Genomic DNA, 121896 nt, shown 5'->3' with positions numbered 1-121896 from the left:
ACCAATGAGCTTTTGAACCAGTTGCTAAGCAACCAGGCAACCACACTGCTGGACATTTGCACAGCGACTCAGTTTTGTTTCTCTTCCATTTGCTGAAACACACATATGTACCCATGCATGCAGCCACCTACACACACACACACACACACACAGGGGATGTGAGGCTGTGGGCTGCTAGGGCTGAGGGGGAGATTAAGGCTGGGGTGGGAGTGCCGAGACTGAAAAGGGAATTGACACTGTGGGGGGGGAGAGGGGCACTGTCAACCCATCCTGCTCAGAGAAAGGAAAGAGCTGCTGAGAGGAAAGGATGAGACCGAGGAGGGGGCAAACGTAAGGTGGGTGGAAACCGAGGCTAATTGAGGCTGAGGGAGAGGGAGCTTACTGGGGAACACTAAAAGGAATGGTTAAGGCTTGGGGTGGGGGAGGGGCCGGGGGTCATTGAGGAAAGTGTGGATTGAGAAGGTGAGAGGAAAAAGGGACTGAGGATTGAAGGAGAAAAGAAAGGACTGGGGATTGAATAGACACACACCACACATACAGACAGACAGACACACACAAATATTGTGAAGAACACCTTTGGAAATTTTGTGTACTGCATGGAACACACCTTTCCAGTGCAGAGAGGGAATGGACTGCAAGTGTACAACACTGAAATTATCGAACCTTCCAAACCTGTCATTTATGAAGGGCATTCTTCAAGTGAATGCTATAATTACTGCTCTGTGTGGCCCTTAGCTACTCCTCTCCTCCTTGTCTGGGATACTCTCTCTCTGTTTTGGCATTAGGAAGTGCTCGGAAACGAGGAAGTGCTCAGCATTGCTGTATCAGGAAGACAGCGATTGACTCAGCAGTTCACAGACTGATTCTGAGCATCGCTTTAGTCTCGCCCTCTCTGTTGTTATTATTCTTGGTTCACTGCTGCTCATCTGGCTTTTGAGCTGTGGACTGCGTTAAGGCACAAACGGGAGCGTGAGAAATGTTCACCTCTAAATCCAACTCGGTCTCTCCATCTCCTTCCATGGAGCAGGCGGACACAGACGCCTTGGATATCAGCACCAAAGTGCAGCTGTACGGCGTGCTGTGGAAGAGACCCTTCGGCAGGCAGTCTGCGAAATGGTCCCGAAGGTAAGGTGCAGGATCTGGGGCGGTCAAGAGGCAGCATCAGGTTTAATAAGGAGAAAAATGGGACAGATGGGTGTGGAAAAAAGTGACATGTTAGACACTGTGGGCTGAATATTGAGTCATTAAACTCCTCCCTGTTGATAGAATCATTCAAAAAGTGTTGATGCTTTAAAATGGCTAATTCTGCTTGTTTTCTGACTTGTTTTCTTCTTAAATTTGTTATTTTTTCCCTTCCCAGACTGTTTTCTTGTTTATTTTCTTTTCAATATCTTTTTGTTGGCCCCCCTCACAGTTGTGAATATTTGAGTACTCTTAGAGCTGAATTCCTTCACTGACACTGAATCAGAAGAGACCCCAGGTCTAAGGGCAAAGCTATTCTAATCCTAAAGTAAAGTCCTTCCATAGACAATCTGCAAGGAAGGATTCCCAACCAAATCCCTGCAAATTATAGGAAATGTCCCAGCAGCCCTGCTTATAACTCACCATTTGAACCATATTGTGTATTATCTTTGCTTCACTTATTACTACGAAACATTCCTGTGTGGAGCCCGAATCTATGTCTCTGGCTATCTGCTCCAGAGAAATGCATTGCTGAGAGCAGCTTTTACTGTAGTGCAATTGTAAACCCAAATTAGCTCGTGAATGAATACTGTTCTGAAAGTTGGCTCCTATTTTGTCAGCCTGCATATGATATGCTTATCTTACACTTGTGGATTTTTAGTTTGGGCAAACAGATGAAGAGGAGAGTTGTGAGGAGATAACCGAGATTGTCTTTAATGCACACAGACTGTAGCAGATGGCTGTACAGAAAGTATTTTGCTGACATGATTGGACCATTTTCAGTAAGAGCTCTTGATACCATTACTTGGCTGCAGCGGAAGCCCTTAGAGCTTCGATTGTCGGCTTGGGCTAAACTGTATGTTTTTTTTTTGGTTTTTTTTTTTTCCAAAGTCTATACTTGAAGAGCAATTTTGCTAAGGGGCCTGTTGTAGCTATTTCACATCTATTCTTTGTAAATCTTAAAAGAACTCTTGCCAAATCAGACCCAGAGTTTCCAGAAATAATAACATTCGAAAAAATGAGTTAATTACATGAAGGTGCTGATCAAAAACATATTTATTACAGTAGCAATGTTGGCAATAAAGGAGACTGCCTTTATATTTTTTATGTTATGCAAGCGTTTGAAGCCTTGCCTTCCTGCCAGGTGGCTCATTTAAGACAATAGGAATATGTCATTGGCTGCTGAAAGATTTTCTGGATTTGTAAATGGTTTCAAAATGTGATTGCCTCCATGAATCCAACCAATATACTGAGAGCTTTTCTATTTATAGTCATAATGTTTTGTGGCGTTTTAGAATTTGGTTGAGGGGAGATATTAAACACGATTTCCTCTCCAGACCAAATACTGCATGAATCAATACATTTCCATCATTTCTGATTTAAACCTGCTTTCCATTACCAGGAAACACTTAACCTGTTAGGTCCCAGTATCCTACTTAGAGGACATAATGGGTTAAAGGTGTCCCAGGGACAACCCGGGCTTGTTCGTTAAGAGGGGGCAGTGATAGTCACTCCAAGACACTCATGAATTATCTGTAGTCTTACCATAACAGCGCTGAACAAATTTGTTGCAGTCCAAAGATTCCTGTGGTGCAGGGTTTAGGAACAGAACAAAACGGATTAGAGCAAGAGTTCAGGGAATCATTTTCAAACAGATTTGCAGGCACAAACTCTGGTTTTAAGCAGGATGTAAATGGCTTTTTGAAAGTTGCCTGAGGAGGGTAGTGCACATAAAAGTGGGCACAAAAGCTATTTCATGTGTTTTTTTTTGGGCGCAGTACAAAAGAGGCGGTCGGGGAGTGGGGCTTTCAATTTTTCGAAAGTGGGTGCAGAAATACAGATGCACAAAGTGGCACTTTCTCCCAGGCAGGTGTAACTTTGTGCTTATACAGTATGCCGGTGCCAGTTACGCACACTCCCTCAAATTTTCCCAGCGGATTTAAGTGCATAAATCCATTTTGAAACTTTTGGCTAAAGTTTGCCGGTGGAAAGACCCTGCAGACTTTGACCTATGCAGGCTGTTTCAACATTTCTCTGTAAAAGCCTTAGGGTTAAAGAAAATCATTCAACCCCCTGATCCTTGTGTAACCCATGCACCTTTTCGGGTTACCAGTAAGCCCTGGGAAAGAGTTAGAGCTAATTAGGGGAGGATCCATTCGTGTTCAGCCCCTCCTCTTGATGGTGCTGGAATGGACGTCCTACTCAGACGTTATATAGCAGAGCTCCGCCAAGGGCTCTGGGGGCAGTTTAAGCTTGCAGTTCAGAAGGAAGTTTGGAGATTTTGGACTTAGTTATATTTCTAGCCTACCTGGGGGCCTGGGTTTCTACTGTTGCACTCTTCTCCAAAGGTGCAGAGTGGTTGTCCTGGGAATATTTTGGATTTTTGGAATTTTACCTGGTAGGAACTTTCCTTGGATAGCTGGGCCTGTCCTGGATCGAGAGCACGGGGAAATCCTCAGTCTGGGATGCCCAGGGATAGGGAAGATCTGCTCCTGAAGTGGTGGTGACCCGTTTCTAGGGACAACTCCGGTGTTATTTCCTTTTGGGGAACCAGAAGAAGCTAATTTTGAAGATCTGGGAGGAAGGGTTTGTTTTCTGCCCCTCTTCCTACCCATCAGCGGCCCTGTGAAGCAGGAGTCCATCCAGGATCCCTCCCAAAAGGGATCCCCATCCAGGAAACAGAAAAGAAGAACTACTGAATGCGAGTAAAAACTATTTACAGTTTGGAGGACATCCAATCAGAGTCTTCAAAAGCCCCTGGGGAGAGAGAGATTTTGCTCTCTGTGCAGAGACAGGTTTTGGCCAGCTTGGAAGGGGTTTCCCAATGATCTAAGCATTGTCCTGCCCACTGGGACTACCATCCTCTAAATCCAGATGGATGGGAAGTTTCCTTGCCTACTAGAAAAGACTCCTGCACAGATAGAGGCTTAAGGAATTGTAACCAGAGAAAAGACCGTGGCTCTATATCATATTTATTGTGCCATTATCCAATTGGTGTTGACAGTAAAGATTTTAAGTTGGACACTTATCCAGTGGCTCCAGCGTGGTTATTTGGCACTCAGTGCACAGTGAATAGAAAGTACCCCTCTCCTAGGGATACCTAAGGGGAAGGTAGCCAACCATGCACTGGGACCGGAGAGGAGCCCTTTCATCCCCAAACCAAAGGATCCATACCCTGGGGAAAAGGGGCCAAGAAAAATCTGGTCAGGGTCCCTGCCCCAAAAAGATTAAATAACTTTATGACTCTAACTGTGCAGGACACGCACGCTGGGTTGGGGTTACACTGAAGGGCACCGTTTCCATTTGCTTAAGAAAAATACTCTACCTTTGCATGACTCTGCTAGCTGAAGACCCATTTCCAATCTATCTTCTTTTAGAAAGATATTGGAAAAGATGGCCTTGATACAGCTCAATGATTTTCTGGAAGGGAATCAGGCTCTTAACCCCATCAATGTGGATACCATAAAGGAGGGGCTGTAAGGAAGGGCTGCCAGCTTGCCACATCAGAGCATTACAGTTCCTGCAAAATGCAGCTGCCCGACTCATAATCCCCTGTGCTTTTAGAGACCGTGTGTCTCCTTTTTTGTACCAATTACTTTGGCTTCCTGTAATAGGCTAACCTTTGAGGTCTTAGTGGTAGTGTTCATGTTTCGTTCAGAGATTGGTCCACAGTACTTGAAAGATGTTTGCAAGAATATGTCCCTAGAAGATCATTGTGCTCTGAAGGTAAACATCTTTTGGCAGTACCCTCATTAGGGAAGCTCGCCTACAAGGGACACGGAAGCGCACTTTTTCTGTTATGGCTCTGACTTTGTGGAATGCATTGTCATTCGAGCTCTGGGAGATTCCTGACTATAAGCTCTCTTGCAAGAAGTTGAAACTCATCTGTTTCAGCAGGCTTTGACCTAGGTTTGCAGTGAGTTTTATCTTTAATGAGATATGCTTTGTTTTGTGACTTACTTGTGAGTTTTACTAAAATGTTTCTGTAATCATTGTAACCCGTTTAGATTGGCTCATTGCTTTGATCTGTGGGAAAACCCTCAATAAATCCAGCCCCATATAGTGTGAAAGAACCACACTGAGGTCCCTGAAATGCCACAGGTCGTGAGTGTTATGCTCCTGCCCACAAGAAGCGTGTGCAGGTTCTTACCTCTCACAGCCACAGCCAGCCGGGCTGCTGACGCTGCTTCTTTCTCCCTGAATCAGCTGGGGCCGTTTCCACAGCTCTTGCCATGTGGTCTGCTCCTCGGCTGCTGTCTCTGCCTTTCCCCGACGTGCTGCTGCGATCCCGGGACCTTTAGCGAGCAGGCCGTCTCTCCCAGTGCCTGCTTTAGCCCGGGTCCTTGCCCAGCAGGGAAGCCGTCCCTGCCGGTGCCTGCAGTCTCTCACAGTTCCCTGCAGCCAGCACTTCTCTCTGCCGGTGCCTACAGCTCTCTACTCTCCCTGCAGTCTTACCTCTCCTCCTGGGCAGGGCCGGCGGAAGCACTAGGCGAACTAGGCGATCGCCTAGGGCGCTGAGCATTAGGGGGCGCCGAGCCGCTGATGGCCAATGGCCGCCGGTGGACGTCATCCCAATAGCGGCTGAGCGGTGAACTACTGCTATGCTGTGTGCCGAATACACACAGCAAGAAGATCGGCGGGGCCGTGGTGGAGCTCAAGTCACCACGGCCGGAAGAAAACAATCGCGTCTAAACATGCTGGTGCTCCAGCTCCTTCCTGCCCGCGCGGCCCCGGAAGAAAAATGTTGCCGGAGCCGCGCGGGCAGGAAGGAGGAGGTGCATCAGCCAATGCAGGAGCTTCTCCTCCTTCCTGCCCGCGCGGCCCCGGAAGAAAAATGTTGCCGGAGCCGCGCGGGCAGGAAGGAGGAGGTGCATCAGCCAATGCAGGAGCTTCTCCTCCTTCCTGCCCGCGCGGCCCCGGAAGAAAAATGTTGCCGGAGCCGCGCGGGCAGGAAGGAGGAGGTGCATCAGCCAATGCAGGAGCTTCTCCTCCTTCCTGCCCGCGCGGCCCCGGAAGAAAAATGTTGCCGGAGCCGCGCGGGCAGGAAAGAGGAGGAGCATCAGCCGCGTACAGAAGAGGAGCAGCGCGGCTCGAGAAGTCCGGGGCCGCTGCAGAGCCCATCCTGCAGCGGCCGTGAAGAGGAGGCCCAGAGGTGAGAGAGAGACTGAGGGTTTGTACAGTGTGTATGTGTGCGTGTATGAGATGAGTTGAGAGACTGTGTGTGGGAGTGAGGACCTGAATGTTTGCAGAGACAGCATGTGAGAGCCTCTGTGTGTGTGTGTGAGAGAGACAGCATGTGACAGTGAGAGCCTGTGCTTGAGCAAGACAGCATGTGGGAGTGAGAGAGAGCCTGTGTGCCAGAGTCAGACAGCATGTGCCAGTGAGAGACTGTGTGTATGAATGATTGTATGAGAGAGAGCATGTGACAATGAGAGCCTGTGCTTGAGCAAGACAGCATGTGGGAGTGAGAGAGAGCCTGTGTGCCAGAGTCAGACAGCATGTGCAAGAGAGAGACGGTGTATACATGATTGTATGAGAGAGAGCATGTGAGAGTGAGTGCCTGTGTATGTGTGTGTGTGAGAGAGAGAGAAAGCATGTGAGAATGAGAACCTGACTGTGTGTTTGAGGGAAGAAGACAGATGGAGAGAAAAGAAATATGTTATAAAAGGAATTGGCAAAAAAATAAGAAAGGGAAGGTGGAAAAAAAAAAAGCCTGTGACCAACTGATTAGAAAACTAAGATCAGACAGCAAATGTAAAAAAAAAATAAATTATTTTTTACTGATTGGAACATGTAATCTTTGGGAATGTGCAAGAGTAGCACTTTCTCTATGCGGATCTCACAATGTACCATGAGGCCTGCACAGAGGAGGCAGCAGAATGGGCTTCAGTGCCAATAGTAGCAATCAGCAACAGTGACAGTGGCAGCAGAGGAATGAGAGAGGCTCTGAGGTTGCTGGCAAAAGAAAGAGAGGGGGGTCTCTGCCTTTAGTGTGTGCATGTGTATGAATGGGAGTTTGCCTGGCGGTGTATGTGTGTGAATGCATGGGTGCCTGCCTGAGGGTGTGTCTGTGTATGAGAATGAATGGGTGTCTTCCTGGGGTTTGTATGTGTGAGAATAGATGCCTGCCTGTTTGTGCTGTATGTGTGTGTGTGTGTGAGAATAAATTGGTGCCTGCCTGGGGGTCTGGGTGTGAGAATGAATGTGTGCATGCCTGGGGGATGGGGAGGGAGTGGTGTGAAAATGAATGGGAGCCCGCCTGGGGGTCAGTGTGAGAATGACTGGGAGCTTGCCTGTGTGTGTGTGTGTGTGTGTGTTTGTGTGATAACGATTGGAAGCTTGCCTGGGAGTGTGTGTTTGTGTGTATGTGAGGGAGCCAGTGAGAGCATGAGTGTGTATGAGAAAATCCAGGGGAGTAAGAGTTTGTGGGGGGGGGGGGGGGGTGTGGGGGGGGGAGAGAGTGCCTTAGAGCCTGAGTGTGTCAGTGTCTGTGAGAGCGAGAGGTTATGGTTGGGTATAAGAGCATGAATGTGTATGTATGTGACAGTGTATGTGTGAGAGAGAATGGACATGTGAGTATGTGTGAGAGAGAGAGGATAACCTCAATCAAGAGCTCCCATGTATGGACAGCAGGGGCTTTTTAAAATCCTTATTAGTTTTAATTATTGTGTGTTATTTGATATATGTGCTGTTTTGAAATATTTTATTGGTTTTAGGAAATTGTAAAAAATGTATATGATTTTAATTAATAGAAATTCTATTTATCAGTAGTTTTAAAATATTATTTTATTAGTATGGTTTTACTATTATAACTGATGCTTTATGTTTCTTGATTTTATTTGTTTTATGAAGAATGGTGGTTCTGTTTTTCCATTGTTAATACACAGAGTCTGGCTTCTTGGGGTTTCCATTTCAGTTTTTGTCTAATTTGTGCTCCTTTATTTTGTATTCTGTATTTGGTGAGGGTCTGTCTCTGCTCTGTGTGTGTGACCATGATGAGAGATTCTGCTAGCATAGGGATCTATAGCAATCGGGTTTGTTTTGTTTCCTCAGTAGGTGGAGTATTGGTATTCTAGGACCCAGTGTAATATTTACCCTTGCTTATTCACAGGTAGGGTTATTGTTGTTTGAGTCCTTGGTGTTATTACTGTTATGTTATGATGGGATTGCAGTATAGATTTTGAGTGTCTTTTTTTGTGGTGTTTTGTGTTAGTTCACAATGTGCCTGGCAGTGGAAGCTGTTTGTGCTGCTGTTACTGTGAAGTGACACCAGAATTTGAAAATATCTTTCAGTATGATGAGCTGTAAGGGAAACATCCAAGCTCCATTGTTTGGGGGAATTTCAGTGGATGCACAGAGTTACAGAACTGGAGGTACAGGATTTATATTGACCTTCTGTTCCTTCCTATATATTCCTGACTTCACTCTCATAGCCACATAGAATCAGTTGACTGAGGCTATCAACATAATTTTATAGTGTGAAACTGGCCAGCTTTTTAAAATAACGCAGAGGACCCTTTGGACTTTTTTATTAACACTTTTTTTAAATAACCAATTTTAAAGCAGGATCCATGCTATAGAGGTGGGTGAGATGAAGAAATGTCATTTTGGCGCCCCCCCCCCCCCCCCCCAATTCTTCTGTCTGGAGACACCACTGATTTTCTGTGACCTTAAGCATTAGTACAAGAAGGATTAAGGGGGGATGCTGGAGAGGCACACAAATGCATTGGCCCCCGGGCACCGGAGACCCTTGGTACACCACTGGGTGCGAGCCATATGGAGCCGCAAGTGGTGGCAAAGAGGAGTGGAGTTTGGCAGGCCGCAAGCAGTGCCCAACCTGCTTGCGACCCAGAAAACCCCAGTCAGCGGGCGTGATCGAGAATGAGGTAAGGGTCGGGGCCGAGACCGGGGGGGGGGGGGGGGCGCAAAGGAGAAGGCTCGCCTAGGGCGCCAAATCCCCTTGCACCGGCCCTGCTCCTGGGGCTGTCCTCACGGCATGGAGCCGTTCCTGCAGTCAGCCCTTCCCCCGCAGCCAGCCTTGCCTCTCTTTGTTTCTGTCCTTGCAGCTGGGAGCTGCTCCACTGACCTGCCTTCACCCAGCTCCAGTCCAGGGCTGCTCCGCGGTTTCCTTGGGCCCTCCACGTGGCTGAGGACGCCACCAGCTGCCAGCTCTTCTCTCCAGCCTCCTAGGGCTCGAGCGCGCACCTCTTTGCTCCTCTTGAAGGGCCAGCCAGGTGTGGCCCCCCTGCTGACCCCTCCCTGGGCGTTGTCCACCTCAGCCCTACTAAAGGGCTCAGCTTTCAGTGTGTCTTTGCCTTCGCAAGGAGTTGGTCACTTCTGAGTTCCTCGTTCCAGGAGATGCCTTGTATTCCAGCCTTCTGCAAGGTCCAGTGTTCCATGTTTCCTGTTGAAGCTTCTTGTCAAGTTGTTCCAGTCCTGATGTCTGCCTGCCATTCCAGTCCTGATGTCTTCAGTGTTCCAGTCCTGATGTCTGCCTGCCGTTCCAGTCTCAAGGTCTGTCTCTTGTTCCAGTCCTGATGTTCCTGATGTCCATGTTCCAGCCCAGAGGTGTGTCTCCTATCCCAGTATATGTGTTCCAGTCCTGATGTTCCAGATATCCTTGTTCCTGATCCTGATGCCTAACCTGCCTTGTGCTGCCAGGAGAGCAGCGTATATCCTTGCCTTGTGCTGCCAGGAGAGCAGCGTATATCCTTGCCTTGTGCTGCCAGGAGAGCAGCGTACCTGCTTCCTCTTTCCTGTGCTCTCCCGCTCTCTGCGTGGTCCGCGACCAGCCTTCCAGGGCTGTGTAGGGCGCGCATGGGACAGGGTGGTCCGCGACTCAGTCCCGCGGGTGGCCTGAGTAGGGCGCCCTGAGGGTCAGTGCCCATGTCTTCCTTCAGCCCTCGTTCCTGATTCCACCTCTGTGCATCCAGTACCTCGACCTGAGTCCTCGTCTTGCCTGCGTCCATGTCTATGCATACTGCACCCTGTTCCTGAAGTCCACGTCTATGCCTGAGTCCACGTCTAAGGATCCTGCATCTATGCCTGAGTCCACGTCTATGGATCCTGCACCTCGTCCTGAGTCCATGTCTACGCCTGAGTCTACTTCATTCCTGAGTCTCGTCTGAATCCATGTTCCAGTCTTCGCTGCCCTGGCCTCCATCCGGCCTGCTGCTTCGTGCCGTACCCTGCGGCAGGTCCGAAAGGGCTGGGAACGGTCGGAGGACTGTTCACAAGACCAACATTGCGTTGTTGGGTCTTCCGAAGCGCGCAGGTCCAGAGGAGGGCCTATCAGCCAGTCTTCACTCCAGCCCTGTCCCCGTCCAGCCCATGCTCGGGCATGCCACGCCTCCCACGGCACTTCTTCAGAGCCTCTGGGGTCGAGCCGTGGCCCAAGGACACACATCACCCAGAGTGGGATCGCTCTCCTAGCGCTCCACAACAGTGAGTCCAAGATTAACATTCAGAGAGATATTTTCAAACAGCTCATATAGCATTAAAGTCTGAGTGTACATTTTCAAAGCAAACTCCGATAACTGGCCATGCACACATTCACTTGTGTAACATTACACCTCATCTTTGGAGGGTGCACATTATGCATGTACACTTATGTGCATACTGTTTAATAGCAAAACGTATGTATGTAAATGCCAACTCTGCCCCAACTCCACATACCCTCTGTGCACCCTGTGTGTTTTATGTGCACTGAACATGGGTCCATTTTACAATGACTATTTATATGCATAAAACCTGGTTTTATGCATGTAAATGACTTTTAAAATTACCCCCAATGTACTTAAAGTTTAAGTACTGTTGTGACAGAAACTACTGCAAGTATAGTGATTTGCTCTTTATATGTACATGCTTTGTGTTTGGATGTCAGTGTGTACCGAAAACAGGATTATGTGTTTTCCACCATCCCATCAATCAGAAGAATTCTGCATATCTACAAACATTTAAAGTTCACAGTTATTTCTGCTGGGTATGGTACAGTCTGGCTATACAGAGATATGATGTCTCCCTTCTCCTCCCTCCCCCCCCCCCCCCCCCAAAAAAAAAAATAACACCAGAACATACTCCATGTAGATAATCATTCTTCATTGGAAACTATGGTCTTCTTTCATACAAGCATTACTGGACTTATGGCAGAATACATTAGCAGTATTGCATAGGGTTGTGCTGTCACTTTATGACAAACCTAAAAGATATTTGTTGTATCACTTTATGTTGTTTTCCATCTGGAATGATGCAAAACAGCTAATGAAATATCATTTGTCGTTCTTGTCATTTTAGTGTACACTAATCATAAAAGTGCATGTGTTGTAAAAAAAAAAATGGTGCACACTAAAACGATATACTTTTTAAATAAATGGCAAATATTAGTATTGTAAGTAAGAGTTTGCTGTAATGTAGATGTATTATTCCACTGTTGGGAGGAGGGCTTTGTTTGTCCTGTTATATGGGATCCTTGCTTTCCAGTTTTCTTTTCTCAGCCACATCTTCCATTAGACATTGATTGATTGATTGATTGATTTATACATTTGATTTATGAATCGCAGTGCATCAAGAAGCTCAATGTGATTTACAATAGCAACAATTAAAAACCTTATAGCATAATAAACAGTAGCACATCAGAATACGATTCAACAATTAACATAGCATAATACAAAAATAGCAGCATACCACCACAGATAAAACTATACCTTAATACTGGGCTTCCCAAACCTTTCCTGGGGACCCCACAGCCAGTCGGGTTTTCAGGATATCCACAATGAATATGCAACCATGCATATTCATCCACAATGAATATGCAACCATGCATATTCATTGTGGATATCCTGAAAACCCGACTGGCTGTGGGGTCCCCAGGAAAGGTTTGGGAAGCCCTGCCCTAATAAGCACCAGTACCTGCCCACTAGACCCCAAATATCCTCAGCTAAATGCCATAGTAAAAATTATATTATGTTTGTATCAAGTTGTCTCTCTTGTTCTGTATGTAAATTGTATTTATGTTTGAAAAGTGTTATTTGCTTCCAGCTTTTGTATGAAGAAGTGGACTATAAATTGAAATAAATGAATAGAACAATTATACATGAAGCCCTGCCCAAACGTCTGGCATGGAGGGGCTCCTGGGAGAAGATATGTTCCAGGTTCTTCCCACACATGGGAGAAAGATTCAGTCTTTCAAGGCCCTTAAGGGTTTTTGCTTATGGAGCTCATCTGCAACACAGTTCAGAAAAGGAAAAAAACCCAAACCATACCATGGCTGTTGTCCAAAATGATGTCTGTCACTGTAAATCTTGGTGGCAGGAAACAAAAATCCATAGCAGGTACACTATAGCTTAGTGCACAGTCAGTACAGAAAAAGACAGTCCACTAGAAAACCAGCTTGGTTAAAAGAAGTGCTGCACAGGCCCAGATTTAGGAATAGGCAACACAGGCAACTGCCTAAGGTACCAAACACCCAGGCCTAAGAGAAGCCTCTGCCACTTACTTTAGGGCCATGAACCGCTTCCATGACAACGAAGCACCATGAAGGCACTCTGGCTGAACCCCGCCTTCCCTGCTTCACAGGGGCAGTCTTCCCAGGCCCAGTGCTTCCACTAGGCAATCTAGGTGCTCACCTACAGTGCCAACCCTTAACGGATGCCAAAATCACCAGCATGAGCCCCCATCCCCCCATCAAAGATAGAGGGGCCACATGCAGAGCCCATTCTGGCGGCAGAAGTCAAGGAGAATAGCCCCATGCCCTTGGCTAAAGATAAGGAAGAAGACCAAGAAATGGCTGTGGCTCATAACAGAGCCACAGGTAGAGTTTATCCATCTGCTGCCAAAGAAAACAAAGAAGGAATCCTGGGAAAGCTGCGGACAGAGCAAGAGGAAGCCTTTGTGTGTGTGTGTGTGCGTGCGCATGCATGAGAGGGTGAATCTGTGTGTGCGTCTGTGTGAGAGAGAGGAAATATGTGTTTGTGTGTGAGTGTGTATGTATAAGAGAGAGAGGAAGCATGAGTGTCTGTGTATGAGAGAGAGGGAAAGCATGTGTGTATGAGAGAGAGGAAGCCTTTGTGTGTGTGTGAGAGAGAGAAAGCTTGTGTGTATTTCTGTGTATGTGTATGTAGAGAGAGAGAGGAAGTATGGGTGTGTGTATGTGGTGAGAGAGAGAGAGAGGAAGCCCATGTGTGTGAGAGAGAGAGAGAGAAAGAAAGGCTGTGTGTGAGAGAGAAAGAGAAAGAGGAAGCCTGCGTGTGTGTGTGTGAGAGAGAGGAAGCCTGTGTATATATGTGTGAGAGAGAGATTGTCTGTATTTGTGTGTATGAGAGAGAAGAAGCCTGGATGTATATGTGTATGTGTGTGTATTAGAGGGAAGAAGCCTGGATGTATATGTGTGTGTGAGAGATAGGACGCATGTGCATGCGCACGTGTGTGTGTATGTGTGTGTGAGAGATAGGATGCATGTGCGTTTGCACGTGTGTGTGTGTGTGTGTGTGAGAGAGAGGAAGACTTTGTATGTGAGGGAGAGAGGAAGCCTGGGTGTGTGTGTTTGTGTGTAGAAAGAGGAAGCTTGAGTGTGTGCATGAGAGAGAACAAGCCTTGGTGTGTGTGTGTGTGAGAGAGAAAAAGAGAGCTTGTGTGTATGAAAGAGTGAGGATGTGTGTATTTGTGTATGTAAGAGAGTATGGGTATGTGTAAGAGAATGAAAGAGGGAGCCAGTGTAAGTAAGAATGTGTGTTTGAGTGATAAAGAAAGTGTTTGAGTGAAAGAGAGGGATCCTATGTGTTTGAGTGAATAAGAGAGGGAACCTGTGGTTGTATATGTGAAAGAGGAAATATGTGTGTGTGAGAGAGGGAGCCTGTGTGAGACATAAAATGTATAAGTGAGAGAAAGCGAGTGTGTGTATATATATGAAAGAGAGGGGAAAGTGTATGCACAACTCCCCACCCCATCTGCTAATCTACAACAATTTCAGAATATCTGGAAATCAAAAGTTCTCAGATATGGAAAGTGGGTGAATTTTTTTTATTCGTGCTAGGTTTAATCATTTGATGTTATATGATGTGATATCTGTTTTGAAATTTTTTTTGGTGTTTGGAACATTTTTTTAATTTTTATAAGTTTTAAATTTTTGAATGTTATTCTATTTACCTTTTTTGAAATATTTTTATTAGTATGGTTTTACTGTAGTTTTAGTTTTCTTTATTTTATTGTTTGATATCTTACATGGAATAGCAATGTTTCTGTTTTTCCATTGTTGCACTACATAAAGTCTGGCTTGTTGCAGTTTCCAGTTGAGTTCATGTTTTCACATTTCTGTTTAAACTTTATGGTCTTTTTATTCTGTATTTGGTGAGGGTCTGTCTATGTACTGCATGTGTGACTGAAGTGAGGTATTCTGCTAGCATGTATAGGGATCTGTAGCTGCTTAATTTGTTCTGTTCTCCTAATAGGAGGTGTATTTGGATTTTAGGGCCTGCTGTAATATTTGCAGTATTGCCTTTTCTTTCATAGGTAAGGTTGTTACTGTTTAAGTTCTGGCATTTAGTGTTGTTTTGGTATGAGAGGTATACAATATTGTAATTACAATTGTTTAATCATGGCTTTCTGAGGTCCAAAGCCACACGCTATAATAGGACTAATATCACATGGGTTCCAAGAGTCTTTTTTGCTTTTTTGCAGAGTTTTCTGGTTGGCACCATAACAGTGCCTGTAAATATGTGTGATTTCTACCCCAGAAAACTTAACTTTTAATGTCAGTTTCATGTAAAATATTTATTATAAAATGCTTAATTTTTAATTGTGTGTGGACAAGATTGAGGTCTGGGAGGAAAGGGTAGAAGGCTATAAGGTTCACCTTGGGCTTAATATCCTTGCACCGGCCCTGGGTTTTTCCTCTGAGTCCCACAAAAGATAATCCCTTTTCTTCAACCTCTGAAGAAATCCATTTTAGACAGAATAAGGAGTATGTTGCTTATCTCCCCTCTTCTTAGAATCCTCCTTTTTACCTTCATGAAAATCTCTGGGACCCCAAAACAAAACCTCGTAATACTGAAGGCCTGGGCATCTTGACCTTTGGGCCACAGCCACCTTCCTAGGATAGGAGGTACCCTCCAGTACCTCTCTTGAGAACCCTAAATCGAAAGGACACAGGAGTTTTGTTCAACTCATGACATCTCCCATTGGGAAACGTTAAATCTCTGACATCATACATCTCATGTAGTATCTGTGGAGACACTGATACTCTTCTGGTACGTTTTGGGACTACCTTACACCAAGAAAGCAGGCTCTGATGATTTGGACGTGCAGAGAGGATGTTCAGTGAATTCAAAGAGAACCGAATGAGGGAACAATTTTCATACTGCCCACTTAGGTGCAAAGTCCATGATGAATATCTCATCGTATCCCTTCTGACAGCGCTAGTCTATTTTTCTTCTATCTATGTTTATTGGTCTTTCAAATATTCAGAAGGCAATTCCCATGAAATGGGTTATTTGAAAATAGTGCTACAATGCACATACTTTTACCCATATTGAACAGAGGTGTTTTCAGGGCAGGGACTGCAACAACATGCATACTTTTGTGTTTTCAAAAGTACACACATTGTTTTATTCAGAAATTACCCACATAAAAAGGAAGTGTCTGCAGGCATATTTTCCTTAGGCAATTTTCAAAGTGGCATGGAGGAGTAATTTAGTGATTAAAGCAGCGGGCCGCAATCCAGGGAAGCCAGTATTGAAATCCTGCTGTTGCTCCTTGTGACCTTGGGCAAGTCACTTCCCCCTCCATTGGCTCAGGTACAAACAGGAATGGTAACTTTCAAACCGGCCCGCGGGCTCTCTTTGGCGCATATGCGTCGGTGCACCACCCAGGTACCTGGCCATTTTATAACTTGCACGCATATATGCGTGTATGTGATAAAGTAGCTTGATGATTAGCACGTGTAAAATTACGTGAGCAAGTTGCCAAATGTATGCACAAACGTCTCTTATAAAATAGCAACTTATGTCTGTAACTATTGACCCCCAACCCGGAATGCCTCTATACAACCCCTTTTGTTCACGCATATATTTGCATGCACAAAACCAAAAGTATGCACTTACTTTTCATTTTTATAAAGTGGCAATTAAGTGAGTGCAAGCTACTTAGGCATGTATGACTAATTTTATGTATGTGAGGGGGAGCTGGGAGTACACAAACACTAGGAAGTCTATTGTATGTAAGTGGGGTCTGGGCCTGGGGAGGTTGTTACTGGGGGATGGAGGGTATGGATCGGGGGGTTATGTTCAGGGGGGTTGACTTTGGTTGAAAGGGGGTGGGTTTGGGAACAGTTGGAGCATCACTCTGTGTTGATAAACAATATTTTTTAACTATTTCCCCTGTTGGGCTACCTCCTGGAGGACTGGGTGGAAGTCTACCCAGTCCTATGGGAGGGGGGTTACTTGGGCCACTGCTGGCCCTTTGATGGTGGCCCCTTGTGAAAGGGGCTGCCATCATGTGTATTTTCCCGTTTCCCCATGTTATTTCTTCTTGCAGAATTTTTTTCGCAAGAAAAATATCGCAGGAAAGCACCCATGATATTTTTTCAATGGAGGGGGAAAATACCGCAGGAATACCTTCCCCCACCCCACCGCAGTATTTGTCCCTTCCCATGATAAAATATTGCAGCATAATAAATGACCCTCTCAGGCAGGGTGTTTATCAAAAGCAGCATCACTATAGGGGAAAGAGGGAATATCATACCTTCAAGTCAGTTTGGGGCACTATATTTATTTATAGACTCTTGTATGCCACTCAGACAAATCTCATTTGATAAGCAGTATTGTCAGGCAATGCCAATGTCAGGTCATGCCAGTCCTCCCAAATCTTTACTTCTCATTAACTTCTCATATCCCAAGTACGGTCTCTTACCTCTCAACAAAAAACTAATAATCATAGACTTAAGTGCAGATAAGTCAGCTTGCTTTAACCAGCAAGGTTACATCTGTAATCGACAGAGAAGAACCATCTTGAACAGTGCACATCTACCCATTAAGGATATAGGCAGTTCATGCCATGTTCTAAACTGTACATTGATTCCTTCAAGGATATCTCTACAGTTTTCACTACATCAAGTTGTGAGGGATTCATATTCCCAGATATTTTAACTTGCTTGTCATAAAGGAAAAGAGTCCTGCTATTCTGTTATTAAAGATAAACACTAAGGCATAGCCTCAGATTTTTCAAAAAGTATCTTCAGACCTGCAAAAGATTCAAATTGCTTAGATATGTAATATTTTTCCAATGGTGGTTGTAGGATTACCTTCAATTAGCAATAATTCATCTGCAAACATACATATTTTCATCTTTGGTGTGCTCACCTTACTACCATGTATAGAGAATTTGTCTTTCTTAACTTATTTTCCAAAGGCTCTAATGTCAAAATAAACAATAAGAGAGAGAGAGGGCATCCATGTCTTGCTGCCTGCTTGAGCTCTAATTCCAAGAGCAATCTTCCGTTCATTAATAGTCTTGCTCTTGGAGACTTAGAGAAGTTCTTTCCATTCTGTATTGATATTATGTAATATCCAAACACGTGTAACCATGCAACCTTATCAAAAGCTTTCTCAGCATCCAAACTTAGGGGGTTATTTTCTAAATGTTTATCGCGTGCGTTAGGGCCTTATCACATGCAATAAGGCTCTAACGCACGCGACAAACCCCCTATGGCACGCGAAAAGCCCCTTTTCGCGTGTGATAAGATGTTAATTAGCTGGAGGGGAGGAGTCGGGCAGAGAAGGGGTGAAGTTGGCCGCAGCAGTAGCGCGGTGAATAGCACCACCTTTCATGGTGGCGCTATTTGTATGAAAGGCTGCAGCTGGACGCACTGCGGGCGGTGAAATCGCACCACCGTGGTGCGAATGGCTGCGGCCTTTCGCAGACCCGCCCCCCCCCACCCCCTTTTTCGCTGGATACATCATTCTGCGACGAATGATGAATCCAGCCCTTAGGTTGATCTCTTCCTCACTCCATGCTTGTGTTGAGCATAGCTCAGACAATACTTTACCAAGGTTGCTGACCCCGTGTCTACCCACACAATACCTGTCTGATCTGGCATGGTTAACTTAGTAATTACTGTGGTCAGTTGAGCAGCTAATACAGCTGCTAAGATTTTTACATCAACATTAAGTAGAGAAATTGGGTGAAAGCAGTAGTGTCCTGGAGAATCCTTACCCTTCTTAAGTAATGTCATAATAATTGCCTGGTTTATCTCAGTAGTGAAGCAGCCATGGTAATACATAATTCTTAATGGGGTAAGAAGGATCTTGAAAAACTCAGGTCCAAGGCTGTAGATGCCTGGATCTTTCCCTTAATTTACTGATTACTCTAGAAATGTTCATGTCTGTAATGAGTATATTCAATTTATTAGATTCATTCAAGCTTAACTTGGGCAAATTCATCCCATGAAAAATTGCATCTCGGCTTTCAAAATTTATCTCCCTACCCCCATATAAATCTTTGTAATATCACTTGAAAACCTCCATGATCTCCTGGGTGTCAATGATTACTTTCCCCTGACTAATTCTAATCCCTGTGATAACTGATTTTTGCCTTATTCCTTTTGCTAACCTTGCCAACATTTTACTTGCCTTATTACCATATTTATAAAATTGGTATCTATAATATTGTAAAGACTGTAATGCTTTTTGATGCAGCAATTGATTCAGAGTGTTTTTCATATTTTCTAGCAGTACTTTTTATTCTCTGGTCATATATGCAATGTGGTGTTTATTTCTCATCGTCTTTTTGCATTCTTTTTTTTTTCTTCCTGCTATATAAGCTACATCTCTCCCCTTATTACATCTTTGCCTGTTTCCCACAATATAGCTTAATGCTCCAAAAAAATACAGCGATCAGTTGGCAATTTACGGGCATATATTTTAAAAACCGGGAAACCGCTGCATACCGGCATAAAAACCGGTCAGTAAATTGTTTCCACTTGTTTTTATTATCGTTCCTATAATTAATTTAATTCAAGATAAATATGAATGTACATAAGTATTCAATAATGGACAATGAAAGTATCGGGGGTTGATGAGATGCTGGGATGCATTTACCTATTTTAATATTAGCATCTTGCAGTTAATTGCAGCAGTTTCCCGGGTTTTTAAATTGCTATATTTTTTTGGAGCAATAAATTATAGTGTGGTGGTGTCATGGACCCGCGGGTTCCCCCCGCGAGCAGGCACTCACCACGTTGCTGTCTTCACCCGACGCAGCACGGATGCCGTTGACATCAGGCCTTGCCGCGCGGCTGGAGCCGCCGACTCAATTTCTCTTTGCTGCCTGGAGGCCGCCCGTTCTGCCTGCCCTTTCGCGGCCTGGAAGCCGCGCTTCATGTTCATCATGCGGCTAGAAGCTGCCGCTGACGTCACTGACATCTTCGCGGCACGGAGGCCGCATCCCCGGGCTCGATTAATTGCTGGAGCCGCTCCCGGGGCCTCCTGCAGCGGCTGGAGCCGCTGCCATCATTGGGGCCTGCCTCCAGGCCAGCCCTGCTGCCTCTGACGCCGACCTCCATGCAGGCCGCTGTCCGCAGTCCTGCACAAGCTCCTGCTGCTTCCCTTAGGCGCCGGCACGTGCCTCTCTTCAATATTTAAAGGGCCAGACACAGGAAGTGTGTTGGCACCACCTTTGATTGGACTTCCTGCTCCAGCCCTATAAAGGGCTGCTCCATCACTTCAGTCTTCACCTTGCATCGGAGTTACTTCACTCTGGAGGCTCCTGCCTGCCAGAGCTCTGTCAGGTCTTCTTCATGGAGCTCCTCTTCGTTTCATCTTCATGTCAAGTCAAGTCAAGTCTTCATGCCTGAGGTCCTCGTCCAGATGTCCTGGTGTTCTTCTCCTGGTGTTTCGTCTCATGGTGTCCTGCCCTTCTTGGTGTTCACTTCAGCGCTCCTGAGCCTTCTGGTCCTGTCAGGCCGTGCTCTCTCGGATGACGTCTTTCCTGAGCGTAGAGTTGCCTACAGGTGGAATTCGTTCCTGTGCTCCTGAGCCATCATGTCCTGCCAGCCTTTGTGGAGCTCCGGATGCCATCTGGCTTCGTCGTCAGAGTTCCACCTCGACTGGATTCTTCCCTGCACTCATCCCGTTCTCAGCATGGTCCATGACCAGCCTCCTCGGGCTGTGTAGGGCGCGCAGTGGGACAGGGTGGTCCGCGACCAGTCCCGCGGGTGGACTGTGTAGGGTGCCCTGAGAGAGAGTGCCAATGTTCACTCTCCCAGCTCTCGTCTTGTCTGGACTTCATCAAGTTCCTCGTCTCGTCCTGGATGCCTTTGCATCAGTCTTGGTGTCATGTCTTCGCCTCAACATCTTGTTCCTGATGGTGTCGCATCGACCCTGGTCCGGGATGCCATCGCATCAACCATTGGTCCGTGATGTCTTCGCATCAGCCTTGGTGTCATGTCCTCAACTACCTTGGTGTTAGGTCTTGTGCCAGCCCTCGTCTCTGATGCCGTCCGCATCAGCCTTGGTGTCATGTCTTCGTCTGTGATGCCGTTGCATCAACCTTGGTGTTATGTCTTCATGTCAAGGCCCGTCTGCCCTCATCCTCAGGCCAGGCTTGCTGCTCCATGCCGATCCAAGCGGCAGGTCCGAAAGGGCTCGGAATGGTCGGAGGACCATTCATATTCCAACATCATCATGTTGTTGGCCTTGGGAGCTTGCAGGCCTGGCAGAGGGTAAGAACGTCAGCCATGCTGGAACACGCCGTCAACCCTTGGTTCGGTCCTGGATCCGTCTGGGGTCGGGTCGAGGCCCAAGGGCACACGAAAACACCCCTACGTAACAGAATGCAAGGACTTTCGAGGCCGTTTATGTAACAGGTGGCTTCTCATGGCAAGATGAATTTTAAAATCTTTTTTGTATAATAGAAAAACCTATGTAGTAGATAAACATGTGTTTTTACTGCCAATAAGTACAATATAGTTTCCCCCTGTTTTAACTATTGTGTAATGCAGGCATACCGGCATAAAAACCGGTCAGTAAATTATGTTTCTAGTTATTTTTATATTTTCAATTAGATTAAGATATACATTAATGTACATACATATTTAATAATGGAGGTGTAGAATCAAATGAAAATATCGGGGGCCGTTGAGACGTTGGGACACATTACCTATTTTAATATTAGCATCTTACAGTTAATTGTAGTGGTTTCCTGTTTTTAAAAAGATATGCCCTTATTTGATTAAATTGCCAACTGATTGCTATATTTTTTAATTATAAAGTAAAACAATAACACATGTTATTTAGATATTTAAAGTTCAAGTTTTTGGGGCAATAAGCTATCGTGTGGTGGTTTCTCAGTGCAGGATGCATCTCCTTATGATATAAAATAAAAAAATCAGTTGTGTTATATATCTATATCTGTGGTTTGACGCCATGTTTCTCTCCTATTTATAGTAGCCTCTTATATGCTTAAATGCAACATTGTATCAGATAAGAGAAAATCCTGAAACTGAATATGGTTTTAAAATACACCTTTGTAAGAGCTGGTCTGAACATTATAGGTGTTATTTTAGGCAATGATTGCAGTTATTCATTAATATTTTAGAATCAATGATTTCTATGTGTGTACCCCTGTATGTGTGTTATTGTCATTATTGGGTTTTTTTTTTTTTTAATATTTCAAAAGGTTTTTATTGGAATGAGAAGCATCACATACAATTCCAGAAGAAACAAAATACATATCAGAGGCCAAATTTTTTGAATATATTTTTTATATATATGTTTTGATTTTTAATTTTAATATATGTTATTATACATGTTTTATTTATGTTCATTTATGTGTTTTATGATTGTTTAGCCCCTGAAGCAGCTCGATATATGAGCAAAGCTCGGCCAGAGTTGGGCTCTTGTTTCAAATTGTTCCATATAATGAAGGATCCCTGTTTTACTGATCTGCTCTTTTTGGTTGCTTCTCTTCCTTCTGGCCATCCATCTCTGCAGAGGCCCCTCGTAAGTCCAGCTGGCCCCGGCACCCGAGAGCTCAGCCTAAGGGGAACGTGGGCTGGTAGTGGTGAAGCTCCAGTGGGGTCTCTGTTTTCCATCAGCCTCGCCTACCAATGGTGGGGTCCTGTGAGGCTCCTCCTCACAGGTAGCGCCCACTCCCTCTTCGTCCAAGGGTCCACTAGCATAACAGTGGAAGCTTCTGCCCTGCAGGCCATTCTGGGCTTGTCCCAGATAATTCTGGAGCAGCAGAGGGTTCTGGAATCTCTAGTGGCCTCTATGGAGTGCCTCAGCACTTGCCTAGATTCCATGGTTCCAATGGGCACCCTGGGCACACTGACCCTATCCATATTGGGCTCTGCACTACCCACATGCTTGGTCATATCGCTTCCAGCTCCTCCCTGCTATTCCGGTGACCTGTAACTGTCGGGGGTTTCTCAATTTGTGCAATATGCACTTCTGCCTCCAGGCTGTGTTGTTTCCGGAGAACGCCACCAAGACAATGTACATCCTTTCCTTGTTGGATGGCAAGGCTCTAGCTTGGGCCTTTCCATTGTGGCAGCATTTCCGATCCCATTCTTCAGGACCTTTCTCGGTTTTTGGAACTTTTCAAGACTGTGTTTGAGGACCCAGGTCACCTGGCCGCTTCTGGCTCCTCCATATTCGCCAGGGCAGCCATTATTTGTCTGACTACACTATTGAGTTCTAGACCCTGGCCACAGAACTCCACTGGGGAGAGGATTGCCTTTGGTCCATTTTCCTGGATGGGTTGTCTTCCAGAATCAAAGATGAACTTGTGGCTTGAGAACACCCAGTCTCCTTAGACTCCATCATAGAGATGGCTAGCAGGATTGACCGGTGCCTTCAGCAATGATCTCAAGAACTGCAACACTCTAGAAAGTGCACAGCTACTATGAATCGCCCTTGGTACCTCTCTCCCTCTCCAGGATTCCCTCCTGCTTCTGGAACCCTGACAGAAGAGCCTATGCAATTGGACCATGGCCAACTGACTCCAGAGGAATGCCTTTAGTGCCGCCAGTCCGGACTTTGTCTATGCTTCGCCTCTCTGTTCCTGCGTTCCAGACTGAGTGACTCAAGTACCTGCTCCTCGGGGGCCTTGCTGCACTCAGGGCTAACCGCTCCTCGGAGAGCCTTCTCTGTGAGTCTCACCTTCACCAGCTTAGTGAGTATGTCTTGCTATAGTTATGGATGACCCTTCAGTGTTCCCTCCGGATCTCCACGGCTGCTACAATGATATCTCTACTGCAACACCACAGAGTGAGTACAAGACCTGATCTCAACTCTGCTTACCTTGCATGCCAAGATTCTAATAATAATATCTGTGACTAACGGTATCAAAAGCTGCCATTGTATCTAATTGCACTAGTATGCCAGAAACATTTTTGTCTAGGAAGCAATACACAGAATCTAATAGCAACAACAATAGTAGTGTTGCGACTGTCACTGCCCGACGTCTCCACTACGCCCACCTTACCTCTTTGTCGACTCCCTCTTTGCCTGTTGGAAGTTTGGCTGCTGCGGCGTCATGGTGCCATTTTCCTCCAGCATCCCCAGAGCGGTTGGATGCCGCACTCCGCCATGTTTCCCAGCAGCCTAAGGGCGTGCGCGCGGCGCGGCCCCGACTCAAGTACCAGCAGTGGTGTGAACCTCAGGGGCGTCTCCCTGAGGTGACATCATCGCCACCAGATATTTAAGGTCTCTGATATCGCTAACTAATCGAGTTAGCAAAGGGTTTCCTTGCTACTCTGCCTCCTCGGACTTACCAGGGGTACCCGCTCCTCGGGGGCCTCGCTTTCTCTTTGCTTTTCAGATCGCAGTCTGGAACTGGTACTCGCTCCTTGAGGGACCACGTATTCGGACTTGCTACTGAATACTACTTCTGCCTGGAAGTCATCGCTACCTACTACACCAGTGAGTTACCATCTCTTTCTCAGAGCGTTCCCTGGAACCAGGGACTCGCTCCTCGAGGACCTTATCCTTTCCAACTCCTGGGCTGCTTCTAAGAGACTATTGTGTGAGTGTTACCATCAAGGACCTGCTCCTGATCTCTGCATACCCTGCATACTCACTATATTCAGTTTCTCTACAGCTCAGTTATCCAGGATCGCTGTTCCAGTATCTGAGGGACTACAGCCCAGCCAGGCGTTCCAGCTCACTACTGCCACCTCTGGTGGTTCCATATACTGTCTAATAAAAGAACTAGTGTGTGTCTGCCTCCATACTCTGAGCCTGACCGGTGGTCCCTCTCGGGATCTCCCCCGGGGGCGTGGTCATCTGCCACGGGCCCAAGGATCCACCCACAACTACCTCGTACACTAACAAGTAGCCTGTCCGTAGCTTGTTTGTTCCAGTCCTTGTCTTGTCTGTCCATGCCTTGTTTCTTCCAGCCCTTACCACTGCCTCTCAGACTGTCTTCTGGTTATCTGACCCTGGCCTGGATTCTGATTTTGCCTGCTTTCTGCTTGCCCTGACCTTGGCCTAGTTACTGATGCTGCCTGACCGTGCTCTATAGGACCCTTGCCTAAGTTCTGCCAACCTCAGAACCCAAGGGCTCAACTTATGGGGGGAAGAGGCTGATACAGGTGAAGTCTAGTCCTTGACCGTGACTGCCTGCTGTCGGCAGGGGTCTAGCTGGTTCACTAGCCGGGCAATGCCAATCTTGCCACAGCCCAAAGGACTCGTACTTTGTGACACCAATAGTATTTGCTGATTATGATGACCTGTAGCAAACTCTGTGGCTCAAGTTTACAGTCTTGGCATACCTAAAATATTCCCAGGTCACTTAAAGTATGCTAAGGAAATTTTCAAAAGTAGTTCATGGATAGTAAAGTACACCAGATGAGTGAAATCATTCATGGACGATCATTGTATATGCAGTAACAAGATCAGCACTACAATGGAATTGCAGGTCAGAAATATTCACAGTGGGTTCTAGACATGCAGAGCTGCCTCTGCAGCATCCAACCTCAAACCTGTATGTCTGTAGCCCCTCTTTTCCCCATTTGGAGAAAAAGTTTTAATTGCAGTCCTTGGATACTGCTTCTCTTCTTATTATATACTAAATGTGGCTACATACATTGCATGTTGCTGTCCACATTATTAAGGCCTATAGACATGTTGCTAACCACTTTATCATGGCCTGTAGTTTGCATCTACATTCCAGGAATGATGAACATGGAATGGGCTTTCCTTTTTAAGATCTGCCCAATACTTCCAAATGACCTGCATTTGGGGGCATAGTGTCCATAGTGTACAGTGGTGCACAGGTACCACCAATTTTAAAAAGTGGCGTGCCACGCACAAATGACTTTCCATGGTGTCAATTTCCCCCCCCCCCCCCCACACACACACCAGTAGTTCCTGCCTCCCATTTGCTCTTCCCCTCAGTCCCATTCTTACTTTGCTCTTCCTCTGCCCCAGCCGGCACCTCTAAACTGATTGGACCACAGCTTAAACACCTGCAGTGAAACATCCCGTTTGACCTGCGGAGCTCTGTATCTATGGAGCACTGCATAGTTCCAACATCTGCTGTTCAGCCTCATGCGATTCTAATAGCAGATGTTTGAACCATGCAGGGCTCCGGGACACAGAACTCTGCAGTTCAAATAGAGGATGCTTCACCGCAGGTTGCAGAAGAGAGGAGGTGTCAGTTTTTTAAGCTGCAGCCCAACCAGCTTCGAGGTACTGGTTGAGGCAAAGGGAGAGAAAAGATAGTGCAGGGGAAGAGCAGGGAAGGGAAAGGGTTGAAGAGCAGGAGAAAATTGACACAGAGGGGACAGGGGAAAATAGGAGGTAGAGACTGGTAGGGGGGAAGCAGAAAGAATGGGAAGCAGGGACTGGGGTTAGTGCAGGGGAAGAATGAGACTCGGGGAGAGCAGGTATTGGGGTGAAGAGCAGGGACTCAGGGAGAGCAGAGACAGATTTTGGGGACAGGAGGAACTCTGACATAGAGTTGGGGGGTTGGGCAGGGATTTGTGTGTGGTGGAGAGCAAGGACCTGAGCTGGGACTTGGGGGTGGGGGAGGGAGTAGGGACTCGGCAATTGGCTGGGTAATAGTGTGTGTGGGAGGGTTAGATTGGCTGAGGGGGGAGAGTGCGTGAGGGTGTGAGCTGGGGGTAAAAGAAAGGGGGCTGAAGAGTGGGGAGGGATTGAATGGGGTGTGAATGGCTTGGAGGACTCAGAGCCATAGCCAGGCCATTAGGCACCTATGTCCAACTGAAAAAGTGCGCCCTCATCCTGAACACAACATAAAACACCACGAGCTGGAAGACTCTTTTACACGTAGGTCTCTTTGATTTTTATTTTGACCCAGCTGTTTCCTCTCCCTCCTTTGGGCTTTCTGCTCAGTTGGAGCCTTTATTCAAAAACTGAACTGGAAATCCCAAGAAGCCAGACTCTGCATGCCATGCAACACCAGAAATACATTTCCTCCTATAGTGTGCAAAATAAAAGATATCATGAGCCACAGGACACCAGGAGCAGGTGCAGCAGCTCAGCTCTTGAGACCCCAAAGTTGTACAGGGTGAGAGAGATGGTGCCCCTGCTGGATGGCACCTATGGCACCTATGGCTAAAGCCATATCAGCCATAGGCTAAGCTACGGCGCTGGGAGGATTAGATAGAGGGTGAAAAGTAGCAGAATATGAATAGAGTGCTGTGGGGTTTGTGAGAGGAAAGGGATGGGTCTGTGAAGGGGGTGAGAGGGTGAGAATAGGATTGGGAAGGTGGTGAAAGAAAGGTAATAGGAGGCTAGCTGGGGGGAAATAGACAAAAGAATGGGTTGGAGGCCAGGGAGAGAATGAGTAACAAGGAAGGAGCAGAGACTGGTGAGGGGATGAGAGGCACAAGAAGGCAGATGAGGCTAGGGTGAGTATAGACTATAGAGGGTGATAGAAATGGGGAACTAGGGAATAGGTGAAAGAAAGAGGGGTAATAGTATGCTGGAAAACGAATAAGATAATGGGGGAATAAGGGGAGCTGGAGGGGATGAGAGTGAGAGATGGAAAGCTGAGAGGTGAGAAATGAAAGAGGGAGACTGAGGGCTGGTTGGTTAGAGAGGAGGAAAAGGGGTGAAATTTAACTATGAGTAGGTTAGAAAGGCAAAGAGGAGAGAAAAGATAAAACGGAAGGATCAATGTCTGAGATGGATGTAGGGAAGGAAGGGAAGAAGACAGTTGGAGAGAAGAAATGGAAAGTAGAATGAAGAGGCCCAGGACCAACCTAATTATTTAAAAAATGCAGAGGCAATAAAAGTAGAAAATATTTAATTTTCAGTTTTTAGAGAGTGGAATATGTCAGCTTTGGGAATGTCCATTTCTTATATCTTTGCATTTTGCTCAGTTCAGAAGGAAATGCATTTCTGTTTCTTTTTCTTGGGTGTTATGCTGTACGCAGAGTCAGGCTTGTCAGGATTTTCATTTCAGTTTTTGTCTTCATTTTTCTGTTTTTAATTTATGGTCCCTTACTTTGTATTACATAAGGGTCAGTTTGTGTTCTGCGTATATGACTAAGATGAGGGATACTGCTAGCATGTAGTCTTGTTCTATTTTTCCAATAGGAGTTGTATTGGTGTTCAAGGGCCTATAGTAATATTTGCAGTGCTGCCCTTTCCCAGCTACAATTGCTGCTGTTTGAATCCTGGGAGTAACTAAGTTATGAAATGGCAGGTTTGCTACATAGGTTCTGAATGTCTTTTATGCAAGGTTTTGTGTTACTTCATAAAGTTTCTGGCAATGAAAGGTGTTTATGTGGCTGTTATGAGGTGACACTAGAATAAGAACTTATTTTTTTGTATGGTGATTTAGTGAGGGCCTGTATCCCTTTTGGAGACCTTGGCCAGGGTGGGGGTGGTGGTGCATCTTATCGCTCACCTCAGGCAGCAGATTGCCTTGAGCCACCTCTGACTGCTGGCACCGATTACTGATAAAGTAAAGCTCTGCTCCTGCTCCAGGCTGCCGACACTCTGAACTACCTCTCCCAGCCTGACATCATCACCAAAGGCCAGCTCAATGTCACTTATGTTAGCGCACCAAAGGGACTATTGTGGGCCCAGCCTTTGTTGATGATGTCAGGCTGGGAAGGCAGCTCAGAGGGTCGGTCACATGGCAGCAGGAAATTTTGTGGTGCACCACCAATTTCATCAGTCACCCTCGCCCTTGCCTGGATTGGCATCTGCTCAATCGAGAGGTCTTGTATGGCAAGTCTTATGGCACAGCCATTAGCATAAAATGTTTTGTTTGGCAGGTCTTATGGGTTCAATACTCTGAGCCAGCAAGGCACGTCTTTCATGTAGGAAAGCCAGCCATAGACTCTTGCTCATTAATGGGGCACAGCCCTAACTTGTGTTATTGTGACTGATAGAACAGGAGCGAATATGGGGTTTGAATTGGATAACAACCGAGTCTTCCACGGGGGAGTGATGAGTGTGACATGTACCATTATAATTTTAGAAGGCACATTTTTACCAGTTTAGTGTTGGGACGCTGAACTTTTGTTTAGAAGGTGACACTTGTTTAGAGAGAATTCAGACTTTCTAAAAGTCATGCTATGATGAGGGCACTGATCTGGTGCACTGGTATTGGAGGCGGGCTACTTTCCCATGGACCACCCTGTATAACACACCCAAAAATGTTTCAAGGTCTTTATTGCAATTGTTGATAGAAGCAATCTTTTTGGGTGTAATGATGATGTACCACATCATCTGCACTGCTGATAGAAGCTATCCATATGGTATGTGGTCTAAATATGTTTAATCATTTTTCTTAATAGCAGGTTTTCAATCAGAAACCAAAAATTTGTTAACACATGGTTGTAATATCACTGAGCATCTGTCACTGGGCTGGTTAGATAGATTTTATTTCCTTGAGAAGACTATTGGGTACTACAAAAGTATTTTTAGCACATTACTTCATCCTTATTTACTAACTGCTGATGTACTGTCATATAATAATGCTAAACTGAGCGGTGTCTGAAGGAGCATAAAGAATCAGGAGGACAACAATGGTTATTTGATGTGCATAAGAACATAAGATATGCCATACTGGTTCAGATCAAGGGTCCATCAGACCCAGCATCCCTTTTCCAACAGTGGCCAAACAAAGTCACAAATACCTGGCAAGTACCCAAACATTAAATAGATCTCAAGCTATTATTCCTTACTGATTAATAGCAGTTTATGGATTTTTCCTCTAGGAACTTATCCAAACTTTTTTAAACCAAGTTTCACTAACTACACTAACCACATCCTCTGGCAATTCCAGAGCTTAACTATGTGCTGAATGAAAAAGAATTTTTTAAAATTTGTTTTAAATGAGCTACATGCTAACTTCATGGAGTGCCCCCTAGTCCTTCTATTATCTGAGAGAGTAAATAACCGATTTACATTAACCTGTTCAAGTCCTTTCATGATTTTGTAGACCTCTATCATATCCCCCCTCAGTCGACTCTCTCCAAACTGAACAGCCCTAACTTCTTCATCCTTTCCTCATGGGGCAGCCATTCCATGCCATTTATCATTTTGGTCGCCCTTCTCTGCACTTTTTCCAGTGCAGCCTTATCCTTTTTGAGATGTGGCGACCAGAATTGCACAAGTATTCAAGGTTCGTCTCACCATGGAGCAGAACAGAGGCATTATGACATCCACTGTTTTATTTGCCATTCCCTTCCTAATAATTCCTAACATTCCTTTTGCGTTTTTGACCGCCACAGCACACTGAGCTGACTATTTCAATGTATTATCCACTATGATGCCTAGATCTCTTTCCTGGGTGGTAACTTCTAAGATAGAACCTTACATTGTGTAACTACAGCAAGGGTTATTTTCCCCTATATGCATCATCTTGCACTTGTCCACATTAAATTTAATTTGCCATTTGAAAGCCCAATCTTCCAGTCTCACAAGACCCTCCTGCAATTTATCACAATCTGCTTGAGATTTAACTACTCTGCATAATTTTGTGTCATCTGCAAATTTGATCTTCTCACTTGTCATACCCCTTTGCAGATCATTTATAAATATATTTAAAAATACACTGGCCCAAGTACAAAACCCTGAGGCACTCCACTGTTTACCTTTTTCCACTGTGAAACAGAACTCTTAATCCTACTTTCTGTTTCCTGTCTTTTAACCAGTTTGGAATCCACAAAAGGACATAGCCTCCTATCCCATGACTTTTTAGTTTTTTAGAAGCCTCTCATGAGGGACTTTGTCGAAAGCCTTCTAAAAATCCAAATACACCACATCTACTGGTTCAACTTTGTCCACATGTTTATTCACCCCTTCAAAAAAATGTAGGAGATTTGTGAGGCAAGACTTCCCTTGGGTAAATCTACGCTGGCTGTGTCCCATTAAACCATGTCTATCTAAATGTTTTGTGATTTTATTCTTTATAACAGTTTCCACAATTTTTCCCAGCACTGAAGTTAGGCTCACCAGTCTAGAGTTTTCCAGATCACCCCTGGAGCCCTTTTTAAATATTGGGGTTACGCTGGCCACTTTCCAGTCTTCAGGTACAACGGATGATTATAATGGTAGGTTACAAATTAATTGAAATAGGTCTGAAATTTCATTTTTTAGTTCTTTCAGAACCCTGGGGTTTATACCATCTGGTCTAGGTGATTTACTACTCTTCAGTTTGTCAATCTGGCCTATCACATCTTCCAGGTTCACCGTGATTTGGTTCAGTTCTTCTGAATCATCATCCTTGAAAACCGTCTCCGGAATGGGTATCTCCCCAATATCCTCTTCAGTAAACACTGAAGCAAATAATTTGTTTAATCTCCACAATGGCCTTATATTCCCTAAGTGCCCCTTTAATCCCTCGATCATCTAATGGTCCAACTGATACCCTTGCAGGCTTTCTGCTTCGGATATATTTTTAAAAGTTTTTATTATGAGTTTTTGCCTCTATGGTCAACTTTTCAAATTTTCTGTTTCCCTGTCTTATCAATGTCTTACATTTAACTTGCCAGTGCTTATGCTTTATCCTATTTTTTCTGATGGACCCTTCTTCCAATTTTTAAATGAAGATCTTTTGGCTAAAAAAGTCTTTTCTACTTCACTTTTTAGCCATGCTGGCAATCGTTTAACCTTCCTTCCACTTTTCTTAATGTGTGGAATACATCTGGTCTATGCTTCTAAATGGTATTTTTTAACAATGACCACATCTGTTTCACACTTGTAACCTTTGTAGTTGCACCTTTCAGTTTGTTTTTTTTAACTATTTTTCTCATTTTATCAAAGTTTCCCTTTTGAAAGTTTAGTGTTAGAGGCATGGATTTACTTACTGTCCCCCTTCCAGTCATTAATTCAAATTTGATCATATTATGATCACTATTGCCAAGCAACCCCACCACCGTTAATTCTCTTACCAAATCCTGTGGTCCGCTGAGAATTAGATCTAAAATTGCTCCCTCTTTCATTGGTCCTGAACCAATTGCTCTATAAAACTGTCATTTATTCCATCCAGGAACTTTCTCTCTCTAGCATGTCCTGATGTTTCACTTACCCAGTCAATATTGGGATAATTGAAATCTGTCGTTATTACTACACTACCAATTTAGTTTGCTTCCCTAATTTCTCTTAGCATTTCACTGTCTCATCATTTTGGCCAAGTGGACGATAGTATACTCCTCTCACTTTACTCTTCCCCAAGGGATTTCTACCCATAAAGATTCAATTGTGCATTTATTCTCTTGCAGATCTTTATGTCTGGGACTCTTTGCCATCCCAGACATAAAGCGCCACCAAGTTGCTCCTCTCTATCATTGCAATATAATTTGTACCATCCCATTGGTTATCCTCTTTCCATCATGTCTCTGAGATGACAATTAAGTCTTTGTCATCATTCACTGCTATACACTCTAAATTGCCCATCTTACTTCTTAGACTTCTGGCATTAGCATACAAACATTTTAAAGTGTTTTTTTGTTTGTATTAACATTCTGCTTTTCAGTTGACAGGGATAAATTGGAATCTTTTAGCTCAGGTGAGTCTTTAATTATAGGCACTTGGACTACTTTTCTTCTTCTTATTATTATTGTAGAGTTTTATATACCATCGTTCGATATTGCCATCACAACGGTTTACAATTCCAATATTTTGTTAACATGGTTAGCAATTTTTTCATAGAAAGTACATTCTAATGCTAAATTTTTAAAAGGTAACAGAGTTCTAATTATAGTACAACAATTAGTATGAAATGGTAAGAAATACAGTATTACATTAAATAGTTAAGGTTAGCCAAGTTAGTCTATAGCAAGGTTTCGCTTATGGGTTTAGACATGTAGCATGGGAGTTTGTGATCTTTCAGAGTGGTGTGGGGTAGTTTAGTGGCAGTGTGCATTTTGGTAGGCTTTGGTGAACAGCCATGTTTTCAGTTCTTTTTTGAATTTTTTTGGCTAGGTTGTAGTCTTAGTTCAGTCGGTAATGTATTCCATAGTTGGGGGCTTGCGAGGGAGATAGCGTGTTCATATACTTATGTCAGTTGTGTGGCTCGGTGGGGGGGGGGGGGGGGGGGGGGGGGGGAGGGATTGTCAGGAGTCCTTTGTCGGCAGAGTGGAGGTTTTTTTGTGGTTTGTGTGGTTGAATCGCTTCGCTTAGCCAGTCGTTTCGTTCTTCATGTATGTGTTTATGTACAATGGTTAATATTTTGTAGTCAATTCGGTATTTGATTGGAAGCCAGTGTAGGGGTGTAAGAATTGGGGTTATGTGTTCATGTTTTTTGGTTCCGGTGAGTAGTCTGGCTGTTGAGTTTTGTAGAATTTGGAGGGGACGGATGATGGATAGCGGTAGTCCGAGTAGTAGATAGTTGCAGTAGTCAAGTATGGAGAGAATGAGAAGTTGTAATACTGTTCTGAAGTCCCCTTGGGTTAGGAAGCGTTTTATTCATCTTAGGGTTAGTAGTTTTAGGTATCCTTCTTTTATTTTTGTTAGAACATAAGAACATAAGAAATTGCCATGCTGGGTCAGACCAAGGGTCCATCAAGCCCAGCATCCTGTTTCCAACAGAGGCCAAAACCAGGCCACAAGAACCTGGCAATGAGAGTTCACTGTCTATGATTACTCCAAGATTGCGTGCATGTGAGATCGGGGAGATTGCAGTTATTTGATTCTCTATAATTAGGGGTGGTGGGGGTGTTGGTTTGGTTTTTCTGTCAAGAACTATTATGTCTGTTTTTTCGATGTTTATTATGAGTTTCAATTTGGTTAACAATTGTTTGATTGTCGTGAGATAGGTCGCTGTTTTCTTGTATGTTTCATCCAGGGAGATTTGAAATGGGATGAGTATTTGAATGTCATCTGCATACAGAAAGTGTGTTATGTTAAGGCTGGCTAGGAGCTGGCAGATTGGGAGTAGATAGATGTTGAAGAGTGTTGCGGAAAGGGCAGAGCCTTGGGGGACTCCTGTGTTTAGTTGTATTTTTTCAGAGAGGTCGTTGTTGGTTGTAACTTGGTAGGTTCTGTTGGATAAGTAGGATGAGAACCAGAGTAGGGTTTTGTCAGTTAACCCTATTTCAGTTAGGTGTTCAATGAGAATTGCATGGTTTACCATGTCAAAAGCAGCAGACAAGTCTAATAGGATTAGTAGGTAGCTTTGGCCATTATCGAAGCCTCTGAGAATGGTGTCATTTAGGATGAGAAGTAGGGTTTCATATAGTAAGTTGTTGATTTCAAGGTGGTCTGTTGGTTGGGTGTGCATGACTTTTTCAATGATTTTGGTGATGAATGGTAGGTTTGAGATAGGTCGGTAGTTTTGTAAGTTGTCTGGATCCAGGTTATTCTTTTTTAGGATGGGTTTAATTATGGCAGACTTTAGGCAGTCTGGGTAGTGTCCTTCTGTGAGTGATAGGTTTATGATGTTAGTTATGTCTTCTGTTATGGTGTTTTCTATGGCTTTGATCATATGTATGGGCATGCTGTCCAGAGGGTGTTTTGCTGGGTTCTTTTTTTTTTTATGATTGTTTTGATTTCAAGTGTGGAGGCTGGATTGAAGTTTGACCAGTTTGGGCATTCTTTGATTTGCATCTTGATGCTCTGAATGTTGTCAGTGAGGTTGTTTTTTATTAGGTTCTTTATTTTGTCTTTGAAGAATACTGCAAATTCATTGCTTTTGTTTTTGGTTGTTGTTAGTTTGTGCTTGTTGGGTGCTTTGGTAAGGTTTTGTACAATGGTGAATAACATTCTGGGGTTGTGTTGGAATTTATTGATTTTGTTCTTGAAGAATTCTTTTTTTGTGTTATTTATGAGGTTCTTGTAGTAAGATAGGTAGTTACGGTAGGCAGTTAGAGATGAGTCTGATTTATTTTTATGCCATGTCTTTTCTTTCTTTCTGAGCTCTCATTTGGCGTATCTGATGTTGACATTGTACCATTGGTTCTGATGTGAAACGTTTGTTTAGTTTTTGTGATGGTGGGGTTAACAGTGTCTGCTACATGGTTGGTGATCATGAGCCATGAGGTTGTGGCTTTTTCGGTGGTAGATAGGTCTAGTTTTGATAGTTTGGTTTGGAGTTTTTCTTGGAGGGTTTCGATGTTGAAAGATGGGCGGTGTGTGATTGTTATCGGCATCTTGATTGGTGTTGTAAGACTTGAGTTGCAGGTCATGTAGGAGTGGATGAGTGAGTGATCTGACCATGGTACCTTGGTTGTATGTGTGTTGTAGTTTAGCCAGTTATCTGTGTTAATGAAAATGAGATCCAGAGTGTGTTCAGCTTTGTGGATTGAGCCGGAGATGATTTGTTTTAGTCCTAGTGTGGAAAGTACGTTGCTGATTGTCTCACAGGTGGGAGAGTGGGGGAGTGTGTCCATATGAATGTTGAAATCGCCTAAGATGATGATAGGTTTATTTACTGAGGTGTTGGTCATTATGAATTCAATTAGTGGGGAGCAGTTGTGGTCAAGTGATCAGGGGGGGCAGTAGATTAGACAGATTTGTAGTTTTGCTGAGTCAAATATTGCGACTTCGTAGGGTGGGCATATTTTTGTAGGGAGGAGTTTCAGTTGTAGGGTTTTGTTTTTTTTTTTTTAGCAATTAGCATTAGTCCTCCTCCTTTCTTTTTGGGTCTAGGTATTGAGAACGTTTTATATGATGTGTTCTCGATTTGGTTAATTAATACAGTGTCGGAACCTCTCTGTTGAGATGCCCTAACTCTAATGCTTCTTTAGTATCCTTTGAAGATACCTCCCTCTGAACCATGTGCTGCTGAGTGACTATTGGCTTTCCCCTTTGGTTTAGTTTAAAAGCTTCTCTATCTCCTTTTAAAAGGTTAGCGCCAGCAGCCTTGTTCTACCCTAGTTAAGGTAGAGCCCATCTCTTTGGAAAAGACTCCCCTTTCCCCAAAAGGTTCCCCAGTTCCTTACAAAACTGAATCCCTCTTCCTTGCACCATCATCTCATCCATGCATTGAGACTCTGGAGCTCTGCCTGCCTCTGGGGACCTGCGCATGGAACAGGGAGCTTTTTAGACAATGCTACCCTAGAGGTTCTGGATTTCAACATTCTACCTAAGAGCCTAAATTTGGTTTCCAAAACTTCTCTCCCACATTTTCCTATGTCATTGGTGCCCACATGTACCACGACAGCCGTTTCTTCCCCAGCACTGTCTAAAATCCTATTTAGGTGAGCAAATCTTGGGATTTTAATAACATCATAAAGATTCTGTGATTAGTCTGTCATTTAACCTTCTGATCCTCCTTGATCTTTCGGCTGCCTTTGATACGGTCAACCACTCAATTATGCTGGACCGACTCAAAGATATTGGTATTGCTGGTTCTGCCCTTGACTGGTTCCGTTCTTTCCTTAGCAATAGATCATTCAAAGTTAAAATCAACAATAAACAATCACATCCAATTAGATCCAACTTGGGTGTCCCACAGGGCTCCGCCCTTTCACCAACTCTTTTCAACATTTATCTACTTCCCCTCTGTTTCCTCCTTACCAAGTTGAAAATCAAGCATTACATCTATGCGGATGATATCCAAATTCTCATTCCAATTAGGGAATCATTACAAAAATCTCTTATGTTTTGGGATAATTGCTTTAAGGAAATCAGTTCACTCCTTTTCCAGCTTAACTTAGTTATCAACTCAGACAAAACTGAATTCATAATCATATCTCAAGATGAAAACCTCATTTCCAGCGAGACAATTTTTCACCAAGATGCTCAATCTCAAATTGACAACCAAGCCCTTCCTAACTTCCCCTCAACAAAACTAGATAACATCAAAAAGACCTCTCATGTAAGAGATCTAGGCACCCTCCTGGACAACCAGTTGAACTTCAAAAGGTTTGTCAACAATACAACAAAGGAGGGCTTCTTCAAACTTCAGGTCCTTAAGAAGCTTAAACCTCTCCTGCTCTTTTATGATTTCCGTTTGGTTCTACAAGCAATCATACTCACAAAAATCGATTACTGTAACTCATTATTACTTGGACTCCCGGCTATCACCACTAAGCCGCTTCAGATGTTACAGAATTCAGCCGCCAGGATTCTAACCAGTTCAAAAAAGAGGGACCATATCACTCCCATTCTCTACAACCTTCACTGGCTCCCTATCAAATATAGAATCCGTTACAAAGTTTTGACCATCATGCACAAATCTGAACACAATCTTGCCCCAATCGATTTAACTCATCAAGTTCGCCCTAATAATCCCACCAGGCCAATGAGAAGAGCTTATCAAGGCACTCTCTTCGTCCCTCAAGCAAAAACATCACGAAAGATCAGAGCCTTCTCTACCTCAGGACCCACTGAATGGAACAATCTCCCACCGGACCTTAGACAAGATCCTTGCCCAATATCCTTTAAGAAAAAATTAAAAACATGGTTATTCAACCTTGCATTTCCAGATTCTGCATTTAACTAATCACTTATTTCTCTTGGAATGCTTTAGGACATTTATTACTATGCATTGTAATTATTTTTCTCTCTGTTCAGTTAAATTTTAAAGTTTAACTATGTTTGCCATGTTTACCATTTGTTCTTAGTTCTATGTATCGCCGTTCAGGCAGTTTCTTGTTCCTTGTAAACCGGTTTGATTTGTATTTAATGCAGGAAGATCGGTATATAAAAACCAAAAATAAATAAATAAATAAATAAATAAATTCCAAACCCTCAAAGCAAAATGTGATCTTTTACTGCACATTAAAATTTCTCAGTTATTTTCTTGTAGAAAGAATATCACTTGATTTTTGGGAGCTTTTTTTGTTTTTGCAACTGATTTGTCACTTGTAGATGTTTTTATTCTTAATCAGGAAAAGGCTGATTGGTTTAGAAAAGTTGCCTGGAATGTTGACTTTTAGCTGTCATAGGGGGTCATTTATTTACTTCTATATTACTAAAGGTTTTTGCCTATTTTGTGTCTATGGAAAAAATGCTTAGTAAATAGGGCCTCATTTTCCAAGGAGTTACCGCGCGCAATAAATTCGTGAATGCAAATTGGTATTCAGGGGGCAGAGTTTATGTAAAGTGAGAAACAGTTGCAGTGTTAGCATGGCTAATAACTACAACCCTTTCATGTGAGAGAGAGAGAGAGAGAGAGAGAGAGAGAGAGAGAGAGAGAGAGAGAGAGAGAGAGAGAGAGAGACTGAGACTTGCTATAATGTCTATGCCCTAGACAGGTATTTGTATCCCTATGAGAGGCCCACCTAGTAACTCGAGGTGGGGATTAGGTAAGAATGTAGGGGGTTGGGGCCACTTTCACATTCAACGTGAGATGTACGAACAGAACAGTGCTCTCTTGTGAAGATTTGAAGGCCTTCGGAGTGAGGAAGCTCACTCCAAGATGAGATTTGGGCAACGTTCTCTCCACCTAGCTTGATGGACACTCTACCTGGGCAACAACAAGCTAGGTGGAGAGAACGTTGCCCAAATCTCTTCTTGGAGTGAGTTTCCTCACTCCTACGGCCAGCAAATCTTCACTAGAGACCACTGTTCTTTCCGTAGGTCTCATGTTGAATGTGAAAGTGGCCCACAACCCCCTACGCTCATACCTAATCCCCACCTCGAGTTACTAGGTGGCCCTCCCATAGGGATACAAATACCTGTCTAGGGCATAGGCAGTATAGGAAGGTTCTTGTTCTCTCTCTCTCTCTCTCTCTCTCTCTCTCTCTCTCTCTCTCTCTCCCCCCTCCAAACACACCTGCAGGATATGGACCGCAATACTCCCTGGCTGGACACCCCCCCTCATGCATTACCACTGCAATATTGGAAAATGAGGCCCATAGTCTGTGGTTCACCAGCTCCTGTCACATTGCTGCATTCAGTCTTTACTCTGCATTTGATTTATAAAAAGTTTATGAGCCTGTAGTGATAACAAACAGTACATAAAAGGTGGATGAGCTAGGGAAATGTTTATAGTCTGGTGGATTGCTACATAGCAGCTTTGAATACTGAGAGTTTAGAAAGACTTACATAGGCAGTGCTTATTGACATAAGCCTGAATTTTAAAACCACTGCATGCGTAAAATCTGAGTGTTACGCACGTGGCCGGGCCCTGCATTTTTGAAAGGGCCCGGCCACATGTGTAACCCCTGATATGCGCAGAAATGCCGGGCCAAAGAAAAGGGGCGGGCTTTGGGTAGGGCAAGGGCAGGACGGGGCGGAGACCGGCCAGGACAGCGGCCATTAGGCTCTGTCCTAGGGAAGCATGCACCGGCATCCAGCCAGCGTGCACCAATTTACGTCTGCTCCTTAGAACAAGTAAATATGAAAACAAAAAAGTTTAGACAAGTTAGGGTAGATTTAGGGGTTGGGGAGGAGAGGGGAAAAGGGAGGCACCGTAGGAAGGGGTGAAGGAAAGTTTCCTCTCTGTCCGCTCCTTAATTGGAGCGAACTAGGAGGAAAGTGGGTAAAGGCCCAATTGCGTCACCGCGCATAGTTTATAAAATTCCCCTCCCCCCCCCCCCCCCCGCATGCGCAATCCCGACCCGCCCGCACATGCTTGCGTGGATTTTAAAATCCAACATGCATGTGTGCGCAGGAACCATATTTTATAAAATACACGTGTCGACGTGCGCATGTTATAAAATAGCCACGTCCATGTGCGCGCACCAGGGAACCACGTCCATGTGCGCGCACCAGGGAACCACGCACACATAGACGCTCTCTTGCACATTTTAAAATCGACCCCTTAGATTGTATTGTATTGAAGCTCTGAATTGGTCAATTAGGGAAGGCTTCATTACTTTATTTACTCATGATAAAGCCACAAGAGTGCTTTAAAAAGGGCAAAAAGGGATGACCATGCCATAGCAGAGAAACAAATCAAGAGGGAATATCAAATAATATCAAAATATTCTTATATACATTCAAATATTTAATACACTTTTTAATCCTTATATAAAAAAAAACAAGAAATGTGTCGCAATCACAAAATATAGAACAGGTATAGAAAAATGGTAAAGTGCTTTCAATTCAAAATATCACACTAAAACATAATATCACACATACATACACTCATACAATATTTCATCAACCCCCCGCCCCCCACACACACACGCACACACATTCATTGTGATGACATAGGCCTAAATTAAAACCATCATAAATCAGTGAAAACAATCAAGATGAAAAGAACAGGAAAAGAGGTGTCTTCTATATATTTATATCAAAGCATCATCTGTTGTTCCTCAATCTATTCCACACCAAAAATGTCCCCCAATATCCCTCGATCTGTTCCACACCAAAAGCGTCCTGACAAGGTCCCTTGTTTCACCCAATCTGGGCTTCTTCAGGGGAAGACACCTCCATGCAATCGCGCTAAATAATACAACATACCATAATTAACCCCTACCGAAAGCTGGGTCAATATAAGGTATAGCCTCTAATTCATTATGGACCGCTCTCGGGCCATCGGCGCCATTTTGACTGCCACTAATATAAATGGCGCCGATGGCCCGATAAAAAAAAACCCCACCTGACCCTTTAAAATGACCCCCCCCCCCTCCCGACACCCCCCAAAACCTTTTAAAATTACCTGGTTGTCCAGCGGGGATGCAGGGAGCGATCTCCTGCTCTCGGGCCATCGGCTGCCACTAATAAAAATGGCGCCGATGGCCCTTTGCCCTTACCATGTGACAGGGTATCCGTGCCATTGGCCGGCCCTTGTCACATGGTAGGAGCACTGGATGGCCGGCGCTGGACCCCCAGGGACTTTTGGCCAGCTTGGGGGGGCCTCCTGATCCCCACAAGACTTGCCAAAAGTACAGCGGGAGTCCGGGAGCGACTTCCTGCACTCGGGCCGTATTGCCAGTATTCAAAATGGCGCCCACGCTACCTTTGCCCTCACTATGTCACAGGGGCCGACGGCCGGCCCCTGTGACATAGTGAGGGCAAAGGCTAGCGGCTGCCAGTACTGAAAATGGCGCCGGCCCCTATGTCGGCCCCTATGTCGGTCCCTATGACATAGTGAGGGCAAAGGTAGCGCCGGCGCCATTTTGAATACTGTCAATACGGCCCGAGTGCAGGAGGTTGCTCCCGGACCCCCGCTGGACTTTTGGCAAGTCTTGTGGGGGTCAGGAGGCCCCCCAAGCTGGCCAAAAGTCCCTGGGGGTCCGGGAGAGATCTCCTGCACTCAGGCCGTATTGCCAGTATTCAAAATGGTGCTGGCGCTACCTTTGCCCTGTCACATGGTAAGGGCAAAGGGCCATCGGCGCTCCTGCTGGACCACCAGGTAATTTTAAAACCTTTTTGGGGGGTTCGGGAAGGTGGAGGAGGGTTTTTGATTATCGGATCGGGCGCAGCTGATAATCAAAACTCAAATCGGGCTGGGCGATAAAAATTTTAAGATTTGGATCGGAACCGGAACCGATCAGATTCCGGTTCCAATTCACATCTCTAACAGGCACCGAGGCAGGGACAGCAGTCCCTCGAGGAGCGAGTACCTGTTCCCTGTAAGGCACCTGAAATAAAGCAGAGGGCCCCCAAGGATCGAGTACCCAGGTTAGCATATACCTTGAAGGGCAGAGGGAGAGAGAGAGAGATTCCTGCGGCAGCACGGAAGTGGCAGAGTAGCGTAGACAAGAACGGATTTGAGTCCTTGCTAACTTGCGGGCTGATTCAGTAAAGTCCGCGGGAGAGCGGGCAAATGCCCGCTCTCCCGGTGCACGCACAGGCCACTCACCTATGTGCGCGATTCAGTATTTAAATGAGGCCCGGCGGTAGAAACGGGCAAAAGGAGGCGCTAGGGACACTAGCGCGTCCCTAGCGCCTCCTTTTGGCCCAGAGCGGCTGCTGTTAGCGGGTTTGACAGCCGATGCTCAATTTTGCCAGCGTCGGTTCTCAAGCCCGCTGACAGCCACGGGCTCAGAAACCGGACGCCGGCAAAATTGAGCATCCGGTTTTTGACCCGACAGCCGCCGGCCGACTTCAAAATTTTTTTTTCTTTTTTTTTTTACTTTTTTTACCCTTTGGGACCTCCGACTTAATATCGCCATGATATTAAGTCGGAGGGTGCACGAAAAAATTAGCGCCTACATTTGGGTAGGCGCTAATTTCTGAAAGTAAAATGTGTGGCTTACTTAGTGAATCGCACGCGAATACCTAATAGGGCCATCAACATGCATTTGCATGTTGAGGGCGCTATTAGGTTCGGCGGGTTGGACGCGCGTTTTCCGCCCCTTACTGAATAAGGGGTAAGGGAAAACGCGCGTCCAATGGCAGGTTCTGTACTGTACTGTATCGGCCCGTCGGGGAGCTAGCAAATGAGTGAAGGTAATATAGCCGGATGTCTTGACGTCAGCATGAGAGAACGCTCTCGAGGTTCACGCCAAGGGTGGTACAAAGACTTGGGTTGCGCGCGCACCCTAGTAGGTACCTGGGAGGAGCAATGGCGGGAGGCTGCACCATAGCCGTTCTGGGGACGCCAGAGAGGTCGGCTTGTAAACGCAGCGGGAGGAGCCGTGAATAAGGTGAGGCAAACGGGGCGAAGCCGTCGAGGACCGACAGACGCAACATTATTATCTAACAACACAATTCCATCACCTTTATTTGCTGCTCTAACAACCACTGAATAATCTTCCCTCAACTGACATTTGGCTAATTATTCCTCTTTAATAAGATTATATTTAAATGTTCCTGCAGTGATTCCAACTGAGTCAAATCTTGTAACACAACCAATGGATTCGGGTGTTCCATCGGCATCCACCCCGATGATCTAAATAGAGTTGTTAATTCTTGGTTAATCTCCTGTACCCTGAAATAATCCAACAACCTAATACATCCACAAGTTAAAAAAGCATTATATTTAGTCATGAGAATAAATGATAAAACTTTATTAAGCATAGACAACATATCTGCAGATACATTATTAGATGATTAATTAAATACAATAACTTATTGCACCCTCTCTTCATATACAGTGGAATGGGGTAACATTATTTGACCCATCTGCAAAAACTGTATGGTTCTGGAAATAAAGATATCCATGCCAGAAATTACATTTAAAGATGGCAATTCAGAAGAACTGAAACAAATCAGTGAAGATATAAAAGGGCAAACTGACAACCTAAAATAGCAAATCACCTGGACTAAATGATTTATATTCCAAAGTGCTGAAAGAAATGAAAAATGAAATTGCAGGCTTACTAATAGTAATTTGTAAACTATCATTAAAATCAGCTACAGTGCCTGTAGATTGGTAGATGGCCAACGGAACACCAATTTTTAAAAAGTGTTCCAGGGTGATCCAGGAAACAGACCAATGATCCAGGAAACAGAACAAAATGATTGAAACTATTATAAACCACAAAATTACTAAACATTTAGGGGTACATTTTAGAACACAGCGCACGTACTTTTCTTCGCGCACCAGGCACGAACAAAAGTACGCCGATTTTATAAGATATGCGCGTAGCCGCGATTATCTTATAAAATCCGGGGTCGGCGTGTGCAAGGGGGTGCACATTTGTGCAACTTGCGCGCGCCGAGCCCTGCGCGCTGCCTGTTCCCTCCGAGGCCGCTCTGAAATCGGAGGGAACAGGCTGCCAGCATACGCAATCCTCCGACAGCGGAAAATGGGCCCTGTGCCAGAGGCCTCTGGGCCCCGCTCCCGCCCCACCCCTGGACCGCCCCTTTAGTAAAGCCCTGGGACTTAGACGCGTCCCGGGGCTTTACGCGCATCGCCGGGCCTTTATAAAATAGGCCCGCCGCGCATAACCCCCCCCTCCCCCCTACGAGTGTAAATTCTCTGAAAATCCAACCCATAGTGTATCTGGATTTTCAGAAAGTGTTTGACAAAGTCCCTCATGAGAGACTCCTTTAGAAATTAAAAAGTTATGGGATAGGAGGCAATGTTCTATTGTAGATTGAGAACTGTTTAAAAGACAGAAAACAGAGTAGGATTAAATGGTCAATTTTCTCAATGGAGAAACGTGAATAATGGTGTGCCCCAGAAATCTGTCCTAGCACTACTGCTTTTCTACCTAATATAAAAATGACCTAGAAATGGGAACAAGTGAGATGATCATATTTACTGATGATTCAAAATTATTCAGTTATTAAATCACAAGAGGATTGTGAGAAATTGCAAGAGGACCTTGTGCGACTGGGAGACTGTGCATCCAAACAGCAGATGACATTTATTGTGAGCAAGTGCAAAGTGACGCACTTGGGAAAATCAATCCAAATTATAGCTACACAATGCAAAGTTCCATATTGGGAGTCACCACTCAGGAAAAGGTTCTAAGCATCATAGGAGTCCATTTTCAGCCACTGTGTGGCTTGGCTATTTAGCCAGATAACTTTATCCGGCTAATTAGTTGGGTATAGTCAGGTCTGTGGCTCAACCAGAATTAGCTGGATAACTTATCCGACTAACTCCTCTTCTCCCTGAAATGCCCCCTACTTAACTGGCTAAATTCTAGCTGGATAACTTCTTCCATACAGTCTACATCAATGATCATCTATAACAACAATCCATCTACAATCAATTCAACCATTCAAACCCAAACAAGAAAAAAAACAGTAACTACAACTGGCATCAACCTTAAGTATTACAATTTCAGAAATTTAAATTTAATATTAAGCCCTCCTTTAAGATGAATTAATACTATTATTGTTACTTTCCTTTTTACGTCTTTCCCTTCTCCCCCTCTTTCACCCCACCATCTTCCTCTACCCATCATTTCACTATTGTTATTGTTTTCTTCTTTTGCAGCTATGTATAATTTATCTGATTTTGTTTGATTCTGTAAACCATTGTGATGGCTAAACCGAATGACGGTATATAAAAACAAATGAACAAATAAATAAATAAATAAATAAATAAATAAATAAATAAATATGCTGGTTGTGCCATTTAGACAGATAACCCCCCCCCCCCTCTTTCCTTTCATTTCCCACTCATACGTTCTTGTGTTTAGAGCACGCGTTTGTATCTACCTTCCTCGTTTTTTCGTTTCTATATTCATTTTCGTTATTTGACTTAAGATATTTTAGTTATTTCCTGTTACAACCTGTTCCATGACCTGCTATATGCATATACTTTCGTTTCACAACTTGTTCTATGTATAATTGTTTTGTTTCAATGTAAACCGGGGTGAAGACTTGTGCTAAACCTCGGTATATAAAAGCTACAAATAAATAAATAAACTTAAGTTATACATCTAAATAGCTTTTGAATATCGACCTCATAATGTTGAAATCTATTGCTCAGTGTCCAGTGGCGGTTTAGAAAGCAAATAGAATGCTAGGAATTATTAGGAAAGGAATGGAGAATAAAATAGAAAATGCCATAATGCCGCTGTATCACTCCATGGTGTGACTGCACTTTTACTGTGTGCAATTCTGCTCCCACATCTCAAAAAAATATAGCACGATTAGAAAAGGTACAGACAAGGGTGACTAAACTGATAAAGGGAATGGAATAACTCCCTATGAGGAAAGGCTAAAGAAGTTAGGGCTCTTCAGCCTGGAGAAGAGATGGCTGAGGTAGAGATATGATAGAGGTCTATAAAATAATGAGGGGAATGGAACAGGTAAACATGAATCGGTTGTTTACTCTTTCGAAAAGTACAAAATCCAAGAGGGTCTCTCAATGATGTTACTAGGTAATACATTTAAAACAAATAGAAGAAAATATTTTTTTACTCAAAGTGTAATTAAGCTCTGGAATTCATTTCTGGTGTATGTGGTTAAAGCTGATAGTTTAGTTGGGTTTAAAAAAGGTTTGCATAAGTTCCTGGAAGAAAAGTCCATAAACCATTATTAAGGTGGATAAGAAGCATGGAATCTATAGACCCTTTGGGATCTTGCCCTGCATTGGCTTCTTTTGGAAACAGGAAAAACAGGAAAAAAATGTTTTGGTAGCTTGCCTGCGATATAGTACAGCATGGATAAATTTACTTGATTGAGACAGACACAAATCCATTTTACCTACACTTGAGTTATTATTTCATTCTAGAAGTGAATGGTATATTTTAATACTGAAACTTCAGTCTGTCTCTTTATTGAATTTAATAATGACAGTGTTCAATATCTTATTTCCTCTTCTTTCTAGGTTCTTTATTATAAAAGACAGTTTTTTGCTTTACTATGCGGAAAATGAAAAAAGAAATTTTGAAAGCAATAAATACTTCAACATCCATCCCAAGGTAAGAGAGCTCAATTGCCAGTGACTTCTTGTTCTGTATACTCTGCCACTTTTCTTTATGCACCTGGAGAGAGAGAGAACAGTAAGGTTACTTTAGCCTTCTAAATCAGACAGAAGAATATATAATAGAATTTCTGAATGGACTATGGAAGATAATTTGCTCCATGCCCTACAGCATAAGGAGCCAAGAAGAGTATTCCTGTATAATCAAAGGTGGTGCTAGCAGGGAATAATTTGGGACCTCCCCAACACATACCTACCCCAGCCAGTCAGGGCCGGTGCTTGCATTTTTGCTGCCCTGTGCAAACAGTTACTGCCAGGCTGCCATTCATACACACACACACACACACAATCCAGGCTACCATTCACACACACACACAAAACCAAGGAAGCCATTCACGCACACACACAAACTCCAGGCTGAAAAACTCACTCACACATACAAACCAGGCTGCCATTCACAGCACACACACAAGCCAGGCTACAATTCACACATATACACATACACACACACACACAAAATCCAGGCTGCCATTCACACACACACACACAAAACCAAGGAAGCCATTCACGCACACACACAAACTCCAGGCTGAAAAACTCACTCACACATACAAACCAGGCTGCCATTCACAGCACACATACAAGCCAGGCTACAATTCACACATATACACACACACACACACACACACAAAATCCAGGCTGCCATTCACACACACACACAAAATCCAGGCTGACATATACACACTCACACATACAAGCCAGGTTGCAATTTGTTACATTCTGTGTGTTTAGAACTAGTTAGTGGGCCCTTGTGTTGTGGCAAGAGCTGGCTCCACCCACAGGGAGAAGCCCTGTGGGGACTCACCACGACAGGCGGGGTCTCAGCAGTGATGGACACCAGAGGTAGTAGTTTATTATACAGCAGCGGGTTAATAGACTCAGTCCAGAGTAGATGACTTGTAAGCTGGTCTCTCCGGTAGTGACCCGCAGCGCAGGGTAAGCCGGGGAATACTTCCTCTAGATGAAGCTTGGTGTAGGTTGTCCCGGTAGTGGTCCACAGCGCGGGGTAACCCGGGGAATACCTTCTCTCATAGAAACTTGTGCAGGCTGCCTCCGGTAGTGGTCCACAGAGCAGTGTAGGCTGGAGGCTGGTGGTAGACATATGCCCAAGACAGTGTGGATCCGGTAGTGGACCGCAGAGCGGGGTAAGCCGAGAATCTACACACAGAAGAAGGAGGAAGTTGTAGAACAGATCCAATACTCACTCTGAACAGAGTAGCCAGCTGTAGTGGTAGGCTCCGTGGAGACCCGAGGTACAGGAGCACTGAAGGGTCATCTGTGGAAACAGGAAGAGACTCATTGGGTTAGAGAAGTGAGGCAAGTAAAGGTGGCTCTCCGAGGAGCGAATAGCCCTGAGTGCGGCAATGCCCCCAAGGAGCGGGTACCTAGATCACTCAGTCAGGAGCGCAGGAGCAGCAAAGTGAAGTCCCAGAATGGCGGAATTGAGTAGGACAGGAATCCTTGCTAACTCGATGGTATGCTGGCCCGATGAGATTATATATACGTAGGCAGTGATGTCATGCGGTGGGGACGTCCCTGAGGTTCCCGCCATGACGTGGTTAAGATGAGGACAGGCACGCGCGCGTGTGCCCTAGGTCACCCCAGAAGTAAGATGGCTGCCGGGAGCACCAGCACCATCTCGGGAACGCCATGGAGGGTGGCGTGCAGAAGCCGAGGCGGCCATCCTCCCTAGACTTGGAGTTGCAGGGCAAAAAGAGGTGAGCAGCAAATGTGACTGACCGGCGCAACACCATTCACACACACATACATACAAAATCCAGGCAGACATTCACATACACACATACAATCCAGGTTGCCATTCACACATACACACACATATACAATCCAAATGCTATTCACACACACACACAAGCCAGGTTGCCATTCACACACAAACACACACACACACACACACATATACAATCCAGGATGCTATTCACACACACACACACACACAAGCCAGTTTGCCATTCACACACATATACACACACACAAAATCCAGGCTGCCATTCTCACACACACACACACACACAAAATCCAGGCTGCCATTCACACACTCACACATAGAAACCATGCTGCCATTCACACAACACACACAAGCCAGGCTACAATTCACACACACATATACAAGCCAGGCTGCCTTTCATAGCACACACACAAAATGTAGAATGCCATTCACACACACGCACACAAAATCTAGGCTGCCATTCACACACACACACACACAAAATCCAGGCTGCCATTTGCACACACACATGCATACAAAATCCAGACTGCTATTCACACACTCACATAAGCCAGTCTGCATTCACACACACACATAACCCATGTTGCTATTCACATGCACAAACCAGGTTACCATTCACAGCACATACACACAACACAGGATGCCATTCACACACACAAACACAAAATCTAGGCTGCCATTCACATACACACATACAACCTAGGCTGCCATTCACACCAAACATACACAAAATCCAAGCTGCCAGTCACACACACACGCATACACACAAAATCCAGACTGCCATTCACACACTCACATAAGCCAGTCTGCCATTCACACATACACCCCCCCCCACACACACACACACACAAACACAAACAACCCAGGCTGCTATTCGAACCCACAAGCCAGGCTGCCATTCACAGTGCATACAACCCAGGATGCCATTCACACACACACTCAAAATCTAGGCTGCCATTCACCACACACATACACAAAATCCAAGCTTCCAGTCACACACATATACAAAATCCAGGCTGCCATTTATATAAACACACACATACAAAATCCAGACTGCTATTCGCACACTCACACAAGCCAATCTGCTATTCACACACACACACACACACACACACAACCCAGGATGCCATTTACACACACACACACACACACACACACACACACAATCCAGGCTGCCATTCACATACACACAAAAATCCAGGCTGACACACATACACAATATCCAGGTAGCCATTCACACACACACAAAATCTAGGCTGCAATTAACACACATATACCCACACACACAACATCCAGGCAGCCATTCACACACACACACACACACACACACAATTTAGGCTTCCATTCACATACACACAGATACACACATAAACAAAATCCAGGCTGCCATTCACACACACACATTCTAGGCTGCATTCACATACACACATACAAAATCCAGGCTGCCATTCACACACACACAATCTAGGCTGCCATTCACACACACACAAAATCCAGACTGTCATTTACACACATACACACACACACACAAAGCCAGGCTGCCATTCACAGCACACACACAACATCCAGGCTTCCTTTCACACACGCAAGCCAGGCTGCCATACACACACACAAACACACACACACACAACCCAGGCTGGTATGCAGGATGGCTCCCATTCTCACACATTCCCCCCCCCCCCTCCACCCTCGTGTTTGACATCAGGATACACTGGCACAGCACTTCTTTTCTTTCTCATCTTACCATGCTCACAGTGTTGCTGAAAGCCTTCTGTTGCTAGTCCTGCAATTTTATTTTTTGTGGCCCTGTGCAGTTCAAGTGCTTATGGCAGTCCCTGGTCTGAGACAATTATACTGGTTTGGCCTCTGTTGGAAACAGGATGCTGGGCTTGATGGACTGATGGTCTGATCCAGCATGGCAATTTCTTATGATCTTAAGTTCTTTTCCTCCCCCTCTCCCTCTCTACGTTATCTGTTGTTAATGTTCAATCTTGGTTCCACTGTAAAGCAATCCTGCTGTTGTTATGTTTTCATTGTAAATCGATATGATGTATCCAATGAATGTCGGTATATTAAAAACCTCAAATAAATAAATAAATAAATAAATACATACTTCCCACCTTCTGACACAGGACCTGGCTGGATATGAAAAAAAAACTGCTAGGAGGGTTCAGTGTCTCCTAAGTTTCAGCAGGAAATAATCACTGAAATCCAATCTAAAAAATAAATAAATAAATACTGGCTTGCTTGGCTGGTGCCGTGGGGTAAGTGGTGGTGCAGGGAGGAAGCAGAGTCTACAACTTCTGCTCTGGTTGGCACTGCACTGGACCACTGGGACTTGAGAGGACATGGTCACACTGACTCCACCCACTGCCGCCCCCCCACATGTTCCGCCCTGTTCAATTGCATTGTATGCACACCGGGTTGCACAGGTCTGCAACCAGAATGATCCCATCTTCATTCCTTTTTTTGCCTCTTTCTCCTGTCCAGCATGATCCCAGGCCTCTTCCTCTCCCAGCAGACCTCTACTTCCACTCTCTCTCTCCCCTGCCTCATGAAGCTTCCCCTCCACCCCCTCTCATGCAAAGTACAGGAAGCATATGCACATAGGTCCCACGGTAGCCCCACCCTTTATAGGGGTTCCTTTATGAAAGGAAGGCAATGCAGGATGAAGAGATGGGGCTACTGAAGAACCTGTAAGTGCACACTGGCTCACAGGCCCTGTGCTCACTGACCACCTCTGCAGTTTCCTCTGAATCAGCTGCAGGAGGTGGGTTTGGGGGCAAGAAGTGGAGAACCATAGGAAGGGGAGGTCATTGGGGAAATAATAATAAATAAAATGATTCCAGAGACTCCTTCAGCTGCTCATATCTCAAATCAATTGCTTAGTTGGCTTATGCCATTGTCTATCGCCAACTCTGAACAACCAATGTACTGTCTGCTTATATTTCATGCATAGCATATCGATCATTGCTTATCTCTCAATTTTTTGAGCCTTGACTGATTTTCTGTAGTAAAATTGAAGTTTAAGACGGCAATGCCAATGGAGTATATGGAACTGAATGACCTTACTAGGAGGATCATCTTATGATGGTCTCATGTTAGCATCTTTGTAGCATTTTATACTCAGTAGTGTGGAGTCTTGTTATATTAAATCAGGGCATCCCAAACCTGTCCTGGAGACCCCACAGCCATTCAGGGTTTTAGGACATTCACAATGAATATGCATGAGATAAATTTGCATATACTGAGTCTCTAGTGTCTGCTAATTTATCTCATGCCAATTCAATGTTGATATCCTGAAAACCCAGCTGACTATGGGATCCCCAGAACAGGTTTGGGAAGCCTTGTACAAAATCTTTAGAATTTATATGATGGCATTTTTCAATATTTTGCTACTAAACAAAATGAGTATTTGATATTTTTTCTGTTTGGCTAATGCTCCTTCACCCTCAGTGCACCACTTAGTTTACCAGAGAGTATACTGCAACACTTACACTGGACTCAGTTCCTCCAAATTCAGGAATTCACAAATATTTATTTATTTATTTTATTTATTTAAAATCTTTTCTATACCGTCGTTAAGGTGGGTACCGTCACAACGGTTTACAGTAAGGCACATAAAGTAATGCAATTAAAATCTTTCAGTTTACATAGGTGCCATAAGGTTCGGTAACAGTTTTTAATAAATGTAAATTGATAAATGTGAAAAACATCATGTCCAGGTCAATTCTATAGCAGTTTTGAGTACAAGACTCGTTTTCTAATTGTAACTTATCCTTTCGTGATGCGCTCTCTATTAAAACAAAAACTACACACTTGGGGATTACTGTTCTGTGTATTGGTGTTCCTTGTGCTTCCCTGGTTTCTATTCTCCCTTCTCTTTTTGAAAAGCTTGTTTAAACAGCCAGGTTTTTAGATTTTTCCTAAATGTTTTGTTTTCTCTTTGTAACCTTAACTCCAGGGGCATAACTTTCTTTTGGAAGTTCTTCTGATTTTGGTGAATAAAAATCATATCCTGTGCTAAAAATAGGTGGATCAGGGCAGGCCATGAGTTTTTCAGGAAAATCTAATAAACCCCTTTTATACTTTTTTTTTTTTTATTACCGTTACCCATTTACACTCAAATTATTACATTATTAGGGGTAGCCAGTCTCTAGTCCTCATGGACACCAATCCATTTTGGTTTTCAGGATCTCTAATGAATATGTATGAGATAGATTTGCATGTACACTGCTTCAATCATATGTAAATCTCTTTCATGTACATTCATGAGAGATATCCTGAAAACCTGAGCAGTATCCACTAAGAAGGAGATTGCCTATCCCTGTAAATTGTCAGCTTCCTTACACTATGTCTAACTCTTATCATCCCTTTTTGGATATGCTGAGTTGCTTTTCTCACACCAAAACATTTTGGAATAGATGGATGAAGTACAGTAAACAAGTTTACAGAGTGATGTTAACTTGAACAAAAGGTAAAGCACTAATGAGCTTTGAGCGCACTTTAATCATTACTAACTAATTTAAATACACTCAAGACCATTTACACAACCATCCAAATCCTTACTCTAAAACCCTACAAATCCATATCAGCCATGAAATCAAGTTTATTCTATCTGCAAATTTGAGAATTAAAGCCTAATTAAAGAAAAGCAAAATAACTGGAAAAAGAACATCTTTATTTATTAATTCTGTTCATGGCTCCTGGTATGAACAGAATTATAAAGTAAAACAGGAAGTAAGATGAGAGATCATTCTGACGGCTTTATCAGCATTTCAATGGTTGCTTTCATTCTTGCACTCTCATATCCTGGAGGTTTTCCTGAATCTCATGATAAAACTCCTTTTCTCTATCATACCTCTGCTGAATCCAATCTGTTGTTATGTTATATGCTAACTGCGCCTCTTAACTATAAAGATAAGTGGTATAAAATAATCCACATACTTTGGTTAATTAATAGGGGGTTATTCCTTTGGGAGGCTGTATCGTAGATGCCAAAGAAGAACCCAACATGCCTTATGCAATGACCATTTCTCATAAAGATTTTCATGTAAGTTTGTCTGGTTTCTATTATTTATCTGTAACGTCCTTCAGAATACATGTAGAGGCCCTGTTTAGAGCTCACTGCATGGTGACAGGGAGATGCATTGGTCTTCTTTGCTTCAGTGTAATAGTGGAGAAGTCTGCATGTTCTGATCTCTGGCCTCATTTTGCTATATCTCTCAGACAATAAAATCAGGACCAAGCCAATGAGAATGCTTTAGCATTAAAAGGTGTGATGGGAAGCCAGTGGCCAACAGTGAGCACAGAAATGTACTTGGTTACTAGTTTCCTTAGCAGGAGCACCACAAGTCTTAGGCAGTGTAGCAAAAATCCGTGGCCAACCTTATAAAGATATTTGACTGCCAGTTGTTATGAGTAAGTGGTCAAACTCTAAGGATTCCCTCCATTATGATTACATCACAATAGTCTTAGCACTTTGCATATTACATATATTATTTTTCAAAGCCATTTATCCAGTTAAATACTGATTTACCCATATAAGCTGGCAGTCTGAAATCTACCCCACTGTTGCCCCAGCTACAAATACACCGTGGGATTCCACGGTGAGTGTACCGTTTGCCTGGATGCAAGGAGATTTCACAGGTATGTATTTAGGTCAGGGGAGAAAAACAGCACGGGTACTTGAGGTTTACAAAAGTGTGCACCCCGTTATCCCCCTTCTACCCCCTGCAGAAATAGCAGGTGCAGAGTATGCAGGCCCTTTAAATACACATGCGTAACACTGGTTCATTTTCTGAAATTAGCTCCAAGATACGCCCACTAAAAGTGCCTACATACTTTGCAACTGTCTGATCTTCTCAAATTATCCCATAATCTTTGAGTAGAAAATCACCTTTGGGAATGGCACTCAGTCATGAAAACTTTGACTCTGCAGGCAAGAGTGAAAAAACACACTAGCATTAGCTTTCTGAAAGATAATGGAGCTAAGCTCTTCTTAGTAGAAACCACAGTGCCTGCACATTCAGACTATTACATTGTCATTAAATAAAAAGATCAAGAACCAAAAAATTAGCCATAACTGTTCAGTCTAGTCCAGGTCAAACATACTACCACCATGGCTTCTGTTCTGAAAGCATCAGTGCGCCTTCCATGAGAAACACAAATTCTGATATTTTTATCTGCATGGCTGGATCCACCACAATTAGTATCTCCCCTGATGCATTTGATTTTCTCCTCCAGGGTAATATCGTCTTAGCAGCAGAGTCTGAGTTTGAGCAGGCTCAGTGGCTAGAAATGCTACATGAGTCAGGAAAAGTGTAAGTAATTACATCTTTTTCTTCTTTTCTTCACACCATACAAGATGATGGATGCATGTTTACATAACAAGCGTTCAAAGTAAACAACTAATAAAAATTTTAAAAAACAGCAATAACAGCTATTAAATTATCAGAAATAATTAAAACAGCAACAAAAACTCTAAACTCAGTAGAAGTAAAACCAAAAGAGTAAATGGATCAGAGATAGTTGGTATAATCATTCAAAGCTGAGTAAAAAGTTAAGTTTTGAAAGCTCTCCTAAATTTAACAAAATGTTCTCAATTTGAAGGCTAAGAGGAAGTGAATTCCACAAATTGGGTGCCAGGTGTCTGTGTATGTGGAGGGCTTAGTAGGGAAGATGTGGAAAGGTGTGGATCAGAATGCTTGCAGAGGGTATTTGAGGGAAGGAGGAGGTGGTGTATGTGGTGGTGATAGGTGCATGGGTGGGTTGTGTGTAGGTGGTGGTGGTGGTGTAGGTGGGAAGTGGTGGTAAGGGTATGTGTTGTGAGTGTGGTACAAGTGGTATGTGTGGGGTATGAGTAGTATAGGGGGTGAGTGGGGTGTTCACTCTTTCCTCCTTGACCTCTCCATTTTCCCCATATGTGGGAATGGTATGTATATGTTGTGGGGATAGTATAGGGGCATGGGGTATGAGTGGGAGATGTGTGAGTGGTGTTGAGAGGTGAGTGAGGGATGCGTGTGTCAGGGAGGATATGATGGAGGGGTGTTGAGAGTATGTGGGGGATTCTCCCCACCTTCTCCCTTCCCTCCTTCCTATCTCTCTCCTTCCCTGAATGTGGTGTGTGTGTGTGTGTGTGTGTGTGTTATGGAGACATCAGAGTAGGGAGTGATTGGGTGTGTGCTGTTGGAGGGTGCACTCTCTCCCCCTCCTCCCATCATGTGTGTGTCTGATGGCAGTGTTTCCCAACCAGTGTGCCTTCAGACCTGATCAGGTATGCCATGAAAAAGTCACCACGGACTGATGCTCAGATTCAGGCCAGCATTTGGGTTCTGCTCTCAATGGGTTTTTATCAGCCATCATATACTAAGTTACTAGCTTATATTTAATAATAAGAAAAGGATAGATTTTTATTTGCAAAGATTAAAAAAATTCTTTGAATCTTAACGGACCAATGATTATATTATGGGCTATTAAAAATATATGATTGAATGACCTGGGTGTAATTCATTGATAGTCCCATGTATAAAGGTCCCTGTATGGATTTATAGAGAATTTCCTATAGTAAACTGACAGTGTAAAAGCAGTAAGGAGGAATTTTGCAGTAGTTAGTTACTATCAGGTCGATACAGTAAGGAGGGGTAGGAAGAGCTGTGTTAGTGCAGGGCGCACTCGCGGTTGCCGCATGCACAGCCCAGCTCACCTACCGCTCCATACTGTATTTAAATTGCTTGCAAATGCAAGCCGCGTGCGGAAGGGGTTACCCGGTGATTTAAAGAGGCGGTAAGGATGGGTTAAAGGGGATTGTGTATCGCAGGAAGGGCTAACGCGGCCGGAAAGTGAGTAGAAAGCGGGTTAGGAGCGGGGTAACCACAGTCGCACTTTACTGTATTGACCACTATGTAACATGAGACATCAGTGCTGGCTCTTAAATTTGTAGAAACTCCTTTCCAAGAACATGTATATTCGTGCATACCTCTTCCTAGTTACAGACAGGATTAAATGTATTCTCCAAATTTCAGTTCATATAATTTTGTGATTTATGGGACCATCATATTATCTTTTAGAGCCTTGCGTTATGCTCCATCGATAAATAAGAGGGACACACTTTTAATCATAGGTCCATAGGTCCATCTTTAAATATTTATAAGCATTTTTTCAAGCATTTTTCAAAAATTGTGAGCATTAAAAAGTGCACTACTTCCCCGTTTTTAATCCTGTCTGTTGGTTATCATATCGTATTGCCCTTTAAGGCTTTTTGTTATGCTCAGGCTTGTAAACCCTTGGACCGACAGGAGGATGGTGTACCTTAGGAGGTGGATCCTCAGGTTCTCCCATCGGGTGGCGAGGCGGAACAGAAGATGCGACCTGCTGACCCTCGGCACTGGAGACTGAGGTGACCGTGGAGGCAGACGAAGAGTTGTGACGTCGAGGAGAGGAACTGTGCCTTCGCCACTGGAAGTCGCGATCCCCCCGGGAGGAGCCCGTGGGGACCCGGGCCACTGGGACTTAGGTGGGCCCACGGAGACGATGGTCCAGAAGAAGTCCAAGGTCAAGTGCGGGAGGGTCGTCGCATACCAGTCCGAAGTCACACACCAGGAATCACCGCTTGCCAGTCCGAAGTCAGGAACCAGGAATCAATGAGACGAGACAGGAACCAAGAAGCAAGGGTCCGAAGCACAAGAAGACTCACTGAAGCAAGCAGACTCAAACAACGCTGGAACGACGTTGCCAAGTCAAAGAATGAGCAGAGGAAGTCTCCTTATATACTTCCTCTGCTCTGGCTCATAGGGATCAGCTTGGTCAATTAAAGGGGCGAAGTCCCTTTAAATCTCAGAAGGAGGCGCAGCCTCGTGCCTAAGATGGCGGCAGCCATTTTGGATCTCGGGCCGCAGAGGAGAGCTGCCTGATGCCACAACGGAGGAGCAGGGACGGCTCCCGACCCGGTGGCCAAGCCGGAGGCCCACGCCGGGGCGCGAGAACAACGGGCACCGGACTGCAGACGTCTCCCCTGATGCTACCACGGCTGGTCACCGTCGCAGTCAGGTAGGGGGCGCGACCGCAGTCATCCGTGGCCGCGGAACACAACACATTTTTTGTAATATCTTCCTAGTTACAGGCATGAGCTCTGGAGTGTGGAAATTAATGGGCAGCATCCCGAGCATATAGAGCTAGGCCCTGAGTTTTGCAGCACACAAACAGCACCTCCTCATCTTCCTTCTCTTGAGCCTCATTCTTTGAGTCTTTCCAGCCTCTTCTATCTCCAGGCTGAATGAGATGGGAAGAGCGTGCACTGAGCACTGGATGTGACTCTCTTTGAATGTTGGGAGCAGCACCAGTGAAAGATCTCTGGCAGTAGCACGCGGCAGCCAAGAGAATTAACTGAGCCGGCTGCCTGCACCACAATGACTTCTCCCTTCTCCTTCACTTGTATATAGAGGCAGTTGGTCCATTGGGCACCCCTTTTCTCCCTTTGTTTTAAAATTTGGAAGAGAGATGGGAGGGGCTTTCAGTGTTTTCCTAGCTCTTCTCTTGATCATATGAATCCTCTTCATGTCCACACTGTCTACTCCATGGAGTCATGTGTGCCACACAGCATTTTTGTTAATGTAGGTGTGCTTTGGGCATGCAAATATTGGGAAACATTGGGTTATGGGGTTGGAGTGAGCGGTGGAGTTGTGCATCTGGGGGAGATGCATAACAAGGGAGTGAGTTGGGGGGTGCTCCCTTAGACTCTATACTGTTCTCCTCCCCACTTCTCCCCTATCCCTCTTATCCCAGGCTCCTGTGTGATTACACAGAGGCGGAGGCAGAGGGAGTGTGTATATGTGCTGTGGTGTTGGTTTGAGTGATGTGGGTGAAGGGGATCAAGGAGTGACGGGTTGTGAACGAGTTTGTGTGTGTATCCTTTCCCCCTTGCACTCTCTACTTTTTCCCCTCTTCTTCCCCTTTTCCTTGTGTATGTGTGTGTGTGGGCAGCCCTCGCTTTGTCAATAGGTACCCATTATATCTGCGCTGCTGAATATATCGACTAAATTTTGGCTAATTTGCTTAACCGGATAGAAGCTGAATATGGACCCCTAAATGTGTCCCTTGCTAGTAATGCATACAGTACTACAGACACACAGCAGTGAGGTATGGTAGTTTTCAGACACTCCCTAATGAGAGATGTCTAGGAATTTACGAGTTGAATAAAACTCATCTAGTCCAGAACTTTCTGTGTTCTTTCTTCAGGAAGGCAGCCTAGGACTCAGGGTTGGAATCCCTGGAGCTGTAGGAAAGTACTTGGAGCAAGCCATGAGGGGCTTTGAGATGGAATCTGGGTTTGCCTTCTTATGAAGAGAAGTATTCTACTTGTTCCAGTACAGCTTATCCACCAAGCTCCAGAAAGTTTGTGTTCTGCATGTGAAAAGGTTCTGCGCCCAAAGAGAGTGGAAGCAAAATCTCCTAGAGAAGTGAATTTGTCAGAGGATTCTCAGAGGAGAGATCGCTGGAGTGGGAAGGATCTCATTCCGGTGCAGGGAGACTGTCCTGCGTTGTCAGAGGAGGAGGGGAGAAATAATCATCCTGATTCAAGTGTCCAAAAAGGAGTCTGTGAGTCAAGGAAGATCCCTAAGAATATCCTGATAGGGGTTGGGGAGTCAGAGGACACCCCTGCTGGTGAATGTAGCTCTGTGACTGTTTGGAATTTCTATTTCTGCCGTTGATATTATCAGAAGAAACTGTACATTTTGTCAGATCATTTCCATTTCACAAGTACCTCGGTAAACTTTCTAGTTTTGAAACAATCCCATTTTGATGTGTTTTGTTTTCTTTTTTTTAGTGAAGATAAGGAGAGTGTCCCAAGCCTTAAAGGTCCTGATGCAAGTCTTCCTCCTGTTGGAAGTTCCCCGGGAGCCCCATGGGGGTGCATGATGGCCCCTCAGCTCCCTGGTGTGCTGTGCTTGAGATGAGAGTAGAACAGGAGTGTTTTATGTATATTTTTATGTATATGATATGTGATGTAAAGCATGCATAATGGATTACACATGTATGCTTAGAAGCCTGGGTGATTGAGCACTGCTGATACAAAGGTTTCACTGTAGATAGCTTGCATTTATTACATACAACACTGGTCTTCGGAGGAAAGTGAAGTTATTATACAGCTGTAGGAACCAAAGACCCAGGTTCAATTCTCCTGTCCCCTGGAAGCAGCAGAACCTAGGAACATTAGGGAGGTGATATGCTTGGGACCTAAGAATAGGATGATTGCTGCTGAAAGGGTGATTCCAGCTGGCATAAGAGTAATACTGCATGGGTCAGGCTTGGATGCTGCTGCTTTCCTAGCCTTTATCCATTAGGGATCTAGACTGCCCCATGCAATTACTGTGGGGATTTTTTGTTTTCTTGGAATGAGATAGAAATTGTGAATACAGTTTTTGAAATATCCTTATGATATGTAGCATGATCTTGGGTTCTTGCCAGGTTCTTGTGGCCTGGCTTGGCCTCTGTTGGAAACAGGATGCTGGGCTTGATGGACCCTTGGTCTGACCCAGCATGGTAATTTCTTATGTTCTTATCTCACTGCACTTTATCTGGTGTGTAGTGTCAACAACTTTCAAAAGCTCTCTTGCGGGACTTATTGAAATGTGTTAGGAATGAAGGATGTCACAAAGCTCGGCTGAAATAGATTTGATTCATTCTTTCACAGGGCAGGGTGAAAAAAAAAATCTGTATCATTTTTTAACCACTTCGCCATCTTATTGGTGTACTCAGTTGAAAATAGATGGCCTCATCCTCCTCTCCTACAAACAAAGGTTTGGTGTAGTTCATTGCATCTCTAATAAATCTATTACACATAAATTATTCAAGAAAGCATTAGCAACGAGGCATCTGTCACTTGACCTAACCCAGACCCACTGTTTCCTTTGCTGTAGTCCAAAATTCTGGATCTGCTTCTGATTCATGACTCACTAGAAGAGAGAGCCAGATTTGCTCTGTCATCTGCATTGCAGGGTGACTGTAGTAGTTCAAAAAAATCTGCTTAGAACATTATTTCCCTTGCCTTTTATGTTACTGTTAACACTGAGCAGCAGCAATTGGTCTGTAATTCACCTCTTGTGCTGGTGATGATGTGTGAAGGTCGGGGAGGATAGTGAGACTTGGGTTAGCAAAGTCAACGCAGCAGCTGAATAGATTAAAAAAAAAATACTTGTTTCATGCAGGGGTCGGGAACCTTTATGGCTGAGAGAGCCATGAACGCCACATATTTTAAAATGTAATTCCGTGAGAGCCATACAAGACCTACCAAATGAATTTACTACAACCCCCTACTCTCCTGGTGCCCCCCCAAGACCTGCCAAATTAATTTACTACAACCCCCCACCCTCCTGACCCCCCCCCCAAGACCTGCCAAAAGTCCCTGGTGGTCCAGCAGGGGTCCAGGGCTCGCAGACAAATCTTTAATAAAAAAGTAAAAATCTAACAAAACCCCCCACCCTCCTGATGCCCCTCCCCCCAAGACCTGCCAAAAGTCCCTGGTGGTCCAGCGGGGGTCCGGGAGCGATCTCCTGGACTTGGGCTGTCGGCTGCCAGTAGTCAAAATGGCGCCGACGGCCCTTTGCCCTTACTATGTCACAGGGGCTACCGCCGCCATTGGTCGACCCCAGTGACATAGTGAGGGCAAAGGGCCATCGGCGCCATTTTGACTACTGGCAGCCGACAGCCCAAGTCCAGGAGATCGCTCCCCGACTGCTCCTGGACCCCCGCTGGACCACCAGGGACTTTTGGCAGGTCTTGGGGAGGGTGGGGGGTTGTAGTAAATTAATTTTGGAGGTCTTGGGGGGCATCAGGAGGGTGGGGGATTTTGTTAAGATTTTTACTTTTTTATTAAAGATTTGTCTGCGAGCCAGATGCAGCCATCAAAAGAGCCACATCTGGCTCGCGAGCCATAGGTTCCCTACCCCTGTGTTAAGGCATGCAGAGATCAAGATAGAAGCTGCAAAGGGGAAAGTTAAAAGAACAAATAGCATATTATTCATTCATAAACAATGTACCCAGTGACATAAAGACAAAAGGGCCAATGACATCATGAGTTGGAAAACTTCAGTGGAAGTACTAATGACAGGAAATGCCCAAGCGTGAGCAGTTGTGAATATCGGGCAGCAATTGATGACTGGTACTCTTGAGGCAGCCTAGAATGACTGAGGATTCTCTTTCCGTTTACTACATTCAATATGCAGGTCTTTGAGCCGAGCAGAAGTATTAGAACAACTATTGGGCTGATGCAATTATGGGCGCTGAAAAGTCAGCTCCCGCTTGGTGCCTGCAAGGGGGGGGTGCCATGTGACCTTAGCGCCTCTTTCCTAAAGTGACCCACCGCAGCTGCCAGTTATGAAGACTGACACCGGTAAACTCGGCCTCAGTTTTCATAACCGGCCGTCTGCCAGTAATGAAAATGGCCGCCAATTCTGCTGAGTTATTTTATTTTTTATACTTTAAAAAAGAAGTACAGAAAAGCATTTTTTTCTGCTTTTCTGTACTTTTCAATGCACTCAGCTATTTACGCCTGCTCCAGGCAGGCGTTAATATCTGAGTGATAAATGTGCGTCTGAGATGCACATTTAGCTTTTTTGCATTCAGAGTGAATGAGTAATTTGCATGTGATGAGCGCTACCTCATTCACTCCATGTCGGACGCGTGTTAAATAGGCGCTAATCCCCCTATTGCATTATGGGGTGGATTAGCACCTATTTATCCCGCGTCCGACTGCGGGTTATACAGTGTGCTCGGCTGAGCGCACTGTATTGCATCGGCCCCTATGCAAAATGTTTGGAAGACTAAGAGCTCAATATTCAGCAGCATGGGGAGCAGACAGGTTATCCAGCTACAGATAGCCAGATATTCAGCGGAGTGCTGTCAATTAGGTGCTCCACTGAGTATATCTGGATGAAGTCCAGGTTAGCCAGATAAACGTATCCAGCTAACTTTAGGACTGCTCTCTGACATGACCAGACTTAGTTGAATAAGTTATCTGGCTACCTTTGAATCAGGCTAATTTAACTTCACCCCAGAATGCTCTTGGGTCGTCTCCAAATTATCCAGATAAGCTTTAGCCGTCTAACTGCTTTGCCGGATAATTTGGAGGTGTTCAGAACGAGGGAATTGTTAAATCCCACAGTTTGTTCGACTAAGTCCCAAGCTTAGCTGGACAAACTATTCAAATATTGACCCCCCACCCCTAACAGATAGCAAAAAAAAAAAAAGTGACCCTCCTGCACCTCCCACCATTATTTACAAAGAAAGCTGAGTTCTAACAGCATGGCTGAATTCCTTCTCTTACATCTTTCTCTCTTTCAGGACTTGGCAGAATGCCCAGCTGGGAGAAGCAATGATTGAAAGTCTAGAAGCCCAGGGACTCCAGCTTGCTAAAGAGAAACAGGAATATTTAGGTTCGATGAACTCTGCTTGGTGATATAGATTTCATAGGTGCTAATAATTTGGGACAGGTTATCTAGGGGTAAATGCAATGAATTAGTCAACTGTTATACCTTCCTCACTTCCCATCTTAAACCCCCCCCCCCCCCCCAGCTGGATAATTTGTCCTGGATATTCAGTGAGATAAACATCCACAGAATATCCCCCGTAAAGTTAAACGGCTAACTTTAAACATAACCAGATATTCTTTTGAATAACACTGGTTTTAAAGTTATCCAGCTATGGCCGGTTAAGTGGTGAAACGAGACTAAAAGAAAAAAAAAATCAGATGGTGGGCCTGCTGGGCCAAGCACATCCCCTCTCCTCGCTCCCACCTGAGGATTAAATGCTCGGGCCTATTGGGCCGAGCCTGCAGCCCCCCTCCCCCGACCCTCCTCATTGAAGAAAGTTAAAAATTTCAGTGCTGAGTCTGGTCTCTCCCACCTACACTCTTTAACCCCCCCCCCCCTTCCCCACTTCCGGTCCAGTAAAGATTTTCAAAATTTGGTAAGTTCCAGGGCCCCTCCATGTCACACACACCCCCTCCCCCACTCTCCCTCTCATCCTCCTGGTCCTGATCCCTTTCCTTATGTTTAGTCTTAAGCCTGGATCATGGTAGCAGCCTTCCGCAATCCAGACCCACTGCTTCATCCATCTCTAAGCAGCTTTTGCCATAGCTAAGCAGCTACAATGGAAGCTTTTGTCTTAGTTGCCAGTGATGGCAGAAGTGGTGGTCCCGGATCGCGGTAGGACACTATTAAGTTTTTTGCCTGACTATGCCCTTCCCTGGAACACCTCCAACACACCCCTTTCTTAGGTGGCTAATTCTTAGTCGGATAAAGGCTTATCCAGCTAAGAAATGGGAATATTCATCTGAAATCGGACCTAAGAATTATCTTGGCTATTTAGGCAGATAACTCACAAGTTATCTGTCTACATGTCTTTGAATATTGACCTCAATGCTGATAAGATGGCCTTTCTGATAGGAATCATACTGGCACATCATAGTTAAATAGAATGAATGAATATGCCCGACTATAATTTGCCATGTTTGCTTCAGCATCACCAGGGCTCTCTTATGAGAATGTTAAACAGCTGGGGAACTGTGGCATCCAGGCCTTTTCTGCTTCTGCTCCTGCTCCTGCTCCAAACTACCAGAAACAAACGCATGGAGGAAAGTGCAAGAATAAAACACTTTTCTGAGCTGTTTTGTACAACATAGCCAACAAATTCATCACGCGTGTGCACTCTGTGACACAAGATTCTGCATTTAATGCATTTCCAGTGGCAGTTCTGTTAGGGTCTTTCTATAAACCTTTAAATGACTATTGATTCTCACTTCCTTTTTACCTGCTTATTTGTAGATAAACTGATGGAAGAGACGGAAGAGTTGTGTCTGCAGAGAGAGCAGAAAGAGGCAAGTGTCTTGCAACCTATTCACCACCTCTCTCTCTCATGCAGGAGCTGCTCAAGGCAATTTGCTGCCTGAGGGGAAGGAGGAGATGGTGCTGCCCCCTCCTTCCCCCTCACCAAGACACAGCACAGGCCAAATCATCAAGAAGAGCAAGGTGGGGGGTCTCTTTGCAGCCTGGCCCTTTCTGTGATTTCAGATGCTGAAAAAGAGGGAAAGCAGAGGGCAGAGTTTCCAGATCAGGGACAGGATAATTTTTCTAGGAAGCTGCCACATTCGCAGGGAGCTTAAGACCTGCCTCCCATCTTTTTCCCAGCATTTTTCCCAGGAGAAGTAGAAGATGGGTGAATGGTGGGGGTCTTTGTGTGGTGCACTCTCTCCGGCTGGCGCAAGAGCATTAGGCAGAACTAGGTAAAGTTTAGATCACTGTGCCTGGGCCTCCCTACCCTGCCCTCACCACACACAATTAAAAATTCTGCGTTTATAAATAACAATTTTACATGAAAAAGGAAACCACAAGTCTAGTCTTCTGATGTAAAATTATCACAACCCTGCAAAAAAAACCCAAAACTCACTTAGAATGTATATGGTATTAGACCTATTCTAATGCAAGTTGGGGTGGGCTTTGCCCTCAGAAAGCCCAGAGTAAATTGAATTACAATTACAGAATAACAAACCTCCCATACTAAAAGCCCTCAAACCATAAAAATCTCAACTATGAAAAGGCAATGCTGCAAATATTACACCAGGCGCCAAACATCAATACACCTCCTATTAGGAAAACAGAACAATCCAGGCTGCTATAGATCTCTACACAGAAACTTCAATCTAGGAGAATATCTCACCTCAGACACACATTTAGAACACAGACAGACCCTCACCAAATGCAGAATAAAAAGACAAAATATAAACATAAACATGCAGACAAAAACTGAATTGGAAACTGCAATGAGCTAGATTGTATGCAGTGCAGCAATGGAAAAACATAAATATCATTTCTCAAAATAATAAAATCAAGGAATATAAAGCATCAATCATAATAGTAAATACACACTAATAAAAAAGAATAAATATGTCTAAACAGCTGATGAATAGAATAACGGCCAATAATATAAAAATTATTTTAAAACTTCCTAAACATAAATAATATATTTCAAAATAGCAGACACATAAAAAATCCAATAATTAAAACTAATAGGGATTTTAAAAATCCCCACTTTCTACACCTAGGAACATTTGATTTCCAGTCACCCTGAGATTACCGTGGATTAGTGCTGGGGGAAGGGAGGAGGAACTGTCTCTTCTCATAAATGTACATTCTCTCTCATACACACACACACACACACACATTCTTTCACACACACATACACAGATGCTCTCACATATGTCCTTCATACACATACACAGATGTTCTCAATCATGCTCTTTCACACATACACAGACAATACAGGCTCTCTCATATATACACATACTATCTTACACACATATACTTTTGCTCACACACTCATGCACATGCTCTCTTGTAAACGCTGTCTGTCTATCTCACTCACACATGCTGTCAGGCAGTCGTGGTTTCTCATTTTCTTTTGCAGCCAGCAGCCACTGGGCCTCTCTTTTCTTTGGCTACCCACGGGGCCTCCTTTCTTCTTTGGCCACCGGCGGGCTGGACCTCTTCTGTCTTCAGCTCTGCAGGCGCATCATTCTGCTGCGCCACCGCAGGGCTCTTCTTCTCACTCATGGTGGATGGGAACCCCACAGGTGCGTCTTTCTGCTGTGCTGCCACAAGGCTCTGCTTCTGGCCAGTGGGCCACGGGATCCCCGTCGCAGTCATGTCATTAAATATGAAGTTGGGATAAGGTGAGATGGCTGCCGGAGTTGCATTTTGAAGCAAATTTTTGCTACTCCAAAATTTTGCTGCCTGAGGCAGCCGCCTCACCCTGCCTCATTATAGAACCTCTCCTTTTTTCATATACAATACAACTGGGAGAATTTGAAGTAGAAAATCAATTTGACCAAAGAAGCCAAAGTTTGTCAGAAGCCAGAATAACCTCAGAGACGCAAAAAAAGAAATGAGATGGCATTTCAGCATTCAGTGTTTTTCTTTTTTAGGAGCTTGAACGATTGAATCAGGTATTGGAGGCAGAAAAACAGAAGTTTGAGGAGGTGGTCCAGGAACTCAGGTGTGAGCAGGAGCAGATTAAAAGGTAAAGGTGCTTCTTCAGCCTTGCTTACTTTGTCACTGGGCCCAAGTAATTATGTAGGGATTGGTAGGGACAGGATTTACCAGAACTTTTTGCAATAGAAATTACAGTGATTCGCTGGACTGTCAGACCAAGAAATAAGGAATTGCCTCATTAGTAGAGAAGGTGGCTGTCCAGTGGAAATAAAGCTCATTATAAAGTTATAAAGAAATTATTTCTCCTCTAAACCTTTAAAATATGCCTGGCAGAAACTCTTATATAAATAGTTTCAATGAATTTCATGATGGAAAAAATATTGTTGTGGTGTTCTCTTTTTCCGGTGTTTTGCATGTAGCAGAAACTACAGAGGGGCCTACTTTCAAACATCTAATTTCTTAAACATGTTTCTATTTTACTGATTATGTGTCTTTAATTATAGAATAATTAGCTCATTTGAGCATCTAATAGAAAGTCAATGTCTGCAATTACAGAAAACTGAGGCAGGAAATCTGAAGGGAAAAGGTGGTCACTAGCAAGTTACAGCAGATGGTTAAACGAGATTTAAGTTGGGAAGGTTTAAGAGTAGAATGAACTGAGAAGGGAAGAAAATGTCAAAAATAAGAGGCTGGATGGAAAATAAGCAAAAGGCCTGATAAGAAAAACAGAAGACGTAGAGGGATGGGTTGAAGGGCACATGAAGAGATTACATGGATAAAATAAGGCCTATAGGGAAGAAAGTGCACTAAGATGAAAACCAGAGTACATGAATTTGAGAGGTTTTAGTTGAATGCCGAAATGAATGTGAAGCCAGTGTAAAAGAGTTACCAGATGATGCCAGGTCATAAAGCAAAGATAGGGAAAAGAGAGAGGGGAAATATTGCTGGGTAGAAAGAGGGTGGAAGAGAGGAGAAATATGCTGCTGCTGGGGGAGAGAGGAGAGACACAAGGAGAAGAGAATGCATGGGAAGAAGAGGTGAGGAGAATTGGGGAGAAAAAGATGCTGTGAGAGGTGGAGATTTATTTATTTATTTACTTAGGTGTTTTTATATACCGAACATATTGTATATACCTCATGTCGATTTACATAGTTTAGTGGACAGTCTTTAACAACCTGTCCTAAAATCACTCAATAGAGTAAAATAACAATAAATAAAATAAAGATAAAAATAAACTAAAAATACAATCACCCTGTAAAAACATATAAAATTATATCCTAATCATTCTAAAATAACAAAATACATAAAATGCATTTAAAATCAAACTAAAATAGGGTGAGATAGGTATTATACATACAGGAGAAGTCACTAAAGATGGAGGAATAAGATATAACCAGATGAGAGAGACATAAAAAACATGACTGGAGGAATGGAAAGGAAGAAAAAAGCTGAAGAGCTGCTGATGTACAGAAGAGAGAGGAATGAAAGAGAAAAAGGTGATAGGAAACAGCATGAATGAGAAAAAAATAGTACATAGTTCTCAGAAACAGATGGATGGGAGGGAGAAATGGGAAAATTAGAAGAGCTGCACAGAAGGAAAGAAGACCTAGGAAAACAAAATGTAAACACACTTTGCTTCAAAACTAGGTTATTAACATTTTCATCTGTCCCTCTCAATGTTTTGAAATGTTGTGTGTGCGCCTTCTCTTTATAGTTTGATGACTCTTGCCATAAGGGACCAGTTAAACCAGTTCTGATTTTTATCTTATTGCATGCAGAGGATTGCTTTTTATAAATTACAATTCCTGAGATTTTTAAGGAATTTGATTCCAGTGTTGGATTTTAGGTAGTAGAGCAGGCATTAGTATTGTCAGCTGTGGATTATTGTAATGCATTCTATTTAGGGCCATTCAAAAAATCAATTAGAGCACTACAGCTTATACAAAATTCAGTAGCGAGAAGTATATTTGGATCTGGTAAGAAACAGAGTATTATTCCACTGTTTAAACAGTTACATTGGTTACCTGTATCACTGCAAATTTTATTCAAGAATTATGTTTTAGTACATATAATTAGTTATAATTGTTGTGAAGGACGGCCTCTAAAGGCCTTGCATTCTGTTGCGAAGGCCTCGAAGGCCTTGCATTCTGTTATGTAAAGGGGTGTTTAGTGTGCCCTTGGGCCTCAGCCCGACCCCAGACGCGTCCAGGACCGACCCGAGGGTTGACGGCGTGCTCCAGCATGGCTGAGAGTCTGACCCTCTACCAGGCCTGCAAGCTCCCAAGGCCAACAACAGGATGTTGGAAGTTGAATGGTCCTCCGACCATTCCGAGCCCTTTTGGACCTGCCGCGTGGAACAGCATGGAGCAGGAGGCCTGGCCTAAGGTTGAGGGCAGACGGAGGTCTTGACACGTAGACAGGACTATGATCGATGCGACGGCATCACAGACGAAGACACTTGGGTTGATGCAACGGCATCACAGACGAAGACACTTGGGTTGATGCGATGGCATCACAGGTGAAGACACTTGGGTTGATGCAACGGCATCACAGGCGAAGACACTTGGGTTGATGCAACGGCATCACAGACGAGATTAGGAACGTGATAACAGCTGGGAGGAAGGACATTTGCACTGTCTCTCAGGGCGCCCTACTCAGTCCACCCGCGGGACTGAGTTGCGGACCACCCTGTCCCACTGCGCGCCCTACACAGCCCTAGGAGGCTGGTCACGGACCACTAGGAGAGCGGAACAAGCGCAGGAAAGATCCAGGTGAGGAGGAACTCCGATGATGGAGCCGATGTCATCCGAAGCTCCACCTATGGCTGGCGGGAACAGAAGCTCAGGAGCACAGGGATCAATCCCTCCTGCAGACCACTCCGTTCTCGGGCACAACATCATCTGAGAACCACAGTTCTACAGGAACAGAAAGCTCAGGAACACCAGATGAAGATGCAGGGAAGAACATCCGGACAGGCAGGCACATCAGGACGTGGAAGATGATGATGGAACATCAGGACATGGATAGGGACCTCAGGCAAGACATCAAGACATGAAGACGTGGTACGAAGGCAAATGAGACGAGACGAGGAGCTCCACGAAGAACAAGAAACCTTACAAGGCTCTGGCAGGCAGGAGCTTCCAGAGAGATGTCACTCCGATGCAAGGTGAAGACAGACTGATGGAGCAGCCCTTTTATAGGGCTAGGCAGGAAGTCCACTCCCTAGGTGGGGTCAACCACACTTCCTGTGACTGGCCCTTTAAATCCTGAAGAGAGGCGCGCGCCAGCACCTAAGAAGCAGGCAGGAGAGCTGTGCAGGACCATGGACAGCGGCCTGCACTGACATTGACGTGGAAAGAGGCATGGCTGGGCCTAGACGCAGGCCCTGACGTCGACAGCGGCTCCAGCCGCTGCAGGAGGCCCCGGGGACGGCTCCAGCCGCCACTCGAGCCCGGGGATGCGGCCTTCGCACCATGAAGATGGAGCCAACGTCGGCGGTGTTCCCGGCTGCGCCACAGAGGGCAGAAGGCCCGCGATTCCGGGACAGATGAAGGGAGACCTGATGGGCGGCCTCTGGGCCACAGAGGAACACAGAGTCCGCGGCTCCGGCCACGTGGGAAGGCCGACGGCGGCGTCCTGCCACGTCGGCTGAAGAAGCAGCAGCAACGGTGAGTGAGCCTGTTCGCGGGGAGACCCGCAGGCAGGGGATTCATAACAATGATGGGGAAGAATATTGTCTTTCTGCATTGTTATCACCTCATGTATCGATGAGCTGTTTACATTCTGCTACTGCAAAATTGTATGAGGTATGTAAGGTTAAATATCATGATACAAAAACAAAGGCTTTTTCTGTGGCAGCACCATTATTGTGGAATGTCTTGCCAGATTATATTGGCAGGGAATTTGATTATTTAAAATTTTGCAAACAGGTGAAAATGTTGCTGTTTGTACAAACTTTTGAAGTAGGTTGACAGCATGTATATTACTAGAGTTGTTATTTTAGAATGTTTATTTTATATTTTTTAACTATTGTATGTAATGTCTGTGTTTATTGATTATGTATGTAATGTCTGTGTTTATTGATTATGGCTGTTTTATTGTTATCCATATTAAAGATTGTGGAGTTTGTGGAATATAAGAATTTTTAAATAAATAAATTGTGGCCCTCCTTTTCTTAGGGAATACATGAAGTGAGACAGACTTAACTGATTTCTTCTGGTCTGGAGCTGGTAGTTGTGTACATCATATTAACCTCTCCTATCAGTTCTACAGCATAATTACAAATGGAAAAAGAGCATGATGCACAATAAAATGAGATCCAAATGATTACAATGCACATATATGTTCTACAAGACTCATACTTCAGATATAAGAGTATATTTACTCAGCTGCAGTATTTTATCACAGGGATGAATACTGTCAGATTTACTGACCTGTGGTATTTTTCCATGCATTGCCACAGCCGAGAACATTATGTGATCCCAGTTGCAACCAACACGATGGCAGCCCCACATTCTAGGGCCGCCATCTTTTTTAAAGGGTCTGATTGGCCCCATAGCCTCTCCCAGGCCTAAGAATATAAACCCCTGGGAGTCTAATGGGACCCCCCCCCCTTTCCCGTACCCTCAAGTGGCAAAAATTACAAAAAGTTCAAGAAATTGCCTTTATCCCCACTCCTTTGCCCCCACAAAAAAGCTCCCTCTACCCTCCCCAGACCCTCTCTCTCACCATCCTGAGATTCTCCAAAACGTACTTGATATCCCTGGAGGTTCAGTGGTGGCAGGAGTAACCCCTATAGGTCCTACCCTGGCAGCACCATTTTCAAAATGGTGCCACCTGAGCCCAGGCACACTTTTGCCTCATCATCCAAGGGGTGGGGCCAGGGGGCAATTTCTTGCACTGCTTTAAAAAAAAAAATGTTTGCTACTTGAGGGTGCAGGAGGGGGTTGGGAGAGGAGGGCTCACTAGGCCTTAAGGAATTTATGCACTTGAAGCTAAGCTGTAGTTAACTTTTTTTTTCAAATAATGTGGCTTGCCAGTTTCAACACAAATTGCATTGAGTTACATAGTAATGAGCTGCTTTGCAGGCATACCCACATTGCACCAGATTTGCTGTATTACAGATCTCATGGAATTTCAAATTGTGTATATTATCTGAGTGTTAAAGCTTCTACCGCTTATTAAAAATTGATAGGCATGCAGTAATGCTGTAACACAGTTTAGTAAATGACCCCCATAGATTGTAGAAAAACCAGGGCCTGATTTAAGATGTTTGCTCTCAGGAGATCACGCGACGCTATGCATGGAGTAGGATGGAAGTCTTTTCTTCTCTAGAGGCCTCCCCACCATCCAGCCTGACATATGGCCATCCCGATCCTGATCTGCGGGTCTTTAATAGTGAATGATTGTGTGTGATGCTAGCGTCTCACTGGGAGGATTTGAAAGTACGACATAGCATCTAAACGCACTAAAAAGATACAATTACTTCCTACCTTACCTCCTTTCCAGCTATTTAAGCTTCCACGTTTTTTACTCCTTGTTAAATGTAACTTTTGCCTTATTCACCTCTATTGTTAATTACTTTTGTTATTGCTTCAGTTATACCCTTGCTCTATGTAAACCGATCCGATATGGTTATTACTATGAAGGTCGGTATAAAAAAGTGTTAAATAAATAAATAAATAAATAAAAAGGAGAAGGAGAAGCCCGGACCGCAAAATAGTGGATAGCGATGGTGTGGCAATGCCTATGGACCTTGTTCAACATGAGGCACTGATCAAAGTGGTGACTGCAGCAGTGATAAAATGCCTGGAGTCAAAGTTTGAGCAGGTCGTTCAGAAATTTGATGAACTCTCTTCAATGATGATAGTGCATACACAGCAGATAGCTGCACTCAAGCAGCGCGTCTCCAACATGAAGGATGAAGCACAAGGTACTACGACAACAATGAGTGGTCAATGGGAAAAGTGGAGCAGTTCGAAAATAAGATTGAGGACTTATAAAATTGCTTGTACTGGAATAATTTATGTTTCATCGGGGTTCCAGAATCCCTGCAAGACATTGAATTGCAGGGGTTTTTAAAGTCACGGCTTCACAAAGAGTTACAGCTTTCTAACTCTATTGGGCCTATATATATTGAAAGAGCACATCGGGTGGGACCGAAACAAGACAATCGTGAGAGACCCTGAGTTGTTATAGCGCACTTCCGGAATTTTATGCACAAAATGGCTCTACTGCAAGCTATTTGGCAGGGCAAAAAGCCGGCTATGGGTGATAAAAAGATTCTTGTCTTCGAAGATTATTCTGTGCAGCTAAGTGGGCAGAGGAGAGCGTTTCCCCCATATGCTGCCAGCTTTAAGAGCACCAAACATGGTTCATTTTGCAGTTCCCAGTGAAACGTAAGTTTGTGCACGCTGGCAAAACTATGCCTTACAGTACTCCAGAGAAGACATGGGCTTTTTGGAACACCTTGGGCGCCCCTTAAAGGCTACTTGTCTCTACTGGCACATGGGCCACTTTGGTGTGTTTTCTACAATGGTCTCTCTTAGCCCGTGGCTATTTTGTTTTGTCCTAGTTCATGCTATTTGGATTCAAATGGATGTGCTTTTCACTGGTTCTCTGGATTACCTAGAAGTTCACTAAAATTAATCACTACAGTGGAAAAAAGAGCGGTTCTGTTGCCATGTTATGGATCTGTTAGCATTTGGCTACTTTGCATCTACTGCTGAAACCCAAGCTAGTATGGATGACAGGCATGGATATGACAGGGAGATCGTGGAGTCATCACTGCTCAATCAGAGAAAAACCCAGGGCACAGATTCTTCTGGGAAGTTACTGCTTCACAAAACTGGAGCTGTGGATGTGGCTCTTTCTGCTGTTTGTAACCTTTTTTTTTTTTTTTTTTGCCTGCTTTACAGCAAGACCTGTTTGGGCATTCTGCAAAAGAGCCATAAGTAGTTTGACCTGCAGTGTTATGGATGTTATCTGACTCAAAGTTCTACAGATTATGGTAGGAGGGGTGGATGGTGGGGAGGCTTATAGCACAGTTAATGTGATTGACCTCTATGGAGGGGTATCTAGCTATAGGAGGGTTGGAGTGTTGGGAAGGAGGCGGAGGGTGAAGGGGTGAGAGGGTGGTTGTAGTAGGAGAAACTGTGAAGAACTAAGGGAATTGGGGAGGGGTAAAGATCTGAAGGGCTTGGTAGATTTTGGTAACCCTGAAACTAAGTTCTGTAAAGTACTTAGTTTCAGGGCTACCAAAATGATAAGGGGAATGGAACAGCTCCCCTATGAGGAAAGACTAAAGAGGTTAGGACTTTTCAGCTTGGAGAAGAGGCGGCTGAGGAGGGATATGATGGAGATGTTTAAAATTTTGAGAGGTCTAGAATGGGTAGATGTGAATCGGTTATTTACTCTTTCAGATAGTAGAAAGACTAGGGGGCACTCCATGAAGTTAGCATGGGGCACATTTAAAACTAATCGGAGAAAGTTCTTTTTTACTCAGCGCACAATTAAACTCTGGAATTTGTTGCCAGAGGATGTGGTTAGTGCACTTAGTGTTACTGTGTTTAAAAAAGGATTGGATAAGTTCTTGGAGGAGAAGTCCATTACCTGCTATTAAGTTCACTTAGAGAATAACCACTGCCATTAGCAATGGTAACATGGAATAGCTTAGTTTTTGGGTACTTGCCAGGTTCTTATGGCCTGGATTGGCCACTGTTGGAAACAGGATGCTGGGCTTGATGGACCTTTGGTCTGACCCAGTATGGCATTTCTTTCTCCGATTAGTTTTAAATGTGCCCCATGCTACTTGGTCTACCAGCCTCCACCATCAAGCCTCTCCAGATGGTACAGAACTCTGCAGCTAGGGTCTTGACCAATTCTAATAAGAGAGACCACATCACGCCCATCCTCTACAATCTCCACTGGCTTCCAATTAAATATAGAGTCTTCTACAAAGTCCTGACCCTCATACACAAATCCTTAAACAATTTAGCACCAACCGATCTTACCCATCAACTACGTACCATTAAATCAACAAGACCAATCAGAAAAGCCTACCAAGACACCCTGGTCATCCCTCAAGCCAAACCTCCGCTAAGGAACCAGGGCTTTTTCCACCGCAAGTCCTTCCCTTTGGAATTCACTTCCACCAGAACTCAGACAAGACTCTTGCCACCAGTCATTCAAGAAAAAACTGAAAACCTGGCTATTCAGCCAAGCGTTTCCCTGATTACTAACAAGCAGCTTTCAACTTGCTATTTTGCATCCGCTTCGCTCTAAATGTATAACTCCACCTTCCTCCCCACCCCATTAAACTTCAATCCCCCTTATAAATGCAATTTTTCCCTCCCCTTTTAACTCCAACCCTTTTCCTACCCGTCAAACCCACTCATCCTGACCCCCCTTAACCTCTCCCCTCCCCCCACACCCCTGTCCTACCCCTTCCTATCCTCCCTGTACCCAATCTCAATTATTCGTTTGATTCACTCACGAGGAAGTTATTTATCTAAGGCTTCTGATACCAGCCTCTTGTAAGGCATCTGTATAAATAGGAATATTTCCTAATACCTTGTTTTTAGACATTGTTTTTGTCATATACTTTTTTCTTCTATTTAACTGTTATTTAAAAAGTTCTATTTAAGACATTAAGACATTTAGACATTTAAGACATTGTTTTTGTCATATATTTTTCTTCTATTTAACTGTTATTTAAAAGTTCTTCGTTATATGTAATTGCCTCCAAGCAAGTTTTCAACTGTTCTCTGTAAACCGATTTGATTTGCATATAATGTAAGAAGATCAGTATATAAAAACCAATAAATAAATAAATAAATACATTTTCTTATGTGAAGAAGTTAATCATATGTGCCATGATGGGGCTCCTTCTAGGCTTGGAGGAGAAACTTCGGTTGGACATGCATTTGTATCAGTGAAGTTTTCTAGCATTAAATATGTTTTCAAATGAGTAAGGAGGGAATAAGAATCACTTCATGGAATATAGCTGGGCTGTGGTCCCAAATTAAGAGGCAAAAAATATTAAAGATTCTGTTAAAATATAACATGGACATAGCCATGATTCAAGAGACTCTCCTAAACAATCTGGAGCACAGTAAGCTACAGAGATGATGGACTGGAGAAGTTTATTAGACTTCCTCTGGTTCACATAAGGCAGGAGTAGCTATATTGATTAACAAAACCCTTTCTTTTCAGAAATCACTTGAAAAGGATGCTGGAGGTCATTATCTCATTATTTGGGGGTCTTTAAATGGGGAACTGCTGACTATGTAACATATGTGCTCTGAATACCTATGATTTGGCATTTTTTGCCTCCTTAATAAAAGGCTGGGGACTGAAGGATGACTTGTATTGGAGGGAGGGGGGCGTGATTTAAATATGGTGCATGGCCCTCTTGTGGATCAAACTCACTGTCTTTACAGGGAATAGACCAAACCACATAGGGGTATTCCACTGCTTTGGACCAATTGGATCTTTTAGATACTAATGAATGTGATTACAGACATGTTTCTTGTGCACACGCATCCCAATCTTTCCAAAAGTGACTAAGCCTGTGATAGGGCCCCTGGAAGTATTTGACCATACACCTATTTGGATAGATATTCATTGGCAGGGGGTCTGAGACAGAAAGAGAGCGTGGCAATTTCCCACCCACTTATTTAAAGACCCAGGATTTGCATCTTTTTTGGAACTAAAGTGGAAAGAGTTTTACAATCATAATAAAGATCACATGGCTAACCCTACTCTGTGCTGGGAAACAGGCAAGGTGGTTATACAGGAGGGACATCATTGCCTTTTTGGTTAAAAGGAGAAGGGATATGGGCAAGAGAATATTACATTTGGAGCCGCAGGTTTGTAAAGTCCATCAGACTCTGGCATCCAAGCCCACAGTGCAAGCAAAGGCCAATTTTATTGTGGGCCAGGTAGCCCTGAATTCACTAATCCACCAAAGGCTCAGAATGTTCATTTCGTATATCAGCTGTTTAAACATGGGAATAAGATGGGCAAATTACTAGCATCTCATGATAAGCGCATAATGGATGATAAATATACAGTATAGCCGCAGTTCACCATCATAGCCACAAAGTGGTTAACACAATGGCAAAACTGCACAAAGTGTTCCTGGTTTACTATAAAAAGATCTACTCTGCAAAACCCTAGTAATACAGAGCGCAGAGACCATTTTTCTCAGAAACTCGTCCTCCCTAGACTGTCACTTCCACAACTTGAAATTTTAAACACTTCGATTACAATTCAGGACGTTCAGCTTGTAATGGTCGTGGAGCCTTGTGCTGTGGCGCGGTTATTGCAGCTTAGTAGGTGAACCTACTAGGCCCGTGTCAACAGCTGGCAGACGTGTGCCCTAGGCTGGGACAGAGCTGGACCTTCATCTATACTAACTCCATTCCCCTCAAATTGAACCTTTGGATTCCAGGGGCTGGCAGGACTTAAGCGATAGTCTCACTGGACAGTCAGGTAGAGAGAGTCCGATAAAAGATAAAAAGACCTGGCACCGGGAATTGATGTCAGCATTGGCTGGGGATTTAAACCCCAGCCGTGCTTCCAGCCAGTGCCTCAGCAACAGATGCTCCTGTGTTAGCAGTGTGTTTTGCTGTCCTGAAGCATTCCAGATCCTGTCTTGCCTTGTCCAGCATGTCCTGGCTCATCCAGCTTGCCCTGTCTCTTACAGTCTGCCTTGCCTTATATCAAGCCTTGCCCCATCCCAGTCCTTTGCTTGCCTGCTTGGCACTGACCTCTGCTATGGACCCGGCGCCTCGACTATTTTCCCGCCGCAGGGCCTTTTTCTGTGGGCACACACCGTGCGCGTGCCTATGGAAGCCAGTGGGGAGACGGGATGGCGGCGTACATCCATGATGGAGGAGCATGCAGTGTCTGCAGCTGACAGGGGTGCACAGAGCCATAACCAGGCAATGTGGCGCCCCTCCCTCCCGGCTGCCAGTGCCTGAATGATGTCATCAAGTGGAGGTCTGACCCAGTATAGCAAGTTCTTATGTTCTTAAGTTTACAATTCAATCTTGATCCTAAACATACCTATGCCTACAGTATCTGCAATTGTTGAATACACTATCTAAAAATAATCTAACAGAGGACTTTCGAGTTAAGATAGAGGGGCTTTTCCAAATTGAGGAGCAAGAAAGGGTGAGTATTTTCCAGTTATTTTGCACACTTTTTCAACTGGATAAATAAATAAGGGTCTTTTTAATGTGTGGCAGAGAGAACTCCCTAGTACAATAATCACGCAACAGATAAATAGTTATCTCAGATGAATCCCTGGAACAGTAAGGGATGCTAATCTCCATGAAATGCAATATAAATATATAAGATGAGCATATGTTGCATCTATTTGACTCTTTAAAATGGGGCTTTTAAAATCAGATCTGTCTTAAATGTCAGAGTGAGTGGGGGCTTAGGATATTGTTTTTGGTCATGCCTTATTGTACAAATGTTCTGGGACAAGGCCAAAAACTATCTGATATCCCTGGTGGGGCAATCTATTTTTTTTGGCCCAGAAGGGGTTCTTTTTGATACTGCCACTTCTTTTTACTTGGGGGCAGAGGGTCTACCCTTCTAGTTAGGAAGGCATGTCTGATAGGTAAGAAATCTGTTATTGACATGGTGTGAAAACAATCCACCCTCATACTGGTCCTGGAGGATCATGTTTCATCAATAAACTGGAGGACATGGACACTGTCAGCTCCTTTCAATCTAAACTGAAATTCACTGAAATCTGGGACCCTTCCCTGCAAACACTTGTCGTCCAAGGCAAGAAGTGACGTGATAAATTACCCATACATTAAAACTACTTTAACTCTTAAATTGTACAGGCCAGCTAGATCAATATGCACAAAAGCTGAGCACTGGGAGAATTCCCCTTTCTTTTTTGTTTCTGATTGGATGTCACTTTAATAGGGTACTTTAGGGTAATAGTTCTCCTCAACCCTTCTGCATTTCTGTCAGGGAGGGGCATTGCAAAGAGAGCCATCTTGAGGCAAGCACAGCCCTGCTTGTTAGCTCTGTCAGTTCCCTTTGTTAACCTCCATGTCAGTGCTGAGGCAGTTGCTTCTGGACAGAGCATTTTTTTTCCTATTCTGTTATATTTATTCTTAAGTATTTATCTGCCTTCTGAGTGTTATCCGGTCTTCTGCCCTTGTGGTGGGGGGGGGGGGGGGGGGGTGGATTTTGCTAGCATATTGCACTCCGCCAAGATTTGTGGATTGGTGAAAATATGAATCTTTAAAATAAATAAATAATATGGACTCTGGGGGTAGGATGGGGGAAAGGAGTAAAAAAAAAAAACAAAACCCTGCAAAAATGCAATGCATCTTCATTATAACTGTTTTTTTTAATGCTCAGTTTGTACAGTATATCAGAAACTAATGTATGTCAGGCATTAGCTTGTTTTGTTTCTTTAACAAACAGTTAAACATAAGATGTTTGCACCCATAAGCAGAGTGCCAGGGCAGCACCCCTTTGAAGCGATGCCGGCACATAGCCTTAAAACAAGCAGAAGCAGGATCCTCTTTGTCTCCTGTTAATAAACGGTGTTGATGTCATAGCCTCAAGGGTGTCCATGGGATTCCCTTTTTTTTTCCTCTCCCCTTTTCTGATACAATTAGCTTTCAGACTGGTAAAATCTGCATGAATATTTCTGCCTCTATAACACTAGGGAGCTGGAACTGACAGCTCGGTCTCTTGGAGGGGTAGAGGAAGAGAAGAAGGAACTTCGCAGCCTAATGGAGGCCTTACAGAGAATGCTGGAGGCAAGTCACTGCTCTTCCCCTCAGTAGCAGTAGCAGAGGTCATGGTAGAGGTAACAGGAATCTTTTCTGTGTATCACTTCTGTGTGAGCCACTTCAGCATCAAACCATAGTGTTTTAGAGCCATATTCTTATTTTCTTTTATGTTAATTATTTTACATTTTATTTTTATTAAGTGTGTCTCTATGCAACCACATATAACAACAACTACATTGGTTCAAGAGTGAACATAACAAGCTGGATACAAATGCAATCAGCAACACGATTGTCAGACACTGGTTTTCCAATTTTAACCATAAAGAAACTTTTAATCAAATTGGGTTATGTTTTAAGAGTGAAAGTATTTTTTTATTAACTCTTGAGTCTAAATAAGCAATTATGTGGCATATATGAGTCACATACAGAGTGGCCAACCAGCTCCAAATAATGAGCAGGGAGCTTAAAATTAAAAAAATAAGCCTTTAGAAATAGGAGACTGGGTGGCTCAAGGGAATTTGCAAAGGATTACAAAGCCTTTCCTTTCTAGACCACTAGTTCACACCTACCTCAGATTAGTAGTGACCCCAAATCATTTCCTCCTCAAAATTCAGTGCTGGTCTTTGTGAAGCAAGGTGAACTCCTGGGGACAGGGGCCACATCACTGTCACGGTTTGGAGCTAATTGAAGCCGTTGTTGCGAGCCTCACCACAGGGTCCAAATTTTGCACAGGCAAGGGCAATGAATTGCTTTCTTGCTCTTAGAGGTGGATCATCCACAGGCACATTAGTAGGGAAATTTATGAGGAAGCTTGAACTGTCACGGCCAGTCGTTAAATCTGTTGCAATCTAAAGTGGTATTGTATAACACACTAGCAATTACAACTAGGCCACAGCCATAAAACTTCTCATTTATCCCTTTGTCCACTATGCGGGCATGTCTTTGGTTGTGCTACAAGACACATTAATGTCCTTTTTAAAGAGAGAGATATATACTATAGCATTGTACAGGAATTTTCACAGACCTTTCTAAACAGCACAAACAGGTCGTGACATTGTGTAGAATCCAAGGACACCTCCAAAGGTCATGGATGTCATGACCGCCAAAGTAATTGGCTCCTGATCTAGCAATGCCTTTCTTGAACAGTTTGCTTCCCTAAATATTCATGTAACATAAATGTCAATAATTAAAGCTGTTAACATCCCTTTTATGCCACATGCATAAGCACAAAATTAAAAGAACAGTTCAAATTACCCCAACCTTTTTTTAGAATTGTTTGCTTGGTACAAAATTGTATAGCATGATTAATGCTAAATTAAATATAAATATCTAAAACACAACTTGTGAATAATGTAAAAGTGTCACGGGTACTGAGATCTGGGTACACCACCCAGGAACTGTGCAGGACTTACAAGGCAGGACACTGGGCTAAACAAGGGCCGGTCTTCCACCTAGCTAAATCTCCCCCGCAGGTTGAGCCCTTGGGTTCTGGGGTCCAGTAGGCCTCTGTTATGGCAGTACAACATGGTGAGAGTCCAGGCAAACTGAAGCAAAGCTGGATAGGCTACAGCAAGGTAGAGCAGGCTGGACTAGGCAAGGCTAGGACAGGATGGACAAGGAAAGGCTTGGACGGGTTGGACAAGGCAAGGCTTGGACAGGCTGGATGAGATAGGTTGGAGCAGGGTTGGACTGGTTCCTGGAGCTGGACACAGAACAAGGACTGGGGCTGAGTACAGACAGAGACGAGGCAAGGTACTGAGCACAGACTGGGAGAGACACAGGTAACGCGAGATACTGGATAGGAATTGAAACTAGATACAGGCTGGGACAAGACAAGTACTGGCAAGACAAGTGGTAAATACCAGGAGCAGGACTGGATTGGGCATGGCAAGACCAAAGAGAAACAGGACTGGACAAGACGGACTAAGACAGGACTGGACAAGGACTAGGCAAGACAACACAAAACAAAGAACATAGAAGCCCGAAGGCAACAAGGCTGGAGGCCCGTAGACCACTAGGCCATAGGCCCAAAAGCCCTAGGTACAGAGAGGACTGGTTAGGCCACAAGGCAGGATACAAGAATAGAGCAGGCCCAGAGGCCCCAAGGCAGGGTAAAGCCTAGAATAGGCCACAAGGCAAGAAGCAAGGAATAAGAAGGCCTGGAGGCAACAAGGCAAAGGAAGGTCTAGATAAGATACAGTACAATAAGCAAGCGAGCAGAAGCGAGCAAGAAGCGAGCAAGGTATAAGACTAGAGTGGCCAGATTATAGAGAGGAAAGGTGGTACTGGCATGGCAGAGTTAAAAGGGGCTGGAACTTGGGTGTGGTACGAGCAGTGAGGAGTAGCTTAGCAAGGCTGATGGTGAGGCTCGCTGAAGATCCTGTTGGAGAGGAGCCTGCACCACAGGCTGAGTCAAGTGGCCAGTGAGGAGATGTCTTGGGTAGCTCAGAGCAGAGCTAACTGGAAGCCTCTGCTGGTGGGGATGTGTTGTACTAGGCAGAATTAGGGCACAGTGAGGCTGCATGGCAGATGAAACTATGACAAAATGTGTGCATTATATTCTGCTCTTTTCATGCAGTAAGAACAAGAGAACACCTTGGCAGTTAGCCAAACAGCTTGTTAGCCAGCAGAGATTAATGGGATAGAACAGGAAAACTTGAAATGATTATTTACCCTTTCAAATAGTACTAGGATGGGGGAACACTTGATGAAGCTAATAGCTAGCACATTTAAAACAAATTGGAGTATTTTTTCACTCATACTAACCATTAAAACATTGTGCCCTTAATTTCAGCACTCAGTTTTAATGTGCAGATAAAAATATTTTTTCATTCATGATGTAGTAAGCTAATGCTCTGCAAATGCATCGGGAGTTTAAAAAGCGAGTTGTCTGTAAAATGTGTGTTCAGCACAGGCTGAACGCACATTTTAACTTGGGAATTGTGTCTCTGATAGGCAGATTGCGCTCCAGGTAAGTGGTAGTGACTGCCACCACTTAGCCAGATAAATACTGATTTATTCGGCTATCTGATGTGGTTTGCCATTGTCACCTACTGGCTAAGTAGTGGCGAACCTCGCCAAATACCCAGATATGTCAGTACTTATCTGCAAAGTGTTTCTCTGACATTTTTAGCTTTTGTTTATTGGTTTTAAGTGCCAACACAGCAGAGCTGGAAACTTAACTCCATCTCTGACTCTGGAGTTGTTTCAGTGCTAAGAAAAGCATTTTTGGCCAGTGCACCTCTCTGCATTGAGGAATAATGTTTAATGCCCTCATTTGCATGCAATTTCCATGCGAGGGCGCTAAGTAGCACTCCCATTTTAGAACGCTTATTTTATGAGTGTAAAACTCCTTGCTGCATTGGTGGTAAGGTTTATGTTCACAAAATGAACATTTAAATGTGGGCAAAGCTGTCTATTCACCAGAACACACTTTTCTGCTTTGGTCCTTCACTGCGCAGTTATACAGTGGAATTTGATACCAGAGGATGTGGTGAAAGCACTTAGTATAGCTGGGTTTAAAAAGTTTGGACAAGTTCCTGGAGGAAATTCCATAAACTATTATTAACCATGTAGACTTGGGAAAGCCACTGCTTCTCCCTGGTTATAGGCACAAAGGATTTGATCTATTCATTGGGATCCTGCTGGATACGAATGACCTCTGTCAGAGACAGGATGCTGGGCTTGATGGATCTTTAATTTGACCCAGTATGGTTTTTGTTTCTTAAGACTAATAACTCTAAAAAATGGACATTACTAATTTATCTGCTCATGTCTATCACCATGCAGACCTTCATGTTGGGGTTCAGCAGTTCTTTTTTTGCCTTTATTTGATTCTACTTCTTTCTTTCGCATTTGTAATACAATTGTCGAGGATATTCTAGTTTTCCTCATTGACCAAAGGCTGGAATGACACCTCCAGCAAGACTGACCCCTTCAGGGCCACTCATGTGCCAAGAAGATTCACCCCCATAGCAACAATTGACCTCCCTTCCCCAGAGCTTGAGTCTATCACCTCTATATACACTCACACTCTGCCAGACTCAATAAAGAAGAGACCGGAAGCCATGTCCCTAGCACCATATCACTAAAATGGCCAGCCTAGACAGCTTTATTAATCAACACTGATTTCTTCAGTATTCAAAGAAGGGCTTTACTAGGCTTTGTAGCTTAGATTGTAGCTCTGAGAACTGCAGTATGGGATATTTGAGTTTAGATCCCCCATCGGTCAGGTAAGGTCAGAACTGGATGTTCCACGGAAGTGGTATTCTTAGACCCAGAGAAGGAAGGATGACAGCTCCTACTACTGTATCAGTCACTACTGGCCAATAAGCAGTGCTAGGTGTACCCCTCAGAGGAGACATCACTCCATCCTCAGGCTGGCAAGGAGCTCCTGAGCCTGCTCTCAGGGTAGATGGTAGCAAAAGACACCACTAAGAACATTAGAGCATAAGAACTTGTCATACTGGGTCAGACTGAAGGTCCATGAACTCCAGTGTCATGTTTCTAACAGTGGCTAATCCAGGGCATAAATATCTGGCAAGATCCCAAACAGTAAATAGGTCCCATGTGGCTATTGCGCAATGATAAGTAGTGGCTATTCCTTAAGTCTAGTTGGTTAATAACAGTTTATTGATTTCTGCTCCAGGAATTTGTCCAAGCCTTTTTTAAACCCAGCTACGCTAACTGCCTTAACCACATCCTTTGGTAGGAAAAAAATAGAGAAAAAGGCCAAAACAAAAGACATTCCAATTCAGAGAAATTAAATTTGTAATGGGACATGTTTTGGAGAGAAATGAATACAAACTTTGCACTTTCAGCTTGTGCTAGCTTACATATTATCATCCCTAAGCATTCTGGAATTTGTAGTCCCACAAGATTACATGTCCCAGAATTCTTTGAAATGAGAGTTGAAAACTTGGGCTGGCCCAGCTGCTGACTTGGATTTAGCAGATGGATTTTATATTCATAATGTTGATAATAACCTGGGAGAAAGCCAAACTGAGCTACTATGTGGTCACGTCCTTGGGGAGGAAGTGGGACGAAGAAAGCAACATCAAAAATAAAACTGAATAAAATAGCGTGTGCATACATTATTAATTCTCTCCTGTGTCTTACAACTTACCAAAGGAGCTGTCGGTAGAAAAGCAGAGAACCCTGGAGATGTTAGAGCAAAGCGAAAGTCAGCTGCTGCCCCCAACCAATCAGAGTAGGCCATCAGACCACAAAACGGGTCTCCATAGTAACCTGCAATTAATTGAAGAGAAGATGCAACAGCTGCTGGAAGAGAAACTCCTTGCAGAAAAAAGGTGAGGTGAAAACATGGACTGGGTTTTCTGTCCTAAAACTTCCTACAAGCAGCAGAGGTCCAAAACTGATGGTACTGAAGCATGATCCTTTCTCTGCAAGTGAATGGATAGGTGGGGGTGGGGAGAGCCTAATCGGGGACATGCATAGGGCATAGAGCCACATATTTCATGCTAGGGATAGGAGATCCTTTGGGCATAGAGCTCCTTAAGTCATCATGGGGGGTAGAGAGGGGAATAGCAGGATAGCTAGCCTCTTGGAAGCTCTCGTGGGTGGGGGAACTTGCTTGGTCCGCAGTAGGCCCTTTAGTCCTTGGATGATGGGGAGGAATGGGCTGCAGATTGCCCTTTAGGCACACTTGGGGGAGGGAAGAGGAACTCCAGTAGGAACCCACATGCATTACTGCTGCTGGTAATGTATGTGCATTACTGACCGCAGTAAAACTGCTTATAATACAATATTCTTTATATTAAACACACTGTATTTATGCAGGTTAATGTGCATGTAAGGGTGTCACCAAAGTGTCCATTAATATGCATCAGACTCTTCACAGACCCTGAACGTAGGAAGTCAGAGAGAATAGGAGTGTGTAGTGGTAACTGACACTCTCCAAAGGAAAGTGTCTTTCAGTTTCCTCCTGTCCAAAGAGAATGGCTGGGATCCAAGAGTGGACTTGGAGCTTAGTACATTTTGTCGGGATGCAAGGAGGATCTTAAGGGTGGAAAGGACTACGCGATGATCCAGTGGAAGAGAGGAGTTAGTCCCATATTCCCCATATTCCTTGGGAGATTACTTAAGGGTTCTGGACAGTGGGTTTCTGGTTGGCGTCAGCTTGGAAACTGCTAGACTTTATTTAACTTGCAGAGTTGCTGTTGAAAGAATCTGACAGCAGAGACTCATTTGAGCTTGTATCAGGAGGAATTTCCAGTTGCGGATAACATTCAGGGATGTGCCCAGGGAGAGTCCTTTTTCACAATTACATGCTGCCAGGGAATGCAGCTTTACCAGTGACTGTATGTGTGGTTTATTGGATTTTCCTTTCTGTATTTAAGCGCACTATTCTAAAGTGCACCACCTGTGAATTTTCATCTGCAATCAAGTTATCCAGTATATAGATTTATATTAGAACAACTCTAACTCGGAATTGAGTCATTTTGCCCTCTTTATTTCTGGGTCTTTAGCAGAAGACCTGTAATGAAAGCCTAGGACCTTGAAAGATATTAACTTTTCCTCTGATTAGGAAAGAACCTGGGAGAATGGGCCAAAATGTGGCCCCAGTACCCCCAAATGTATTCCTAAATCCTAGTTAATAGTCAAACCTCTTACTAGGATGCAGCCAATACTGAAGAATAATTCCGAAATTTCCCCTGAGAAATATGATAGTTATCTTCAGAGTAAAGTTACTACTTTACAGTACAACTTTGTCCTGTCCTGTCTAGAAGTGTTACCTGGTGATGGGATACTTTTTCTGGAATTGTTCATTGACCATCATGTGATTGAACAACGCTATTAGGGTTTTGAATTCATGTTCAGTGGTGATCATGAAAACATTAAGAGAAACTATAGACCCACCCGCATTGAACTATTTCTCCATTTCCTCTCCACACTAATGGAATATTCCTTCTGATAGAAATCTAACTCTGGTAGAGATCTGGGAGGATCTCTACACATATAATAAATTATACAGACATAAGCAAGATTGGAAAACTATTTTAATTTTATAATATAATAGAAAAGCTAAATATGTTTGCCAATGGCTTTCAGAATTTTCTAATTTTTAGCCACAAAATCAACCCTTGAGCTGATGCAGGAAACAGTGGGGCTATTAGACATTCTGCTCCCTGATATCCAATATTGGCAGGGAGGGGTAGTAGGCGTGACAGCAAAATCTTAAATCCATCATTGGCAAATCCCCTGCAGAAGAAGAAGGCATTTGATTTTACGTGATGATTACCTCCCCACCTCCCCCAATTTTGTTGATTGTCATTCCATTCCATTACATATAATTACCTACATTTAGCAGCTGATGTTTTCCTGCAGCATCAATTACAAACCGGAGAGCTCTTAATCTGCACCACCTAAAAGTCCAAACCCTACAGCAAGCACATGATGTTCTGCAAAGTGAAACTGAAAATTAAATGACCCCTGAAGCTCTTTTACCTAATTAGATACAATTATATTGATTACCCATACAATGGAACCAGGCCCACACCTAGAATAGGTGGGTGTGGAATGTGTAGACCGAGCCATGAACGATGCTATATAGTGGCTGACCTGCTAATGCCACCTATATGATGAAAGGAGAGAAGGCGTTTTCTACATTTTAGCAAGATGGAGAGCACAATATTTTGCAAGGCTTAAATGGACCAACAGTTGGAGGTCACTGGCAAACCAGTGGAACACCTTAAAGGACTTTAAAAAGATACAATTATATCTCTCAACCAGTGGCTGTGTTCCCCTCAGGCAGGACTGCAGAGACTCCATGCTCATGATATGTTTTGCTGCAGAACTGAAGACTAAAGCTGTGGTCTCTGAGGGCAATAACTTTACCCATCAATGAAATGGAAGTTTGCTCTTATTAGCCAGTAATCTGCATGAATATAGAAGCTTAGACAATGACGGAAGTTGAGGACCACAAGGTCTATCAAATCTGCCCATTTCTGTTATAATACCTTTGTAATACTGGAGACGGAGCCATCACTGGAGAACACAGCACCCTGGGCAATGGTTGTAGCCGTCGGCTGACTGTACAGCTCCCCCGGCCTGCCTCTGTTATTGTGCAGCTCAGGGAGCGTGCAGGCACGTCTAGGGGTGGGGACTCACCCCTCTCACCTCTGTCCTATGGTGCACTCCTGCATCCCCTTTTCATCCCCCTACACCAGTTTGCTGCTCCAGACAGTTTGCCTTTCTATATCAACAACCCTAACTGCAGAAACCTACCCGATCTTGCACTTTACCCTGGTTTTCATACATCCAAGGCTTATCCCATGCTTTCCTGAATTGTGTTACTGTTATTGTTTACCCTTCCATCATCTCTACCGGGATACTATTCCAGGGATCCACCACCATCCCCAAAGAAATATTGCCTTATGTTACTTCTCAATAAAATCCTTTGTAGCTTTAAATCATGACCTTTTGTTCTGGAATTATGCCTGCTTCTTGTGCATTATTTATGCATTTTTTTTATTTGTATTGTAACCCCTTCTTCTATTTCTAGAGTAATCATATTTAGGTCTTTAAGTAACATTTCATATGGGCCTAGCTCTGTACCTTTCTCTACCCTTCTCTGGACTATCTGTCTCTGTGTATATCCTTTTGGCCTTCAGAACTGCATAAAGTACTCCAGATCAGGTCTCACCAATGACTTGTAAACAGCCATTATCACCTCCCCTCTTCTACCTCTCTCTATGCAACTATGAAAAAAATGGTCATGCATTTTCTCATTAATTTAGTGTTGTAGCAGTGAACTTCAGGGATCTGCTTTATCAGTGACACAATTTAATATCTACCTTTGTCCAGTCTGTAGCCTCCTAGCCGATTTAGATATGAACTATAGAGTGTACACAGGTGATATTCATTTTTTGTACCTGTGTCAAGCTGTTTAAAATGAATTAACCCTTAGATATTAGATAATTAGCTCTAACTGAATATGGATAAGATGGAGATGATTAACAATTTCACTCCTATTGATCTTCCACCATTGTGTTTGTATATTTGGATTATTCCTGTATCTTTGCAATTGAGGAATCTAGGTATCCTTCTTGAGCTTGACTTATCTTTACTGCTATAGGTTAATGATTTTAGGCCCGTGCTACAATCCCTCATATTAACAGGATTGGACTATTGTAATTTGCTTTATACTGGATTACCAAACTTCACTCTTTTGAGTCCTTCAATAAAGCCAAATGCAATGGTGAGATTTCTTACAGGCACATGTCTAAGAGACTACATAACACCTGTACTGTGCTCCCGTCATTGCTTACCAATTGTATTGTGAATTAAATTTAACATTTTAACTCTTGCTAAGAAAGACGTGTTCTGAAACTCCTGCGTGCGTTAGTGCCCTGTTAAAAATGTATAAACTTACCAGGTCTTTACAGTCAGCCTCACAGAATCTTCTTGATGTGCCATCTGGTTTATCTAGAAGAGACACGAGCCAGAGGTTTTAATGTGGTTGGTCCTGTACTTTGAAATGTTTTACCAGAATATGTTAGGACCACCGAGTTTATTGACTCTCTCAGAAAAAACAGCTGATAGCACTATTTTTAATGAAGCGTTTGGAAAGTGTGTTAGATGGACTACTTGTGTTCCATGCTTCTATGATATCAGGTCATTTTATATTCTTTTGATAGTCCTACAATAGGTCAGGACCTACTTTACTGCTGCAAAGTTATTAGTTCATTATTGTAATTTTTGTTTTTATTGTTTTTCACTGTTGTCTACTTTTTTGTGACAATTATGCACAAATTTTTTGTCCTTGCTGAGAATGTGGGATCATGTGGTATACAGTTTTTTAAAATAAATAAATATATAGTATTATTCCAGCTCTTGCCATTCCCCATTGCACTATTTTGCTAACTACAGTTAATCAGCAATTATAAATGTTTTTTTTATCCACATTGAAAAATAAGATTAGAAACTGTGGAATACAAGAATAAGCAATAAAATATAATAAATTACATATGATCACTTTGCAATCCTGCTTTTGATTGGTATACATTAGTATTTCACCCTCCATCAATTACTACTCCCTTGGATTCCTGTGCCTCAATTCATAAGTGCACTTCGTTGCATTAAATCTGGGGTTGGCCTGGGAATTAATTTTTATTTCACTGCAATGAAAAGCTGTGGTTCCATGTTACAGAGTGATGACGGGTATGTTCGTAGTATTTGTTTCAGGATATATATATATATTTGCTTAATGGTTATTGTCCTTCTCTGAATTTTTGATGCAGTGTACATTCCTGTTTACTTTCTGTACCACTTGCCACGTGAACTACAGAATAAAAATGATTTCCAAAAGAAAAATCTAAATTGCCAAACTCTTGACCACACCTCAAGATTTCTTAGATCATTCCTCATGTTTTCTGCTCCATCTGGAATGTGTAGCAGGTTGCAAATCTTTATACCATCTGCAAAATGACAAACATTTCTCACTAGCCTCATTGCAATATCATTTATAAAATTATTGAATAGAACTGGATCCAGCATGATCCTTGAGGTACCTCCCTGTAACTCCCTGCACTTCTCCTTACCCATTCTACGCTATCCTCTGTTGCCTATCACTCATCCGAGTCCTAATCATTTTACCACTGAAGAGCCCACCCCTAAACTGCTTAGATTATATATTTGAGCCTCCTATGTGGAACCGTGGCATAAGTCTTTCTGAACTCTAAGCATCCACAACCAGCGCTCACCTCTGATTTAATTGTGTGACCAACCAGACAAAGAAAAGTGATCAGTTTTGTCTGACATGATCTTTCTTTGGTAAAACCGCGGAACCTTGAATACTGTAATCTGCTGGATTCAAAATATTCCACCGAGCTTCCTTAGGGATTCCATTAATTTACCCACGACTTAGGTTAAATTGTTGGCCTTATCCCTATTGTCACTTTTATGAAGAGGGATAACAAATGCCCATCTCCAGTCTTTGGGAACCAATCTTGCCCTCAAAAGTGATTGAACAGAACTATCAGTGGACCTGCCAGAACCTCTCTGTTGCCCTTTAAAGGGCAGTTTTCAAACCGTCTGCACTGGGCACTTTAACCCAGGGACTTCGCACCTATTTACAAAGGGAAAGAATGCCTGTGCATTTGCTTGAACCATTTGTACCTGCAGATATTTGCTCCTACTTTTTACACAGGTACCTTTTTTCATGCCAAATAACGTGTAGAGTTGAAAATGCAATCTGTGGGTATTATTTCCTTCCTCTGACCTAAGCACACCCCTCCTCTAAATGGGATTAAAGTACACGTGAAGGAAAGCAATCTTCAAACAGCTGATTAACGGATTTCACCCACGTAAATCACTTTGAAAATATATCCTAGGATGTATTCTGTCTGGCCTCATTGCCTTATCCACCCTCGGTTTTGCTGCTTCCAGGCGATCCCTTCCTTTGAAGTGGAGTAGCAGATTTTCCTTTTCCATGTATACTTCTCACCTATCTGTGGGCTTTCACCCACTCCTTTTCATTGAACACTGAACAAAAATATTTGCTCAGTATTTCTGCTTTTTCCTCATCACCTTCCACACATTTCTTTTCGCCTTTGCTCTTCTTTCTTTCATTAGCATATTAAAAAAAAAAGGGTCTTGTCGCTTTTCCTTCTCTAACATATGTTTTCTTCCATCTGCACCTTTGATGTCCCTCAGCCTTTCCAGATATTTTTCCTTTCCCTTCTCATTCTGTCAAAATCCCATTCTATCTTTTGAATGTCACTCTTTCTGCCCTTATCTTTTCAGCCACTTCTTTTGAAAATCAGATTGCTCTCTTTTTCCTTCTTCCTGACTAAACTAGCTACCCATAATGCACTTCTCAGGCATGCACAGTCCTGGGACATTGCCAAAAACTTGTACCCATGTGCCTTCAGACTGTCAAGTGCTGTCATGTAATTAGATGATTTATTTCAATTTGTATTTTGTAATTCACACTGAGAAGGTTTTAAGTAACTGCTCATTATCGCCTGAATTTTCGATGGCCTGCGCACATTAAAACCGGGGGTTACGTGCACGGCCAGGCCATGCGTGCACCGAGCGCATTTTAGAAAGGGCCTAGCCACGCTCATTGCCCCTGATATGCGCAAAAGTGCCAGGCCAGTGAAAAGGAGTGGGCCGGGGAGTGTGGTCTGGGCGGGGGCCGGCCGGGACAGCGGCCATTAGGCCCTGTCCTGGGGAAGTGCGTGCTGGCAGCTGACCGGTGTGCATAACTCACTTCTGCTCCAAAGGAGCAGATAAGTTATAAAACAAAAAAAATAGGGTAGGTATTATTAGTGGTCGAGGAGGAGAGGGGAAAAGGTAGGAAGGTTAGGTAGGGGTATAGGGAAGTTCTCTCCCAGTCCACTCCTTAATTGGGGAGGACTGGGAGAGAACTGGGGGAGGCCCTATTGCTTCATCGTGTGTTTCTTTACAAAATCCCCCCCCTCCCCCGTTGCATGCACGAGTGTGAACCCGCCCGCCCCGCCCGCCCGCACATGTGCGCGCCATTTATAAAATCGGGCACACATGTGCGTGCAGATATCGTATTTTATAACATGCGCGTGGGTTTTTAAATCGATCCCTAAATTGAACAATTGACACATATATGATTTTCCTGTTTGTTAGTACAATGTTGTGGTTCAGATCCTGTACTGTAGGGTCTTTGCAGTTTAGATACTTTCTATTGTTTGGAGTTTTATCTTTAAAGCAGAACCACTGCCCATCACTGCGTGATGGCCGTTTTCAGTTTCATCACTTTTGATGTTTGTTTAAACAATCCTGCAGAAGATTCTTCCTTTTGGGGGGAAATGAGGAGCAGTTTTATTGTTGCTTTATACATTCAAATATAATTTACAACTATTTATGGAGAAAATGTTGGAAATATATGTAGTGAAAAAAAGCTTGTGCAAGATTATTTTTTTGAAATACCTTTGTGTACACAGCCAAAGCCTTTAGGACTATTAAACAGAATATCTCATTTGTTCTTTGTAGTCAAGAATTCTATGAAAAGATATCAGTCAGTGATGACCAGAAGTGTTATGTGAGCCAATTAAGATCAAAATAAGTAGATGCAGTGAGAGGTGAAGGTGACCGAGGCTTAATAGGCGCTGGAACAAACAGTGCTGTCTTTAAGTTGTAGATGGTGTGGCCTAGTGCTTAGAGCAGTGTGCTGGGAAGCCAGGGCTCAAATTCAACTTTTGCCACAGACTCTTCTTTATCTCCTGTTGCCTCAAGTACCCATGTATATTATAAACTCTTAGGAGCATGGACTTATTGTACCTCAATGTTTATCACTATTATACAGGGCTGCATGTGTTCAGTAGTGCTATAAAAAAGATGAGTAGATATTAAAGAATGGAGGACTGGTCTAGTGGTTACAGCAGTAGACTAAAAAATAAGGAAAGCCAGTTTTCAAATCCCACTTCCCCCACTGATGCTCCTTGTGACTCTGGGAACTTCACTTCACTCTCCGTTACCTTAGGTGCACACTTAGAAGTAGATTTTAAAAGCGCTGCTCACGCCACATACGTGGATACATATTTAAGAAGCCAGCAAGAAAGAGATCGCCTCTGCATAGAGTCAGTCTGACACTCTCTATATATAGGTACCACTCTAGAGGGGCACCTTGATTCGGGGTGGGTTTTTGGGAGATGGGATTGGAGTTAGGGGGGCTGTTACAGACTCATTTCGAGGTATTCATAGTAAAATTGACATCAGTAAAGAATTATAGTCCTTATAAGTGATGAAAAGTCTAACAAGAGGAGTTGATTTGTATACTAAAGTGCTATCTGCATTGTAAAATTTACTCCTTTTCATCACTTATAAGGTCTATAATTCTTTACTGATGTCAGTTTTACTATGAATACTTCGGAATGAGTCTGTAACAACAGCCCCCTAACCCCAACCCATCTCCTAAAAATCCACTCCAATTCAAAGTGCCCCTTTAGAGTGGTACATATATAGAGAGTGTCAGAGTGACTCTATACAGAGGCTCTCACTCTCTCTTCCCAAGCGTGAAAGATATGCCACGTGCATTCTTTATAAAATGAGGCATATTTTTGCTCGCGCTGCGATACGTGCGTTAATGGGTACATGCATGTTCCTTTTAAAATGTACCTGTCTGATTGTAAGCCCTTTGGGGCTCACCTTGAGCTTAGGTTTGGAAAGGCAAGTAATCAATTGTAAAATTTGAAAACCAAATGTTGAACTTAAGAGATTTGAGCCAGAGACATCAATAGAACCCATGGTGGCCTGTGGTGAAAGTGACCATGTGGCCTGCAACACTTGCCCCAGAGATCATGGGAGATTGCAATGCCTACCTCAGTGAGTGATGGCTGCTGGAGCTACTGAATTTCAGGCAGGAGTCAGCAACTGAGTTCATGGCAATTTGAGTAAGGACAGTGACAGGGAAGTCCATGGAAAAGCCATTTGCAATTTGATTTAATGACACCAACAATTAACATTTACAGGTTGCTGGATCATATGAGTTGTTGAGGTTGACGCCAAGATGACAAAGTGAAGAAGTGTTGGGCCCTGATACAGTCACATCATTACACCAGCCTAAAGATGGCGCTGATAGCTAGGGATGCAGGTTTCCATTATACAAAAGGATAAAAATAAGTTTTTATCCCCTAATTACAAAGCTTGATTCAGCACCTATGGAAGGGGAGAAATGTTTTTCTTACTAAGGCTAGAGCCATCAAATAGTAGATTCTAGAAAAATCAAGAACCTTTTCTATTAGTGATGCACAAATATGGTTTTAATTTTAGTCTAAATAGCAATAAACCAAGAATTTTATGTTAAAATAGCTTAGTAGTTATAAACACATTATCTTTGCATAATATGTATCAGGATGAAGGAAAATGAAGAGAGGTCTCGAGTCCTAGAGGAGGAGCGGGAGTTTTACTCTATGCAGTCCCGGGCACTTCAGAGCTCCCTCTCTGAGTTAACTGCCGAAAAACAGCAAACAGAGAGAGATCTCAAGGTATGTACAGTGGCAGAGCTGCACAAGCCTTCCTGATGTGCTTCCAATATGTACATATGTGATCCTAGTATGCTCCAGTATCTCCTGCATGCATTACTGCACAGGCTGTCACTGGCAGAGCTGCACATGTGATTCTAATATGCTCCTTTCCGTTATCTGCACATGTGATTCTAATATGCTCCTTTCCGTTATCTGCACACATGATTCTGCAGGACTCCCAGTATGTCTCTCACGAAACCCAACACAGGCCAAAGAAACTCCGAATGTAGAGTTGTAGAGATCTGCAGTGTCTTCAAGGAAATCAATATTACATGCGTAATATAGTACAAGTCAAGCTGTTTTCACCATAGATTAGAAAAGTACAGGTGTATGCTCGATAGTCTCACAATCTTTGTTTTGGCTGCAACATTGAGATCTATTGCCCACTTTAATTTTATATGTATTTTATTGTTTATTTTTGTATGTTATTTGTTAATTTGTATTTTATTATTTTATATATGTTATGTTGTACCCTGCCTCAAACTTTGAAGAGTGCGGGTAATAAATCTTTTAAATAAATAATACAAATAAAAGTATTGACTATATAGTAAAACATATTAGAAAAATAGTTGAATTTAGCACAAAACTCCTCTTCCTTCCAACTGAGGAGTGCTGATCCCATGACTGGGCTAAGAGAGGTGGAGGGGGAGGGGGGGAGAGAGAGAGAGATAAAATAGGGGAAAATCCCAGAATAGTTGAGATGAAGATTCATGGTGCCAGATCTCAGCCCTTGTTCCAATTCATCTGGAAAAAAATCCCTCCACTTCCCTATAGATATTTAGATTATGTAGTCTGTGAAAAAACAGAGACAGCATTTCCTGATCTCTTACCATCCCAGTCCCTACTGTAATCATGACATGAGTCAGTACAGGAGCATTCGTTTTGGTGATATAATTTCTATTGAACTCTTTCAAAAAAAGAAATATAAGGTTGAGATGTGACAGAGTTCCATCATACTACACACAGGATCAGAGGTCTTTCGGCAGTTTCCAAACTTATGGGTACATTTACTAAGCTGCAATAAGTGATTAACATGTGAAAAACAGCGTTTAACACATGTAAAATGCTGTTTATTATGTAATAATCACATATCTCAGCAATATCATGTGATATTCACAATGAGGCAGATTTTATAAATCTGCGCACACGCGTACTTTTGTTCGCGCACCAGGCGCGAACAAGAGTACACGGGATTTCAATAGATACGCGCGTAGCCACACATATCCATTAAAATCCAGGGTCGGCACGTGCAAGGCTGCCCAAAATCGGCAGCCTGCGCGCACCGAGCCACGCAGCCTGCCTCTGTTCCCTTCCCCTACCTAACCTGCTGGAAGCAGGCGTAACTTTGTGCGCGCCGGGCTGGCTGCCGCGCTCCATGTTCCGGTCTGGGGGCTGGTCCAGGGGCCGCTGTCACACCCCCGGAACGCCCCCGGGCCGGAACGACGCCCCCGGACACGCCCCCGAAACGCTGCGTCACTCCGGACATGCCCCCGAAACGCCGTGTCACTCCCGGTACGCCCCCCCGGCACACCCCTCCATGCAAGCCCCGGGACTTACGCGCGTCCCGGGGCTTGTGCGCGCCGCCGAGCCTACGCAAAAAGGCTCGGTGTGCGCGGGGGGGGGGGGGGGGTTGGGGTAGGTTTTCGGGGGGTACGCGCGTATCCCTTTGAAAATCTACCCCAATATTGCGTGACATTTGCTTCAAAAATCTTCCCCATTGAAATTAGCTGATTTGCATGCATTAAATTTACAATACATGCAAAGCAGCTAATGCATAGGTAATCCTATGCAAATAAAATTAAGCAGCTTGCCAAAAATAAGGGAAGCCATGTTATTTTAGCGCTTTTCAAGAGTTGTAGCTAACTGATCCTGGTGGCACTGGGACAATACTGCACATTCCAATGTCCCTGGGATGCTACTAAAAAGGACAACATTGGCCCTAACCTGGTCTGCATGTGCAAATCCTATCCCCTCTCCCCCCAGCGAGTCTTGGAAGACCCCTGCCCACTTCTAAAAAAAAATCTTTTTTTTTAATTTAGGAGGTAATTTTCAAAAGCCATTTAACTCGAGTAAAATGCACTTACGCAAGTAAATCCTATGGACAGTTCAAGGGCATATATTGTAGCAATTTTCAAAAGCCCACTTACTCAAGTAAAGTGCAGTAACTCAAATAAAACCCAGTTTTACTCGAGTAAAAGCTTTTAAAAATCAGGCCCTGTAGTTGTAAATTACACGGAGATGCTCTGCCCCTCCCCAAACCCCTCCCCTTTCCATAAAAATCACATCCCGTTATAAATCTCCCCAAAGTCATCCAAATCCTCCCTGCTCCCACCCCCAGATCTCCCACTTCCAAAGATGAAAACCCTGATTTCTAATGCCCCCCACCATAGCCACCACATTAGACCCCTTGTTACATAGAAGATTTCCCTGGGTTCTAGTGGGCCCCCGCCAGACACTCCCCATACCTTTAGAAGTAGTCCCGAGTGGCTAGTGGGACTCAGAGCGCCCTCTAGCTCTGGGTTGGTCAGTGAAGACTGGCCTTTGCCCCAGGGCATTTTGAAAGATGTCTTTGACTGACCTGGAGCTGGCACTCTGAACCCCACTACACACCAGAGGGAGAGTTAGGGGGATATCAAATTAGGGGAATAAACTCCGGGTAGTAGTGACTGAAGGTTCCCGGCACTGTAGCCCAACTGATGCCAGTTCCGATTAAGCTGGAAACCCAAAGAGAGGCCCAAATGAGCAGAAGGAAACTGCCAGGCCATTAATAAATGCCCTTAGTGGTGTCTATCCACACAATTAATGTCTCCAATTCTTTACATTTTTAAAGTCCCTCATTTCTTTTCATTTTCTTAGGCTGAGATGAAGATTCGCATGGATCTGGAAAGAAGACTTAGGGAGGCTGAGGAGGCCCTGCAGAGCTTGGAACAAGGTCTGAACTCCCAGGACCGCAACAAAGAGAAAGAGGAACAAATGAGAGCCAATGTCACTCATTTGAAAAGTAAGTCAGCCATGTACCCACCCATCCCCACACCTGTTGTGTCCAGGACTGAGTGCACTGGCTCACGGAAAAAGCTTGTTTGGTTTTTCATTTTGGTGCCATCTTTTCGTTTTTGTTCATTTTTGCTTCTGCTTTTGGGTGAGTGCTGAATTATTATAGTGCATGCTAAATCATTTTAGCATGCACTATAATAATTCAGCACTCACCCAAAACATTGGGTGAGTGCATTTCAAAACAATTTAATGCACATTAAAGTGTTTAATGTGCATTAAATTGTTTTGAAATGCATGCTAAAATACAAAAATAACTAAACAAAACAAATGTTTTATCTGTTTTGGATTTGAAACAACATGAAATGAAACAACAGTTGTCTTCGGTATTTCCCATATTGTTTTAAATAACTGCAAACCACCAAGAAAATGACTAATTTCAGAAGAGCTCTGTGCACCCAACACATGAAGAAGCAATCGAAAGATGAGGTTAATAATTTAAAGTGTAGTTCATGCCATTTATTGTCGTTTATAATCCTGGAATGCAGGGTGTTTTCATTTGAGCTTTGTTTTCTAGCCAAGTGATTCTTATAGATTAGATTTTAATTATGGGGGTTCTTTTTTCAGTTCAGACACAGAGACGAGGTTTCCGGAAGCCTTATTTGGACCGTTGTGCTAGTGCTTTGAAGACACCCGAGAAGGGAGGACAGAAGGTGCAGGAGGCACCTTTTAAGGATTCTTGGGATTTTTCAAGGGACAGCTTACGATTGTCTCTTTATTTTGGACTGCGATTTGTCTTAATTACAGCACCCCCTCCCACTGCCCTATCCCAGGCAATAAACCACATGTGGCACAGGGCCTCTGAGCAACTGGAGGGGGGGCGCCTCCTCTGAGGTGCTCCCTGGTGCTGTGCATTAGCTACGGTAGTAGGAGCCGCTCCTGAAGACACTGCCACCTTCCCTCCTTCCTCCACTGTGTGCTCAGGTCTGCTCAGCTCTCTCAGGTGGGGAATCTGATCCCAAGTTCCCTGTGCCTCCAGACTTTCTCTTTTTAAAGTCTTTGTGTACTGTGACTTACTTTTGAAGTGAATTTCATAGTTAGAGACAGGTGACTTTCTAATCATGCCTAAAGGAGACTCATGTTGCGAAGGTTCCACTCCAAAACCTGCTGCTGCTGCAACTTGATCCTGACCTGCAGAGACCTTTTGACCCTTCAGCTTTGGTCTTTTCTCTGGCCCTGATGAAATAAGGAGCTTCAGCTGTGTGCATATGTTAACACTTGGTTGTGCACTGTGATGATAACTTTAAAATGGGTGTGCGGGTGCACATATATACGTATGTATGGGCACGCTTCCAGAAGCGCTGCAATTTTATATCCTGCGCGCAAATACACACGCAAGTTGTAAAATAGCCCTGGCGCGTGTATGAGTGCCCTTAATTTTAAGCTTGTACATGCATAGCAGGATAATGTTGGCTTTGAGACGCGCAAGTTAGGATATTGAGTAACATATGCGCATCCAGGACATGACCAGTTTCACTAGTAGTTCATTCTCCAGTTTTCCCAGGCTACAACTAGGTCCTCAACAACCCCCTGGTTCTTTATTCTACACTCCTCCAGTTAACCAGGATCCCTGAAGCACTTTATGCTGAAATGGACCTGGATGCACGCCCAGGCGCATAGCTACATGCACGTATCTCTTGGTCCTGCCCTGTAACGCCCATGTCCCATTCAGTTCTGCCCCTTTTTTTCCCAATGCGAGATATTCATGCATTGCTACTTGTGCATGCATGTGGGCAGCTTATAAAAATGGGTGAACATGCACATATGCAAGATGTGTGCCCATCTCCTGGTTTTGGTGTGTGTTATCACTTTGAAAATTCACCTTATATTTTTTGTGCATACAACTTTACTCTCAATTTAACAAGAAGTTTAGCACACAAAAAATGTGTGCACAAACGTGAACAAAATTGTGCACACAAGTTAGTGCTCCTCCATGCAAATCCTATATTAATCAAGGTATTGGCTATTGCTCCTCAAAGCAGAGAGATGCTTGGGGCTTAACTCATGTTTTCTTAAATCTGGAAATTTAACTCTTGGTCAGGGGTGGAGTAAAGTTTCTGGGGCTAGTGGTAGTACCTGGGGCTGAACCTGGAGTCCATGGGGCAGGGGTCCTGTACTTGGGATTTACACACACAAAACATGATTTGTGCACATAAGATGTTTCCTGTGCAGAAAACACAGTTATGCATGCTAAGCATGCCTTTGTGTGCACATTTTTGCATTAGCGTGTTTTTTTTGTTTGTTTGTTTTTTAACTCCAGTGTTGTTGCGGGCATGGATCCTTGGACCGAGGTAAAGTTGGCGCAACCTGCAGGGAGGAACCCTGCAGATCCCCATTAGCTGGCTGTGGCAGAGGCCCAACTGAAACTTCACCTACACCATCCTCATGCCCCTTAGGTCGAGCCCTCGGGTGCCGGGGCTGGCAGGTCTTAGGTGTGGGCCTCTGTTGATGAACTGGAAGTCCGCGCAGACAGCCAGGGTCTGGGCAGGCTGGGTTCAGGCATAGTCAGGGATAAGCAGTGGTCAAGGCAGGCGGCGTTCAGACATGGTCAGGAATCAGGTAGTGGTCAGTGGCAGGCAGAGTTCAAGCGTAGTCCAAATCAGGCACTGGTCAGTGGCAGGCAGAATTCAAACATCGTCAAATGTCAAGCAGGCCAAAATCAGAATCAGAGACCTGTCCGAAGGAAGGCAGGACTGCAAGGCAGGTAGGGAGGCAAGGAAGAACATAGGCGGGCAGGGGAAGATACAGAAGACGCAGAAGAACTGAAGACTGACCAAAGGCCGAAGATGAGGAACTAAAGACTGACCATGAGATGAAGACAAGAACTCAGGGAAGAAGATCATGGCTGCCGAGACAAAGACCAGGAACACAGGAATAAAGACCAGGAACATGCAGAGGCAACTAGCTCTCACAAGGTAGTAGACTATTGTTGAGGCATGGAGAACTGCTGAATGGGGCCTTTTATAGGCCATGCTACTGATGTCATCAATGGGAGCCGCTAGCCTGTTCCCGCCGCAGACCCTTTAAAGAGGAGCGAAGTCAAGCGTGCGCATGCCTTAGGGGGGCCCAGGGAGGCAGCGGTGTCAGAGGCAGGCTGAGCATGGCGACCTGCCGCACAACGACTCAAGGATCTTTGCCAGCATCAGCAGGAGCAGCAACATCAGAGGCAGGCAAAGTGCAGCGACCTGCCACATGTCTATTTTGAGGCCTTCCCTAGCCTTGGAAGGAGTCACGTCGGGCTTGAGGTAAGGGCACAAATGCTTTAGCATATTGTTAGCTTACTGCATCAGGAGTTAACCTTTTTTTCACGCCTGAGTAAAGAAAATGTAAACTGAAGTTCTGTACACATGTCTTATTACATCAGGACCTGAATTAAAATGTTAAACAGTGTTTCTGCGGCATAAGAGGCTAATCCTCTCATGGCCTCTTAGCTAGATTGAGCCTTTGCAAACCTTAGGCTTAGGGAGTTTGCTGCATTTGTAATCACCCTCCTGTCAGCTCTTTTTCCAGCAATTTGTCTTCTCAAGTTCTGACAATTTATCTCTGTCTTGAGCTGTTTTTATATAGCTGTCTAATTATTGGCACCACCTGAATGTGGGTGGCATGGAGTCCTACCCCAGCCCCTGTCTAGGACAACACCCTCAGGGACCCTATTCAGACTTAAGTGCTTTACAAACATCCAATCTATGAAGCAACTTGCTTCTCCCTGGAGTGAGAGTATTTTTCTTAGTTACAACAATTCCCTGTTTGTTTCTTTGGTTTTCTCACCCTTCCCTATTTCAGGGAATACAGCCTCTTCAAGCCTTTGTCTGACATATGTGTTATTTAGGACTTTGTCACAATATGCCGATAGAGTTGATGAATAGTTGTTGTGATATCTTGAAAACCAGATCTATTTGCAGCCCTTGCTGAGAACCTCTGCTACTACTTAACATTTCTATAGTGCTACTGAAGTGAATGCAGTGCTCAACCCTTGGTTTAAATCTGTCTATTCCATTTCAGCTGATTTATCGGAGGACACCCACTTTTCCTTCCTTCTTAGATGCAGGAATTCCAGTGTCCTGTGCCTTGCTGCACTCTAATGCTCTGGCTTCATGGGAAGTCCTCACCTCTGCCAGGGTGACTAGGGCTGAATCCATGCTGCATGGAGGCTGTTGGTAATCTTTCCTGTCTTTTTCATCCCTCTCCCCCCACCCTTGGACTTGTGCAGGGTTCTTTGAGGAGTGCATCTGCAATGCTGAGATCGAAGCCAAGAAGCCGGTCATCATGAAGAATTCGGTGTACATGCACAAGGCTGCCACACGCCGCATCAAAAGCTGCCGCTTTCAGCGCCGGAAGCCCAGCTCTTCATGGAATGACCGTAGGTGGTGCTTTCTCTTCTGGTTGTACCTTTCTGGCTGAGAGGGTTTGTTCTTTTATTATGTTAAAACAACACTTCCAGCTAAATTCTTCAAAATGTCAACTGGTTTGTTTTGAGATTTTATCACGTCCTCATTTGGTCTTATTCCTGGGACTTTGTGTCATACAACATTTTAGAGAGCAATGGGAAAGGGTATAGTCTATTAGTACTTTACAGCAATTTTCAAGGGGAAAAAGCTCCCCTTGAAAATTGAATCAGAAAAAATGCCTGCACCCACTAGCACCTGCTATTGTGCAAGACCTTTTTCTAGCAGAATTAACACACATACTTTTTGAAAGTCAAAAGTATACATGTAAATTCCAGTTCCCAATGTATGCGAACATTTCCAGAACTCATCAGCTAGACTTTTGACAGGAACTAGAAGATCCGAACATATCACCCCAATATTGAAAGAACTTCACTGGCTACCGGTCAAATACAGGGCCCAACATAAAATCTTGTCCCTAATTCATAAAACCCTCTATAATGAAAAAATTGAATGGCTAACCTCATCACTTCATTTCCACATCCCTTCAAGAATTACTAGATTAACCGGAACAGGGATGTTGCCAATTCCGTCTCACAAAATTGCGCATCTAAATAATGTAAGAGAAAGAACGATCTCTATTGCTGGGCCCCAACTATGGAACTCTATTCCACCAGAATTACGAATAGAAGCAGACGTCAAATTATTTAAAAAGGCATTAAAACTTTGCTTTTTAAACAAGCCTTCCAAGAGCTGTTAACATAATGATTTCAAATTATTGATTTTATACCAAGGTAATGTATATATTTTTTTATTTTATCTCTACTCTTTCTACACTGCCTCTCTAATTGTTTAAATTTTAAGATTATTTAGCCTACTATTTTAGTTTACTATTTTATTATTTACATTATAAAACTATGTATCTACTTCATTTCTTCTTTTGGAAATGCAAATATTTTTAAACGAATATTTGCTAACTACTGTAAACCGATTTGATATGCTCGCATGAAAAGTCGGTATATAAAAATTATTAAATAAATAAAATAAAATACACATAAATGTACAAACACACAGGTGAATTCATTTTCATAGGCACAGTCAATAATAACAATATTTATTTGTTATACCCTTTACCACCAAAGGTGTTCAAAGCATGGTACATCAATAAAAAATACCATGTACATTTTATCATCATACTCCCCTACATCCTTCATCCATTCAATCCCAAATAGCTACTCTTCCCACTTAATAAAATCATAAGCACAGTCTTCAAATTTTCTTGACCTTATACCTACTTTTCCCATTCTCTTCCCTCAGTTACCCCAGATAAATTTCATCTTTATTAACATACTGAACTCCTTATTCTGGGTATTTCACCATCAAAATATATCCATCGCCTCATCACATATTATCACTTTACCTGACTTCCTTATTCTGGGTATGCCAGGCAAAAAGTAAACAATCAGATCTTAAGACCCCGTTTGAAAACTCAATAATTCCTTATTGATCGCAGTTCTTTAGGTAGTGCATTGCACAACTATGGTGCAGTGCATGAGAACGCTCTATTCCTTGTCTTTACCAACCATGCTTCTCTCATTAGAGGGACTACTAGACATACTTCTGTAGCAGATCTCAAAGTCCTCCCCAGGGCATATCTATTTAGCTGTTGCTCTAGGTACTTTGATTCTTGGCCCATTAACAGTTTAAAAGTAAGGGTTAAGACTTTAAATTGAACTCATGACTTTATCGGTAGCCAGAGGAGGGAGTTTAATACAGGTCTCATGTGCTCCCTATACTTACTTCCTGTTACTATCCTGGCTGTGGTATTCTGAATCAACTGCACTTTTCTAAGAGTCTTTAATGGCAAATCACAATAGTCTATTACAATAGTCTAGTCTTGATAGAATTCATGCCTGCACAAATGTGTGCAGGCTAGATTGAGTTCTGCAGGTAAAGCACTGCTTTACCTGTATAAATGCCTTTGAAAAGTGTGCTCCTATTATAGCTTTTGTCTTCCTTTTAAGTACAAAGTAGATCTCTCTTATTACAGACACAATTGGCTTTGCTGGTTATCAGTCTGCTGCTCTGACCACTAGGCTACTCCACTCCACTTTGTAGAGTTTCTTCACTTTACTGAGAAGGGATCCCATTAAAGTGAAGCTATTACTCTGCTGTACCGAGATCCGTTACAGGATCAGTTTATAGCACAGACCCAAAATAACATATTGGACAGAAAGCAGCTTGAACACAGTTTGAAAGTTCTGAAATCAGCTTTGCTATCAAACAGGCCGATACAGTAAAGTCTGCAGGAGAGCGGGCGAACGCCCGCTCTCCCGGCGCGCGCACTGGCCACTCGCCGGTGCGTGCGATGCAGTATTTAAATTAGGCCTGGCGGTAGATCCGGGCAAAAGGAGGCACTAGGGACACTAGCGCATCCCTAGCGCCTCCTTTTTGACAGGAGCGGCGGCTGTCAGTGAGTTTGACAGCCGACGCTCAATTTTGCCGGCGTCGGTTCTTGAGCCCGCTGACAGCCACGGGCTCGGAAACCGGACGCCGGCAAAATTGAGCGTCCGGTTTTCAGCCCAACAGCTGCGGGCCGAATTCAATTTTTTTTTTTTTACTCTTCGGGACCTCCGACTTAATATCGCCATGATATTAAGTCGGAGGGTGCACAGAAAAGCAGTTTTTACTGCTTTTCTGTGCACTTTCCCGGTGTCGGAAGAAATTAGCGCTGACCTTTGGGTCAGCGCTAATTTCTGAAAGTAAAATGTGCGGCTTGGCTGCACATTTTACTTTCTGTATCCCGCGCGCATACCTAATAGCGCCCTCAACATGCATTTGCATGTTGAGGGCGCTATTAGGTGCCGCGGGTTGGACGCGCGTTTTCCTCCCCTTACTGAATAAGGGGTAAGGGAAAACGCGCGTCCAATAGCAGGCTAACAGTGCGCTCTGTCGGAGCGCACTGTACTGTATCGGCCTGAAAGTTTTCATTAATATTAGGTGCATGATTCAGCATGCTGATAAGCTGCAATAATATGGAATTTGACCTAACAGTAGGCCCATTTGGAGATTGGGATAAAGTGAGGAAACATTATTCTACTGCCTCTTGTGTGACACAGAAACTCTTTTGTGTTCCAGTGAGGCACTCCCAGTCCTTCATCGTCTCTCCAGCAGAGGTGGATAACTTTGAAGAGCTGAAAGAGGCAGCCAAGCAGCTCAGCAGAGACCAGCACTTCAGGGAAACGCTTTATCAAATCATTACGCAAAAGGGTTCTATCTTCGAAGATAAGAAATAAATCCAGAAACCATGGAGCATAACTTGGCAAGAAAGGACCTTTTATATTTTAACTTTTGCTTATAAAAAGTGCTTGGCATGGCACTGGTTTGAGAAACAGCAATGGACAACTTTGCGTAAAGGATTAACTGAACTTTATTTTAATTTATGTGGCTTTCTGTGAATTTCTATGGCCCGTAGAGTAGCAGGCCTGGCAAAAAAACAAACATGCTTTTAGATAATTCACCGCACAGTTTAAAATAAACAAAATCATTAAGTTTCTCCATTCGTACTCTGATTTCTGCTTCCTTTCTCGGAAGACGTGTAGAGCTTTTGAAACTGCCTCCCGTTTAGCCATGCCTGCTGCTATAAATCGAAGTAAATCAGGTGCTGGTGTATTGACTGAAGCATAGTTGCGCTGTCTGATAAGGACCTTGTGGCTGCCAAGTCTGCCCATTTGTCCCAACCTAGTGTGTCATGGCAGAGCTAGGACTTGATTTAAGATTACAATGCCCATAGGAAGGGGATGTGGGTAAAGTTCCATCGGTCCCCCCTATAAACTGGAGATGGTGGGGTTCCAGCTTTTGATCGCATTCCGGATTTAGCACCCTAAGGATGCACCTATGTTGCCGATATCTAAACCCAGCCCTGCACAGACCCCACTCAAGCTCCAGTCAGCTCCCTGCCTTGCCCTTCCCACTTTCTATCTGTCCCAAGCAAGCCTAAAGTCTCTCACTGTTTTGGATCTTATCCCTTCTGCTGGCAGGTGATCATTGGAGTTCATTATTGTCCGAAGAACCTTATGCAGGAATCTGAGAAAAGCATGAACAACTGAAGGAGGGACTCAAGGAAGGAGATTTTTTTTTTAACGTATAGAGGATTTGGATAAAATAATGCACAACTTTTATCCCAAAAAATTATAAGAAATAATTATATTAGGATGAAAAAGAAAAAAAGACCCTGGAATTAAACCAAGAGAAGAATAAATGAAGCCAGGAAGCAGGCTAGCTGGTATTGTAAGCTCTCCCTTTTAGCCTCTTTCATTTGGCAGAGGTGTACAGATTTAGCTTCCATTTGCCAGGTGAAAGTGTTCTGCTGGCGGTGTCACTGTCCATATCTCGTAGACTGATGAGACTTTAGAAGCAGCACTGCTGCCCATATTTTAAAGAAATAAACAGTGGATGAAGCAAACGAGAATGTGTTTCTGTCTGGTGGCTGAATTAAGCTACTTGCCTCCAGGGTGATTCTTTTTAACTTATAGTTGGCAATAGGCTCCTGATCTTAGAGCAGACACAAGCATGTTGAGGGCAGGCTGCGGCTTTCAGAACAAGGTGCCACTGATGTCATCTCTCCCATCAAGTTTCTAGTCACATACAGCTGCATTATATGAAAGCTTCTCTGACATTATTGCTCTTGCCATTTATGTAAATCAGGGCAGCCACCCTACTGCAAATCAATGGAAACCTCCGCTGTTCCTCGACTGATCATTGCAGCACTGGGTCCTGAGACTGGGAGCCATGCATCAGGGCTCCTTCCAGAACCCTGTATCATGGACTTTAAATATGGACAATATATGCTGCCCTTGTTGATAACTGTGACTCCCTTGTCTCCTGTGGGCTATACGTGCTGCTTCTGAAGCATCTCCGGCCCCAGCTGACCTGGGTTGTGGGGAACCTGTTCCTTGAATCAAACCAGGCACCCTATGCACAGCAATGCTGCTACTGAGACACTGGGGCAACTTCATGCACTATTTTAAGAAAAACTGGAAGTCCTGTTGCCATTAGCCTTGGCCACTTTGAGCTGTGAAAGAGAGACAGAGCAATTTCATGCAGAGCAAAGAGTCACACAGTGACCCAGCAACCCGAAGGAGCTCCGACAAATAATGTATGACTCCTCCCGCTTCAGCAAGCAAATAAAAGTCTGGCTCTTCTGCCAAGTCTTTGATGCCCAATCTGGAATGCAAAGATGCTAACTATGGGAAACTGCTAGGCATCATCTCAAATGCCTTAAATATGCTGCTACAAATTAATATTTTTGCAACAGTGTGATGTATTTATTTTTTAGAGTTAGTCACTGGCAGGTCTGCTATGCTGGTGATAGAACTTAATGTTGTTGATCTAGCTAATATTAGTGACAAGGTATGTTTTTTATTTGCCAATGTTGTAAACTGATTTTTTGCTGCTATTCTAATGTATTCTATACCTCTCTTTTATGGTATAGCTGCAAATAATCTCTGCATATATGCTGCTATTCTAAAATGATGTAAACCGCTTTGAGTGAATTTTGTATTCAAAAAGGCAATTAATAAATCCAAGTAATAAATAAATTAAATTCATAACGGTACTCTGTAGAGTTAGTAATCCAGTTATACTGGTTACCTTGTCTGCCAAATCTTAGGGTCAGGAGCTCTAAAAGCTCTAAGCCTATGAGGAAAGGCTAAAGAGGTTAGGGATGTTCAGCTTGGAGAAGAGACGGCTGAGGTGGGATATGGTAGAGGTCTTTAAAATCATGAGAGGTCTAGAACAGGTAAATGTGAATTGGTTATTTACTCTTTCAGATAATAGAAGGACTAGTGGGGCACTTCATGAGGTTAGCAAGTAGCACAATTAAAACTAATCGGAGAAAATTCTTTTTCACTCATTGTACAATTAAGCTCTGGAATTTGATGCCAGAAGATGTGATTGGTGCAGTTAGTATAGCTGGGTTTAAAATAGGTTTGTATAAGTTCTTGGAGGAGAAGTCCATTAACTGCTATTAATCAAATTGTCTTTGGGGCGGATTTTCAGAGCCCTGCTCGCGTAAATCCGCCCAAAACCGGGCGGATTTACGCGAGCAGGGCCCTGCGCGCCGGGAAGCCTATTTTACATAGGCCTCCCGGCGCGCGCAGAGCCCCGGGACTCGCGTAAGTCCCGGGGTTCTCCGAGGGGGGCGTGTCGGGGGCGTTTCGGGGGCGTGTCGGGGGCGGGCCCGGTCGTCGCGGCGTTTCGGGGGCGTGTCGGCAGCGTTTTGGGGGCGGGTACGGGGGCGTGGCTACGGCCCGGGGCGGTCCGGGGGCATGGCCGCGCCCTCCGTACCCGCCCCCAGGTCGCGGCCCGGCGCGGAGGCCCGCTCGCGCGTGGGGATTTACGCCTCCCGGAGGGAGGCGTAAATCCCCCAACAAAGGTAAGGGGGGGTTTTAGACAGGGCCGGGTGGGTGGGTTAGGTAGGGGAAGGGAGGGGAAGGTGAGGGGGAGGGCAAAGGAAAGTTTCCTCCGAGGCCGCTCCGATTTCGGAGCGGCCTTGGAGGGAACGGGGGTAGGCTGCGCGGCTCGGCGCGCGCCGGCTATACAAAATCCATAGCCTTGCGCGCGCCGATCCAGGTTTTTAGCAGATACGCGCGGCTCCGCGCGTATCTACTAAAATCCAGCGTACTTTTGTTTGCGCCTGGAGCGCAAACAAAAGTAGGCTATTCGCGCGCCTTTTAAAATCCGCCCCTTAGAGAATAGCCATTGCTATTATTGGCATCAGTAGCATGGGATCTACTTAGTGTTTGGGTACTTGCCAGGTACTTGTAGCCTGGAGTTGCCACTGTTGGAAACAGGATGCTGGGCTTGCTGGACCCTTGGTATGAGCCAGTATGGCAATTTCTTATGTTCTTACGTTAACCTTTATGTTACTCTGCTTCGGAGAAGCATGCAAAAACCTTGAAAAATCAAAGGATGCAATTATTTAACTTCTGAAATTTGGGTCCTTCACTTTAAAAACAATTGGGGGTCATACTATTTTAACTTTACAAAAAACAAGTGAATACTTCCAAATGTGAATGCTGAGGATAAGCACTGCCATACTGGGTCAGACCAAGGGTCCATCGAGCCCAGTATCCTGTTTCCAACAGTGGCCAATTCAAATCACAAATACCTGGCAGGATCCCAAATAGTAGATAGAATTCATACTGCCTACACTCAAGGATAAGCTATGGCTTTCCCCAAATCTACCTGGTTAATGAGTGTTTATGGACTTTTTCTTCAGAAACTTGTTTAAGCCTTTTTAAAATTCAGCTACACTAACTGCTTTTATAACATCTTAAGACAATAAATTCCAGAGCTTGGTTGTGTGTTGAGTGAAAAAATATTTTCTCTGATTTGTTTTAAATGTGCTACTTAGTAACTTCACGGGATTCCCCTAGTCTTTTTATTTTTTGAAAGAGTAAACATCTGATTAGCATTTACCAATTCCACTCTACTTATTCTATAGACCTCTGTCATATCTCTCCTCAGTTTTTAGCAAGAAAGGTTCTCTGTAGACGAAAACAAAGACAACATCCGTATATTGATTCTGGTGCCCGACACGGTCCGTGTTTCGGAAATCCTTTGTCATGGGGCAATGGGGATGTATCCAGAAATGGATTGATACCGGTACAGGCAGACACTGTGATATTACATTGCCCCATGACGAAGGATTTCCGAAACATAGACCGTGTCGGACACCAGAATCAATATACGGATGTTATCTTCGTTTTCGTCTACAGAGAATCTTTCTCGCTAAAGACTGTCACGTTCTGCCAGCTAAGTACATTTGTTATTTAGCCTTTTCATTCAATAATCCTGCAAAGAAATTAAGTATTAAGAATTACGAATTTTACAAAAAGTATATATATTTTCTTAAGAGTTCACAAAGAATTATTTCTTTCATCACATTGGTCGCACGATGATCACTTTAACAAAAGTATAATGACCTATGATTATACATCACGGCAGAGTTAAAATATTTTGTTTTCAAACAGCACATTTTATGATGATGCCATATATGAAGGTCATTACAGATAAGTAAACATATTACCACGGACTTTAAAAAAAAGTTTTTTGTAATGATCAGGGGAGATAGTTATTCTTTTTTGAAATGTTATGCTATGCATGAAAATCAGGATGTTGTCAGGTTCCCTTTTGTACTGCACCTTTATGTGGATGCCAACATGGAACTGGCAGATCTTGGATCCCCTATCTGTCTGGCTCATATTCTGTCCAAGTGCAAATCAATAATCCTCCAGAATAAAATCCATAAAAATGACAGGCCCAATATAGTCTGCTTTAACAGAGCTATTCACCAACCAATGGACAGCATGTCACGCAGACAGTAATTAGACCTCAGAGCTGTTAATTAGATAGTTTATTTGATTTGATGAATCACATTTCTTCTGTAAAAATCACTGCAATATACAATAAAAAAATTAAAATAAATACAAATAATCAACATATAAAATCAATCATAACATAACAATAAAAACAGACAATTTAAAAGAAACTATTAAAAATACCAGCAGATGATATGTAAAAGAAAAACTAAGAAACCAAATAATATAAATGAGATTGATGCACATGCAAAAATCAAAGTTAAAAGAGCCCTTCTTGTAACAATGCTAAATGCAATATGGAAAAATAATCCTTGTAATGCTTGGAAGAACAGTAGGGTTATAAAACCTTTCCTAAATTTGGTATAATTCCTCTCATAACGAAGCATGAAGGGAAGGGAATTCCATAAACTGGGTGCCAAGTATGAACACATCATCTTCTGAGTTCTTTCAAACCTAATTTGTTTAAATCAGGAGACTATTAATAATAGTTCAAGCTAAGAAAATCGAAGTGCACGACCAGGGATGTAGGGGAGTAATAGATAAGAGAGGTAAGATGTGCTATCCAACTGGAGAGCTTTGAATATAAGGCAGCCAGTTTTAAACTGGATATGGAGAGAGATTGATAACCAATGGAGCTCTTCTAATAAAGGGGTTATATGATCATATTTTCTTTTGCCAGTCTGTAGATTAGGTGAGAAGAAAGACCATGAAACAGAGAATTACAATAATCTAATTGGTTCAACACACGTGAGTAAGTCAATGATTTAAGATCAGAGGCATCTAGAAAGAATCTCATGCACCAAATAAAACTTAAATAAAATTATGAGTGCTGGACAAGTTTGGATACTTGAGGTTCAAGTTTAAGCAATGAGCCAAGTTTTATTCCCAGGGTGGAAACCATCTCTTTTAACTGGATTTAGGAGATATCGAGGGGGCTGGGAGATCAGTCACATCTCTTTTCCTGGTAAACCATATTGCTTCTGACTTAATCAGAGTTAGCTTTCTGTTTGGATAAATGAAGCCAGTTTGGCACCTCTGTGAGACTTAGTTTTTGGGTACTTGCCAGGTTCTTATGGCCTGGATTGGCCACTGTTGGAGATAGGATGCTGGGCTTGATGGACCCTTGGTCTGACCCAGTATGGCATGTTCTTACATTCTTAATTAGTAAAGCTCATCATATAATCCTGTGATTTAAGGTCCATACAGCAATAATCTGAATGTTTTCAGCATAAAAATAACAGCCCAAACCAAGACTCTGAATTATGGAATAATTCCTCTCGCAACGAAGCATGAAGGGAAGGGAGTTGCATAAGCTCAGTGCTATGTATGATAATGTCATCTGTGTTCTTTCAAACCTAATTTGTTTAAATCAGGAGATTATTAATAATAGTTCAAGCTAAGAAGATCCGAAGTACATGACCAGGGATGTAGGATCGGGATGGGCTGTCCAACCGGAGAGCTTTGAATGTGAGGTACTTAGGCACACTGACAAACTAAAGAGTAGCAAATCATCGGACCAGATGGTACAATCCCAGAATGCTGAAAGAACTGAGAAATGAAATTGAGGGCCTGCTACTGGAAATTTGCAGACTATCATAAAATCACCTATGGTATCTGAATACTGAAGGGTTGCCAATATAATGCCAGTTTTTAAAAAGGGAACAAGGTGTAATCCAGGAAACTTCGACCACTGAGTCTGATGTCTATGCCAGGCAAAATGGAAGAAACTGTCATAAAGAAGAAAATTCCTGAAAATATAGATAGGCATAGTTTAATGGGACAAAGTCAACATGGACTTAGCCAAAGGAGGTCTTGCCTCACCAATTTGCATAAAAATGTGGATAAAGGTGAGCCAGTTGATATAGTGTATCTGGATTTCCAGAAATCATTTGACAAAGTTCCTCAAGAGAGACTTCTTAGGAAATTGAAATGTCATGGCTATGGGGGCAGTGTCCTATTGTGGATCGCTAACTGGTTAAAAGATAGAGAACAGAGAGTACGGCTAAAGGGAAAATGTTCACAATGAAGAAAAGATGAATAGTGGAGTTCCCCGGGGATCTCTTCTGTTATCACTGCTTTTTAATATATTTATAAATGACCTGGAAATGGGAACAAGTGAGATGATGAAATTTGCCAATGAGACAAAATTATTCAAAGTTGTTAAATCACAAGACAATTGTGAGAAATTGTAAGAGGAACAGTTCTGGTCACCACATCTCAAAAACGATATAGAGGAATTAGAGAAAGTATAGAGAAGGGTGACCAAAATGATATAGGGGATGAAACTATTGTCCTATGAGGAAAGGCTAAAGAGGTTAGGACTCTTCAGCTTGGAGAAGAGATGGCGTATAAAATAATGAATGGAATGGAACAAGTAATGGTTAATGTCAATTAGTCATTTCACCAGAAGATGATGGTCAATGGTGTTGAAATCTGCACTCATATCCAGTAGGACTATGAGTACAGCTTTACCCTTGCCTAGGTATAGATTAGGTGTGACCCTGGATCATCTAATTCAATTCACCTCTCCCCCACTCACTGTACGACTATGAGTGAGACACTTAATATCCCTCAATTGTAGACTGTAAGCTCTTTGGAGAAGGGATATTCTGTTTAAATTGTGTACAATGCCATGTACATAGCTGGTATTTAAAAAAAAAAATCTAAAATTGCACACAGCACAATCATATAATGCATGTTGCATCCACATTTCATGTGACAGATCTATAGGTGAGCAGCAAATTCAGAGTGATAAGAGAAAACAAGGGGCCCAGATGCTGTCAAAAAGATTTTTGCCAAAAGCACAGGCATGGGAACATCCCTTTGAAAATAGAATCCTGGAAGATAAAAAAAAAAAACAAACAAAAAAAAAACCCTGCACTGAAGGTGTTGCGGTGCCGGTCGCAAGCCTTCCGACCGGGTCCTTACCTCAGGCTCCACGGCGGCAGCGTCGGGCCTGCCCTGGCTTCCCGGAGGGTCGGCTGCAGGACGCGTGGCTTGATGGGCCTGTTCGGGCCTCCTCGCGGCGGCGTCTCAGAATCCGGCTCCTCCCCCTCTAGGCACATGCGTGCGCGGGGAAGCCGATTTAAAGGGCTTTTCCCGCCAGACCGCGGCCTGCCCACAAAAATGACATCAGACGCCGGCTAGTATTTAAAGCCGGCGTCTGCTTCTACTCACTGCCTTGCAACGAGGTTCCTCCTAGCGAGTACTAGTTGCGTTCCTGTTCCGGTTCCTGGCGTTCTTGTTCCTGCTCCTGCTCCTGACTCTCCTGCTCCAGCTCCTGGCGTTCCTGTCCTGCTCCTGCTCCCGGTGGTCCTGCTCCAGATTCTGGTATCCTGTTCCAGTTCCAGATTTTCCAAGCTTCCTGCTCCCTCTGTTCCTGATTATCCCTGGCTGGTCTTTCTGGCTTCGACTCCGGCTTGCTTTTGGTTTCCGTTCCTGCCACCTGCCTCGACCTCGGACTGCCTCATCTTCATCCACACTCTCGTTCTCCTAAGTCCCAGCGGCCTGGGACCTCACGAGCTCCTCTCGGGGGGTCCTCAAGCTTCCAGGGTGAAGCCGTTGCTCTGATTCTTGTGATCTCCTAAGTCCCAGCGGTCCGGGACCTCACGAGCTCCTCTCGGGGGTCCATGGGCTTCCAGGGTGAACATGTCTGCTCTACGTACGACTCGACACCGCCTACCGACCTACTACTTCCCCGCGGAGTGCTCTCCACTTCTTCCAGCTCACTCCGCCAGGTCGGCCCACTGCTACGTCCGTAACAGAAGGTGTCAGTAAACAGAAAAAGAATTAAAACTGATAAACGTACTGTTACAGTCAGAAGTGAAGGAAGAAGAGTACAAAAGAGATGAGTGGATTCCATATCATTAATGGCTATTACACAATTAATTACCCAGCACAGTAGCAAATATGGCAGATCAACAGGGATCTCACATGCTGTTTTGAGGGGCTACTGCCATCCATAGACAAGTCCATATTATATTCAGCGGGATAAACGTCCCGCTGAATATACTTGCTTAAAGATATCCGACTAACCATAGCTGGATAACTTTAAACATATCAGGATATTCTTTTTGAATATCGCTGGTTATGTATAAAGTTATTGGGCTATAGATAGCTGTATAACTTTGGACTTAACCAGATATAGTCGAAAAAAGAATATATTTGGTTAAATCATGCTCCCTTAAAAAAAAAATCATGGCCTATCCCTCGCCTCCCTCCCACCACCTGAGTTGCTAAGGCCTTATGGGGCTTTGCTGCCAGGAGTCCCCCCTGCCCCTCCCCCACCCCTTGCTCTGACTTTCCCTTATAAATTTAAAATTTCCAAATTGCGACCTCCAGATTATCCCGCCCCCCCCCCAGCCACCCCTATCCTTTCCCTTTTTCCCCTCTCCCCATACCTTTTTATTTCAAGTTGGTCTCTAGGATCGCGGTAGCCTCCGGGACTGGCACTTCTGGGGACGCCTTTGCCATTGTCAGGCAACTACGATGGAGGCGCATTCCATCGCAGTTGCCTAGAGACGTCCTCAGCAGCGCCAATCCAATATTCAGCTAAGTTAGCCGGATAAAGGGACCTCTCCCTAGAATGCCCACAAAACACCTCTTTCATATCTGACTAAATTATAGCTGGATAACAATATTTCCGGCTATAATTTAGCCGGATAATAGGCTCAATATGCCATTTAACCCATGTAGACGGATCACTTGTGAGTGATCCGTCTAAATGGCTTTTGAATATGTAGCCCTTAGTAAATCAAGACCTTAGTTAGCAGATGATGGGCAAACACACAGAAATACTCACAAACTCTGTAAATTAACAAGAATGCTAGTGTTCATAATAATACACTGTGCCAGTCATATTTGTCATGTTAAAGTTGAAGGCAGCAATCTCAAATCAAGCTGTCCAACGAGAATAAAAACCTCACAACAAGGGACAGTGTAACAACAGTACAATGGCGAAACTTTGGAAGTGTAAGTAATGGAAATTTGCAATACTAATGCAAGTGTCAGCAAGCCAGGAAAGTGTAAGTGTCTGTTCAGAGAGGTCTTACACTTTCCTGGTTTGGTGACACTCGCATTAGTGTAATAGGGTACAAAGAGCAGGCACAAACAGAAGACTCCAGGCACTTGGTCCGAGAAAGGAAAAGTTTTTTTTATTCTTTTTGCCAGCAAAAATAGATGCAGCTGAATCGCTCAGCAAAACTGCACCCCCCTCCCAAGCAGGGAGTACCTTCTTATACATTCCACATTTCTTATCTTTCACACATGCGTTCTACACACTGCTGAGCAAGCATATTCCGGCTGAGGGGCTACTGATCTCCTCCTCCTCTCCAGTCTGGAACTTTCGTGCAACTTCTCTTGTGTTCTGCAGGAGAGGCTGCCGGGACTTGCAGTTCTGGAAAGGAATTTGCGAGTCTTTAGCAATACTGCCCTACTCATAATACATTCATTGTTCTAATCTAGGTTACAGACTTGGCAGGCAAGCTGTGAAAGCTTATCAGACAATAAGAACAGCGAGAACAGTGAAAGCCAAAAATGAAAACGTGCTGACAGAGAGTTTCTCAATGTCCTAACTATAGCTGTATTCTTTATGAAGCGGGGGATTCTGGTACATGAAGTCCTGCTTGGTGGGAGTTTCAGGTTGTCCTCTGTCAGGGTGAAGTCTCCGCCCACTACATTTTATTGCAAATTCATATTATTTACATGTCCAAAGTTTCGCCATTGAACTGTTGTTACACTGTCCCTTGTTGTTGAAAGATAAAGGAAGGACAGTGAGGCAGGTAACCCTGCGGGCAAACCTAACAGCAGATCCAAGGCCTTTTGTGAAAAGGGTGTTTTTTTTAGGTTTAATAATCCTACAAGATGGCACTGATTCAATGATTTGCTGCTGATTCGCTAATGCATTAAAAGGTTCATCAGCATGTCCCGGTGTTTTCATCATCATTTTCGCACTTTTCCTATTATCTCTGATTCTCCGCCGACGACTACATTCAGTACAATCAGAAGCTTTTCCCTGGGCTGGAGATCCATTTATGATGAAGATGTAACCAGAGGGTTAAAAATAAAAAGAGAACATTAAATTAAAAGTTACCTGGCTGCTGGACTGTAAAAGCCAGTGGTTGGGACTGTAACCTCAGTAGCTGTGCTGCAGAAAGCAGTGCTGGGCTGGACAGAGAAAGGCAGCATGCTGTGGGCTTTATGCTGTCAGCTGTTTGCAAACAGTCCAGTTAGAAAGCCAGAAATCAACTGTCTTTAAGAGGCTTAAGGACTGAAGGTCTGAGCAGTTGCTGCACAGTTTACTTTCAGTTTGGCAGCAGCAGCCCTGTAAACTGGAGCTTGCATGCAGGAGGCTAGATCCAGCAACTGGTTCAGGAAAATCCCCTGCTGCAGAGAGGAAGTGCAGGCCACATGCTACAAGGGAAGGAAGAGGGCTGATGATGTCACCTCCTTTCCTGGGAGGTAGGCTTTCCCCATGATTAAAAATAAAATTGAAAAGCACAAAAGTAAGAAAATAATCCCCCAAAATTTGGCAGGGGCCCCTTAGGAGACCACCACATAATTGTTAAAGCCCTGAATTCAAGATGGTGCCTATGATATTAAAATTGTATAAAATCTTAAAAATCAGCTAAAAAGTGTTGGCTTCATGTGTGAAGATGTTGTTTACCTGTATACTACCTTTATATGGGGGTTCTGAGTGATTTTAAGGGGCCAAAAACACTCTTGTTCCCCAGCTCCTTTAAAATGCATTAAATCAGATTAAAAACAGAAAACTACCAAAAAAAGGCACAGGGACCCTTAAACTTTCTGATGTGATGTGATTGGAAACCAATGTTAATGTGTAAATTTACTGCAAATTGTGACTCCAATCCACTGAATGGCAAGAATCCATTTCAGGATTTCACTATGACTTCCTTGCTGAGATTCAGGTTTGGCTGCTTGACAGGTAATTAGAAATTTCACAATGTGTTTTCCAAGTGAGAAAATGCATTAAAGTGGCCAGTGGAAGAATACACTAGTTACTGCAATTATCCAGTTTAATTACGGTTACTGAAAGTTATTTCAGTGAACTAGACAGTGCCACAAATTATTATTCCTGGTTGTTAATGTAAGCAGGGTGGAAAGGAAAACTTTATGCAATTGTAAATGCTATGCCCGAGGACCCTTGTGCACTATTTCCTCTGACATCACCAGCACAGGATGGGTATCCCAGATTAGAAAAAAAGGGTGTGACTACATGTGCTTTGCGCAGACGTAAAGCAGCAGCTGAGAAAGAAAGCACAGGAAGAAAAACAACTGGAATAGCACAGAGGCATAAGCTTTCCTCCTGCCATTCCACAGGACACGCTTCAATGCCTAAAAATATTACAAAATAATAAGTATATTTGGATTATTGTTTTATATGCTGAGTACAGAAGATAAAAATCAAGAGTCATTTAATGATAATTGCCCAGCTGAAGATGTGCGTTTATTCAAATTCAGCTTGTTAAGAATCTTTATTGCTGAAAGTTAGCAAGTAGCACATTTAAAACTAATCAGAGAAAATTCTTTTTCACTCAACACACAGTTACGCTCTGGAATTTGTTGCCAGAGGATGTGGTTAGTGCAGTTAGTGTAGCTGGGTTTAAAAAAGGTTTTGATAAGTTCTTGGAGAAGTCCATTAACTGCTATTAATCAAGTTGTCCTAGGAAATGGCCTCTGCTATTAATTGCATCAGTAGCATGGGATCTTCTTAGTGTCTGAGTAATTGCCAGGCTCTTGTGGCCTGGTTTGGCCTCTGTTGGAAACAAGATGCTGGGCTTGATGGACCCTTGGTCTGACTCAGCATGGCAATATCTTATGTTCTTAGGGGTAGATTTTTAAACTTACACACGTGTGCCCATGTGTGCGTGCTTCCTGGCGCGCGCACACATGAACACGTGCGCATTATAAAATACGGGGGGGGCATGCGCACATGTGTGGCGGATTTTAACATTCGCATGCGGGGGGGGGTATTTTTTTTTAATTTACGCGCAGCGACGCAATGGTCCTTTTTCCCAGTTCCCTACCCCCCTACCTAACCTCCCTTCCCCTTCCCCTCTCCTCCCCACCCTCTAAACCCTTTGTGTTTCCTTTTTGGTTTTTCATTTTGTTGCTTATTGCTCCTTTGGAGCAGTAGCAGCAGGCACCCGCTGGTGATCCCTTCTCCGCTGTATTGGCTGCCTCCAGTCCCGCCCCTCTTTGCCCCCCCGGACCGCCCCTTTCATTCGGCCCAGCACTTCTGCATGTAACGGGGGTTATGCGCGTGGCTGGGCCCCCTTGAAGATGCACGCACTGCGCACAAGGCCCACCCATACACATAACCCCCGTTTTCCACACGCACAACTTTTTAAAAATCTACCCTTTAGTGTAATTGCTGCAAAAGACACTAATCATCTTTTTATTCTCTCCACATTCTGGGGTACATTTTAAAACACAGCGCGCGCGCGTACTTTTGTTCGCGCATCAGGCGCAAACAAAAGTACGCCGGATTTTATAAGATACCCGCGTAGCCGCGCGTATCTTATAAAATCCGGGGTCGGCGCGCGCAAGGGGGTGCACATTTGTGCAACTTGCGAGCGCCGAGCTCTGCGCGCGCGCTGCCCGTTCCCTCCCACCCCCCGCACTTTCCCCTCCCTTCCCCTACCTAACCCACCCCCCCGGCCCTATCTAGACCCCCCCCCTACCTTTATCTGAAAAGTTACTACTGCCTCCGGGCAGTAGTAACTTACGCGCGCCGGCGCAGCAGGCCCCGACACAGGCCGCTGTGTCGGGGCACTCAGCCACGCTCCCGGACCGCCCACACGCCCCCGATCCAAAACCGCGCCCCCTTGGCCATGCTCCCGATCGCCCCTTTTTGCAAACCCCGGGACTTACGCGCTTCCCGGGGCTTGCGCGTGCCGCCGAGTCTTTGCAAAATAGGCTTGGCGCGCGCAGGGGGGGTTTTAAAAGGGTTAAGCGCATACCTTATGCGCGTAACCCTTTTAAAATCCGGCCCACAGAGAATAGAAAAAAAATTACTTATCTTTTTATTTTTCCCTTTAGCTAGAAATACAGTACCAACAAGTGTTCAGGACCCTACTGAGTTAACACTGCTTTAAGCACACCTTTGGAAGATTGTCACGGAGAGTGTAGTTAGTCCCTCCCCATTTTATTTAATTAAAGCATAGATAACACATTGAAGAAAGAAGATCTATAAATTCCAAATCCAGCATCCGCATCGACTGTAGGACCTGGAAAAGACCAAAATCAAGATGCAGGAATCAATTACAAAGAAACCAGGCTACAGACTTTGAGCCTGTGGCGTAGCCATGGGTGGGCAGCTGCCCACCCAATTTGGACCCAGGCCCACCCAACTGTCTGGAACTGGAAGTGGAGTACCAGACCTGCAAGGCCGTAGCAGGATCCCATCTCTGCGCGGCGAAGAGGAGGACCCAGGGCCGGTGCGCCATTCCGTGCATTTGCACAGCACAGATGGGGAAGTGATCCTGCAGCCGTATGGCCCACCGATCTTCCTATTTTGGGGGGGGGGAGGGAGCAGAAGCACCGCACACAGCTTCCGCTTCCTCCCCTCCCCCCCCAAGCAGGAAGATCGGTGGGCCATACAGTCCAAAGATAGCAGGAGGCCAGTGGCAGCAGGAGAGGCCAACTGATCTTCCTGCTTGGTAGGGGGAGGAAGCAGAAGCTGTGTGTGGGCTTGAATGTGTATGTGTGGGTGAGAATGGGAGCCTGGCTGTGTGTGTGTGAGAATGGGAGCTTGAATGTGTGTATATATGGCTGAGAATGGGAGCCTGGGTTTGTGTATGGATGAGAATGGAAGCTTGAATATGTGGGTAAGAATGGGTGCTTGAATGTATGTATGGGTGAGAATGGGAGTGTGGGTGAGAATCTGAATCTGGGTTTGTGTGTGTGGGTGAGAATGGGTGCCTGGATGTGTGTTCATAAGAAAGTAAGCCTGGGGAGGAGTGAGAAAGTGAGAGCTTGTATGTGTATCTGCAGAGTGTGTGAGCTTGTATGGGGGGGGGGGGGGAGAGCATATGAGAGTGAGAGCTTGAGTGTGCAAGGGAGTCTGTGAGAGAAAGCGTGTATGTGAGTGTGTGGAAGGGAAGAAGACAGTAGTAGAAGAAAGATACTGAAAAGGAATTAGGAAATGAGCGACAAGGAAAAAAATAGGAAAAAGAGACCAGGACCAACTGATTAGAAAAATACAAAGATCAGACAAGAAAGGTAAAAAAAATATATATTTTGAGATGTTAGATATGCCATCTTTGGGAATGTTAAGAACATAAGAGCATAAGAAAATGCCATACTGGGTCAGACCAAGGGTCCATCAAGCTCAGCATCCTGTTTCTAACAGTGGCCAATCCAGGCCATTAGAACCTGGCAAGTACCCAAAAACTAAGTCTATTCCATGTAACCATTGCTAATGGCAGTGGCTATTCTCTAAGACTAAGTGAACTTAATAGCAGGTAATGGACTTCTCCTCCAAGAACTTATCCAATCCTTTTTTAAACACAGCTATACTAACTGCACTAACCACATCCTCTGGCAACAAATTCCAGAGTTTAATTGTGCATTGTGTAAAAAAGAACTTTCTCCGATTAGTTTTAAATGTGCCCCATGCTAACTTCATGGAGTGCCCCCTAGTCTTTCTACTATCTGAAAGAGTAAATAACCGATTCACATCTACCCGTTCTAGACATCTCATAATTTTAAACATCTATATCATATCCCCCCTCAGCCATCTCTTCTCCAAGCTGAAAAGTCCTAACTTCTTTAGTCTGTCCTCATAGGGTAGCTGTTCCATTCCCCTTATCATTTTGGTAGCCCTTCTCTGTACTTTCTCCATCGCAATTATATCTTTTTTGAGATGCGGCGACCAGAATTGTACACAGTATTCAAGGTGCGGTCTCACCATGGAGCGATACAGAGGCATTATGACATTTTCCGTTTTATTCACCATTCCCTTTCTAATAATTCCCAACATTCTGTTTGCTTTTATGACTGCCGCAGCACACTGAACCGACGATTTCAATGTGTTATCCACTATGACGCCTAGATCTCTTTCTTGGGTTGTAGCACCTAATATGGAACCCAACATTGTGTAATTATAGCATGGGGTATTTTTCCCTATATGCATCACCTTGCACTTATCCACATTAAATTTCATCTGCCATTTGTTCATTTCTTTTATTTTTGTATTTTGCTCTTTCTTCAGTATTCCTCAGTTCAGAGACTTTAGTTTCTCAGGCTTTCTATTTTTTGCATGTATCTGTTTCTAATTTGTGGTCTCTCATTTCTATATTAGGTAAAGATTTGTCTCTGTTTTTCCTTTGTGTGTGACTGAAATGCAGTATTTCTGCTAGCGTGTAGTTTCTCTGAAGTAGTAGTAGTCCAGCTTGTTCTGTTATTCCCGTAGGTGATGTATTAATGTTCTAGGGCCTGGTGTAGTATTTGCATTGCTGCTTTTTCATAAGGTTGCTGTTATTTGAATCCTGAGAGTCAGTGCTATGAATGTATGGCAAGGTTCTAGTTGCCTCTTTGTTTGCAAGAGTTTGCGTTACTTCACAAAATAGCAGTGGAGTGGTTTTTTTTTTTGCTGAGGGGACACCAGAATTTGAAATTTTTTTTTCATGTTAGTTGTAATGTGAATTGCCCTAGCTCTGCGCTGCACCTGTTCTGATGATTAATTATATTTTATTGTATTTATGATGATTTCTGGTTTTCTGCAAAGATGGTTCATGAAAGAATACATTAATTTTTGTTTTATTACATGATTGGATCTGATTGTTTTCTGTACTTGTGCATTTATAAACTGCAATAAATATAAAATAAATTCTGATTAATAAGGACTTTTTAATGCTGGTAAAGTGCTTGAAATAATTGAGGTAAAATGTTTTAAAGTTCCATGCATGATGCATAATGGCTATTGCAAATTACTTAGAAAGCCATTCTAGGGTGCAGTATATGGCATTATTTATCAGTAAGAAAAGTAGGTCTCAGACCTGCATGCCTAAAGCCCACCCATGTTAACCTTGTGCCCACCCCATACAATCTAGCTAGACCAACTCACAGGAAAGACACAGATTCAAACAAAGAGTGTACACTGAGCAGACAAGGTTTAATAAAGGAAAATACAAATAACAAGACTCTTACCACTTAAAGTAAAGATGCTTACCTTTCTGCTACCGCCTGGCACAGGAACTGGAACCACCTGCAAGAGGACGGTGAGTACAAAGCATCACATTCTTAAACCTACTGTTCATATTTTAGGTTAATACTTAACACCTTAAAATACTTACAGAATACTTATCTGACAGTTTTATTCTTGAACATTCATTCTTGATTGAAGGACAAGGAACATACTGCTATCCCAGGAGTGCTTACATCTTTAGTATATATTAAAACATCTTGTCGCTAAAAGTAATTTTTAGTATTGTTATCAACATTGATTATGGTTCTTTGCATTTTATCACTGTTCCTGCTAGTAAATCTTGTTTACTATACAGCACAATAAAATTCATTCATTCAGTACCTCTCCCCCCTCTTTTACTCCTGCCCTCCCTCCCTACCTGTGGGAGACGATATTGGGTGGTGTTGTCCAGTCCCCTCACGTGCAGCACCTAATTGGAGAGAGGGTTTCTGAGCTCCATCAAAGGTCTTTGCCTTACATACCCTCAGCCCACACAGACACCATAGC

At 43.8% G+C, this 121896-nt stretch overlaps 1 protein-coding gene across 1 annotated transcript; it reads left to right on the top strand.

Moving 5' to 3' along the window:
- Positions 1-606: 606 nt before the first annotated feature.
- On the top strand, positions 607-106362 carry PLEKHD1 (pleckstrin homology and coiled-coil domain containing D1). Its single transcript, XM_029598797.1, has 13 exons — positions 607-1125; positions 45679-45772; positions 52545-52634; positions 53828-53904; positions 61922-62013; positions 63403-63455; positions 65559-65653; positions 78272-78365; positions 83469-83647; positions 93190-93322; positions 96218-96362; positions 100623-100772; positions 103936-106362. Exons 1-13 carry the CDS (start codon positions 977-979, stop codon positions 104091-104093), a joined length of 1509 nt encoding a protein of 502 aa, XP_029454657.1. The 5' UTR covers positions 607-976; the 3' UTR covers positions 104094-106362.
- Positions 106363-121896: the final 15534 nt, after the last annotated feature.

The sequence above is a fragment of the Rhinatrema bivittatum genome, chromosome 4, assembly GCF_901001135.1.
Source record: "Rhinatrema bivittatum chromosome 4, aRhiBiv1.1, whole genome shotgun sequence".
In the NCBI taxonomy this organism is placed as follows: domain Eukaryota; kingdom Metazoa; phylum Chordata; class Amphibia; order Gymnophiona; family Rhinatrematidae; genus Rhinatrema; species Rhinatrema bivittatum.
This window is presented reverse-complemented; position numbering and strand designations above follow the sequence as displayed.

What these genes read in the sequence shown, in the direction of transcription:
- PLEKHD1 (XM_029598797.1), top strand. Translation starts at nt 977, where the DNA reads ATGTTCACCTCTAAATCCAACTCGGTCTCTCCATCTCCTTCCATGGAG. An exon ending in TCTGCGAAATGGTCCCGAAG is followed by an intron (nt 1,126 to 45,678) that starts GTAAGGTGCAGG and finishes TCTTCTTTCTAG; the next exon opens with GTTCTTTATTATAAAAGACA. An exon ending in CTACATGAGTCAGGAAAAGT is followed by an intron (nt 53,905 to 61,921) that starts GTAAGTAATTAC and finishes TCTCTCTTTCAG; the next exon opens with GACTTGGCAGAATGCCCAGC.